The 101,800-nt window shown below is 40.9% G+C and overlaps 5 protein-coding genes across 6 annotated transcripts in view; 2 read left to right on the top strand and 3 right to left on the bottom strand.

Moving 5' to 3' along the window:
* hpgd (15-hydroxyprostaglandin dehydrogenase) overlaps window positions 1-9,070 on the top strand; it is a gene marked incomplete at both ends in the record, with an annotated part of 18,618 nt that extends 9,548 nt beyond the window's left edge. Inside the window, 4 exons of the mRNA XM_079220270.1 lie at window positions 593-689; window positions 7,034-7,110; window positions 7,221-7,384; window positions 8,947-9,070. Coding sequence (XP_079076396.1) covers window positions 593-689; window positions 7,034-7,110; window positions 7,221-7,384; window positions 8,947-9,070 — 462 coding nt within the window. The remainder of the gene's footprint in view (window positions 1-592; window positions 690-7,033; window positions 7,111-7,220; window positions 7,385-8,946) is intronic.
* Window positions 9,071-32,924: 23,854 nt separating this feature from the next.
* Window positions 32,925-64,669, bottom strand: wdr17 (WD repeat domain 17; the record flags this gene model as incomplete). 2 transcript variants are annotated; one of them, XM_079219649.1, is made up of 31 exons in its annotated part: window positions 32,925-33,044; window positions 33,143-33,231; window positions 33,830-33,897; window positions 34,160-34,258; window positions 37,723-37,824; window positions 37,963-38,065; window positions 38,581-38,722; window positions 38,844-38,955; window positions 39,531-39,670; window positions 41,244-41,343; window positions 42,114-42,202; window positions 42,387-42,519; window positions 44,193-44,257; window positions 44,912-45,067; window positions 48,071-48,196; window positions 49,595-49,725; window positions 49,811-49,960; window positions 52,749-52,835; window positions 55,751-55,866; window positions 56,486-56,650; window positions 57,049-57,135; window positions 57,236-57,318; window positions 57,560-57,651; window positions 58,485-58,653; window positions 58,751-58,938; window positions 59,278-59,400; window positions 60,307-60,447; window positions 60,616-60,726; window positions 61,176-61,406; window positions 63,030-63,213; window positions 64,547-64,669. In XM_079219649.1, the coding sequence occupies 31 exons, from the start codon at window positions 64,667-64,669 to the stop codon at window positions 32,925-32,927; spliced, it is 3,825 nt and encodes a 1,274-aa protein (XP_079075775.1). The 2 variants fall into 2 exon arrangements, with proteins under 2 accessions (XP_079075775.1, XP_079075774.1); XM_079219648.1 differs by having other exon boundaries at window positions 33,143-33,240.
* A 5,381-nt stretch (window positions 64,670-70,050) lies between these two features.
* hmgb2a (high mobility group box 2a) lies at window positions 70,051-72,808 on the bottom strand. The gene is made up of 5 exons (XM_079219431.1): window positions 72,754-72,808; window positions 71,746-71,905; window positions 71,205-71,365; window positions 70,864-71,038; window positions 70,051-70,738 (listed from the first exon to the last, which is right to left on the bottom strand). Exons 2-5 carry the CDS (start codon window positions 71,890-71,892, stop codon window positions 70,559-70,561), a joined length of 663 nt encoding a protein of 220 aa, XP_079075557.1. The 5' UTR covers window positions 71,893-71,905; window positions 72,754-72,808; the 3' UTR covers window positions 70,051-70,558.
* A 5,326-nt stretch (window positions 72,809-78,134) lies between these two features.
* pmm2 (phosphomannomutase 2) lies at window positions 78,135-87,239 on the top strand. Its single transcript, XM_079219124.1, has 8 exons — window positions 78,135-78,282; window positions 82,485-82,596; window positions 82,711-82,787; window positions 82,925-83,016; window positions 83,191-83,290; window positions 84,498-84,573; window positions 84,774-84,889; window positions 86,061-87,239. Exons 1-8 carry the CDS (start codon window positions 78,208-78,210, stop codon window positions 86,163-86,165), a joined length of 753 nt encoding a protein of 250 aa, XP_079075250.1. The 5' UTR covers window positions 78,135-78,207; the 3' UTR covers window positions 86,166-87,239.
* A 1,872-nt stretch (window positions 87,240-89,111) lies between these two features.
* On the bottom strand, window positions 89,112-99,918 carry mtmr7b (myotubularin related protein 7b; the record flags this gene model as incomplete). Its single annotated transcript, XM_079219833.1, has 14 exons — window positions 89,112-89,671; window positions 91,044-91,170; window positions 91,355-91,489; window positions 92,157-92,357; window positions 93,015-93,064; window positions 93,172-93,297; window positions 94,041-94,150; window positions 94,324-94,456; window positions 94,609-94,743; window positions 95,113-95,241; window positions 97,189-97,346; window positions 97,504-97,666; window positions 98,883-99,008; window positions 99,895-99,918. The coding sequence occupies 14 exons, from the start codon at window positions 99,916-99,918 to the stop codon at window positions 89,309-89,311; spliced, it is 1,980 nt and encodes a 659-aa protein (XP_079075959.1). The 3' UTR covers window positions 89,112-89,308.
* Between the last annotated feature and the right edge of the window lie 1,882 nt (window positions 99,919-101,800).

Below are 101,800 nucleotides of genomic sequence, written 5' to 3' on the forward strand. Positions count from 1 at the left end.
TCCCAATTATGAGAAACTTGAATATGGTAGCTGGAATAATTTCTAAAGAAACTCGGGTACTACTACTACCTCAATGTATACCTCATTACAGTTATTGAATGATTCTCACCATGTCAAAGTGGAGGACAGTTATTAGAGTACAGATCAGTGTGTAGCAAAAGCGGTAATACATGTTACACTATAGCATACCTCAGGACTTATGCTTGGACTGACCTTTGTGTTTAATATTTTGCTTTCTTGTCAGTATTGTCATTATTATTGGAAATAAACATGCAAAACTGCATTCCATTATGACACATCAAGTAGTTAATGGAGCTGTATTAAAAGCATCGTTATGTCAATATACAGTATTTCTCAGTTGGGTTTTCACATAATTAGGCTTATAGAGAACTGATGAAGTTGATAAACACCACAAGTATAAATATCTTTGCTCACATGTTACAGTTGGTTATACTGGACCCAAGAGCTAACACAGACGGCAGAGTAGGTTAAGCAATGTCTTTTAATAGGTAGTGTATGTGCTGTGTAATGAATGTGCTGCATTTGCTTGTGAAGATAACCACTGTGCCCATGTTGTCCTTTATCTTTATAGACCTCTGTGATTAAAGGGACCTACTTGGCACTTGAACACATGAGTAAAGAGTACAGCAAGGAAGGAGGCACCATTATCAATGTTTCCTCAATGGCAGGTGACACAAGCGCATACACGCACACACACACACGCACACGTGCATGGACAGGTTTATTCAACTGCTAAAGACAATATTTACTAGTGACTTTGACTTGACTTTCAGTTCCCTTTACAAAATATTTGGAAGGTATTATTGATAAATGTGTGAACATTTTGTGCAAACCTTTTGACATTTCATGTATATTCATTGATTTGGCACCAGTGCATGATGGGATCATTGTGTCAGTTTAGCTAGCGGTGTTAATTTTAAGGTGTTAGATTGAAGGAGTCAAGGGGAATGTATTTTCATTATCCACATGGTTGCACAATGAATGCAGATGTAGCCCATTCTGTAAAGATGTGGACACAACAGTTCCATCTGTTGCTGGGCCAGCCTGAAGTCTTATTTCATCCATCATATTTTCCCTCGGAGCTAGACCTGAAGTCTGATTTCATTCATCATATTTCCCCTGCAACAGGTCCTAGGAATTAAACATCCTCCTATTGAACATCCCTGAAGATGGCCCCCACAGTTATATTTCTAGACCAGGGGTCACCAACCTTTTTGAAACTGAGAGCTACTTCAAGGGTACAAAATAGTACGAAGGGCTACTTGTTTGATACAAACTTCCTGAACACCAAAGTTGCACAGATCACCTTTTAATAATAATAATAAGTGACTGATCACATGTCAATGTTAATTATTCCTCACAATAACTATTAATTATTTCCACTACAATGATGGTAGGAAACACAGATATATTTAAACATGCAACATTTATTTCTGTTTATCTGTTTCAACATTTGAAAGTCAGAGGTATCGCATCTGATATTTTACAGTTTTGTATGACGCACATATGTAGCATCTTGTTTAAAATCACACCTGTTATATTTTTGTACAAATTATTACTTGTCATATCTAACCACTACCATTGAAACAACAAATCATATTCTCTGTATTCAATTCAGTTTATTTTATATAGCCCAACATCACAAATACAAATTGGCCTCAGAGGGCTTTACAATCTGTACACATAACATCCCTGTCCCGGGACCTCACATCGGATCAGGAAAAACTCCCCCAATAAAGATAGTAAAAACCCTTTCACAGGGGAAAAAAGGGAAGAAACCTGAGGAAGAGCAACAGAGGAGGATCCCTCTCCCCAGATGGACAGAAGCAATAGATGTCATGTGGCCAGAATGAATAACGTAACGGAGTTACAGCACATTACATGAATATGCACAATACAGAAATACAGAAATTATTCATGAGTAATAGGCATTGTCCGCGATCCATAAAGCAGAAGGAGGTAGAGAGGAGGGGCATCGGCAGGGCCATGGCAGGAGGCAGGACTTTTTTTTTATGAATCATATTACATCATCATATTAGTACTCACCAAATCTGTAGCATTGTTACAAATCATACAATTCTTTTTCACATTTGTGTTTAATGTTGTCATAGTGTTTTAAATGAAAACCTATTATCTTTTTCTTTGTCTGTAAATGTCTGTTAGTGGGAAGCCTGGCATTGCATACTGTTGACCAATGTACTGTAATCTGGAGTATAATTTGACACTGCAACTCTGAGTGAGTCTTGTAGGTGTGCATCAGTAAGGCGTGTTCTGTGTTTGTTCTTGATGAAGTTCATGTAAGAAAAGGCTGATCAACATAGATAGGTTGAACCAAAAAGGCAGGCAACTTTTATAGCTGCTGTGCATACACCTTTGTCTGTGTCCACAAGGCACCAAAGGTTTGGTGCAGGCTGATGGGTTTTGAGGTGGAGGTCATTTTGCAACGATACGATTTCCATTTCCACCTGTCCAGCATCCAAGTGGAACACAGCACTTAGTTGCTCCGCAATGCATGTCATGTCCACTTGCAAGAAAGGATTTAAAACGAGTAACACACATGGCTCAAGTTGATCAATCACCAAACCTGTTCTCAAACTCTTGCCCTAGTCTGTTTGACTTGAGATTATGTTTCTACAGCTTTGTCTAAAGCCCCAGATGCAGAAGTGTTGTCATTCAACATTGACTGGAGGGAAAGTGCAGCATTTCTTTTCTCTGTAAATGCACAGAGTTCATCTTAGCTCTAAATATGTTGACTGTAATGCCCTGTTCACACCAAAACAGTTGCGAAATATTCGCGCGTCCAGATTACATGTTAAGTCAATGCACAGCTGCGTTAAAGCGAATTTTTCGCCAAGCGTCGCGATAGAAGCGAAACGGCGTCGCAACGCCGCTTTTTCGCTGTTTCGCTGGCGTTCAAATATTTCAACTCCAGCGAATAATTCGCATGACGCGGAGTTGCGAAAGCCAATCAGCGTTGAGAAGCTCCGCTCGTCACCGCCGTCCGGTCGTCTATGTTGCATCAGCAAAATGGAGGACCAACTTATAGTTGCCGTCTGCGGTCACCCGGTGCTTTACAACACAAACTTTTTACTCCTTCCATGGTCGAGTAACGGAAATGAAGAAGGAGATTTTCGCGGCGAAAAGGGACTGAAGCCCCGCCCCCTTTCCCCAGCGATGGTTGCGAAAAACTAAAAAACACCAGCGGCGCGATAGAAGCGAAAAAGCGTTGCAAATTTTCGCAACTGTTTTGGTGTGAACACGGCATAAGGGTTCGGTTTTGGCTGGAACCAAGCACAAACACGGGGACGGCAAGGTTGGGTGAAAGTAATGGGTTTTATTAACAGAACACTGATGATATGATAGTGCAGGAGGGGAGTGCAGGTGAAGCGGTGAGGTGGCGTGAAGCGGTGAGGTGGCGTGAAGCAGTGAGGTGGCGTGAGCGGCGGCGGCGGCTGACCTGTAGTGCAGGTACGGGAATCCTGGGCACAGGGGTTAGTAGGAAGTCAAAACACAATGCAAAAGTACATCTAGTAATCTAATTCCTAGAGTCGACATACCACTGGAGATGGTGAAATAATCTGGCAACTGGAGAGGGACGCCAGGGTGTTTTAACAGAGAGGATTTCATGAGATGATTGAAGACAGGTGCTGTAGATGAAGTGCAGGGGTGGAGATGAGGTGCAGGTGTGGAGATGAGGCCAGTTGCCCGAAGCCACGCCCACAGCACACACACACGTAACAGGGAGCCAACAATGGACACAAGAGACACAGGGAAAAGACAAAAAAAAGACATGAGTCACGGCCGAGCTGTCATTGACAGCGCTTCATGATGTCAGCGACAGTTTTACCTTTGCCTTGCAGCTCAAATGGTTCAGTTTCCTGGTGATGTCTGTTAAAAATGCCAAGTATCCACTCAGTGTCCTCGAGCAGCGAGGTGTCTTCCCCTTTACTTTGCGTGAACTCTTTGACTTCCCCCTAAAGTCACAAAGAAAATTGCAAAAATCGCCCTCTGCTAAGCCGTCGGATTTCAGTGTCTAGTAACAGGCAACCATATTGAGCTGACAGCTCCTCCAATAGCACCTTGAATATCCTGTGTTGTTTGGCTTTGGATCGGATGCCATTTATGATCTTCAAGACAGGAGTCATCACATGCTCAAAGCCGGTTACTTTTGCACATAGCGCCTGCTGGTGAATGATGCAATGGTAATGTAGAAACTTTTGGAAGTTTGGGTCACCTTTGCATTGCGCTACAAAGTCTGCATGCCGGCGCCTCATGGCGGGAGGCCCCGTCTGTTGTCACTGACACCAGTTTTTCAAATGGTACCTTTTTCTCCACGAAGAACCTATTCACCGCGTTGTAGATGTAAATTCCCCTCATTGTTGTCTTCAGGGGCATGTGGGGTCCCCGGCATTCTCTGAGGAGAGTTAAGAGGTCCGTCAACAAAATCGAGCCGAATCGATGGTTCCAGTTATAATACAAATAATTGATATAAAAAGTATAGCAAACACAATTACAGATTGAATAATGCTTTGAAGTATGACAAAGAATATTCTGCGGAACAGGGCCTTAATTACCTTCTGAACCCCAGAGCCAAAATGGGGGCTGAGCCCTTCGCCGAGCCCTTCGTCGAACTCCCAAGCCCAACCAGTCCAAATAAAGCCTCTGGTGTGATACAGCAACATCACAAAACGGCACATCCTGGCCCTACAAGTCAATTTTTCATGTTTATGACACTATTCCACAATAAATATGAACATAAACCATTAATATGATTCGAAGGGACTTGAGAGTGACTTGGGAGAGTACCCCGAGTTTTGAAAATATGCCATGTCGTGTTAGGGTTCATAACAGCATCCGTAGCCGCACACAGCTCGGTGAATTTCACCGACTCCGCCAGGAACTGCGTCTGGCTTATCTCCGTAAAACAGTTACCGTTTCTGCCATCCACCATGGAAATAACCACTAGTTCTGCTTTATACTTGTTGTGTAAATTCCACATATGTCGGAACATCAAACTCCATGGTGTCTGGGTTCATAATATTATCCGTAGTCCCACAACAGTGTCTGAATGATGGTCGCTACCAGCACTACTTCAGCAACAGTTTGACTCAGCAACGGCAGGACGGTGGTGATGACGAGCGGAGCTTCTCAATGCTGATTCTCAACGATGATTGGCTGACGCAACTTTACGTCACACGATTTTTTCGCCGGAGTGAAATATTTCAACTCGCGTGAATTCGCTCTGTTCACGCCACCCGGCGGAAAAAACACTTTTTCGCAACCTATCGCGTCTGTGCATTGACTTTGCATGTAATCTGGTCGCGCATCAAATTCGTGCCGCGTTTGGTGTGAACACAGCATTAGATTGCTCTCAGTCTGGAGCACACGGCCAGAGTGAAGCGAAGACCGTTCAGGAGGTAAAGTATTAAAAATACTTAACTTCATTCAATCAAACCCAAACTTTGCATATTACTCCAAACATATAGACCTATGTTATATATTACATTCAAAGTTACGATATAAATGAACAACTTGTATTTTTTTTTTCTTTTTTTACATTATTTTTCTTTTCTGTGTACTAACAGAAACTAACCACTAACACATATATTAACTTAGGATCTATGTTCACAAGTGTTCTCTGTATATTATAGCCTTTTTAATTATTCAAATAGACCTTGGGGTTTAGGAGATATTCAGTATTTAGTTGAATGCAAACCATTCTCAAATTTCGCCATTAAATTGGCTGGGGTTAAAAAGGTTTTAATGCATCCAATCGTCCAAACTACCGTTGTCTATAGTCTGTTCGATAGTCCGCTAAAAAAGACGTCGATCCTCGGAATGTCTCAAGAGAGAGTCCTGCTCCTCTTCAGACAGTCCTTACGTGCCCAGTTTCATTCTGCCTCCCTCTGTTTATTTCACCTCACATTCCTGAGAAAGTCCTCTACTTTCTACCTGACACAATTATATCTGCTAAACTCTCTTAGGTAACACTGGGTGTATAATCCACCCGCCACACCACAACCACAGATCAGCATTAAATGTTGTTTGGTTTAACACGCTCTTATGTGTCATCATTTTAGTCATATTGCCGACTGAGTGTCCTCTACCTGAGTTTGAAACTATGCAGTCAAACTATGCAGCTTCTAAAGAGTGGTGGAGTGACTTGCAATACTGTTGGATAAGCCAATTTTCATTAATTCTCTCTCTCTCTCTCTCTCTCTCTCTCTCTCTCTCTCTCTCTCTCTCTCTCTCTCTCTCTCTCTCTCTCTCTCTCTCTCTCTCTCTCTCTCTCTCTCTCTCTCTCTCTCTCTCTCTCGCTCTCTCTGATCATGGGCATTCACTTTTAATTTAACCTTACTTCAAAATCAGAATATCAATAAATACAGATGCAAATAATTAATACATAAATACATTCTTCCAGCAGAAATGGTTCCTATGTCTCAAAGCAGGACACCGTCCACAGTATAAATACAAAATGTAGGTTGCTGTTCATGTGCAGGTGTTTGTTAAACAGCTAACAGGCTACAGAGAGAAAACACTGCTTCTCTAGCAGTGATGATAACTTTACGTTTATTACTATTAGCGCAGTTCAAAATGGTGCAGACACAAACTCCATCAAAAGTCTACATCTCTTTAAAGCTGACTGACAGCTGATCCAGCTCTAATCGTAAACATACATCACTTCAAGTGAGACTTCATAAGAAAGGACGTCTCATTGCATGGTTTCCTTCCGTCTCTCCATTCATCCCGTGCCGAGGGAACAAGATGCAATGAAAAGACGTAAGTGAGGGAAAACGCGACTGTAGTTTAAGAGACTTGGGATGCATTAGGATATGAAAACGTATTATTTACATAGCCAGCATGTTTAAAGGTAAAAAGTAAATATAGTAAATAGAACGATACTTGTAGTGAAAACACTGTATGAGTGACACCAAGTTGAATTCTCTGCTCATTTTCTCCGCTCAGCGTAACATGTTTGTTCTCTTGTCTCCTCTTTAACTATATAATTCAGCATTCCTGCATTCACCTCATCAGCCTGTCTACACTGCTACTAAACATGGAGTCATTGGCTTCACTAGAGCGATGGCAGTAAGCAACACACAACAAACACAGTAACTAAGACAGTATAAAAGGTTATCTTCATCTTTTGTAGAACAGGAAGATCAAAGCTCAGCAGCTTATTCCACATGTTCTTGCAGGATGCGTCCACTCAGGGCGACTACGGCGTTCGCATCAATGTCCTGTGTCCGGCCTTTGTTGACACTCCTCTGCTGCACTCAGTGGAACATGAGGACAACATGGGAAAATTTGTCAAATTCAAGGATGATTTTAAACGCAGCATGATCAAGTTTGGAGTTTTACAGTAAGTTTACTCACACATGCCCCAGGTGGTGTACTTGATTAAAATTCTCCTTTTTCAGGTACTTTCAACTGAGATCAGTTTAACACTGAATTTATTGATGAGATATGTAAAAGAAAGCTAGTTTCCTGCCTCTTTTTTACAGTTTTTATTCAAATTTTGCACTGAGGCAGAAAAGGTTTAAATTGTGTTAGAGTATTAAGTAACCAACAGTCTTGCCAAACATTGTATTAATTGAACATGATCAAGTCTGGCACTGCTAACATGCACTGAAAGCATGAGGTGTGTGTGTGTGTGTGTGTGTGTGTGTGTGTGTGTGTGTGTGTGTGTTTGTGTGTCTTTGTATATGTCTCACTAGCACTGGTGAAAGTAGGTGATCAACAAAGCCAAAGGTGCATCAGGATGCTCAACAAATGCACTGACAAATTGCTCTTTCTACTAAGGAAGTCAGATCTGATGATATTATGTTTGTGAACTGTTTGCCATTTGGCTCTTTCCAAACAGTAAAAATGTGTGGTCTTGAAAACATTCTTCTTTCTGACCTTTTTCAGTCTGTTCTGATAATAACATTCTTACTTCAAAAAAGTGGCAACCTGTGTTAAACCCAAGTGTCTATTTGGAGCCATACCAAGTGAGACTAAACCAAAGCACAGACATGATAAGAATACATTGAAATATGTGCCATGGTTATCCATCACTTCATTACAGTTCAAATGAGCATTGATCAGAACTATTATTGTTATATATTGGTGTGACCAAACTGTTAATACTTATAGCTCTGGAAAAGCCTTCTTTCACAGTTTAAAAGTGTTCTTTAACAGTTCAAATTGTCAAGTTCAGACAAAAATGGCTTGTGGGTTCCCATCTTACTTTTTAGACCCTAGGAACCACAAGTAGCCCTGCATTCAGTGAGCGCAGCTCTCTAGTGGGGTAATATGCTACTATGAGCTCTCTAGTGGGGTAATATGGTACTATGAGCTCTCTAGTGGGGTAATATGGTACTATGAGCTCTCTAGTCGGGTAATATGGTACTATGAGCTCTCTAGTGGGGTAATATGGTACTATGAGCTCCTTAAGATATGATGATGCATCACAAATTAAGGCTTTGTAGGTGAGGAGAAGGATTTTAAATGTGATTCTAGATTTTACAGGGAGCCAGTGCAGAGCAGCTAATACAGGCGTAATGTGATCTCTTTTCTTAGATTATGTTAGTACACGAGCTGTAGCATTCTGGATCAACTGGAAACATTTAAGAGATTTATGAAAGCAGCCTGATAATAAGGAGTGACAGTAATCTAGTCTAGAAGTAAAAAACGCGTGAACCAATTTTTCTGCATCGCCAACACACACACACACACACAGTTGTGTTTTCATAACTTTTGGGGACATTACATTTATTTCATGAAGACGTACTCTAACCAAAATAGTGATCTAAACCAAGCTGTAGACACTTTGGTTGGTCCTCACTTTTGGACTGACCTTTAGTTAGTTAGTGTGTGTGTGTGTGTGCGTGTTACTTTTCTATCTGTAAGCTAATGCCTCATTTCCTCTTTATTTATCTCCAGGCCATCATTGATAGCGGAGGGCATGATGAGGTTGATTATGGACACCACTCTGAATGGAGCGGTAATGAAGATCACCAACTCAAAAGGAATCCACTTCCACACCTATGAACCCATGTCTGCTTGAGCCTTGATGTACCGGATTTCACACTGCTTAGGAAAAAGATAAGAAAATGCAACCCAACAGAAAATGGTTCAGGACATCTGGCTGCTGCTGGACTTAACATCAGAACTGCGTCAGAGCATCATTTAGATTCTACAAGATAACTTATACTGATCATGTAGGCATAGGTATCCAAATTATAAACACAAATTATATCAAAATAATAGCAGTGTGCCGTTAGTCTGATTTCAGTAATTTTGTGAATTAATAATAATGTTAATAATATGATAATGATGATCATAGCCCTATTTTAAATGAGAAAGGCAAGTGTTTTCAGTGCTAGTCAAGATAAATCCTTTGGAACACTCAAGTTAGCTTCCTATGTGTTACAGAAAAAAAAAATCACAGTCTGTATCATCAAACTTACACAAGAAAATTATGCAGCTGATTTGATTAACAGCTTTAACTGTATTTAACAGCTGGTTCGTATGATTTGTGTAAAAATATAAATAATCAAGCGGCATAGTTCAATCAGGACAGACCAGTCCGATAAAGAAAAGTTTTTTATTAACAGATGATATGTGATTATAAAGTCTTGACGAGTCTTTGGTACTTGGACTCTATAGGGAGATTTGTAACTGAGGGCCGACTACCCTGACCAAGAAGCAAGATAACCCCCCCCCCGGAGTCCAGATCTGGTGGTGGCTGATTAGGCTGATGAATGATGAGTTGATAAGGCTGATGGATCTGCTAAAACTGGGTGGAGATGGGGAGGTGGAGGTAACAGATGGATGTAACTACATGAATGAACTAAAGGTCGAGAGACGGTCATATTTAAGAGACAGCAGCAAGATGATAGGCTAATCAAACGTCTGGACTTCCTGTCACTCGTAGCGGCGCTGCTGCACGGCGCACAGGACAAAGTCCGCAACACGCCGCTGGTCAAAGACGTTCACTCAAGCATGAATCAAACTGGATGCTGGTACTCTCGTAACGCTGACTTCCGGCCAAAAGTCGCCAGTTAACACGGCCGCCTCTTAATCCGTAACACCGTCATCCCAACGCAGTTCCTGGAGAAGTAATATTATGAACCCAGACACGGCGGCGTTCGATGCTCCGACCTCTTTGGGATTTCCACAACAAGTATAACGCAGAAATAGTAGTTATTTTCATGGTGGATGGCTGAAATGGAAACTCTTTGCACGGAGATAAACCACAGAGATAAGCCCCGCCCCCTCAATGGCGCGTCCAGCTCGAATGACGCAACTATGCAGACTGTAACACAAGCAGTTCAGTTTGTCAGGTGCAACATTTATGAAAGTGTTGGTCAGTTTGTCTGCTTGACAATCACATTTTGCTGCAATAAAAATGATTGAAGTGAGAAGAACAGACTGAAAACGTTATCTTCTTAGATACAATATGTTGACAAAGTTTTCCTTTGGGGACAATTTGCGGTGAAAAGGGAGGAATAAAATCGCAATATTCAATATATCGCAGAATCGTGATAGTATCGCAGTATCGAATCGGGACCCAAGTATCGTGATAAAATCGAATCGTGGGACCTCTGGTGATTCCCACCCCTACAGACTACGTGGACATTAAACTGTTAATCCAGAGGTTGGCATGGAAATCTGCTAGGCTGCTAGGTTAGGGGTAAGGGGTAAGGGGGGAGATTTTTCCACAACCTCAAGCATCTCATTGTTGGTGGATGCTAAGGTCCATTCTGGTGATGGCTCTGCAGTTCCAACGTCTATGGTTCCTTCCATCACCGCTGTATCTCCTCCAACTGTGACATTTTGGGTAAATACCCAGAACTACTGCTTTCACTCCAGACCTCTATCAAAGGAATAGTGCTGCTGCATGTGTGGGAAGTCTGTTTTTATTTCTGGCCCCATTCTCAATCTTGGAGCTTAATATTTCACCTCAACCTCACACTCGCTCCAGTCCAATATGCGGATCTAAGAGATTGGATGTTATCAATAATTTTAACTTGTTCTATAGAATTGTGCTTTTTTTCAAAATAGATGGGATACAGCCCAACAAGCAGGATCACCAAATGCTGTCAGCAAATATTCAGAATAAAATGTAATCCAGTCAAATGCCATCTCAGACTCTCCTGTCACATCATAGCCACCTTTCTCTTGCACTGGCCCCTCTACTGTCCTTTCAGCATCACCACTGTCACCAGTCCATTTCCCCATTCAAATAGTCATTATAAACTTCTGTATACGGGTCTTATAAATTGTTATATTCTACAGATCATATTGTGCCAACACAGACAACCTTTTCAATTTATTATCGACAAGAAATCTGCTTGTGTCTTCACCCACTTTCTTTGCACATGGGAGAAGTTTGCCTTCAGAGCATTTCGCCACAGAGGGTTTATTTCAACCCAAACTATGACCTTTTCCGAAACATAACAGAGTAAGTTTGTTGTCTAAACCTTAAGAGTTTTCTGGCAGAAAGCCCTGAAGGCAAACTTCTCCCATGTGCTAGCTCGAGACCCTTCTGTTTCTTGTCTGTGCCCAGCAGTCTCTGATGAATTTGACCCTGTGTCCTTCTCCTTATTGCACATCTGCGGCATATAAATTACCCTCCAGATAGTATTCCTTCTGGGCTACTGAAATAAGTATTTAATACTGTGGAGTATTCTTGTGTTGATAAACTCCTCTATTTGGGTGATCTAGCTGCTTTCAAACATGTTCTCTCTAATTTCAGGGCCATTTCTAAGCTATCCTTTCTTATTCAGTTAAAGACATTATTAGATAACCATGACATGTAATGAAAGTTTCAGTCTGGCTTTGAACCCCTAAATAACATTTAATAATAATATAAATATAAATTTAATTATCATCTTCTCTTAAATGTTGACTAAGTGAACTCTGTTGTGGGGCTTTTGGACCTGAGCTGCTTTTGACACTGATCAGATGGTCCTTTCATCATTTTAACAAAACATATATATATATATATATATATATATATATATATATATATATATATATATATATAAATATATATATATATATATATATATATATATATATATATAAATATAAAAAACACTACACTGTTGTTTTATGGTTGTGTTTGAGATATATAATTTAAGATAATTGCGTTCTCTAGGTATTTAGTATATTTAACATTTGATTTTACAATTAAATAGAGAAACATAATAATACAAATATAGAAATTAATACATTCAATACAATAGTTCTTCACATCATATTCAGCAACCATTTCTTGACTTTAACCTATTATTTATTGCTTTAAATTCCAATTTTATCTGGTTGCATCACCTGACCTTTATCTGTTGTGCCACCTGACTTATCTCCCTGTGTCGGGCTGATTTCCCTGGACCAGTGGCATCTTAAATAGTAAAAGAATATTATCATGAAAATGGTTTGAATGTGTATAATATATACTTAACTTAACACTGTTAAACAATTGAAAAATGTAATAAATAATCTTAAGCGTCAGATAACGATTCATATCGTGAAATGACTTGCAGTTGCGACATTTGACATCTGGTTACGTCACCTGAGTTTTGCAAATAATTTCAAATTAAACGGGCATATAGTAGGACGCTAGTATTAGCTTTTGTTCTTGCTAGCAACTTCATTGATATACTTTGGAAATACGATAAAGAGTTTTATGATAAAATACAATATTTCTAGTTTTAGATCGGTTGTATGTCTTGACATGAAAAGTATACCATCCTACCTGTAAGTTAAAAGTAGATGTTAATCAATATTTCAGAGAGATCTACAAATCTTTTCACTCATCCACAGATCGCAGTTGGTGTCTCTTGATGATTCAATAGTCTGTTAACGCCTCTGCACTCCTACAATAAAAGTCCCATCTTTACGGTTTCGGGACAAACTTTTTTTTAATTATTTCAACAGCTTAAAACTATTTGTGTTTGTAAACATTTAGTTTATTTTAATTGTTTCAATAATAAAAACATGCCATAGTAGTTTATTTTAAATGTATTATGATGAAAATACATTATTTTATAGTTTTTATAGTCTGATCATGTGCTGGGACAGCTGTGCCCCCTGACATTTTCAGGGTTTGAGGTGCCAAAACATAAAATAATATATATTATTTGAATGAACTGAAAATATATTTAAACTGAGTAGGTTTTATATAATTAACTGATATATGTCATATATTGATAAAACATTATTTAAAAGGAAATAATGGATTCGGACACAAAAATATGCATGTCATTGACCTATATATATATATATATATATATATATATATATATATATATATATATATATATATATATATACACACATACACACACACACTGAATTGTATTAATAATGTGTCCTTATTCCAAAGTGTTGGAATAAATGTTAACTATTTAACTGCAAAGTAGTAATACGTGTTTGCTGAAATTGATTAGATGGCCCTACCAAAGAAAAATGCCACCAGCCGCCATTGCTGCGGCCCCATTTACTTATTGGACTTCTCTAGGTTCCTATCTTGGTACACACAAAGTCGCGATCACCTTGCTTTACATTTATTTCCTGGAGAATTACTTTATTCCTATTTGTAACCCTCAATTGACCGAAACCTAATCTTAGACACTTTGGCTGGTCCTCAATTTTGGACTGACCTTCAAACCCTGTGATGGTTGAGACTTGGTTTTACAGTTCAGGTTAGAATTAGATTTAGGTAAGAGTCGCATAGTGGTTGGGATCAGGCATTAGTAACATTTTATTACAGCCTTTGCTGAATTGTTTAAACTTTCTCAATTTAAACATTGTAGAGGCTCTAACCACAACCAATTTAAGACTTAGAGCCACTAGTTGGGCGAACAGGAGAACATGTTCGTCCGAACATGTTCTTGCCACAAACAAATCCAATGTCCAGTGCGCTCTGTCTCTTTGATCCATTTATTAATAATCAGCAATGTCTAACATACTAGAATTGAATACGTTTTACTGTTGCAGCACAAGATACCACAAAACAGGGTACAGCACTACCACGTTGACACGACCATGGTCGAAAACTATTTTGCTTCCCATCCACACACCTGTTCCCATCACCTGGCACTCACCTATATATGCTCTTTTAACTGAATGTGCCACCCTTTGTCCAAGTGAAGGAACTCCATGTCCCCACTACCACCCGTTGATTCCCTCAAACAATAAACCCCATTTTGGCTCCACCAATTATTATTATTAATAAATTGGATTCAATCAGAGGATCGTAATTTGATCTCTGGCTCGATAAGACACTTGGACAAGACACTTAACCCCACATTGAATGGGTATAATTAGTTAGAGTCTGATGGGCAGGTAGCACCTTTCATAGTAATCTGTAGAGATTCACAAATACTTTTCCATTTTAAAAATGCTATGTTGATGTTCACAAGTAAATATAAGGATTATGCATGTTATTAAGCCATGCAAATGGTGATGTTTTAGTAAATATGACAATGTTTTGTAAACTACTGTATTTGTACGACTATTTGTTTATTTGTTGAAATGCTGATTAAGCATCCCAACATTGTTCTTCTAATCTTCATTTTAATATTTTGTATTCAGTGTTGCAACACGGCTCTAAAGTATTGTGCACACTGACTATAATCCTACAGGCTTAATCAACTTATTCTCCATCTTCCGTACAAAAACTTGCCACGCATCTCCTCCCGCAGCGTTGAGCACATGCGGCCTGATCGTGTGCTCTGACTTTTCTGAGAGATTCGCGAAAAACAGTGCGAAATTTCCGCATTCACTTGCATGGGAATTCGGCATGAAGAGAGCAAACAATACTTTACCTATTGTCACACCATATATTGTTTTCATCCCACTTGTCTGTTGACTAACTCTCCTGTCTTTTCAGATCTCCCACAACATCAGCTCTCATTCCCCTCATTTGGCCCTCCTCCCCACCTCACCTGAAGCACATCACCTCGTCAGTCCCCTCACTACTTAAGCCCTCCACTCACACCTGTCCCATACCAGATTGTCTTGTGTGTTCCTGCCAAGCTCTCCGAGTTACCCTAGTTTATATACATATCTGATCTGCCTGTTCTGACCCTGCCTGACCACCTGACCTTGGATTCTCTGCCTGCCCTATTTTTGGACTTGTTTGCCTCATTGATTGACCTCCTGGTTTTGACCCTGCCTGTACCCAGTAGTGATGGGCGGATGAAGCCTTGTGAAGCATTTAGGCTTTCTTTCTAGTTGTACCGAAAAGGAAATCGAAGCTTCTAGGTTTCACTTTGAAGAACAACAGCGATTTGCATACTGAAATTAAAGCAGCCGTTTAACAGTGTGACCGAAGCACTCGCACAACACCTCAATCTCAAATTTCTGCAGTAAAAGTAAATTAAAGCTGCGTGTTCATTCCCGGATTTCATGTTGTATACAACTGTTATTGATGTTGCTTCTGTCGTTTTTCACATTGCAATAAAACCAAATGCTGGTTAATAATATGAAACGACGTGTTCATGATGGGATTCGATCCTCTCCACACAGGTAGGTGCGTGCGTGCGTGCGTGCGTGCGTGCGCGCGTGCGTGCGTGCGCGCGTGTCTCTCTCTCTCTCCAAACTAGACTATACACAAACATTTACAGTATATTGTTGTATATGAGTATAGCCCTAAAGTTCTATGTCAACAGATTCATATATAGTATTTGTCCTATAGCTTTTAGAAGATTTCATAGAAGTCTCATTGGAAAGTGCTTATGAACATGGGCATGGTGAAAGTGGCAGTGTTTAGTGCAACATTGTAGTTTTAACCCACATTGTTGATTTACACTGAGGATCATATGTAGCAGAGTTAGGCACCAACACGTTCAAGCTGTCAAAAGTGTCAAACCAATGAAACGCTTCGTGAAGCACTAGTGACGTTCGAAGCTTCGGACACCTCTAGATCAGTGGTTCTTAACATCACCCCTGAATGACCAGGGTTTGAACCTGATAATAGTACATCACAGTATGCACGAAAAAAAACAAGTTAGAAATATTCCCTTTTATAGTCGATTAGAAACCAAAAGGTCCACCTAAAGCAGTGATTCTTAACCATAGGGCGGCGAGCGCCACCTGGAAGGCCGCCAAAAACGTTCCGTTTTTCACCTGTGGGCCGCTGGGGCAGCAGAGATATTACTGTTATCCATGAGACGCTCTGTTACAATACAGCTTCCCACCACTTGGTGGCGGTAATGCGTCATTCAGTTATTTAACAAGCGCCAATAAGCAGAAGAAGACACTCAGTCAGCAGCTAGCTAGCCTGTAGCGAAAGTTATAGAGAAGTATTTAAAACGAAAGAATGAAGACTAAAGTGCTGCCGAACAACCCCCCCAAACGTCTAAATGTTTGTGCAATTATAATCCTGACTTCACGAAGTAGGGCTTTGTGAACGGAGGCTCAGAGGCGGAGCCCTGAGCCTGTGTGTGGAGTGTGGGCGAACGCTAACAACGCTAGCCTCGCTAACGCTAGCCTCGCTAGCTAACGCAGCACTGAAGGCTTCACAGCTAAAGCGATATCTAAAGACCAAACATCCAACGCTCGTGGGAAAGCCGGTGGGATTTTTCAAGAGAAAGGACTATGGGCTCCAGATGCAGAAAAGGTCTGCCTGTCACTGACTGGCAACTCCAAATGTGCTCTGAAAGCCAGTTGTCACAGATATGAAGAGCAACTTCTGGTTCTAAAAATGACTGCTGAAGCATATCATTCACATCATAGGGCTATATATTTAATTTGCACTTTATTAAAACGTTATTTAATTTGAAAATTAGTATTTGGAATTGTGTGCACACTTGTCTACACACTAATAGTTGCCCAATAATTGTGAACACAGATATTCTCCTAAGAAAAGTAAAAACGTCACTTTTACTGTCTTAAGTGTTCAGGTTTGAGGTTTATTAACATTGTGGATTAACCGAGAGCACTGTAGTAGTTCAATAATACAATTAATCCTAAAATAACTACTTTCCTAATAATTGTGCAGTGTATTTCTTTTATTACCACATGCATTTATAAAAATAAAACAAATCTCAGTTGTTTTCTTAAGAGTCTCCCTTGTTTTTGTAGAAAAATCGAATAATTAGTTATTTTTGTGTTAATACGCCTGACCTTTAAATTAGTTATTGTATTAGCTTGATTTGTTCCATGTCTTGTCTGTGCAGGTTTACATACATATGATCAATAAATGTCTTTGTGATGATCACGTTGTATCAGGTCATTTATTTGACAAGGATTTTGCTTGTTAAACTGTAGGTACATTTGATTTAGTTATCAAACACAAATCAAACCAAGAGTGTGATGAATTAGTTAATAAACAATACAGTGTTTATATTTGAATGGGCCCCGGGGCACTTTGTACTTGAAAAATTGGGCCCCGAGGTCAAAATGGTTAAGAACCCCTGGTCTTAAGCCTAGTTTATGGTTCTCCGTCACGTCGACGGCGTAGACGTTAAGCATTCGAAGTTCTGCGTCGAGGGAACGCGTTGCCTGCAATTAACCGCCATGCCGCCAGAGGGGTGTGGCTGTGTGGTTTCAGGGGTTATAGCCGAATTCCGGTCACAGTAAACAATGGCGACCAAGTTGGAGCGGCTGCATTGAAGTTGGAGCTCATCAATATTGAAGAGCAAATGCTTATATTGCAAATGTTGAAGCGCAGGCGACAGAGAAGACGTTTGCGGAGGTGGTCTGTACGACCACTAAACCGGTCGAGGCTGGGAAAAAGCAACTGCCGGAAATTACGTTCTGAGCGGACCAATCACAGCGCTTGCAGTCCGCGTCAACGCGACGCGTAGTTAGGATTTTTTGGAGGTGCGCGTCAGGCTACGGCGTAGGGGTCTGCGTCGACGGCGTAGCTCCGGCGTAGGTACGCCGTCGACCTGACGGAGAACCATAAACTAGGCTTAAAGGACAGAAGGTAATACAACATACATAACAATTCAGTAACTTCAGCCTTTTTCTAAACAGACTCAACAGCTTTTATAAACATGAAATAAAAAAGTACAGAGAAATAGTTTCAAAAAGACTAAAATTATGTAAATTTAGCTGAGAATACTCACTCACTGAATCTATGACAAACGCTTCACTATGGAAACAATTCAGTGTCTTGAGGACCAGCTTTTATCCACAAACTCAAAATAAATTAAACAAAGATTCAAGTATACAAAATTAACTTTTCTTCTAATTACCTTAACAGTAGGTACTGAAACATGAAGTAGCACTCCTGAGGTGCAACACTGACTAGACCCGAGTCTGGAGGAATTCATACTGAGAGAACTGGTGATGCTTTTTGCTCCTGACAAGAGTCTCAAAGTCTGGAGTTATGCTGCGTTCACACCAAAAGCGTTGTGAGTAGCTTACATGCAAAGTCAATGCACAGACTTTGGATGCGAGTAACGCGTGTGAATGGGTTGTGTGCACACTTGTCTACACGCGACGTGAAAACGTGTGCCTCATTCACAGATGATATTATGAACCCAGACACGAGGGCGTTTGCTGTTCCGACGTTTGTGGGACTTCGACAACATGTACAAAGCAGAAATAGTGGTTAGGCGGAAATTAACTGTTTCCATGGCGATAATCCCCTACTCCTCTCCGGCGCGTCTAGCGCAAATGAAGCAAAGTATCTCAAATAGACCACCAATTAAACTCACGTAAGTAAAGCGTGGTGTGAGTGGACGGCACTCCCCTTCAAAATAAAAAAGTTCCCTTCAAAATAAAAGCACATGATTTATTTCTTACAAATGTTTTTCGTCCGGGCAGTGCCTGGGAAGCCACTGAAAATGGGTCCAGTTGAGAATCACTGCTCTAGATGTCCAGCAGTGTTCCGTCTAAGCTGCGTGCGTGCGCGGCCGCGCAGGCCAGTCGAAGTGGCCGCGCAATAGATTTTTCAGACCACGCACATTTTTCAGACCGCACAAACAATTTTTTTTCAGGGGTTAAAAATCTTTTTTGCGCTAGTGTTTCTGAGATAGGAGTAAGCCATCTCCACAATAATAAGATCTTTGATGTGACATGTCGAGTCTTCTTGGCCAATCAGTGTCCCGTTTCTCGACATGTGCTCTCTGTACCTCTGCTAGCGCTCTGCCTCCGTTAGCACCCCCCCCCACTCCCGCTGTCCTCCTCCGGGCGCCAGGAGTGAAGCTCGCCCAGAGCGCCACATGAGCTAGGGCCGGCGCTGCTTAGGCTCCAATGGCGAAAAGAAAGGCAGAGCAGGTGCCCTAGAAAAAGGTCTGCCTAACGTTCAAACATGAGTGGCTAGATGAAATAGTCCAAACTGAAACAGGTAGGATGACACTTTCAGACATATTTAAATATGAAGAATATGAAGTTATTAAATTGTTTATATAGGCTACCTATAGGAAAAATGACACCATGTCAATGTAATAGGCCAATAATTATTGTTAAGCACTTTCTATGAAGTTCCACTTAAATGTTGTACCTGCTGAGAAATGACTAAACACCTTTGATACTTTTATATATATCAATATATCTCATTATCAGTCATAACCAGTGAACCCGTCATAACCTCCCCTTATTGAAGTTCAACAAAGATCCTTTAAGTTCAATTAAACTGACTGGTAAAACACCATCATTAGAATGTTCCCAAAGTCCAGCCATTATAAAGGATATTGAATAAATATAAACCTTGTATACATATTGATGCATTTGCTGTCATCTCTTTGAATCCCCTATGGCTAACGCAGGCTTGTGGTCATTTTCGGCAGATCGCGTGGTTGCGAATTGCTCACAGTGCTGAAATGTGCGCTCAGAAAAAGAAAAAAATTGCTCAGTGCTGAAAGAAATTACAGGGAACATTGATGTCCAGAGGCAAATTGCAATATAAACGTAATGGAGGAAATAAGACAATAATAGGCATACTGATAGTTTTGATATTCTAAGACCTAATGCCACAGAATTAAGATGTTCTAAAGAGTCAAAGTAATACATAAAAGAAGGCAAAGTGGTGGCGTCGATAGAGCTGAGACGTCGTGAATGAAGCCTGGTTTGAAACATGCCCCGTTAGCGCAAATCTACCAAACTAGCTTAGGCTACAGTGGCGGCTGGTGGATATTTTTTTGGGTAGGGCCAGCCAATCAATTTCAGCAAACATCCCCGTATGATTCAATGCAAAAAACGTACCACGTGACTGATTCAGAAAATGCTTTGTGGGTTTGCCGTGCGATTTGAAATATAAGAGGCAGCGAAACTCAATGGATCCCCCCCCACCTTCCTCTCTGTACCCAGCTTCATCTGTGCCTGTGAAAGGGTATTTTATAAAGCAGGCAAAATAGTCTCAAAAAGCCCAGCAATGTGGAAAAGTTCTTATTTTTATAAAAATGAATAAAATGGAGAAATCAACATGGACTAGCAGAGCTGAGGCTCGAACCACAAAGCCTCGAACTGAAGGACGGGTATTCTAACCACTGACCCACAGTCACATCACATCACATCCCTCTCCTCAATTTGTTTCCAATTTCACCTTTAACCCCGCCATTATATCATAAAGACAGACACAATATTAATAAGTTAATAATTGATGTATTGGCGTCACAAACATCATTCTTTCAATTCAAAGCTTCACACACCAAAGCCATGGTGTCGTTATGATCACTTTGTCTGTTTTATATATATATATATACATACACATACATACATATACACACACACATATACACTCACCTAAAGGATTATTAGGAACACCTGTTCAATTTCTCATTAATTCAATTATCTAATCAACCAATCACATGGCAGTTGCTTCAATGCATTTAGGGGTGTGGTCCTGGTCAAAACAATCTCCTGAACTCCAAACTGAATGTCAGAATGGGAAAGAAAGGTGATTTAAGCAATTTTGAGCGTGGCATGGTTGTTGGTGCCAGACGGGCCGGTCTGAGTATTTCACAATCTGCTCAGTTACTGGGATTTTCACGCACAACCATTTCTAGGGCTTACAAAGAATGGTGTGAAAAGGTGTGTGTTGATGCTAGAGGTCAGAGGAGAATGGGCCGACTGATTCAAGCTGATAGAAGAGCAACTTTGACTGAAATAACCACTCGTTACAACCGAGGTATGCAGCAAAGCATTTGTGAAGCCACAACACGCACAACCTTGAGGCGGATGGGCTACAACAGCAGAAGACCCCAACGGGTACCACTCATCCATCCATCCATTATCAGCCGCTTATCCGGGGTCGGGTCGCGGTGGCAGCAGGTTCAGCAGGCCGACCCAGGCTTCCCTCTCACCCGCAACACTTTCCAGCTCATTCTGGGGGATCCCGAGGCGTTCCAAGGCCAGCCGGGAGATATAATCCCTCCAGCGTGTCCTCGGTCTTCCCCGGGGTCTCCTACCAGTTGGACGTGCCTGGAAAACCTCTAATGGGAGGCGTCCAGGAGGCATCCTGACTAGATGCCCGAACCACCTCAGCTGACTCCTTTCGACACGAAGGAGCAGCGACTCGACTCCAAGCTCCCTCCTGATGTCCGAGCTCCTTACCCTATCTCTAAGGGTGAGCCCAGCCACCCTGTGGAGGAAGCTCATTTCGGCCGCTTGTATTCGAGATCTCGTTCTTTCGGTCACGACCCAGAGTTCGTGACCATAGGTGAGGGTTGGAACATAGACCGACCAGTAAATGGAGAGCTTCGCCTTCCGGCTCAGCTCCCTTCACCAGGACGGACCGGTACAGCGCCTGTTTTATTGCTGAAGCCGCACCGATCCGTCTGTCGATCTCCCGCTCCACCTTACCCTCACTCGTAAACAAGACCCCGAGATACTTGAACTCCTTCGCTTGGGGCAGGCAGTTTGTCCCCACCTGGAGGGAGCAAGCCACCGGTTTCCGGCAGAGCACCAAGGCCTCAGATTTGGAGGCGCTAACTCTCATCCCTGCCGCTTCACACTCGGCTGCAAAACGCCCCAGTGAATGCTGGAGGTCACAGTCCGAGGAGGCAAACAGGACCACATCATCCGCGAACAGCAGAGAGGCGATCCCGAGACTCCCGAACCGGATCCTCTCCGCCCCCTGGCTGCGCCTAGATATCCTGTCCATGAAGGTCACGAACAGGACCGGTGATAAAGGGCAGCCCTGGCGGAGGCCAACACCCACCGGGAACGTGTCTGACTTATTACCGAGGATACGAACACAGCTCCTACTGCAGGCGTACAAAGACTCGGCTGCAAAACGCCCCAGTGAATGCTGGAGGTCACAGTCCGAGGTGTGATGCCACGATAGTTCGAGCACACTCTCCGGTCCCCCTTCTTGAAGATGGGAACCACCACTCCGGTCTGCCAGTCCATGGGCACTGTTCCCGACCCCCATGCGACACTGAAAAGGCGTGTCAACCAAGACAGCCCAACAATGTCCAGCGCTTTCAGCATCTCAGGGCGGATCTCATCCACGCCTGGCGCCTTGCCACCAAGGAGCTTTTTGACTACCTTAGCGACCTCTGCCAGGGATATGGGAGAAACCACCCCAAAGACTTCCGGCGCTGCCCCCTCTCCGGGGGACATGTTAGCCGGGTTTAGGAGTTCCTCAAAGTGCTCTTTCCACCGCCCGACGATGTCCCCAGTCCGGGTCAGCAGTTCCCCCCCCCCTGCTGAGAACAGCCTGGGGTAGGCCCTGCTTTCCCTTCCTGAGCCGTCGGATGGTTTGCCAGAACTTCCTTGAGGCCAACCGAAAGTCCTTCTCCATGGCCTCCCCGAACTCCTCCCATGCCCGAGTTTTAGCATCCGCGACCATCGCAGCTGCAGCCCTTCTGGCCTGCCGGTACCCGTCAGCTGCTTCAGGAGACCCCTGGGCCAGCCAGGCCCGAAAGGCCTCCTTCTTCAGTTTGACGGCTTCCCTCACCCCCGGTGTCCACCACCGGGTTCTCGGGTTGCCGCCACGACAAGCACCGATGACCTTCCGGCCACAGCTCCGAGCAGCCGCGTCCACAATAGAGGCTTTGAACATGGTCCACTCGGGTTCCATGTCCCCAGCCTCCCTCGGGATTTGTGAGAAGTTCTTCCGGAGGTGGGAGTTGAAAACCTCCCGAACAGGATCCTCCGCCAGACGTTCCCAGTTCACCCTCACTACATGTTTGGGCTTGCCAGGTTTTTCTAGCCGACTCCCCCGCCATCTGATCCAACTCACCACCAGGTGGTGATCAGTTGACAGCTCTGCTCCTCTCTTCACCCGAGTGTCCAAGACATACGGCCGCAGATCAGATGATACGACTACAAAGTCCGATCATTGATCTCCGGCCTAAGGTGTTCTGGTACCAGGTACACTTATGAGCCACCTTATGCTCGAACATGGTGTTTGTTATGGACAAACTGTGGCTAGCACAGAAGTCCAACAACAAAACACCATTCGGGTTCAGATCGGGCAAGCCGTTCCTCCCAATCACGCCCCGCCAGGTTTCTCTGTCATTGCCCACGTGAGCGTTGAAGTCTCCCAGGAGAACTATGGAGTCTGCAGGCGGCGCCCTTTCCAGGACCCCTCCCACCGACTCCAAGAAGGCCGGATACTCCGAACTGCTGTTCGGTGCATAAGCACAAACAACAGTCAGAGCTTTACTCCCTGCAACCCGTAGGCGCAGGGAGGCGACCCTCTCGTTCTCCGGGGAAAACTCCAACATTGCGGCGCTCAGCCGGGGGCTCGTGAGTATCCCCACTCCCGCCCGGCGCCTCTCACCCTGGTCAACTCCAGAAAAGGACAAAGTCCAACCCTTCTCCAGGAGCTTGGTTCCAGAGCCCACGCTGTGCGTGGAGGTGAGCCCAACTATATCTAGCTGGTACCGCTCCACCTCCTCCACCAGCTCCGGCTCTTTCCCCGCTAGCGAGGTGACGTTCCACGTCCCTAGAGCTAGTCTATGCTGCCGGCGATCGGCTCGCCCAGGCCTCCTGCCTGGCCCGCCGCCCGGTCTGCATAGCACCCGACCCCGATAATTCTCCCCGCGGGTGGTGGGTCCACAGGGTGACTGCTGCTCCATGTTGTTTCTTCGTGCTGAGCCCGACCGGGCCCCATGGGCGAAAGCCCGGCCACCAGACGCTCGCCGACGAGCTCCCCTCTTGGGTCTGGCTCCGGGAGGGTGCCCCGGTTTCCCTTGTCCGGGCGTGGTAGCTATAGACCGTGGGCTGCTATTCATCAGGGTTTTTTGAACCACTCTTAGTCTGGGCTCTCCCCCGAGACCTGTTTGCCTTGGGAGACCCTACCAGGGGCTGACGCCCCGGACAATATAGCTCCCAGGATCACTGAGCCACTCAAACTCCTCCACCACGTTAAGGTGGCGATTCATAGGAGGAGTACCACTCATCTGGACTACAAATAGGAAAGAGAGGCTACAATTTGCAAGAGCTCACCAAAATTGGACAGTTGAAGACTGGAGTCTCAATTTCTGTTGAGACATTCAGATGGTAGAGTCAGAATTTGGCGTAAATAGAATGAGAACATGAATCCATCATGCCTTGTTATATATATATATGCTTTTATTTTGAAGGTCTGTATATATATATATATATATATATATATATATATATATATATATATATATACAGACCTTCAAAATAAAAGCATCTCATCTCTATTTTACATAATTTCTTAAATTCACCTTTTTAAAGGCACTTGCATATGATAGATACCCATGTGTTTTACATCTAAAATTGCAGAACTATCTCAGCTCTCCATATAATGAGGCACCATTGACATAAGACACAAGTGTAAAGTGATAATATAGTGATAATACACCCCAACTGGTTTTCGAACCTACTGGTTCCCCTACGTGTGCGTGCGTTGTCTTCACTTCACAGCTGCAGTGGTTTACTGTCTGGTCACCAGATTCGTCACATATTCACAAACATATTGCTGGAGATCTTCAAGCCACATTTCATATCCATTGCAGTGATCGTGATTGTATAAGTGAGCACTGCATCACAACCACGTATGAAGAAACACATTAAAGAAAATATATTTATAAAAAGATCGCAACGACCTGGATTCGATCCCTGTCGAGCAAAATTAAAACATACTGAAAGACAGTGGCTCAACCTATAGAGTTTTATTAAAAAAACTTAAGTCATTTAAGGTATTACTCATTATGTCACATCTATTCTGTGTCAAGGGAACCTCTTGGTGTAGGTGAGCTGAAACAACTGGTGGTGATTTGTTTGGCAGATGAGACAGACTGGGAGTCTGCATGTTGTCCACTGGACCCTGGCTGCTGTTGACTTTTGTGATAAAACTACCAAAAATACCAGCAGCAGTGGATATAGTAGAATAATAATGATAATAGAACCAGTAAGTGTATTTCCAATGCTAATAGTAATAACTAACAACAAATAATAATAATGTTAACAGCAGTAGGTGTTGGGCCGGCCCAGGATCCAGATATAACCACGATCCATGTAAACCATGGTTGCAGTTGTATATGACAACTATTGGCACTTCTCTGAGCACTGTCACACTCAGCTATAACAGTATGAAATGACATGGTAAAATATATTTACAAATATATGTATTTTATTATGTATATACGTGTAATATATTATGAAGTGAAATGTTGTAGTAGCAAAACAATATTCAATATAGTACATCAGTATTATACAGCAATATGTTATCTTAAGTCTACAAAAAAACATTATCTATTTATCTATTTGTACACCTGTTGTAACAACAATGGGTGTTCCCATGAAATGTGGCTCCACCCACTCGCGTCAGCTTCTCGACGAGTACCGACGCTTGAGTGGCGACTGCCACTGACTCGCCGCGAACACGTCGCTGGGTCGCCGCTCTCCTGGCTTCTGGCTGACGCCTGCCACACGTTCGCCACTGCCAGTTATCGCACCCGTTCAGTCTTAGACACGTAAAACAACATCCGGCAGAGTTACGTGTTAACGTTGCTAAGCTAAGCTAACGTCAACAAACGTTAGTTACGGTATTACAAACACATAATGGAAATCCAACACTACTAGTTGTACTATGTTCACTGAAAGAAAGTTAACGATGATAAGGACAAAAGTTGAGTATGCATCGTTCAGTCTTAAACACGCAAGACAACATCCAACACTGCAGGAGCTACCTCCCGTTAGCTTCCCGTTAGCAGCAGCGATAGCTTGCTACAGGTCACGTTACTAACATAAATATGCTATTGCAAAGTTCAGTAAAGACACTTACCCATCCCAAATGGATCCCTTTGCTTGGCGTTGTCCATGTTGGACACGTAGTGAGCGGCCATGGTAAGCTTGGGTGATCGGTTTGTCCGTGGGAGAACGATGCTCAGCCTCTCCATAAGCGCTGTAGCGACTAATCTGGGACCAGTTGTTTCACCAGGAGTTTCTCCGCTATAGTTCTTCTCTCAAATGGGTCTTGGAGGAGAGATTTGATCTCGTTAGGGTTGAGTCTTCTTGAAGAGTAGTGCTAAATGGCGCTGCTAGACAAGAGAAGCCTGCGAGAGCACAAGAGACCGGTGTTACGGTTTAACAGGCGACCATGTTAACTGGCGACTTTCGGCCGAAATCGTCTCCTGTTGTCGTCGTTACAGCAGATGTTGAGAATAGCAAGAGAACACGTAGCTGTCCTCGTGAATGCCGCATTGTTTAATTCTGCAGTTCAATGTCTAACCTTCTCGTCTAAAGTCTCTGGTCAAAACATACCGGACTAGACGTTGTTGAGTATTTTCAGGGAAATAATCCACGCGAGTGGAAGCGTCGCTTGTTGTTTATGTGTTGAAACAGGAAGTCAGCAAATTGCCTTTCCTTTGAAATAAAGTTGTTACAAATAACACATAATTACTGTGGAGTCTGTTTTGTGCAAATATCTGTCACGTAAATTAGCTCTATAGTACACGAAAAAAGAAGAGAAAAAGGATATACGTTTAATTAACGGGATTCGAACTCATATCATTGGGTGGAAAAAGATCACAGGTCAGTGGCATTACCACTACACCAGGATATACAGTGGATTTTCTTCTGGATTTACAATCAAATCATCTACAACACAGTCAGCAGTCACATTTAAACGGCAGAGAGCCACCAGATCAACTTGCGACCAACTGCGACTCCATGGAGCATGTTGACGTGACCTGCGGAGCACTTTACAATATCGCTGCTTTCTCAAACTAATAGACAGCTGTTTAATATCAAACCATTCAAAACGTTATCAAACGGATAAATTATTTGTCCATCATTTTATATCTTTAATCGGTAATTGGCTAAACTGCGTATTAGACCCGTCTTTCTTGGACCAAATCACTTCGGCCCCGGCATGTGCACGCGCAGTAGAGACCAGCAGAGACGTCCACTCAGTAAGGCCGAGCACCTCCTTGTGGCACCGGCACCCAGTGGCAAGCGTGCGGACTGCGACGTGTCTGCGGCGTGTCTGCGCAGGCGTGACGAGTTTGCGACGTGTCTGCGGCGTGTCGCCGTTCAACAGAGGCAAGCGAACGGCGAGTCGCCATTCAACAGCGGCAAGCGAGCGTCACTCGCCGGGAAGCTGACAAGCTGAGTGGGTGGAGCCACATTTTCAACAGGTCAGCTGCCGTAAATCAGTTTTATGATCATAGAATGGCGGAGCTGCTGGTTTTTTGGTATAAATAGATAGATAGATAGATAGATAGATAATGTGAGTTTTTGTATGTGTGTTAAATAAATAATAATCACTTCATAATATATTACACTTATATACCATAATATGTATAATGTGCCCGCCTTTTTTTAATAAAAAAAAAATATATATATATTTTACCATGTCATGTCATACTGTTATACAACCATTATGAGACTACTTTGAGGAGACGGCACTGTTGGTCTAAGCTAAACACTGGAATAATCTTTCCACCAGGTAAACCTGAACATGCACACCTCTCCTGGAGTGACAGCGCTCAGAGAAGTGCCAGTAGTTGTCAGACAACTGCAGCCATGGTTCACATGGACCGTGGTTATATTTGGATCCTAGTCCGGGCCAACACCTACTGCTATTAACATTATTATTATTACTTGTTATGTATTACTATTAGCATTGGAAATACACATACTGTTTCTATTATCATTATTATTCTACTATATCCACTGCTGCTGGTATTTTTGGTAGTTGTAACTTTTTCATCATGCCTACTAGTCATTATATTAATAATTTCTGTCATATTCATTGAATGAACAGAATTGTTCATTCTGTACACATGACACCTATTGTACCCTACATAAATAGTCTGTTATGCAAGTCATCACTGAAGATTGTGTGATTATGACATAGTTAGTAGAACAACATATAAAAAAAGTGTGTGGACGGGAAGCAAACAGGTATTAACCGTGGTCGTGTCGATGGGTAGTGTCAAGGCTTCGTCTTGTCTTATCCTGTCATGTGGTATCCTGTGTTGTTCTGTCACTAAGCATGTAAGATGAATTGGATACAAGTATATTCAACATTGCTGATTTTGATGCTATGGTGTCATGTTGCAATGGAATATGTATCAACAGATCGAAAGAGACACCAGAGAACGGGACAGGGATTTGTTGAACACGTGTCCGAACAAGTTTTCCCGTTCGCCCCCAGTGGCTGTAAGATAACATTGGATATTTGTTAAAGTCACTACATGTATTGATTGTTTTATAGACTACGTTGTATATGTTGCTACACAAATACTACTACACGAATAGACAGCAGGCTACAATGTTTTGTGTGTTTTTATTATAATCACACTATTACTATACAGCGATTGTAAGCTATTATATTGTGTACGGAATTCTATTCTTCTCTCCTCTTCACTCCAACCTCCTCCACACTTCTTACGTTTTTCCCTTCACAATAAAAGCCCGTACACAGTATGTTAACACGCTAAATGCGTGTTATCATATGTAGTGACCCGTTGCCTATCAAAAAAAGGCCACTACATTGCTGTTTGCTCAGTTTGAGATGCGTACAATTAACGATGTGGAGACGTTCTCTGTCATAATCCATTTTACTAAACCGTAGACTAAAATAAATCATAATGTTTATTATCACAGGTTATCACACATTCAAAAACTGTTTGCTCTTGCCATTACAGCAATACCTGTCCTACTGATCCTCCTGATTATATTTACCTTTTGCCTAATTGACAACAGCCCTATGCGCCAAGTGGTGTAAGGTTAAACAAAATGAAATAATAACAAAATGGCTCTTACACCATAGAATTGTGCGGTTATAATTGCTGTCACTCCAAGAGAGGTGTTCATGTTCAGGTTTACATGGTAGAAAAATCATTCCAGTGTTTAGCTTAGACCAACAGTGCCGTCTCCTCAAAGTATAGAGTCTTATAATGATGGTATAAAAGTATGATAAAGCATGGTAAAATATATACATATTTTTTAATTTTATTAAAAAAATATATTTTGAAATGAAATGTAGTAGCAAAACAATATTCAATATCAGTATTATATTATATATATTATACAGAAATATCTTAACTTATTGCATATTGTAAGTATTAAGTCTACAAAAAACACACACTATCTATCTATCTATCTATGATCATAAAACTGATTTACGGCAGATGACCTGTTGGAAATTTGGCTCCACCCACTCAGCTTGTCAGCTTTTGACGAGTGCCCGCACTTGAGCGGCGCCTGCCACTAACTTGCCGCTAACACGTCGCTGGCTCGCCAATAACACGCCGCTGAGTCGCCGCTGTCCTGACACCTGCCACACGCTCGCCACGGACTCGCCGCTGCCAGTGATCGCACTCGCTGTCTCTCTGTCCACTAGCAACAGAGCCGAGGTGCATGAGCAGGAACATATTTTGCGCAGATCTCCTATTTTACAAATATTACTGGGTACATTCCATAGCTCAAAAACACAAATATTGACAATTTGTATAATTTACTAATATTGTTTTATATTTAATACAATTATATATATAAAAAAAAAAAAAGTATTGTTTTGGTGGTTCACGGTGGGTGGGGCCAGGCCCAGCGGCCCTCTATTGGCCGCTGGGCCTGGAGAGAAGAATTTCCCCAAGGGGATTAATAAAGAATACTTTCTACTTTCTTCTAGCTAATCAGCAAGCCACACAACACTGTGATATCTTTTCCTAACCAAGTTTTTAAATGTCATTTAAAAAGCTGTCAATGTAATGCCTTGATGGGGAACTTTATTACGAGTGCCGAAGGAAGCAAGATGAGCAGCAGCATCATCTTGCAAAAGTATAGCTGACTCCAGAATCGACAACAATATATTTGTGGAGTTCCACCACAGTGTTTTAATATCCGCCCGAGGTAACAAGTTGTTTCAGATCACTAAACCAAGAGGTTCCCTGGACACAAAGGAGATGTGACATAAATGAGTAATACCTGAAATGACTTGAGTTTTTTTAATAATAGGTGGCTGTGTAGGTTGAGCCACCATCTTTCAGTAGATTTTCATTTTGCTCGACAGGGATCGAATCCAGGTCGTTGCGATCTTTTTATAAATATATTTTCTTTAATGTATTTCTTCATACGTGGTTGTGATGCAACGCTCACTTATACAATCACGATCGCTGCAATGGATATGAAATGTGGCTTGAAGATCTCCAGCAATATGTTTGTGAATGTGTAACGAATCTGGTAAGCAGACAGAAAACCGCTGCAGCTGTGAAGCGAAGACAACGCACGCACGCGTAGGGAAACCAGTAGGTTTGAAAACCAGTTGGGGTGCAACACCGGCCGCCACTGTTAGGCTAACAAGCTACGCTAACAGGATATGCTACTATCCTACTTTCCACTTGCCAGAGTCCTCTGTTCTGTCAGATCGGTATATAGAAAAAGAGTCCCTGTTGAATGAGCTGCCCGGTATCTCAGAATTTTGCCAAGTTTCACAGACGGTACAGTTCCTGATCAAAAATATATATAAAACTGATGCAACACAGAGGTCATAATTGGGCAGTAGGATGTCCGGCGTACTATTAAACGCACAGCAAGCCATATTATTTGTCCGATTTTTGCATGAAAAAGATGGCCGTGAGATTAAGTTCAAGTGACGCAAATGATGGCGGTGATGGAACCCACCTATCACTCAATAAGGTCATGCCTTTATAACGTCAAATTACTTGCTTAAATTTCATTTGCTTATACAATAGAAATGGTCAAATATCACTTCCATGAGGCTGTTCTAAGCAGACAGATCACAAGCAATTTCATATTCAAGCTGCATGCCAACTTTATTAATCAATCAGTTTATTTCTCACAAGAAATCATAATGTACAACTCCAGTGAAAGAGATAGATTTGCAGATTGTTATATCCGTGGTCACTGCTGTTACGAGTAGGTTGAGGCTAACAAACTATAAAAATGCACACAGACCATGGATGTATTATTGACAAGCCCTTGAGGCAGCTCTAATTATTTGTTCTCTGGATTGAGGGTAGACTGGCTCTAGTAATTCATTGCTTCTTGAGGAAAAAGTGGTATAACAAGAAAGTATGGTCTGGACCTGCTGGTTGGCTGCAGACATCAATCTCCAATTCTGATCCTTGAACTTGCCATCTTTCTAATAGCCAGCAGCTTGCAAAATGATGTCCAATTGTATATATGTATTACCTTAATAAACATTATAAACATAAATGTATGCTGTTAATCACTTTTTCATGTCTTCTTCAATACTGCAGGATGCCCATTAAGTAAAATATGCTTAGAGTACAATAGACAATAAAGCAGGGCATGCTTTAGGGCGTAGCTACCTTGTACCACCGCCTGTTCTGGGAGTTGTCCGTGTTCGTCATTAATCGTAACATCTGTGGTGCCTAAAAATGTCTTTTTAGAGTTCGCTTGTACTCGGCTAAAATGACAAACTCAAGTCTTCAAAACCATAGTCTACAAACCAATGAGTGATGTCATGGTGACTACATCCACTTCTTAAATGAAGTCTAAGTTGGCAGTTGATATCTCCAGGCACAATACATGTATATTTGGCATGGTCAAAACTGTTACTTTTTCATGTTTTAAACTAAAAGTCTTGGCAGGTCTTATATGTTGCACCTTTAATAACTGCAGGTTGTTAGTGGTGCTTTGCAGCACTTCTCTACACCTTATGGGAACCACCGTACAGTAGGCTGTACAAAATAAAAGTCCCAAAAGGTAACAGGCATTTAATTATCCTTATCCATATGTTTTTCAGTCAACCACTACTTCTGCATACTTTTCAGCTACAGAAACACGTAGATCTTTAAGCACATTAACGCTTGTATTTAACTTTTTTCTACCTTTTTAAGCTTTTTTTAAAAACACAAAGCATTTCTTCATCTAGACTTTTTAGTCAATCAGTTTCAAATTCCACCTTTGATAGTATTACAGTTTCGCTTTCAGCTTTTATACCGTTGTATTTCAAAATTTTTTGGTAATGCATCAGCTTTGAACTTTGCTCATATCAGCAGAGCTTTTAAATGGATTTCAGCTGTTCAAATGCTGAAAACCAAATGCTCTTTATGGACATGTATGCTTGTATTCAACTTTTTCCTATGGATTACACTTAAAGCACACATAATTATCCAATTAATTTGAATTCCCACCCTTGACACTTTTGCATCCTAATGTTTCACACTCGGCTTTTCTAGTAATGCATTTATTTTCTTTGCTTCTTTCTGGTTCATCTTTCAATTCTGATTTAGTTTCAGCAGTGCACTGCAGTGCATTTTGGATTCTTCAGGTTTGCCCTGGTCTAGCCCCTAGATATGCTGCTATAGGCCTAGACTGAGTTTTTTGGGGCTATTCAAATAAATTGAATTGAAAAATGTAATTAAATTGTTAGTGAAGCACACAAACAATATTTTTATCTCCGTTTGAATTTTTCTTCTTCTACCAATCTATTAACCTCTCACTTGGAATGTCCACTGTGTGTGTGTGTGTGTGTGTGTGTGTGCGTGTGTGTGTGTGTGTGTGTGTGTGTGTGTGTGTGTGTGTGTGTGTGTGTGTTAGAAGGGGTTGATGCGGAGTCCTGTTCCCAGAGGAGAGAAAGGATTGACTTCTGCCCACATTAATGCATCATTAAGAGAGATCGCTGATTTATCATCCTCCAGCAAAAACACTGGACCCTGCACATTAAAAAAAAGGAAAACAATGAGAAAACTCACAAGTCAACAAGACACGTTAGTGTAAATACAAACAAACCAATAAATATAGAAGCACACACCTGTATTCTGTGTCCAGTGAAACACGACAGTTGAACATCTGAGTGGCTTGGCAGATTGGAGCCTGTCACATAATCAGCACCACACAGGACTAAACCATCTAAGAGAGACAAAGGAACATGTTTTGCTGGTTAACCATTACACATAATCAAGTTTGACAGATTAGAAAGTCCATAATTATTAAGGAGTTGAGCAAGAGTTCTACCTCCTCTTCATTAATGTAACCAGTTTTCATCAAATTTAAAGAGCTTCTTACGCACGGTAGCCAATCACTAACACGCACACTCTTTATCAGCCTAACCTGCTGTTCCTGCCTCCAGCATATGCAGCCTATACCTACATCTGGGGCTCATTTTGCTGATCCCAAAATGTACCTTTTATGATCAGTACTTTATTTAATGTAATCTAACTGTTTTAATTGTATTTAAAAAAGGTACCATGTTTACAGTTTAAAAACATACATTTCACCATGTGATGCACCATAACAGATTATAGCTTGAATCTAATGTGCATCGGCAGTCCCTTTGGCAGGTCAAAACAAAGAGAACACAATAACAAACAGTACAGAGTAAACACATCAAACAAAGTCATACAAGAAAGAACACACATACACACAATATAAAGCTACACACAATAATAAAAGGTCCATAAACTCCCCTGATGAAGTTTGGTTAAACATTTATTTATACCAGGGTGTGTTGGTTGGATTCTCCTGTTGAGGCAGCTGAATTCCTCTCTTTGACACTCTGATGAAGGACTGTTGAAAACAGACGGACAGAGATACAATTATGAAGCTATATACCAGACATGCAATGTAGAGGTATTACAGTGATTACAACAGTCACTATTAATGGACCTCTGCTGGCAAATTTAAACATAGTCGTATGAACATAGATGTATATCTATCATCAGTGTGAGAGTGTGAGTGTTTTGTTTATTGTACTTCACAGTGTTATTGATAACATAATGGTTAGTAATACCATTTTCTTTGTATTTGTGTGCGTCTCTGTGTAACCTACTTGCTGTTACTTTGTGTGCAGGCCCGCCAGGCATCCAGCTCCACAGACAGCTGCTCAATCTTCAGAGGAACACACACTTCTCTCCGTTTCAACAGCTGACTGAGAAAAGAAAAACATGGTTAGACTGACTTCAATTTTGAAGGTTTAAATTCATCAAATTTATACCTGATTATGGCAATTATCAAAATAAAGAAATAAGGAATGAGCTGTACATCAGGACAAATTATCACTGCTAAACAGAGAGCACATTGCTGTATACCCCAGTGTAGGAGCCATTAGTTATGTCTGTATTATATGTCTGAATGTGGAGCCATCTCAGGTTGATTACGGGTGGCCGTGTGTAGTTGTGTGGCAGGTAGTTTATATATGGGGCACAGGTGCAACTGACAGAGGTAATGATGCATGGGTCACGGGGAGATTGCATGTTTTTTACCGCAAACAAGACACTCCAGAGGGAGACCAGGAAACTAATAGATAGCAAGTTGTATTGTCAGTTGTGAACTGTAATTAAACAGGAACCTCACCGAAAGACACTGGGTACATCCTAAGTCTCTAAATTGCATCCCCGTTTCCCTCACTTGGGTCCTTTCCTTGCGTCTTAGTCCCTCCCACCAAGGATGCATGGAGTGGCGCAAGGAAACCAAGCGAGGAGAAAAGACGCGAGGAAATATGTTTTAAGAGACATCCTTTCCTCTGAAGCGTCACGTGAAGCGACGTCGGTTTATGATGACTGCGGCCGACTGACAGCTGATCACAGCTGATCAGCTGTCAGTCGCTTTAAAAGCTGACGGAGTTTTGTCCAGAGAGTTTTTAAGCGAACATTCCAATAAAAATGCAACAACAGATCAAATCTTTGAAGACAGTTGTTTGTGGTCCTTTTGTTGTTCAGACCTACAATGAACATATTTTAACCAGATGGTGAATAAGAAAACAGATATAATATATAGCTTGAGTTTAATCTGTGATTGTCTTCACTCTGGTATGAAACTCCAGCCATCAGTCCGCTCAGCTGCAGCGTCCAAACAGATGAACAGTGAGGGGGCGTGTCCAGCGTTAAAACACATCCTGGAAGCTTGCGCTCGAGGCTCCTCGATCATGGCTCCTTCGATTTCCCTCCTCGCTCCTCGATCCTCGCTCCTCAGAGCAGAATAAGAGCTTTGGGGCGGCCATCAAGCCAGAAGAATTCGGGGCGGTCTTTCTTACGATGCACACACTAACACTGTCAGGCTGCGGTCGAATAGTCCATTTTGGTTAGGAACCTTCCTAGCTGAGTGAAATGACCCGGAAGTACCTAAGTGGCCGCCATGATAAGTGCCGGTCGAATTGTCCAAACGTAAAGGAAAGGAGCTTCAATGCTTCCTAACTTAGCTCCTTTAGCATAGGAACCACTGGACCTGCCTTTGCGAAAAGAAAGGAGATAATGCTGACCCACAATTCCTTGCGGCGGCAACATTTAAAGTGACGTATCATTCGGCCGTTCACGAGGATAGACGATCATGAAGACAAATGCAGATCATGTAAAGAACCGTTGCTATAATTTGGAAATACTTTCAATAATCTGTTAAACCGACTGGCAAACTATATGAGACACACATCGTTAGTGTGATAACGTATTTAATTCAGCATGTTTGAAACTGAATAGCTTTGTACTCACTGTGATTTCACTTTCATATTCCTTCGTTCATTGTTGTTAATAAAGTAATACTATGAACCGGGTTGTTTATGTCATCTGCATGACACTGTAAGAAGACGGACGAAGTATTTAAGATGCGCTTTATTGTGGTCCGAGATGGACTAGCATTGTAGTTTCACCGCTGCAGATAGACCGACATCACTAACATGTGCCTGCCGTCGCGTCATAACTACGTCGCTTAGTGAAAGTGGAGTCGGATTTGCCAAGTTTCTCCTAACTCCTCATGAATTCTCCTTCCCATCTTTCCTTAACCCCGTGATGTTTTCCACAGAGGTTAAGGAAAAGTGCTTAAGGTTAGACATTAGGAGGTAATTATTTGACTTTTCGACCGCAGGTTTGTCGTGAGAGGTTGAGGGCAGTAGGTAAGTTTGGGGTACCCTGTACATGTGTGCAAACATGTAGGTACTTTGTGTCTAGAAACATTAGGTAATTGGTAGGTGCTCCCTCTGTATTTGTTTTGATCGATCATTTTTTAGAGAAGCTTGTGAAGCCATTTTGTTTGTTTCCTTTCCAGAGGTAGTTAGCCAGGCCTAGTCTTGGTTTCTTAATTTCTATTTGTTTGGCATGACCACAAACTGTCCCAATCTCTCCCCCTTAATGGAGAACCTTTTTGTTTTGTTAACCTCCAGCAGTGAATACATATTGTTTAATAACATTACTCCTATTTTTGACTTTCTTTCACTTTTTCTTTGTCTGGAATCTCTTTGAAATCTGTCTGGAATCTCTTTGTAAAAGCCAGTAAGGAACAGGATCTTCTCCCGCAGCCAGCCGAGTGGCTAGTCACAGAAATCAGTCACTACCCAGTTATTTTTTGAAAAACCCTCCTGTAGCAAATCTTAACATACTCATTACCTATTTTACCTTGCTACATTATGATCAATGTATAGTTAAAGAATGGTGATTTCAGTTCAAGAGTTAAATAAGAAGCCCAGGACTCATAGTTAGAACGTTACCAAACAGAACAACCACCCACCGTGTTGTAATGAATGGTAAAATAACTAAATAAAAGCTATATATTCAGTGTTTTTGAAGCAGAGAGTTAGAAGCATTTAAGTTGAAGGGGACAACTACACGGTTAGAGTTGTTCCTAATCACTTAAAGTATTAAGTGATTAGGAACAACTACAAAATGACCATTTGTATTGTATATACATACCCTGTGTTACCTTAAATTCTTGAAAAAACAAACAAAAAAAAACTGGAGGATTTGAAAATGACCGTGAATTCAGTAAATTAATTGCAGGAAAGGAAGGCCACCTTTAACTAGAGTAAAACCATTAAAAAATATTCATTCATAAACTCTCTCACAACTCGTGCAGTATAATTTAAGACTTGTTTATTCAGTTGTATCCTCAGTGCTTCTCATACACCTGCATCTTCACCAGAATCTTACCATTTAAAACCCTTCCGCCTATCTCATGTTTGGCCAGGCACACTAAGACTGTAGTAGCAGAAGTGTTTAATAGTTTTGGCAACGTTTTTATTATTATTCTTTCACTGTGGAGGTATGCAAGAAAAATTATGTTTTCTTCGAGAATTAAAAGTAACGTGGGGTGTATTATTGATATAGAGGTGTGGGTGAAGAATGCCTTTGATGATATTTAAGTTGTCATGATGACTACTGGCTGGGCACATATCAGATAAACAGTATAATCGTAGTCATCTGATTAGTTCTCCGCCCCTTAGAATACATAACTATAAATTAGCACCAGCCTTGCTAAACCATAAATCAGACAGGAAAGAATTGTTTTTTTACACCACACTTTTTTGGTACATGCAAAACCCCACAGAAACAACAGTATTTCAAAAGTCAAAGCCATGTTAAACAAATAATTATTAACACATATGCACACACATAGTTGTGTGTTTACCTGGTGTATTCGTAGAGTGCAGGTACGATGCTAGAGTACTGTCTCCTGATGGCCAGCAGACCTCCAATGTAACCACACAGGATCAACAGCTCACTACGGGCTCTACACACACACACACACACACACACACACACACACACACACACACACACACACAGATCAAGTCTGACAATGTATAGGCAACAGCATTGGTGAATGTAATTGAAATAAATATTATTAATACTAAGTTATAGCTCTTACCCAGTCAACTTGGCCATGATGAGGCAGTCAGTTCTGATGTAACTCATCAGGTCCAGGATTGGTTGAACAATATCCACTGTCCAATCAGGTTGATTCAGCTGTTCTGGTGAGGAGGAAATTCAAACAGTTTTTGATTGATCATTGCTTTATTAAGACAGAAATTTAGATTCCTTTTTTCAGTTTCACAATGCCTTCAATGCACAGTTAAGTATTAATAAGTTATTGTTATGATTGGATATGCTTGATTCTTTTGAAGATCTGATGAATGTTTTGATTGTAATTCATTGTATTTTATATCAAATTAATTAGCGAGTGCAGATTTTTAGGGTTTTCATAGAGATTGGTTTGGAAACTGGTCATTCACTTGTTACTGCACCAGTATGTACAACTACAATGGAATGGCTCATTGTATCTACGTATTCAGTATAATATTGATTGCGAACAGTATTGGCAGAAAAATGACACACCAACTGATGGCATGTCAGAATCTAACTTTTACAACAATCAACATGTAAATAGTGCCAACTGTTTCATATTAAAAGGTAATGTGTGCCATAATATTGTTATTATAGGTGGGTATCCACAAACAGATACACACTGTAACTCAGTAGCCAATACCTTTAACATGATCTAGCCCTATCCAAAGGGCGTTCTCGGGTTCAGAGCTCAGCAGGTGGAATTTTACTGCTGAAAACAAATCTCCTTCACACATGGCTGCTTCTGCCAGGGCCTTACATTCCTCTAATGAAGGGAGACCGCACTTGAATGACAAACAACACATAATTGTAGTCACTATAATCATCACAATGTTTATATCCTCAACATCAAACATGGAGCATCCATTCCATTTCATCTTTTCATCTTAATGATTGCCTACTCACACTTTCATGAAATTGGTTAATTTCAGTGACATTTCCTGGGTAAAATGCACACAGCTTAGCCAATAGAATGTGGTTGTCAGGAATCATTCGCAGTAGGTCAGCTGAGAGCTCCCTAAATGTAAAAACGGTAGAGATAACAGTTCTGCTTTGCATGGGCTACACCTAATCCACGTAGGTGTGTTGTTGTTCACTGCAGTCCAAGTACTATCAGCACAAGTGGTGCCCTCTAACTCTAGATGCCTGCTAATCTACAGTCACAGATAACACAGTTATAAATGTGAAGGTGAATTTTGGCTGATTTATTTAGGTTCAAGCTGAAAATAGGTTTGCCGTCACTGGGCTCCACCTGTGCTCAAAGAAATAGGGTTGCATAGCCTTTAAGACCAGGGACAAGTGTCATGATGCAAAGTCTAAAATATCCTGTAAATTTATATTTTCAGTTGGCTTAACACCAAACCAAATATGGTTCAATTAGCTAACTGGTTATGAGCAACATGGGGTTTGCAACATGAAAACTTCAATCAATTCTATTTAAAAAAGGGAAAAAGCTCAAATAAATACATTCTAAAAAGGAGCAATTAGCACTAAGTAGCTAAACCCGGACCAGTGTAATTTTGGATTACTTTCAAAGTATACAGAAGAATAATATATGTTACACTAACTGAACATGCATGGATTGAGACGTACCATGTAGTTGTCGTCATGTATTTCCTGGCCAAGAGTTCAAGACAGTAGGCAGTGCTCTGATTAGCTGCCTCTCCTAGGACAATACCCACACATGCTGCCAACTCCAGCTCATTACCTCGGATAAGACTCGACATGGCTAACTAAAAGCATAAAACACACACATATACTACATCCACATTTCAGCCACATTTTTCAAATCAGTATATATTGTATAATCAATAAATATATTATATGAGATATATATATATATATATATATATATATATATATATATATATATATATATATATATATATATATATATATATATATACACACACACACTCACCAAAAGGATTATTAGGAACACCATACTAATACTGTGTTTGACCCCCTTTCGCCTTCATAACTGCCTTAATTCTACGTGGCATTGATTCAACAAGGTGCTGAAAGCATTCTTTAGAAATGTTGGCCCATATTGATCAGAGAGAGAAAATATCCATTCGTCTAGCAGCATCTGTGCCCTTTAGTTTGTCCGGAGCTGGTAATCTCTTGCAGTTGATGGAGATTTGTGGGATGCACATCCAGGGCACGAAGGTCCCGTTCCACCACATCCCAAAGATGCTCTATTGGGTTGAGATCTGGTGACTGTGGGAGCCATTTTAGTACAGTGAACTCATTGTCATGTTCAAGAAACCAATTAGAAATGATTTGAGCTTTGTGACATGGTGCATTATCCTGCTGGAAGTACCCATCAGAGGATGGGTACATGGTGGCCATAAAGGGATGGACATGGTCAGAAACAATGCTCAGGTAGGCCATGGCATTTAAACGATGCCCAATTGGCACTAATGGGCCTAAAGTGTGGCAAGAAAACATCCCCCACACCATTACAACCACCACCACCAGCCTGCACAGTGGTAAAAAGGCATTATGGATCCATGTTCTCTTTCTGTTTACGCCAAATTCTGCCTCAACCATCTGAATGTCTCAACAGAAATCGAGACTCATCAGACCAGGCAACATTTTTCCGGTCTTCAACTGTCCAATTTTGGTGAGCTCTTGCAAATTGTAGCCTCTTTTTTCTATTTGTAGTGGAGATGAGTGGTACCCGGTGGGGTCTTCTGCTGTTGTAGCCCATCCGCCTCAAGGTTGTGCGTGTTGTGGCTTCACAAATGCTTTGCTGCATACCTCGGTTGTAACGATTGGTTATATCAGTCAAAGTTGCTCTTCCATCAGCTTGAATCAGTCGGCCCATTCTCCTCTGACCTCTAGCATCAACAAGGCATTTTCGCCCACAGGACTGCCGCCTACTGGATGTTTTTCCCTTTTCACACCATTCTTTGTAAACCCTAGAAATGGTTGTGCGTGAACATCCCAGTAACTGAGCAGATTGTGAAATACTCAGACCGGCCCGTCTGGCACCAACAACCATGCCACGCTCAAAATTGCTTAAATCACCTTTCTTTCCCATTCTGACATTCAGTTTGGAGTTCAGGAGATTGTATTGACTAGGACCACACCCCTAAATGCATTGAAGCAACTGCCATGTGATTGGTTGATTAGATAATTGCATTAATGAGAAATTGAACAGGTGTTCCTAATAATCCTTTAGGTGATAGTATATGTATGTATATGAATATGCAGGCAAGACATATGCAACTGCATGGTATTCTTGCACAATGTGTATACAAAGTAATGCAAATACACTGTGATATGCACAGACGTTGGTACCTTGATGTTGTCAACAGATAGGTGGCAGCATGCTGCCCGGACAGAGCCTCCGTCCTCGAAGTACCACTCAGCTAGTTCCTTACATACCTTATGGAGGAGACTGGACAGAAAAAGAGCAAATCTCTTTGGTCACAATCCCTGGATTGTGATCAAAAATGCCTCATCTCAGATATATTCTAGGTATAATTTCAGGGAACAGTTAAATCAACCGACAATACTAGCAAGTAAGCCACGGTTATTTTGTAAAAAAATCTGAGTGAATAATAGTTTCTAGGTATGATGCTCTTTTTGGATACTTTAATCGGAGGATCCGTTTCTCCACTGACTTTTCATTCAGATTATTTACAATAAAACACACTTAATATTAACATAAAAATATTCATTTTGATCCACTTACGGTGGATGGGGATATAAACAGTGTATTTATCATGTGCGTACTGTGTGTGAATGTTGTATGAATGTTAGTTAGTTCTGGTGGGAACCTTAGCCACTGCCATCAGTGTGTGAATGGGTGTGAATGGGTGAATAATGACGTAGTGTTAAAATGCTTTGAGTGGTCTAGAAAAGATCTATACAAGTACGGTCCATTTACCATACAGGTACATACATGAAATAAGGCCTTTGTATTAAACTCATCCTAAGCATTTAGGAGCAGTTGTCTGCTGTAAAGCACCCAGGGAGCAACAAGGGGTTCAGTGTCTCGAGTAAAACCAGGCAGACAGTGGCAACCAGGGGATCTCTGTGTGTGTGTCTGTATCTGTGTGTGTGTGTGTGTGTGTGTGTGTGTGTGTGTGTGTGTGTGTGTGTGTGTGTGTGTGTGTGTGTGTGTGTGTGTGTGTGTGTGTGTGTGTGTGTGTGTGTGTGTTTTACCTCTGGTATTGTAGTCTGTTATCCACATCATTAGTTGTGTGGTTAACTGGGGAGCTTTGAGGTGCACGAATGTTCCCTTCACATGCTCCCTAAAAATATAGAACATTATTAATTATTATCTTTTATCATTTCTAAATGACTATTCAAGTATTTCCTCACCTCTTCTGTCTTTGTCTCCCATTACTTATTTACCAACTGTAAACCAAGATCTACCATTTATCATCCAGCCCTAAAGAAAACTACTATTTCCTGTCATCCTCTCCCTCTGTGTACCTGTGCTATTATTAAGGCCTTTAGCAGTTGTCCACGGCCGGTGAAGAAAGTTACAAGTTGTTTTATGTCTCCTGTGGCGATGCAGTATGGGATAGCATCATCATTATCCTCAGCCATCAGCTGGTCAGCTCTCCTGTGACAAAAAGCATATTAAAATGACATGTATAAATAACATAAGCAAAGTGCAACACTTGTATAACTTTGTTTGTATTTACATTCAAATGTGTCAAATTAAGATGGCAAAATGAATAACCCCAGTTAAATTTAAGGTGTAAGAATGTGACAAAATCAACAACGGCAACTTGCTGAAAGGAAGAGTTCAGGGGTTTGGAAATAGGGTTGTATGAGGTACTTATCCAGTTTGAGGAAGCAGAAAGGAGTACCAGCACGGGAGCAAAGCAAAGTACTGAAGGGGCCAGCAGCATAACATATTTTAAACGACCTAAAAGAAAGGCTCATCTATATTTAGCAATTTTTCAAATTACAGCCCTTTCTGACAGTAAATGTAAAGTGAAACTTATCTATGCCATCTTCAAAGCCACGAGACTCTATTTGTAGCAACAGTTTAGATGAGTTTCATTTCTAGTTATATTCTCTAGTCTAGCGTATACTTAAACGGATAGTGATTTTTTTAATTGATTTTTTTAGCAAGACCTTTCTTTTAGGTGGCTATAATACGTGTTTCTGCTGGCCCCATGAAGTACATTGCTTAGCTTCCACGCTGGTACCCCGGTCTGTTTCTCCAAGCTGACTATCTGTAAAGTAACCCCACTTCAAGACATCCGAACTATCCATTTAACAAACACTCCTGGGACAAATAATAGTTCATGTGGACAGCGACAGCATTGGTCTCTGAAACTGTTATACATCATTTGCAATACACATATTCTCTGTTACCTTTACTTTAACATGTATTTATATATTATCATTCATAATCTAAATTGTCTAAACATGCATGCATATTTTACCTTGCCACACAAGACCTCTGTTACTGTAAAAGTTATTTAGATAAATAGTGTCCTAAGGGAACGTTTTGTCCTAACAACAGATTTAGGTGGAATTTGGTTCTCACAGAATTATGACTTTTGGAAAATCGAGTAAAAACCAAAAACAACTGAATTAACAGGCCTACATGAAGCATGCAGGGGGTGGACACGGTGGACCTTTATCACAGAAGACATTTTGACATGTAAAAGCAGGAAAACACAGTAGTAATGAACAACATTAATCATAGCTGCATTAGGTGTGCCAGTTTCAAGGTCCTGGGATTGAACATGCTGGCTTACTGGTTTACTGGAACACCGAGTGAAACAGAGCCATCGTTAGTGTTATTATTAACACCTGTCAAAAGTTCTACTGTTTAAAGGTCTATTAAAGCAACAACTATAAATCTTAATTCAAGTAAAAACAACAGCTATGTAATACATACTGAGTTACTGAGCGACTGAGTTTTTTCCCACCTTCTGGCAACTCAGATTGCAGACCCAGAAATCCCTATAATGTTGAATCAACATGTCTCTGACATGCAGAGTTGATGGTCGTGCAGTATGTATGCAAAATGATTGATTGTATTGCATTGATACTGTAAAAGTGTTGCTCTTATATTGGCCACCTCTGTTCATCTGCATTAGTTTTGTGGCATTACGCCATGTTACATACACTGGAACAGTACCACAACTTATTGAGCAAACATTTTTAACAATCATTCTAACAGCTCACAGTGAAAAACTTGCATTGGGACATTATTGTGTTTATTTTGTGTTGTTTAGTGGAAACTCTGAAACAATACACTTCAACATGGATTACCTCTGCATGAGTTTCTTCCAATACTTCATGGAGACTCCTGGTGCCACAGATAATGCTTTCTCCCACTGGAAGAGAGATAACCTTCCATTAGCTCCAGTAATGTTGCAATATTATCATTTTCTGTATCGTTTTTTCACAATATAAATAGAATCATCACTGTGGCTGTGACTAAATATACTTCAAGTAAAGTCAAACTTACTGGTTTGTCAGAATATCTTGATGATGCCCAAATGTCACTCAAACTACTCTATCCCTAGCTTATTAAATCTCTGCAGCTGCTGCAGACCCGTTTGCCCCTGCATGAATTCTCCACGTTATCAGAAGTCCTCCATTCTTACGGTTACATGCCATCGCTTTTGAACTTCTTTCACCTACAGTTTCCACTTACAGGTTCTTCCAAAGCATTTGATAATGGCGTAGACAAAATGGAGGGACCGATATCAGTTACAACAGATGGAAAACTTTGCTTGGGTGAGGATTTTTCTTTTACTCCAACAAACTTGAATTTGCATTTGACATGGAATAAAACAATAATATGGAACTAATGTGGAACCAGCCAGTGATTAAAGAACATGTTGCTAAATATAAAAATGGTTGAAGTTACAAACAGGATCAGAGCAACACAATTAACTAATCAAGTCTCACTAGGTCTGGCTTTCTTGAGAGAGAAATGACTGCACAGATACTCACACCTGCATGTACACACGCTTACTGCATACCTGTCCCAGCTCCACCATTAATTCACAGTATCGTTGAATTTGTCCCAGTCTCAGATGGATGTCTGCTGCTTCTATCAGCCTCTCCTCTTTACTGGGAGCTCCAATACCTCCTCCAAATTTAGACATCTTGACTATAGTGAGCTCCTGGGCTTCAGACTGAGAAAAAATAGAAGAATTGAAGAGAAACAAAAGTGACATAGAATACATGTTTGGGATCCAAATATCTGCTTTTTAAAACATCTTAAATGGACTGCTGTTGACTAGAACAGAAGAAAATGAAAACTGTAAACCATCTTTTTGACGGGATCACGAACCAGCCGCAACGCCAAATCGAGCCAAATATGTAAAGTGAGGGCAGGGCGGCCCCCACTTCCTACCCCACTACTTTTGGCGCACAAACCCATCTGTTGATCTCCACACCTGTAAAGTTGCATCTTGCACATTTGTGATTATTGCTATCATGGTGGCAAAAATTTGTCCACAGACAAATCCAGGACCCAGTGGCGGGCCGTGCATTTTCTACCTAGGCCTTCTGTGTCTGATATCGTTACATCAGTGGTTCTCAAACTGTGCTAAAATATATATATAGCTTTTTAAATTTTTTTAAATTTTTAAAAAACAGCATCACCCCCCCACCCTCTAGTGGGGTTTTTAAATATATAAATATATATCGTCTTTAAAATATATAATCCTTTATTGATCCCACAGTAGGGAAATTAATATCTGCATTTTACCCATCCTTAGTAATTAAGGGGCAGTGTGCTGCTGTGTGCTGATGTGAAGCCACCGCTACCTTGTGGTTTCAGGACGACCATTCTCTCCATGAACATGATAACTTTACATAGTACAAAAGTACAAAGTACACAGACATAAAACGTCATTAATAAATAGATGGAGAAATGCCTGTACTTTCGTGGAAATGCTTAGTTGCGCCGTTAACAGGTTACGCTGCGCATGTGTGACTTGACAATTCTTGGCGTTTTGCTAAAAGCCTCCGTGAGATTTCCGTGAGATCGTCTTTTCTGCTGTTGCGTCTCTCAAAACAGAATACAGATCTAAACTCAACATTGAGAATGAATTGAGAGCGGCTGTATCAAATCTACAACCCCGTCTTTAAAATATTTGTAGAGGAAAGCAGCTCATTGCAGCCGCTAATACTGATACAACGTGATGGCTCACACATCTGCACTCATTTTGTTTTGCACAGGTTGAACGTCATTGTTATTATCTTGAAAATATATTCAGTGCAAAACAGGTTATTTGCAGCCACAATAAGTCTACGTTTTTGACAAATATTAGTTATTTCTTTGCACAGATAGAACTTTATTTGCAATGTTATACCAAAGTGATTGCAGATGTTATTAGTTTTTGTCTGATGGAGCAATCTGGTTTACTTGAAAGGGATTTCAATTTTCACAAAAAGTTGGACCATTTTGTTACAATTTTGTTGGGGCCCGAACATTTTTCTTCCTCCAAAGTGGGGCCTGACAGAAAAAGTTTGAGAACCACTGCGTTACATAAATACGCGCATGACGGGTCGCTGCGTAATTAACAGACCACATCAAGAATAACAAATTCACAAGAACCAATCACATTTAGTTATAAAAAAACATGACAAAACGAACCAACAAAACTAAAACATTGCACACTCAAGCCATCAGAGGGAACGATATTCATTATTTAATAAAAACAACACTTTTGGTGGCGGGGTTGGCTCAGCTGCAGAGAGAATTGAGCGTGCCGGGATGAGGTGTAATCAGCCTCAGCTGATGTGTGTGTGTCTCTCCCCGTTAAAACAGGAGTAGCGTCTTAGGAATGGGAAAATGCACTGTCAAGCGGAAATATTAGTATCATCACCGTCAAACATGCCCATAACCCTCCGTGAGAAAGGCGTCCTCAGTAAATCCGCCACCAAGTTTCTCCTCTTCAGCCATTGAGTGTTAAAAAAAACTAACAATGTCTTAACTTCTGACTACTACTGAATTCTGGTAGCTTTCTGTGGACACAAATCATGCCGGCCTACTGACCAATCACAGCGCATGTTAATGGTCACGCTGGCCCACTGACCAATCCAGTCCAGTGTCCGCATGCAGGCGCTGGTACGTCAAAGAATACGCCAAGCATGTCAAACCAAAGATCTGATTGGTTGAAATCCATGACAATCACGACAACGTCCCCATGTACTTTAATCTGCAAAGCCTACCTAGAAGGCCTCGGGCCGCTCTTCTTCCATAGAGACATAGGAGGTGAAATCTGATTGGATAAAAGCTCTCCTTAAAAAAGCTGCACTGGAAGCAGCGCTGCAGGCTGGAAGCAGAGCAACGGAGGAAGACAGGAGCTGTGCAATGAGAAAATAAGCTAATAGGGAATTCATTATAATACATGTAGTGTATTTGCGAAAAACAATTAACTTATAAAATAGCTACTTTCTTGATTCTGTTTAGGCCAGCAGAGAAGGCTTAGCAGGCCCTGACGACCCACCACTGAGTGACATCATACATGAGCATATGTGTTGATGATGTGGTGATCACAAAGACAATAAAATCCTCCCCAACCAGAATGCCTGGATGAATGGAGAAGTGATGGCCCTAGCTGCCTTTTAGTCAGGTGATAAGGAAGTATACAGCATCGCCAGAGCAAGACTGCCAGCTGGCATTATAGAGGCAAAGCAGAGACATCGAGACTGAAGATAACCCTCAACACCATAATTGGTATTCTACTCTGCTGTGTGCTCAGCCCCCTCCCGTTCTGTACACCCACGACTGCAACTCTTTTATGAAGTTTGCAGATGACACTACTGTCATCGGCCAGATTTCAAACAACAATGAGACTTCATCCAGAGAGGAAATCAACAATCTTCAAAGTGGTGCTCAGAGAACAAACTACTGCTCAGCGTCAATAAAAACAAGGAGCCGATTGTTGATTTTAGAAAAAAGGAGGCATAGAGACACCCCCCTTTCTACATGAGTGGAGCTGAGGGGGAGCAAGTGAACGGTTTGAGGTTCCCCAGAATCAGCACCACACAAACCTTCACATGGTCATCACACATCTCCATCCTGGTTAAGCTATGACATTTGGGCGGAAAAAAGACTGTGTTGTAGAATAACAATAAAGAAACCTTAATCTTGAACAGTGACTTGCACGATCAGAGCTACTCACCGTTTTAAACTTGAGCAGGTGTTTCATGTGCATCACTCCCTTGCTGTAGCTGGCTGGTAGCAGTGAGTCGTCCTGGCCATTAATGACTGACACCAAGTCCCACAGATTGCTACTGCCTCCTGGAGGCTGGCACAGGAGTATGCACAAATATGTTCAGAAACACCACAGATACACATGCAGTATCACACTCAAACAAAGGAAACTAGTAATATATATATATATGTATATATATATATATATATATATATATATATATATATATATATGTATATATATATATACATATATGTATATATATACATATACATATATGTATATATATATATATATATATATATATATATATATATATATATATATATATATATATATATATATATATACATATATGTATATGTGTATATATATATATATATATATATATACAAAAATAATAACAATAACCTATGTACTTTTTTTCTAGTAGTATTTATTGTGTGTAACTATGTAACAAAATATGTGTCTGCATCTTTACGGTTTAAATTGAAACAGAAAATTCTGCTTGTCTTTAACATAAATGACAGGTCAACTTTCTTCTTTAATGTTCTTTTAGTAAAGAGAAGCATTTTCATCAGTGTTTTTCAGTGATTCAGAGTAACTACTGGTTAAAGAGAGAAGGGCCTGCTTTTGTTGACTCACCTTCCAAATTGTATTTAAAAATGTGTCCAATCATATTTAAAGTCAAACTGTTCAAATGCACCTCATGCATGATCAACAAAGATACAACTAGGTTAAAACCTGAATGTGGGTAATTCAAATGAGTAATGTCAGTTAAAATGTCAGTCACCTCTGAATGTTTAATAAAGACAGTTTGTACAGCCTTACAGCTGCTCATCACTAGTACACCAAAAACATGTACTGTGACCGTGTACATGCCTTCGTTACAATAAGTACTCTTCTATTGCTTTGCAATTACATCACTTTATATGTGAAAGTGTTTTTTGAACAAATGCCTGAAATTGCACATTGAGGGCAAAAGAGGTAGACAAAACCATGGACTCAACTTTAGGCACGAATTATGTTTCCTCATTTCCTTCTCTGACTATTTGGTTGATTAATGGGCCGGAGGCTGCATAGTCATGCAGCCTCCGGCCCATTAATCAACCAAATAGTCAAGGTTATTTCTGTTGCTGGCACACTATATATGTTTAACAATTCAGACTTGCAGCTAGATGTTCAGATATAATTACACTGCCTGAATTTATAAACCGATTTTTGGGGGATTTCCAGTTCACGGTAATGTAAAATAGGTAATATCAGCTGGGCTTTTGTCATGAAACTAAGTCCCCTGTAGTGTATAAACATACAGCAGTAATCTGAGGCAAGATCAATTACTAGCTGTGTTGCAAGCTTTGAGATGAACTGCTGAAAATGCAGATATAGCAGAGCGTGGAGACAACTGTGATAAATGACTGTCTACAGACATTTTCAAGGTATCACACTGATGTCATCCCCATTGATAAAAAAGCATTCAGAATGTAATACCAAAAAGCATTCAGAGAACCATCGAAGCTTCTTGGCCATGATGTCAGAGCTCAGTTTATCCAGCTCCTGCTTGATGTCTCGAGACACTTTGCCACAGAGCAGTGGTGGAGAGCCGGGAACCATGGCTGTGTCTGCAGACACACACAACCAGCCTAATTAAATGAGGTATAAGATGGAAACACAATGAAAAAGAAGTGAGCAAGAGGGTGTTCTTACCCGTATTTCCTATGATCTTTTCCCAAGGCTGGTTGGTGAGGATGTTCAGCAGCAGTGGAGCGATGAGGGGTGTGAGGGACCAAAGCCTCACTGTACTGTCTCTGCTACAGCTGGCCATGGTAAACGGGCGACTCTGATGACATGTTAAACCTACAACCACAAACACAGGTTGGCAAATGTCAAAAAATAAATAGTAGGGTAGTATTGCAGTGGTCGAGAGTTAAGGTTCAAAACTCTATGTTAGCAATCATGTAATACCAAAATTCAGTAAAGTAACTGAAGTTCTACATATCCCAATCACCATCTTGGAGGGCTTCAAGAAAAATCAGCAAGTTCCTTAGCAGGTGGTCGGACCTGCCACGGAGCTTAAGCAGCATCACCCTTTATGGGCACCTATCTGCAGCTTCCTTTAGTAGTCTGAGAGAGGGGTTCACGGTCACCCAAACCAGAAAAGTCCTGCTCTATCAAGATTCTGCTGATACCAAAATCTCATCAACAGGCATCAAAGTCAAAACAGGAAGGAAGTGACCAGTGTAGGAGGCAGTTGAGTGGGTCAAGGCTGTGGCATAGCATCCTGATGGGAACTGTGTCAACTGATTGGGCCAGACTCAGGAGAAATGCACAAGCCAAAGCTAAATCGAAAAGGAGGTTCTCGCAGAGGTGGAGGAAGCTAACTACAGAAGAATGTCGGTAACTGCAAGCAGGGGCCCTGGACCCAGTGGTAGCGTACAACTGGCTGAGAGATGTGCTGGGAAGATCTCTGGAAGGCGAAAGCATACCAATACGTCTAAGACTCAAAGTTGCACTGCTGCTTCCCGTTGAACCTAGCGTTGGTTCAACAACCCAGTTGGAGAGAATTTGCTCATGCAAAGGTCCGGAACATCACAATAATGTCTAACTTGCACTATAATTTAGTACACACACACACACACACACATATATTGCTGTAGCCTAGCAGTTGTATCACCGTCTGTTTGTAGTCAAACTGACTGTCAAATCAAAGTTCAATTGAATAATATCTCAACAACATGTATTGCACGTTTTCCAATCGAGCTGGACGAATTATAAATAAGACATGAGACACTTGTTTCAGCTCTATTCCTTCTCTGTTATCGCCACTGTTGGGCAGTGAATTCATGGTTTAGGATTCTGATCATATTGGGCTCTTAGTTTGTATTTTTTAATGTGCCTTAATTTGAGTGGGTTTGATCAAAAGAGTTGTGCTTTGTCTCATAGTGGCGCTTCACATTGCCGCTTTGAAAAATCATGTGAACATATAAGACATACTTCGTTTTGAACTGTCAATGGGAAGAATGAACATATGGGAGTTGGTTGCAGATAGTATTGCAGCTATCACAATCAGGCCAGACATGGACCTGATGTTGGCAACCAAGTAAGAGTTTTTGCTAGAGCTAACTGTCCCCTGGGAAGATTGGATGGAGTATGGGCAAGAAAGATAGAGAGCCAAGTATGCAGATCTGGTTGCTGAATGTTGGTGGAATGGTAGAAGGCCTGCTGTGAGACAATTGAATTGGGCTACAGAGGCCAATCTCTCCATCAGCTCTACATGTAATTACGCCCCGGGCGAGACCCCCCTCCGAGCGCCCCCCCCCCGACCGGGTAAAAACAACAAAAAAAAGTCGGAAAAATATTTCATTTTGAAAAAAGACCGGATACATCCGTCTGTGCGTAGCCTCAAACGTAACATCTTGTTCCTTACGTTACCCCAAAAGTGAAACTTAAAAGTCCGTTACAACTCTGTGTTCTGGATTGAAATCCAGGCAGAGTTACTGAGATCGCCAAAAAAGCTCTGAAAACCTGCCTCCATTTCAACATCCTGTCTTTGTGAAGCAGGTTTTAATGAAGTGACAGATTGCATATAAAGGTTTAAGGTACGGAGTAGAGTCAGTAGACTGGACATAAACAACAGACGTAGGGGCTCGGTCTTTTTCTCCCGTCACCCCGAGACAGACCGGCTCGTAGCAGAGAAACAAGCTCAGGGCTCCACTAATGCAGCGTCATGGTGAGTTGTATCTTTATGCATTTTATAATTGTATTTATGCAGGTCGTATTACATCATATTTATTATGTCATATTTGTTATGTCATATTTATTATGTCATATTTTTCGTCTACACCGTGAAGGCCGGTCCGTGAAAATATTGTCTGACACAAAACCAGTCCGTGGCTCAAAAAAGGTTGGGTACCACTGCATTAGAGTACAGTCCCATAGCCCACAGTGGACCCCCGCTCACAGCGAACCCCCCCGCGCGCACGCCGCCGCACCCACACACAAGACCCGCAGCCGGCACCCCCCCAGCAAGCAGCCGCAGGGGGCGCCAACCCCTCACACAGTGACATGATAGATATTGGAAAACCGCTTCACGGCCCAGATGATTTTTATTTTTTTTTAAAGTGGTCGTGCCGCCCCCCACGTGTCATGAAAAAGTGCCGCCCCGGGCGACTGCCTGGGTCGCCCGTGCCCAAAACCGCCCCTGCCATCAGCCTTAGGACTATTGGGAATTTGTGGGCTGCAAAGAAGATGAGCAGAAGAAGATAAAAAGGCTTCCCATTAGCTGCTGTAGAAGAAGGGTGACATGTGGGATAATGTGTGACCAGCCTTGGCTGGGTTGTCCGGGTGAGGGTGTCTGATGTTAAGATCCAAAGCACCTGTAGAAATCGAGTCCATCACTGACGATGTGTTCAGGTTGCAGCATAAGGTGTATCAAATAACTAACTGCAATATAACATTTATTATAGTGTATGCAGTTTGATTATATAGCAGTTTGTTCGTAATTTGAAGGAACTTTCTTCTGAGTAACGGACAGCTTTTATTGCATTTTAAGTGAACGACCTTCACTTCATCACATACTTGACATCATGTATCTGCCCTATTAAAAGTCTAGCAGGTTGTTCTGTTTCAGGTTGATCTTTCTTACCATAGACATCAGCTCCGTGGTCAAAGACTGCATCTAGACATGTGCCATCTCTCGTGTCCCACACTCTGATTGTATAATCCCAAGAACCTACAAAATAATACAACATTTTACAATTTGAATTCAACAACCTCTGAAGCAAAATCCCATCCCATCAAATACAATCAATTTTATCACTGTATCACATGTATTATATGTATGATACATATGTGTATGTATCATACACATGTCAGTAAAACTACCACTGATCTAAATGCAACAACTATGTCATACATCAACAATAGGAAAGTGTTCAAAGTGTCATTTGTCATTTTAAACAGTAAGGTAACAAATAATAGTTGAGGACCATGTACATTGAGTAACTGTTTACTCAATGTTTTAGAAAGCAGCTAGGTGGACCTAGGACCTCAAGTCAGTGTCCCCGCTGTAGCAAGCTAGGAGCAGCGCTAGAGCTGCTGCTAGCTAGCTGGCTACCTGTACCTGTACCAATGAATTGGGCCAAAGCTGGCTCACATTCGGCCGCATCCAGCCGGAACACAGCCGACACCCGACATTGCAATACATTAGGACTCCCCTGTGGGTCCTTTTGCAAAACAAGTACCTCATGCAGTCGCTCTTTCTTTTCTTTTTCCGCTCTTGGTAAGTGCCTGCATTATTACATTGTTCAAAGATGGTAGGAGATGTCTATTTAACACATTCAGATATACATTACTTGTTTTTGAGAGAAGCTCAATTCCTCCACATGGCCCGTGTATATTCAATGCTACCCGCGCTTAAGCTAGCTAACCTTGTCAGGGGAGTTCAGCACGTTAGCTAGAAAACGTGTCCTGAGGACCCAATAATGCTGTTAGCTGACTAGTCTGTAATAAAAGAACACTTTTGTATTCAAGCCATGATGTTTGAGCACAGACATGTGTAAATGCACGGCATCATATAACTGTTTTAACGAGCCAGCTGGTTTACAAAGGCAAGCAGGGTTGATGTAACGTTAACGAACATTTGCTTGTATAAATTATTACGTAGTGAAACATCTGACTCCAACATATTCAAAAATATGGATAGTATGATGTGTCTGCTGACGACCTTTTTGTTATCCTCCAGCATGGTAGGAATGGTATATCATGGAGTCATAAAGATTCTAAGAGGATTGCTACCTGTAGTGGAGATGGATTCTGGTCAGTCCTCATTTTCCCTGATAACTCTATTCTGACAATAAAAAAGCACAATATTTGTCCTTCATAGACGTCCAACACATTTATTTTGTTTTGACTACAGTATCATCCGAACCATCGATGGTAAAATCCTCTATAAGTACAAACATCCTGCTGCTGTGTTTGGTTGTGACTGGAGCCAGAACAATAAGTAGGACCTTAATCCATCTGCTATCTTTCTCAGTGGGGTGGTCAATATGCATGGTAGAGTTAATAATCAAAATGTATAGTTACGCTCTAGCAGACATGGGCGGTGTCAGATATTATTACATTATATACAGACACGATTTTCAAGACATAAGGAGTGAGAACGGTTTGCAATACTATTGATAGATTTACCATTTATGTTTTGTAAATTGTGAGATCTCACAACAGTTTTTTTTGTCTCTGTTTCTACCAGGCTGCAACCTACGGATTTTTTATTTTTGGACGTGAAGCCATGATGCCAGAGTGACGGTAGTCTTTTTGTGTTCAGTTAGAGTTCTATTTTTTATTTAATTCAACCCTAAGTGCATTCAGTTAATAAAAACATATTTACTGTAACATTTTGGTCTACGGGTCTTATTGTAATGTATTGTTATATAATAATAATAATTCATTCAACCGGACCCGGGCCAACGTGTTTCTTCTGGTGTGCCGGCTTTGGGCCGATGCTGGCCCCGGTTAGTTTCGATTACGGCCCAGTGACTGCAGTGTCGGCCCGCGAAATCGGGCTAGTGTATTCCGCCCGATTCTGGGGCGCCATCCATGCCGCGTCGGAGCCGACTCGGCAACCGGACGCGGGCCGACAGTGTTTCTTCCGGCGTGCCGAACAAAGCCGGATCTGGGCAAGGTCGTTTTGGCTACCTAAACGACTTGTTTTGTATTGCTTGGTTTTGTGTTGCATAGCTTTAAGTTAGTTAGTTCATTTAGTTACCTTTTTTGTGCATCTGTACCTCACAAGTATTTTTTATATATATACTTGTTTTATTGGTTTTAACTTTTTTAGATGTGCTGGACGTCCTGTATTTTAATATTCTGTCAAAGTTATTTATTATAATAAATGTGATACTCTTGAGATAATCCTTGGTCTCATTAAGCCACCCACTGCCACATGGATCCTTTTAAACTGCAAGCTCTTTAGTTGTTTTGAGCAGTGTTAAAGGTGCAGTACAAGTGTAATTTGAACCTGATCAAGGCCTCGTTGCGGCCCGTGGTCACATTCTACATTCATACAAAACGAGCCAGAGCTCTGCCCAAGTCGGGTGTCGAACCGGGGCTGGTCCCACTACCTTCGGTGGCTGTCGGGGAGCTAGCGGAAGTTAGCGGGGAGCTAGCGGAAGTTAGCGGGGAACTAGCGAAGCGCTAGCTGGCTACAGCGGGGAGCTAAAGGGGACACTGACCGACGGTAGCAGCGGCTTGCAACTCGACTTTTACTTGTACGTAGTTAGTTTACCCTGAAATAAGGGAAACTCTGGGTTTTCAGTTATTAGAAAGAGGGGTAGCTTAAACTCTGGGTCATACCATAGTAACTGACTATCATCAGTTGATAGTGACACAACAAGATGTTTCTTTACAGAAGAGCTACTCGCTTCTAGCTTACCTGTGTACAGCTCTCTGATTCAATTCCACAGAACCAGTTGTTACTCCAAATATAAACCTCAAACTCACCACCAGCATGTCACTTTCTCCCAACTGTACTATTTTGTAAGGCAAAATGATGATGTTGTCATGTTACTAAAGAATATAAAAACAAAACAGTTGATATAAATAAGGTCACTGGGAAATCAACAAAAGTATTTCGAGTAACATTACCTGAGATGAGGAGGTAAGGAACCTCTGTGTTCCACATCAAGCCTCTGACCGGAGCTGCATGACCACTCAACACATTGATACAAGCATCCTGTGTGTAGTCCCATATACGAACAGTGCTGCGCGCGCACACACACACACGCACACACACACACACACACACACACACACACACACACACACACACACACACACACACACACACACACACACACACACACACACACACACACAGAGGGGTTTCTCTTTCCATTACAATTACATTCAAATGATTACTTAAAGGCCTGTCTTCCTCATATAAAATGCAGGTATATTTACATCAAGGACTGCAGAATTTGAGTTATCTGAGATAATAATGCAAACAATGTAAAACATTTTCTACATGTCAACTCTAAAAAACCTCTCAACACAAATGTTTCCTGTATTTGTGAACAATGGTACTGGATCCTCTGAACTTTAAGATTCCATTCCATTTAGAGCTTCAAAATGACACAAATGATACATTTGATATTTGCCTATCACTACATACATACTGTTAAGACACAATGTCCACATTTTGCAATCCACACATTTACTTGCATGCGTTATGTATGCGTAATATTCTTATTTGATTCCTTGTTCTTGTTGTTGTACCTTATCATTTACAGGGAAACAGATTCCCAATAACTGTCCATCTCATCCAAGAAAAGACCTATTGAATACTGTTTATTAGCACTAGCTATCTGTGTTTGCACTCACCCATCATCTGAGCCAGAGCACAGTATTCCCTCTCTAAGTGGAGACCAGCGAACATGGAATACTTTAGCTAAGTGCCCAGTGAAGACTTTCAGAGGTTGATCGGAGCTGGTGGCCAGGTAGTACACACGGACATTTTTATCCTCACAGCCCGTTGCTATCATATCCCTAAAAAGAGAGACAGGGAGATGTGTGGGAAACTACTAAATGTCACAACAGTATTAATGTGCAAAAACATCAGTTTAGAAAGGGTTGGAACTGTTCTGATTTTGCATTGAAAGTAATTGTGCACTCACACCAACTGTCCCACCTGCACTCGTCTCCATCGTTTCTCACAAAGACTTTTTTTTTCTTCACCAATTTCTATGTTTTCTTCTTCTTAGCTGTTATTAGCCTACTTTAAAAAAAAAAAAAAAGTAGTATCTTGTAATTGTGTGGTTGAAAAAAAGTTTGTCTCTCAGATCCAGTTATCTATAAATTGTTAAAATAAGTGACAGAAGTATCTGACTCTACCATGCATATTGACCACCCCACTGAGAAAGATAGCAGATGGATTAAGGTCCTACTTGTTGTTCTGGCTCCAGTCACAACCAAACACAGCAGCAGGATGTTTGTACTTATGGAGGATTTTACCATCGATGGTCCGGATGATACTGTAGTCAAAACAAAATAAATGTGTTAGACGTCTATGAAGGACAAATATTGTGCTTTTTTATTGTCAGAATAGAGTTAACAGGGAAAATGAGGACTGACCAGAATCCATCTCCACTACAGGTAGCAATCCTCTTAGAATCTTTATGACTCCATGATATACAGAATATACCATTCTTACCATGCTGGAGGATAACAAAGAGGTTGTCAGCAGACACATCATACTATCCATATTTTTGAATATGTTGGAGTCAGATGTTTCACTACGTAATAATTTATACAAGCAAATGTTCACTTTTAAATTGTAGTACGAGACGGCAGCCATATTCTAACTTATTAAGCCAAGTGATTAACTGGTGATTTTCATACATACATGATACACAGATTTGTTTTGCAAAGTCATTTTGAACTGAAATTCAAAGTAACCTCATTAAAGCGAGTGATGATCTTTCCTTTCCTGACGTCCCAGATGAATGCTCCATTACGAGATGTTGCGCCTGCAATGCAGTTCAGGTCTCCTTCAAAACAGACAAAGGTCACCAACTTTCACATAAGCAACAGATGATGCACTTTATTGTCTTTGGCCTGTTCGTGAATGTATTTGTATTTTGTGGACCGGGATGTTTAGGTTGTGTTTATGTATCACCTACAGTGAATTGTAAGTCCTTCTTTAGTTCTTCACGGTTGCAAAGGTTTCATGCATAAACCCCTTTTCAACTTTCCCTCAGAACTAGGAATCTTAAGAGGAACTCATTGCTTTTCAACTGCAGGGACCAGGGTTTATATTAAGCCATTGGGCCATTTTACCCCCTCAAGTGGGTCTTGTTTCAGAAAGCAGGTTTACCATGGGTTATATGTTTCAGAAAGGTAACTTAAACACTGGGTCTGTTACCATAGTAACTGACTCCTGAACCTAACCTGCTCGCTGGCAGGTTCTCTTTAACAAACCCTGAATGTCTCTCTGTCTCCTCCCTCTTACAGAGGTTGTTTAATTTCCTCATTCATTCACTCCATATCAAAGCACTTATAAAAGCGCATTAACGAAGATTTCTTTCTGACTCGTTTTTAAAAAGACTTGGATATCGCATGTGCAAGCAGAGGGAGTGATAAAAGGGACAGCAGTACTTTTGAATAAGAGAAAAAAGGTTATTTCCTGATTGTTTCAGAATATTTACTGTGGACACAGACAGTTCCATTTTCTTCCTCTGCATTTCATTCATTAATAGTATTAAATATTATCCAGCAGGGGACTAAAATTACCAGGAACTTCTAAGTGAAAACCTGGCTATAGATTTTTGTGTTGACTGTATGCATGCATGTGCTTGTGTGTGTCAAGGTGAAGCTAAAATACCTGGAGCCCAGGACAGAGAATAGACCACTCCTTCATTGCCGGGGGAAGTGTAAACAGCTGTTAGTGTGTCTGTATCCCAGATTTTGATGGTTCCATCAAAACTAGCTGTGGCCAGCAGGTTGTGATCATCTGGCTTAAATTTACAGTCAAAAATCGTCTCTACATGACCCTGCAAACAATATTAAAACAAGTCAAAATCACAGCAAAAGGCTTCTTGATTCAGTCATGTGTAGGCTGTTGGCTTTAAAAAGGATGTTATAGAATACCAAGTCCCGTAGAAAGTCCCACTTCTTGGCCCCCATGTCATAGAGTCCCACCCCTCCGTCCATAAAACAGCACACAGCATGGCCAGGAGGCAGAGAGAAGGACCGGTTCTGAGACAGGGATGGGGGAGGCACCGCCTCACTGGTGGAACTGGTGTGGTGACTTTTACTGGGAGAACAGGAACTCTGAGCTGTAGAGAAAATATCTGTTTTCTTCTAGAAATCTTAGATAATACATACATTTCTTACCAGTCAACCTTATTGTATAGGGACAGAGTTCTGTTGAGCTAATCAAATGAAGCCATTCAAGAGGAAAGTACAACTGCTAAGTGTTCAAATGGCTGCTTTATTCCCACACAGTGTTTATTTAATAAAAAAAAGACTCATCTGTTTTACTTTGGTAGTTTGTTGAGAGCACAAATCTGAACATGTGGATTTAGTGTAAAACTTGCATTTGTCAGAATGTAATTCATTTTTCAGTTCATACCACCTTTTTAGGTTCAAAAGGTTTTAGTCCCAAATGTACCTACCTTTCTTGGCAAGTGGGGAGTTTAGGACATGCAAAGCATGAAATCCGGTCTTTTTCAGTTTAAAGCTGTCCAAAGGAGTGGAGCGAGACACATTCCATACCCTCAACACTCCAACTTGGGAGTCTGACAGACAGACAGAGACAATTCTATTAATTTCAAAGGTTTCTCTCATAATGCAAATATGTTGAATAGTTGTACTGTTCTGTATACGTGCCCTCTCATATTAAATGGGTTGTATTCATATAAACTCTGTCTAATGTCTTTTTGCATAATATTTGCATAATACTAAGTACCACTGTGGTTTTAAGAAGCGAAATGTATTCATTACATTTTGCTGACATTTTTTTCCAAAGCGACTTACATTTTTGCTCTACACACGGTAGACACAGGAACAGGGAGCAATTCAGGGTTAAGTGCATGCTAATCCAGGGCTCTCAAGTTTTTAAGACTTTTAAGAGTGACATATCTCTCTCTCTCTCTCTCTCTCTCTCTCTCTCTCTCTCTCTCTCTCTCTCTCCCCCCCCCCCCCACGGAACGGAGGCGCGGCTGGGATTACATTTCACCCAGATACAACAGATACGTTTTTCTGATTGGCTATTCGTGTAGCTTTTTTTTGATTGGCTGATGAGTGGCACCTCGCGGCAGAGCTCCAGAGGATTCGGGGAGACGTGCTTGATTCCTCCATGGTGAGGGCAGCGCAACCAGGTCATGTTTGCGCGCTGCGGCACATTAAATAGCCTAGAGTTTTTTTTCAGCGTGAGAAATACGATGTGTGGCGGGAGGGCGTGACTGAAGACCGAAATTCGTGACAGTCACGCTCAATGCGTGACACTTGAGAGCCCTGCTAATCACTGAGCCACAGTCGACCCTGCTCATTAATATGCATCCATACATTGACAGAGGAACTCAACAACAGGTCCCACATACCAGCTGGCTGAAAGGCAAGTCGAAACTGTAGCAGTAAACACATGAAGGCTGAAGGGAACCCAGATCATAGACACACCCCACACAGACAGGCCTAGTCTTTACCTCCAGTGATGAACATGCCTGGTGCAGAGGGGACCCAGGCCAAACACTGAACTGATGCAGCAGCTGAGGGGAAGCAGAAGCATGTGATGCAAGCCAAAGCCTCGCTGTCCACCAGCCTGATTCCATTATGGAGGTTTGACACTGTAATTACATGAATAAACCTGGTTAAGTGTTTGTTATTTGATGATACTAAATTGGAATTGCTCAGAAAACACAGATAAACAACTATACAATAAATTTGAAAGTCCTGTTTCTTATTTAAAATCACTCCAGGTAATAAAATACTTGTGATACTGTTCATATTAATACCTAGTAAATAGTCAGTTGACAAAGGGTCCCATTCTAGAGCACTGACTGGGTCCTCTTCATCTGTCCCTTCTAATGACTCTGGACGCAACACATGCTTTTGGCTTTTTGTCCCTAAACAAGAGAGGACAGAAAGAATAACGAACTGTGTTTGTTTACAGAAACATCCCTCGCTTATGGAACCTGAAACCAAGAGTAGCGTTAGACATTGTAGAAGATAAAATGATTGCAGGCCCAATTTGATGATGGTAATGGTGAAATATATTTCACTGAGTAGCGGAAAGAGAGTTCACTCATGCAATCTCTTCTAACCAAATCTACATTAAGAGCAAGGGTGACTAAAGACTATAGTGATCTGTATGGAAATGGAAATAGCCATCTGTCTCAAAACTCCAAGTGACCTTCAGGTCAGAAAATTTCAAAAACCTTTATTCCTATATATAAGAAAGAATTTCTTGTGGTAAATAAAACTAAATAAATTATATTTCCACAACACATACAGTAAATGGCTCAAAGTGTATGCCTCCAAGCAATGAAAATTGTGTGTTTTAATCAAAACATACCTGGCTGAAAAACAGACAGACTTCCGTCAGTGTGTCCAAACACCAGTTTGCCCTTCTTGGTGGGGTGCCATCTGAAGAGACAGATATCAGACAGGAAGGAGTGGGCTTCTTTATGCACTGTGACCCCAGGGTCTGTACCTCCATATGCCCATATATACAGCGGGCCGCGTTGGGACACAAACGCCACTCCATCAACAAAGTTCCAGCACCAACTTACTGATGCAGGGACACCTGGTAAAGAAGAGGAGATGCAGTAATACTTTATGCAGGAGACGACATTGCCTTACTCTAACCTCAACCCTCATCTTACCAACTGGCGTCCCCGCAGATCCCAGAACTATACATTTTGACATATCTCAGATGTGCTATATTCTATTTGACTTTGCCAATCGATTTGTTCCTAATTAATTTATATCATTGTTTTCTGTTTCTGATTTAATTTGTGCTTTATATTTGTGGGGGTCCTTGACTCCAGTCAAAAGCACCCAATTGCAGCCATTGCAGTTTTATTAGATGGAATAGAATAAATAGGTAATTTAAAGTATGACACACAACCAGGGAGGAAGAGGCCCTCTGTCAGTCATTTTGACACAAACAGACATTGATGCAGCATACACATATTACCTCCTGTGCTCTGTTTATTTTCCTTTTACACAATAAGCAAATTAACTGGAACTTAACTAAATAATATATATATATATATATATATATATATATATATATATATATATACATATATACATATATACATATATATATGTATATATATATATATACATATATATGTATATATGTATATATACATATATATATACATATATACATATATATATATATATATATATATATATATATATATATATATATATTCTCCAGATGACATTAACTAATAACAATTTGAGAAGATCATGATGGTTGTTTCTTACATTAGTTTATTCTTAGGGTACCCGGAGAAGTGTTCCCTCTTAGCTGTGCGCGTGCGCGGCCGCGCAGGCCAGACGAAGTGGCCGCGCAATAGATTTTTCAGACCGCGCACATTTTTCAGACCGCACAAACGATTTTATTTCAGGGGTTAAAAATCGGCGGGGCCCTGCTCCAGCAGTTAGGCTACAATGGCGAAAAGAAAGGCAGAGCAGGTGCCCCAGAAAAAGTTCTGCCTAATGTTCAAACATGAGTGGCTAGATGAAATAGTCCAAACTGACACAGGTAGGATGACACTTTCAGACATATTTAAATATGAAGTATATGAAGTTATTAAATTGTTAATATAGGCTACCTTTAGGAAAAATGACACCATGTCAATTTAATAGGCCTATAATTATTGTTAAGCACTGCATTAGCATTTTTCTTTCTATGAAGTTCCACTTAAATGTTGTACCTGCTGAGAAATGACTAAACACCTTTGATACTTTTATTTTTTTATATATATCATTATCAGTCATAACTAGTGAACCAGTCATAACCTCCCCTTATTGAAGTTCAACAAAGATCCTTTAAGTTCAACTAAACTGACTGGTAAAACACCATCATTAAAATGTTCCCAAAGTCCAGCCATTATAAAGGATATTGAATAAATATCAACCTTGTATACATATTGATGCATTTGCTGTCATCTCTTTGAATCCCCTATGGCTAACGCAGGCGTGTGGTCATTTTCGGCAGGTCGCGTGGTTGCGAATTGCTCACAGTGATGAAATGTGCGCTGGAAAAAAAAAAAAATTGCTCAGTGCTGAAAAAAATTAGAGGGAACATTGCCGGCCCCAGTCGGTAGTGCCTTTATATCAAATAAGTTGGTAGGCTGAGGGTGAAACACTCTAGTGTGCTAATAAAACCTGGTGTGGATCATCTATCAACCTTTAGTATTGTCCAGTCTGGCTACAGTCTTCTGTTCTGCTACGTTCCATACAATGAGCAGATTATCAGCAGAGGCTGACGCAAACAGATCCGGATTGTCGGGACACCAGCTGATGGCTGTTATGGTCTTCTTGTGCTCTGACATGATGGACCTCAACTTAAATTCATTGTACTGCTGGTCCAACTACAACAAGAAGACAGAGAGAATGACAAGGAATTAAAGAGGAAGAAAGTAGTGCAGTAATGTTCTTAAGGAACTTCAAACAAAAGTTTTAAAAAACATCACATGGGTAAATGGGTTGCAATGTATTGTAAAAAACAATACATTGCAACCCATTTATTCCCGATCTGATGTGAGGTTCTGGGACAGGGATGTCATATGTGTACAGATTGTAAAGCCCTCCGAGGCAAATTTATAATGTGTGATTTTGGGCTATCCAAAATAGCTTTAAATAGTTTTGTTTAAGATTTGAATATATTGCACTGTGTATAATTGTGGTTTACGGGTGTCGCAGCACCCAGGATGCATGTATTGTGGTTTATTGCCTATGGATATGATGTGTATCTATACCAGGGGTGGGCAAACTTTTTGGCTCAGGGGCCACATTGAATAAAAAAAATTGACAGACGGGCTGGGCCAGTATCAGATGGATGGAGAGTGTTTGTGTGAACCTGTCACGGGAGGACAATGTTGCGGACCCAAATGCAGACCACATGAGAGTATGAGTATCTGGTAAAACAGATTATTGGAGCCAAAGGGAAGGTGGGGAGCCTGCGGTCCGCCACAGGGGGCGCTGGGCGGTGTGAGACCCGTGGCTCTCCACTGGACGACGGCGAGGCCGGCAGGGGGCGGTGTGAGAATATAACGTAAATGACTCAGCTTTTTTGTTCAACTCGCTGGTTAAATCTTCATCAATTTGTTCTACACGCCGAGTCACTGTTCTGCGTGATAAACTCAATTTTTCAAATTTGTTTTTGCTCTCTGGACATAAGAGACCTGCTGTTTCTACCATACATTCTTTCAAAAACTCTCCTTCAGAGAAAGGCTTGCTGGCTTTTGCTATTTTGAATGCTAGCAAAAAACTTGCCTTGGTGCTTGATTCTTGTATAGCAGTTTGGCGGAGAAATTTTTTTTGCTGACTCTTTAAATCAGAACATCAGTGTGTGTGTGCAGCAGAACACACACACGAAAAGCCTAAACGAGCACTGTGCAATAAATAAGCATGAAGAAACATCAACGCTGGTCTGTTGTGGTCATCGTGCTTCGGGAAACTGAACTTGGGAACGGAGAAGCGCTACAGCGGTCTTTACTATAACTTTTTTTTTTCGGATCCGGCCCGCGGGCCGTAGTTTGCCCACCTCTGATCTATACACTGTATTAGGGCAACCTTATAGTAAACTCACATTCCCTCTAACAAAAGATGAAAGTTCGGTTTAAGTGGTACGCTAGCATAATATCATCTTAGATTTGAATCATTCACCACTCTCATTAGCACAAATACACACAAGTACTTCACCTGGTAGATGTATATAGCCAAAGTAGCACAGTAGGCAAAGCGGTCTCCACTAGCAGCACACACATCTTTATTCCAGGGCTGACAGCCTGCTGCCAGCAAGCCCACCTGCTTCACCTTTGCCATTATCACCTAGAGTCACACAAACAGATGTAGATGCTAGTTATGTTATATTAAAGTATTTTTTACAAATCCAGATTCAACTTTTGCATATCTTTCACTTATATGTTCTGTGCATTTCTATATTCTGTTTAATGTTTTTGAGTGGCTACAAAGTTTTTGACAAACAAAACAAAACTTACCAATAACTGATCAGATTCTCAGTATCTCTGGACACATTACAGCTCAAATGTATGTTAAACAGGGTCTAAAGATCAGTTGTCAGCTTGAAGACTATCATCTGTGCTTATATGTATTATTAGGTTTTGTATTGCAACACCAACCACATTACTCAGATGTAAATCAACACCTCTCTAACTATTATTTGTTATGAATTATGGATGTAATTCCATTGTACTGTTCTATTAGTACCAGAGTAACACTTACAATATACAGTCAGGGCTATAAGTATTTGGACTGTGAAATACTTACTTGACTCACATACCTCTTTAACTTTACACAGATTTGAAATGACACTGTCAATATGTGGTTGAAGTGTAGACTTTCAGCTTTAATTCAATGGATACAACAAAACTATCGCATTAAACGTTTAGGAATTACAACCATTTTTACACAGTCCCCCACATTTCAAAAGTAATTGGACAATTCTTTTTAAAATGGTTTGATGTCCAGGTGTGGCCTGTTCCCTCGTTATTTCATGACAAATTAAGCAGATAAAAAGGTCTGAATGATGATTCAAAATGTTGAATTTGCTGGTCCAGGGTACTCTTAGCATCAGGACCAAAGAGATGTAAGTGAAGGAAGCCATTCAGAAGCTGGCAACCGGATTGGCCAAATGAACAGTTTGGTACATTTCTATAAATAAGGAATGCACTGGCAAGGTCACCAACACCAAAAGGCCCGGAAGACCACGGAAGACATGTAAAGTAGACTGAGCAGAATGATTTCCTTGGGGAAGAAAAATCCTTCATAACATAATTTTTGAGGTCAAGAACACTTTGGAGGAGGTAGACGTGTCTTTGTCAAAGTCTACAATCAAGAGAGGCCTTCATGAATCTGAATACAGAAGTTTTACAACAAGGTGCAAACCACTGGAAACATGGAAGAACAGGAAGGCCAGATTAGACCCCGCCAGAAAACATCTGAATGAGCCTGATCAGTTTTAGATGGATGTTCTTTGGATAGATGAAACCAAGATTAACCTGTATAACTTGAATAATGGGAAGAGAAAAGGGTAAAGAAGGAAAGGAATGGCTTCTGATCCGAAGCAAACCACATCACGTGGTTAACATGATGGAGGCTGTGCTATTGCTGCTAATGGAACTAGTCACTGGTGTTCATTGATGATGTCACAGCTGATAAAAGTAGCATGAAGAGTTGTGAAGTGTTTAGGGCTATCTGCTCAGATTCAGCCAAGCAGCGCTTCTCAGTGTAGATGGATAATGACCCAAAACATACTGTGAAAATAGCCCAAGAGCCTTTCAAGGCAAATACATGAAATATTCTTCAATGGCCAAGTTAGTCACCTGATCTTAACCCAAGTGAGCATTCTGTGCATGTACTTAAGATAAAACTAAAGGCAGAAACGCGTTTGGTGATGACTATGGGTGGAAGACTTCTAAACCTTCTGAAAATGTGGGGGACTGTGTAAAATGGATGTAATTCCTAAACAGTTAATGCCATAGTTTTGTTAAATCCATTGAAATAAAGCTGAAAATATACACTTCAACCACACATTCACTGTGTCATTTCAAATTTGTGTAAAGTCGTGTAAAGAGGAAAATAAGAAAAACTGTATCCAAGTCCAAATACTTCTGGCCCTGACTGTACTGTGTAGATCCACAGGTTGAAGAGGATAAGATGATTAAAGAGAAAGAAAGGATTTAATTAATCTCTGTTGTGATTGGCTAGGACGGCTGCTTATTGTTGCTGTGAGGACCTGACTACTGACTCAGCAACACACACTATGTCTACATGGTGGGACTGTACTCATTAGCAACTACACAGCTTCAAACCGAGTCGGAAAAAGAGTCCTGTAAAAATTTCGTTTTTTTATTAGTAATGTTGTATGAGTCACTGTTGTTGTTTTTAAACTAACCAAACAGATAAACCTTTAGATAGAACGGTGGCCTACCTGTCATGCTTGGTGTATTGGTTATACCTAGGCTGTTCCCCCAAGCAAGGGAGTGGGGATTTAATCTTCAAATAGATGTTGACAAGTTACCTGTAACCTCTTCCTGTCAGTTGCAGATTGGCTAATTTACATACACACTTCTCTTTTATATCATCTAAACAATAATGGTGCCGTTGTCACAGTAATTTGGACCTTTGATTACATTCCCATGATTACATTTGACTTATATTTGTCAACAACTTTGAAATGATCCACCGCCTGTGTTGTGTTAATCTTGAAAAGTTTGGAGTTAGTTCTTAGTTCTCTGCTAAATAATTGATGGCATCTAAGAGACATCTTACACAAGAGTTTTAAATTGATGACACATGCACGTTGTTTATGTCGTTCCTGTTTAGGACGTGTTTAAGAACTATCACCATTTGATTTGACAATGTTCTCATGTTCTCATTATGCACACCTCAGTGTCTACACTTTACAATGAATTGTGTAATGCTTTTAAGCATAGACAAACATTTTTAATATTTGACAATGTTTTGTGTACAAAAAGTTAAATCCGACATGTTTCTTTAAATTCAATTCATCAACATGTTCAGCACCATGGACAGCAGTATTTTAAACTTGCCTATCATGTTCAGGTGTATATTTGCATTTTAGTTTCTACAAGCCCCCTCATGGGGAGCACCTTTCTAAAGGTAGTTATAAAACCGTGGGATATTCTAATAAGCCTGTATTTGAGATAGCAAGGGGATTCAAATATGATTTATTTTTTTTATGATCCAGGCAGCTAGTTAATTTAGCGTTATTTTTAGCTCAAATGACTGTAATACTGAATGTATTTGAAACATGCAAATCGCCTACTTGGCGTAGGCTAACAGAGAGGCATTCACATAGCACGTATTATCACAATCACCTCAAATAAATGCTGAATCTGAACCGCCGTTAAATCAATATGCTAACCCCTTTTTAGGCTACTACCTAGCTATTTTCATTAAAAAAAAACGCTGCCCCAAGTCGCCATACAGACGCAGTTGTTTTCCTGTTTACTTCTATATATGTAGAAGGATCAACAGGTTTTAGCACCACAAACTAATCCGTGTGGAAACTGTCTGTTATTGAGGCACTTGAGTGTCGCAGAGATGGTCGGTCTGAATACCACTGAGGGGCAGGTTGTTGATAACCAACGTGCATTCAACAATATTTCATATCTGTTTACTGTGTCATCGCTATTGATTTGTAATACAGTGCTAGCAGACAGCGAATGTGTTAGCTGCCTGTTTTTATTCTTACCGTCAGTTGTCAGCTGGCTCGTGCACAATGGACAGCTCCCAGGTTCTGAAATGCTCGCTGTCCTCCGCGTGACGGAGGACATAACGACGGCAATGATTGGTTCGTGGGAATAATCCATTTGAACAGCTATTGGCTGTCTGGAGTGTCAGTAAGACTTTCTTCTGTGCAAATCCAGAAGTACAGTCTCCTCTCATTACTCCGTCCAACATGATGTATGATTATATTAGTGTGATTATTTTCCTTGCGTGTCTGGATCTGAATTTTCCAGATTTCTCATCGCTTTCTGCATTTGCAGTTCAAATTCAGTGAAGGTCAGTTCCAAGCAAGGGTGGAAGAAGTGGCCATTCTGATCCTTTCCAGTAGTAGGCTAATGTTTTACTGTAATACAACGATATAAAAATGGCCCTGCATTCAAATAATCAAGCTACTAAGTAAAAGCAGACTGTTATCAGCACAATATTCATTGCAAGCGATCAAAAGTTAAATTCAGTTTTAACGCACGTGCCATGGCTACATTTCCTCCTCACTAGACATTTGCAAAGCAACATTTTTATTCATCTAAGTATTTTAAATCCGGCATTTTTCGTGTTTTGAACAACTTTATAAAGTGTTCAGCAGTTTCTCAGAAATTTCCGGCATTTATTATTTTGTTTGTCATTTATTTTTTGCAGCCAGAACCAGGTTTTAATCAACATGAAATAAACATATAGAAGAGTGTCTGAGTCCTGACTCGAGGAAGAAATTGGCAAGATACTGCACATTAGAATTGTACAAAAGAAGGTCAAATGTATTCTTTACAAAGTAAATTTGCATACGCTTGCAAATCTTTCAGGACTCCATTCCAGAATTAGTTTGATTAGTTGATACGAGGAAGATTTATTTTCACTGAACATTGAATATTTTAGCAGCTCATCCTGTTTTTTCTTAAATAGTTTTGCCTCTGAAAGAGAGTTCTGTAGAAATGTAGCAGGAAATTAACAAACTCAAGTCAAGTACCTCAAAGTTGTATTTATCTATACTTGAGTAAATGTACTCCGTTTCCAAGACAAATGGGAACAAATACTGGTTTTGTATGTTTTAAGGCCAAAAAATGGGCTGTGTTCTTTAAGAATATACTTTGACTAATAGTAAACAAACTTATGAAATCAATAAAGTAGAGGAGGCACAAACAGAAATATAGTGTGGAGTTGGTGGTCGGCATTGTCCCATGAGTAGATCTATACTGAAAATGATTCCGATATGAGGTATGTAAATGCTGGGTAGCCATTTCTCAAAACGTGTTGAAAACAAGGAAAACTATGATTATATTTGGGTGAATAGATATAAACAGCGTACAATACTTGTGAATGGAATATAATTGTTTGCTGAATTAAAAAAAAAAAATTTAAAAAAAAAAGCAGGCACGACTGGATGAACAGAAACCAGACCACACTGTCAGCTTGCCTTTCATTCTTTTTTTAAATCACTCGTCTCTTTTCCATTTGAAAACCTAAAACTGACCGTTATTTCTGATGAAATAAACTACACCAGCACATCATTTTACTATCATTTGTTATACACACACAACTATAAGTAAAATTAAAAAATTCAAGCCATACAGTACCAAGAATGAAAAGAATGGCTCTAAAGAGAGCCAGCATTAGTCTACTGCAGACTATGAATGGAGTTGTCAAATGCCCTACACGAGGGGCCCCGTTAAAAAAACACAAAAAAAACCCCACATATGATTGAGGAATGATTCAGGTTTAGCTGAAGTCCAGTTGTAATCTAAACCTCATTAACATTTCTGGTGCATCAGAACAATGGTTGGAACCATGTCTGGCTTTGTTCAACTATCCAAGTTCCATCAAATAAGAGAAGCAGAACTTAAGCAGTAACAAAAAACATTTATGAAAGACCTCCCCACTTTATGTTCTAAGACATTAAAATACAAATGTAGAAATGTAATGTCCATACAGTTATAATATACAAAATTTTATTACAAAAAAAAAATTGTTCTACATGAAAGTTTTCAAAGTTCCACTTTAAAAATGGCTTCAAACATTTTAACTCAAACTACAGATAACTCTTGGTAGTAAAATGACAGTGAAGAAACCGCACCACTAAACAGAAAACATAAGCAGTGCTTCCAGAAACAATACACTTTTTTTAAACTTTACCGATCTGCTGCTGTCCACCACTTGTTCACAAGTTTTAGTCCATTGTATTTTCACAGGAAATTCCTATCTAGCTGCCCGTTAGGATAGCAATGAGGGCCTTAGAACAAACGAGTTCAGCAGAAAAACCGTAAAAACAAATGTAGGGGACTAGGTTACAAAATAAAAACTAAATCCCTGAATGTGAAATGGAATACATGTCTGGTATCCTACAGAGGCAGACCACCAGGGACAGCAGGCTATACTGTTTGAATCATCCACACAACATTTGATCTGAACAATGCATTGCAAAAATTCACATCAGTTAACATAAACCGTTTAGTCCTCATCATCGTCTTCCTCATCGTCATCTTCCTCATCGTCGTCATCATCATCGTCGTCGTCGTCATCGTCGTCGTCAACTGGTTCTGCCTTCTTGGCAGCGGGCCTGCCTGGACCACTCTTCTTGCCAGCATCACTCTTACCCAAGCCACTTTTGGCTTTGTATGCAGAAACATCCTAAAAGAAAAAGAGGGACATTTGGTGACTAGTTTCCTTTACAAAATATGTATTGTCAGATTTCCTTTAGCGTGAAGTTGCTTGACCGTTAGTCCAAGCAAAAATAATGGGCAATGCGTTGATACCTTCAGATATTTTTCCTTCAGTTTGGCAGCCCTGGCCTCATAAGGAATCTTGTCTTTTGGTGTCTGTGTAGACCAAAACTCTCCAAGCTTCTTGGCAATGTCACCAATGCCAATACCAGGATTCTCCTCCTTGATTCTGCCACGGTGGTCAGAGCAGAACACAAAGAAAGCAGAACTGGGGAGAAAGGGGAATAAATTCATATCAGAATGCACCAGACTACATTCCTGCACATGAAGGTAATTAGAAGCTACATATAATTGGATATTATACTACAACTCCTCTGTAGTCTATGTTTTTAAACCAGACATATGGGGCAGTGAGGCGACGGTTTAAGACTTACGGTGGCCTTTTGGGTGCGTTGGGGTCCTTCTTCGTCTTGGTCTTCCTGCCTTTGACTTCAGTACCTTTAGGAGGGGTATATGTTTTCATCTCTCGCTCATACCGGACCTTGTCGTTCTTAGCCAAATCCTCGAACTTCACCTTCTCCTTGGCTGACATAGTCTACAAAACAGAAACCAAATTCAGCAATACCCCAAATTCTGACTTAATGCATCTCCAGAAGTCTTTCTACACAAAACGGTCTCCATAGACATTATATATTGAGAATATGCTGAACTTAACCTTATTGTGGTGTTTACCATACTATTCATGTTCAAAGGCTATGCAGGGACAAGCAAAGGGACTCACAGAATCCCACCTTGTCAAATTAAATCTATGGTTATGTGATTTCAATATACAAACAACATTGTTGATAGTTTCACATTTTGGCATTCAATAAAAGGACATTCTATACATTTATATAAAAGTGAAGTCACACCTATTGCAGGCAAAATAAATAGTTTGAAAAATCGTATATAAAAAAAAAAAGTATGCCCGCTTACCTTCCATCTCTCAGAGCATTTCTTGGAAAACTCTGAGAAGCCTACACTGGTCCCTGGGTGTTTCTTTTTGTGCTCTTCACGGCAGGTCGCAACAAAGAAAGCATATGAGGAGGTCTTTCCTCTTGGCTTATTTGGGTCCTTTGTCATGGCTGCGATAGATCTAAAGCACATGCAAAAAAAATAAAACCGTCACGACTGGCACATGCGTGAGGTCAGGCTGCATAATGTCCTGTAAAGTTACAGTTATAACATGAGACCTAGCGCTACTCTAGTTTGTAACTTATATGCACACAAAAACAAACTTATACACGTGTAAAAGTATACTCTAAAAAAAAAAAAGCATGCGCATATATATATATATATATATATATATAAAAAATAACAACTTCTCGGAAATAACGCTCAGTTAGCACACGCAGACGCCCACGGGTGTTTTAAGGCTTTAATCGGATTTATGCTTCTCTGGGACAAAAAGACGCGCCTCCATTTTGTATCTTCCCGCCTAAATGTAACTGCGCTAAAAGCGTACGAAACTACCATACGAAGTGAACAGCTACGGTTTTTAAACAACACGACTGCTCTTCCGCCTTAAACCCAACCGAGTGGGGTTAGACTAAATGACTAGCGTCGAGTGAAACGTTAACTCAAACGTGGGGCTACCGTCGTGTAGCAGCCTAAGCTACCAAACCAAATGGCGTTTGAACTGCATGTTGCGCACACAGCAGTAGACCACCATTTAAGTTACACTGCCCGTCACAGCACCGATAGAGAACGACAACGTAATCATTTGTATATATAGATCAAGCAAAAACAACTACTACTAGTTTGGAGACATTTGAGGAAGCAGGATTTAATGTTAACTAACGCGACGATAACATACAAACAACTTATTTCGCCAATAGGCTTTAGTTGGTAATAATGCACGGAGACATACTACCATGGAAACCACCGGAGACTTTCAATAGCAATACTATTTAGACAAAATTGGAATAACGTTGACTGCCTTACCTGTTCTCAGCTAGAGAAGTTGTAAACGACTGAACGAGGACAAAAGCCCGACTGTTTTGTCACTGTCTGCGAGGGCGAACTAACTTAACTCAAAGTACTTCCACAACTCCTCCCCGCCACCAGCGGATTGGCCCGATTTGAAATTTACATTTGAATGTCGGCCTTGAGGAATAAACAGCCCTGTGATTGGTTGCCTTGAGTGCGATCATGTTTGTCTGCGATGTTTGTGCGCTGATTGGGTAAACTGGGCTTTTAAACACACGGCGCGAAAAGTCCTTTGTCTGCTTCGAGTCCAAATATGTTCATGTGTTGTCGGGAGTTTGTGTTTGTTTGACCGTTGTTTTTTCAGACGAGACCGACAGACGGAAGCAACGATGGAGCCGTTTATATTTCGTTTCATTGAACAAGCGACTACAAGAGACTGGTCAAACCCTTGTTAGAACAAGTACAAAAACAGCTAATTTGTTTGTTTTTTTTACCAGCAAAAATCAATGACACAATTTATTGATTACATACTAGAAACCAACAAATCAACATCTGTTAAGTGGAGGACTGGCAAGATTTCAATGACAAGTAACACACCAGCAACACATTACATATGAAGGCAGAAGGCTCGTTTGAGAAAGTGGACGAGAGCAGATGGCTTAGAAAAAAACCTGCGGTCATGTTCAGCTGCCCGACGAATAAACAGGAAGTTATGGATCGGTTACATCCTGTTAGATTAGATCTGTAGGATGCTTATAGTTTTCAGACCTCTTTCGGATTTATTTATGCGTTTGTAAATATATATTTATGTGGAATTGTGCGTGTATCTGGTATTATATTCTATCTTTGTTTAATTTAATTTTTTTACCCGTAACCCATCATAATGCTCGTTTTGCTAAGTGATAGAAGCAACGACACACTATGTGTTTAGACCTTGATTGCACAACATGAGACTTATAGCCACCAATCTAACATAACATATCCTATATTGCAAGCAATATGAAGGAATTCACAATATGGACGTGTGCGCGCACTGGGTGGATGTTCAGAAACACTGGACCTTCAGCCTAGTTTATGATTCTCCGTTAAGCCTAGTTTATGGTTCTCCGTCAGGTCGACCCCTACGCCGTAGCCTGACGCGCACCTCCAAAAAATCCTAACTACGCGTCGCGTTGACGCGGACCGTGAGCGCTGTGATTGGTCCGCTCAGAACGTAATTTCCGGCTGTTGCTTTTTCCCAGCCTCGACCGGTTTAGTGGTCGTACAGACCACCTCCGCAAACGTCTTCTCTGTCGCCTGCGCTTCATCATTTGCAATATAAGCATTTGCTCTTCAATATTGATGAGCTCCAACTTTAATGCAGCCGCTCCAATTTGGTCGCCATTATTTACTGTGACCGGAATTCGGCTATAACCCCTGAAACCACACAGCCACAAAGGCACACCCCCTGGCGGCATGGCGGTTAATTGCAGAGCAACGCGGTCCCTCGACGCAGAACTTCGAATGCTCAACGACGGCGTCACGTCGACGGCGTAGGTACGCCGTAGGTACGCCGTAAGTACGCCGTCGACGCAGACCCCTACGCCGTAGCCTGACGCGCACCTCCAAAAAATCCTAACTACGCGTCGCGTTGACGCGGACCGCAAGCGCTGTGATTGGTCCGCTCAGAACGTAATTTCCGGCTGTTGCTTTTTCCCAGCCTCGACCGGTTTAGTGGTCGTACAGACCACCGCCGCAAACGCCTTCTCTGCGCTTTAACATTTGCAATATAAGCATTTGCTCTTCAATATTGATGAGCTCCAACTTTAATGCAGCCGCTCCAACTTGGTCGCCATTGTTTACTGTGACCGGAATTCGGCTATAACCCCTGAAACCACACAGCCACCATAAACCATTATGAACCATAAATTAGGCTTAACCGCTGCCATAACTTGGACATTTTTAGATGTTATGAACTATTAACCTGCTGGCAAACTACCAACAACTTTTTGCTGAAAAGTGCTGTAAACTGATCAAACTGACGGATTTTATAGTCTCTCTTTGGTGTTGTACTGTATTACTTGAATAGAAGCTGTGATATAAGGGTGGATGAGCTCTTCAGTGGGATGTCTGAGTCATGCTCATGCAACCATCAACTATTTTGTCACGTTACAATGTTAAAACACTATCAAGTCAACACTTCTAGGTCTTACTGAGTTGTATGGTGTTTCATTAACTATTGTATACATATTCGTATAATCAGATTACAATCTTCATATAAACCATAACAACAAAAAGGGATATGAGACATTGTTAGTGGGATAACGTATATAATTCAGCATGTTTGAAATTGAACAATGAGACAGTTTAGTATTGTACTCTCTGTCATAATCCCTTGGTTTCAGTTTAATAATCCTTCTTTCGTTTCTTCTCCAACCTCAACAAAGTAATACTTTGAACCTGGTTGTCTGTGTTTATGTCGTCTGCATGAGGCAACACTGTAGGAACAAAGTATCTAAAATGTGTTTTTTTTGTAGTCCATCTTTGGAACAATTTAGTTTCACCGCTGCAGATCTACGTCATCCCCCTGTCGTCGCACCATAATTACGTAGTTAGAGAAGGTGTAGTTCTCAGAACACCGCGTTGTCTTTTCCTAACTCCTCAGGAATTCTGGTTTAGGGTTTCTGTAAACTATATAGGAAGCCGCTGGTTGAAAAATGTTTAAACATATTTTTAAATAAACTAAGTAGCCTATTTCAATCTATTTTGGAAGAAATTATGGGATCGGTCAAAAGGATAGTATGCATCTTTAGACAGGAGCCTGGGCATGTTTTAATGAACGTAAAAAAGAACAATGTGTGGAGAGAAAAGTGCACATAATGCTGCAAATTAACACAATTAATATGAGTACTAATTCGTATTGAAACAAAAATATGGTGTCATACTTAACTAACAAAAACGTATATAATTAATATATAATGTTTGGTGGAGACTGAGGATAAACTATACGGTATGTATAGTTTACTAAGACTAATATATTTTTGTCAAATAAACCACAAATAAATTCCTACCCAGCAGTGGGGGTTTTACACATTTTTTGTGGGTGCAGTTACAAACCATCTTCACTCATAGTTTGGCAGAGTATTTACAGGTCTGATGCTACTATTTCATTGCTTAAGGACACCCAACCTTTTTATGGTAGACTGGTGTCTCATGGTTGACAATGGCTGGGATGTTGGTCTCATTCAGTGTGATTACATGCACTCATGTAACTTGGTAACTACTGTCAGTTTTCTGCAGTAATCGCTTCTTTCGTGGCGTAAATGAGAAACCCAGTTGAAGTGGGTGGAGGGTAACCTACTGGAGACCATTGTCTTTAGGTCACCATGCATATGCATATTGGCTGGGTTATCTTTCCAGAGTGGCTGGGGATGGGTAGCAACATTACAAAGAAAAACATCAACAAAATGGTTCTTCTTTTGTTTGGGGCAAATAGTTTGATGCAAATATTTCCCATAATACATTAAGCACTCCAAGACAATGCAACAACTGTAACAATATAACAGACAGCTATACGTACAAACTACAGCACAGAAGAGTTTAAAAAATGAAGCTTCTGACTGTTGTGAAGTTAACCTTCATGTTCGGTTTCTAAGTGTCTTAAAGTATGCTAACATCATGCCTTTATAAGTAAGCTGCATGGTGGTTTGCATTAGCATCATCCTCTGTAAGGAATTCTTAGCTGGCTATGTTGATGGGATGAGGAAGTGTAGGCCACTCGTTTTTTCATTGAAGAGCCCCGAGCAAACTGATGGATAAAAAAGGTGAGATGTTTAGGTGGCCTCATTCTGGTTGGATCCTGTTTAATTTTTTCTTCTTCTAGCAGGTCATTTATTTGATTCCATCTCAGAATCACAATCACAATCAGAATCATTTATTGGCCAAGTACGTTGCACATACAAGGAATTTTACTCGATGAAAGGTACTTTACAATAAACAGACATAGAATAAAACAATACAATAATACAAATACAAATATTATAAAAACAATAAATATAGATAACAGTATAGAACAAGTATATATTATAAGATACAAGTGGCAAGTCTAGCAGTGTTTCAGCATCTTAACACACTCCTTTACTGTTTCTCCATCAGCAAACAGGTTAAAATGTCACCCCAATCTCATTGTATCCTTATCTAACACTGGTTTGCATGCTGTTAAGCTAGGTGAAGAAGAGGCCTTAGTTCATTGTTGACACGGTGCAGTAGATGCACGTATGCAGGATGCGACCGGTTAGTAAATACTAAAGAAAAAGAAGCTGCTATCTTAGTTGTAACAATAGAATAGAAGCGTCCTTTGGGCAAGACATTTCACCCCAAATTGCTCCCAAAGTCTGTGCCATCGGTGTGTGAATGCGCATGAAGGAATGTGTTTAGGGCCCTGATGGGCTGGGGGCACCTTGCATGGTTGCCTCTGCCATCAATTAGTGGATGAATGTGTGTAAATCGATGAATACTGACATGTAGTATGGACCGCATCCAGAGTTGAGACCAGGGAGCAGAGTTGCAGTCTTCTCTGTGCTTCCTTCAGAGCAGTTACCCACCCAAAACCCCAGAGAGACTGTGTCTGTCCACGGCCACTTAAATGAATTAAATCAAAAGTAACCAGAAGAGGAGTTATACAAATAACCTAATTAAAGTTAACACCAACAGTGCAACAAAATATGATAATTAAATGTGGACTCAGGAAATATCAGATTGCTGTCACCTAAGGCTGTATTAGTAAACTATTTAATATCACAAAACCATATTGATTGACTTTGTCTTACAGAAACCTGGCTGTGTCATGAAGAATATGTCAGCCTAAATAAATCAACTCCTCCAAGTCATATTATCAAGTCATTGACTCAAGCCTATTAATACATCCTACACCTAAATTAAACTACAACTAATATGAAAGCCTTGTTCTTAGTCTTTCACATTAAACCTGGAAAACTATACAGACAATTATATTTGTTCCAGTGCAGCATGCCCCACGTCTGTATTCTGAATTCCTATCGGAATGTTCTAGTTTAGTCCTTAAAACAGATAAAGTAACACATTTGTGCTGTAGCGAGATCGTCTTAAAACATATAAGAATATAGAAAAATAAGAAAACCCCCAAATATCTCTTCAGCACTGCGGCCAGGCTGACGGAGAGTCACAGCTCTGTGGAGCCACAATGTTGGTGAGAAGATACACAACAATAAGGGGACGTTGTGTTCTATAAAATACTCCTGTACAGTAGGTGGCAGTATGCACTTCAAACTGTTTGCAATCAGCCATTTAACCGGGACGAAAAAAGGAAGAATAACAAGACGGAAGAAGTCCTCAGTAACTCGTGGCAGCTGTCGAGCGAACTACAGACGGTACAAGGAGCAACGCGTGGAGGCGCGTGGACACTCAGAGGGATCACGGCAGGCTGCACCGGAAACATCGAGGGACGAAAAGATGAGTGAAGTCGCGGTGGACTCGGGGACGCTCTGCCTATTCGACGTTGACGGAACGCTCACGTCAGCGAGACAGGTAGTGTGTGTGTGTGTGTGTGTGTGTGTGTGTGTGTGTGTGTGTGTGTGTGTGTGTGTGTGTGTGTGTGTGTGTGTGTGTGTGTGTGTGTGTGTGTGTGTGTGTGTGTGTGTGTGTGTGTGTGCGCGCGCAACACTTTCCGCAAATTAGCCTTATGCCGTGTTCACACCGGACGCGACGCGAATTTGCGGCGCCGCGTCCACCGCGGAAGTTTACTCGCGCGAGTAGAAAGAGGGTGTTCACACCAAACGCGAATTTGCGGCGCGACCAAAGGGGCGTGGCTTAGCTCTGTTGCTTGCCTCTGTGAGAGACAAGCGACGAAGCTTTCATTTCCGCTATCGACCATGGAATAAATAACCACTAGTTCTGCTTTATACTTGTTGTGGAAGTCCCAAACATGTCGGAACATGAAACGCCCTCGTATTTGGTCCATAACATCATCCGTAGCCGCACACAGCTCGGTGAATTTCACCGACTCCTCCAGGAACAGCATCTCGCGTATCTCCGTAAAACGATACCGATTATGCCATCCACCATGGAAATAACCACCAGTTCTGCTTTATACTTTTTGTGTAAACTCCACATATGTCGGAACATCAAACCCTAATGGTGTCTGGGTTCATACTATTATCCGTAGTCCCACAACAGCGTCTCAATGAAGCCGCTGTCAGCGCTGGTTCAGGCGGAGCAGCAGCAGTTTCATTCAGAAACGGGGAGACGGCGGTGGTGACGGGCGGAGCTTCTCAACGCTGATTGGCTGCCGCAACTTTGCGTCACGCGATTTCTCCGCCAGAGTTGGGATAATTCAACTCACGCGAATTCGCGCCGCGTCCTTCGCTTTGTTCGCCCCAGGTCAAACGTTCTGTTCGCGCCGCCTCCAACGCGTCTAACTCGCCGCACATTCGCAAATTCGCGCCGCAGCGCGTCTGTGGATTGACTTTACATGTAAACTGGTCGCGCCGCAAATTCGCGTCGCGTCCGGTGTGAACATGGCATTAGATTACTTTGCCGAAGGGAATTACCCACAATTCATAGCAATCTGACATTAAACAAGGTGGAAGGTAATTGTGTCATGCATTTCGGTCTTCAGTCACGCCCTCCCGGCACACATCGTATTTCTCACGCTGAAAAAAAACTCTAGGCTATTTAATGTGCCGCAGCGCACAAACATGACCTGGTCGCGCTGCCCTCACCATGGAGGAATCAAGCACGTCTCCCCCGAATCCCCTGGAGTTCTGCCGCGAGGTGGCACTCATCAGCCAATCAAAAAAAAAGACATGGGCTACACCAGAGGTGGGCAAACTACGGCCCGCGGGGCATTTTAATCCAGCCTGCCGAGTATTATAATTATTATAACATAAAAAAAAAAAAGTTATAGTAAAGACCGCTGTAGCGCTTCTCCGTTCCCAAGTTCAGTTTCCCGAAGCACGATGACCACAACAGACCAGCGTTGATGTTTCTTCATGACTATTTATTGCGCAGCGCTCTTTTAGGCTTTTCGTGTGTGTGTTCTTCTGCAGCAGAAAAACCGCTGCAATGCCTTCTGCTGCGCACACTGCAGCGGTTTTTCTGCTGCAGAAGAACACACACACGAAAAGCCTAAAAGATTGCTGCGCAATAAATGGTCATGAAGAAACATCAACGCTGGTCTGTTGTGGTCATCGTGCTTTGGGAAAATCAAGTCGGGAACAGAGAGGCGTTACAGCAGTTTGTACGCGCCGTGCGGACCGCTGCCTGCCGTGTTCTGCTGGACTAGAGCGACACACAACACTTGCTGTGCTGCGCTGGTCAATTCCACCCCTCCTCCACTGATCCCACAGACAAGGGCGACACTTTTTTATTATTATTACTGTAATATACCGCAAAACACTGAAAAGCGGCACTTTTTAGCGGTCAGAATCCTTTTTAATTATGTCGTAAAGCGTTAACTTTAGAATAATTACGGTAATATGAATCACTTTCTGTCGCCGGAGACAGGGTTTGTACTACAACAGTTTTAGAGTTGTAAAATGAACTGACAGCTGCATGCAGAGTATTTTTCCTCAGTATAACTAACATAACTAACCACATTCCACCCTGCGCGCTCATGTCATGTGACATATAGGGTTCTGTCTGCCAGCCTCCTGCCAGCCTCCTGCAGTGATCCCTTCTGTCACAATTGACTGAAGGGACTGAGTATTTTTTCACCGAAGTACGATCAGAGGCAGTATGTCTTATTTGCCAAGAAACCATTGCAGTATTCAAAGAATACAATATTAGCTGCCACTTTTCCGCCAAGCATGCTAACTATGCTAGCCTACAGTCAACGACAGAACGGGCGGCTACTGCTAAGAGGTTGGCAGCCAATTTAAAGAGTCAGCAAAAAAAAATTCTCCGCCAATCTGCTATACAAGAATCAAGCACTAAGGCAAGTTTTTTGCTAGCATTCAAAATAGCAAAAGCCAGCAAGCCTTTCTCTGAAGGAGAGTTTTTGAAAGAATGTATGGTAAAAACAGCAGGTCTCTTATGTCCAGAGAGCAAAAACAAATTTGAAAAATTGAGTTTATCACGCAGTACAGTGACTCGGCGTGTAGAACAAATTGATGAAGATTTAACCAGCGAGTTGAACAAAAAAGCCGAGTCATTAACGTTATATTCTCACACCGCCCCCTGCCGGCCTCGCCGTCGTCCAGTGGAGAGCCACGGGTCTCACACCGCCCAGCACCCTCTGTGGCGGAACACAGGCTCCCCACCTTCCCTTTGGCTCCAATAATCTGTTTTACCAGATACTCATACTCTCATGTGGTCTGCATTTGGGTCCGCAACATTGTCCTCCCGTGACAGGTTCACACAAACACTCTCCATCCATCTGATACTGGCCCAATTTGTCAATTTTATTTATTCAATGTGGCCCCTGAGCCAAAAAGTTTGCCCACCCCTGGGCTACACGAATAGCCAATAAGAAAAACGTATCTGTTGTATCTGGGTGAAATGTAATTCAGCAACCAATGAAAATAAAGCTAATAATAATATGGGGGGGAGAGGGGCTGGTCTGTGGGCATACGGCATGGGCGGGGGGGGAAATATGTCACTCTTACCGGTCTTAAAAACTTGAGAACCCTGATGTAACCTGGTAAGAGTGCAGAAGTGGGGCTGTTTACTGTGGATTTAGAGAACAAATACTTTAGAAAAATTGTAATCTCTATAAACAGCAACACTATAAGTAATAAGTCACATAAGGCAGTGCTGTGAAAAATAAATATGTTTGAAAACAATTGAGCTCACATGTTATTCACTGTGATCCTTTTACCATTAATTTGTGCAAAGGGTCCTCTGAAAACCTGTTTTCTTCCTTGCCTATTCAACTAGCGGCCACAATTTGTTCCTGGCATCCATGGTCTCTTGTGTCAGATCTTCAACAATTGTAATCTTCCTTTCCTTCAGCATAGTTGATCCCTCCAGATTCTGGTAACGGCTGAGCCGAGCACAAATCCTCTTGTTCTGGTACCGTTAAAACTTCCACCTCAGACATCGCTTTTAGAGATGTCCTAGTATAGGAAGGATTTTTTCCACAAGTATCTTCATCTGTATCTCTTTTAATAGAAAACATGAATTAAAAAAAAGTAACTAGAAAATACTTTGTTTCTTGTAACACAAAAGTAATTTCAGTTTGTCTTGTAGCCTTTGTGTTCTGAACAAAATGAAAAAAAAAAAGATATTGATCCATATGCTTCCCAAGAGTAGTGACCCATGTCAGACTACTCTTGGAAAGCGCTCTGGGCTTTCAAGCTGTTGGAAAAACTAGGTTTTTATCATCCACAACAAACCTTGGCTCCTCCGGAATGTGTCATTTTAAATCATTGGGCGGAGCTCGTGATGCTTCATCTTTGGTAGGATTTACGACACTTCCCTGAGGTGTTCCATTCTCTTAGTTCACATGCTAGTCCTGGCCCTATATCAACCTGAATAGTTCTCGATCTTAGAAAGTCCATAACCCAGTTGAAAACTTTCCCTTCAACAATAACATATATTTGATCATCGGCCTCTCCCTCTATAACATGTCAAATGCTTTCCACACCAAAAACAATCTCTTAAGTGTACATGTGTAAGAAACAAAACAGGTAACTCAATGTACAACAACTGCTTAACTAATTACCAGCAGAAAGAACAGTAGAAAGTTATAAACGGATGGTGATACTATATAAGTATTGTGTGTTTTTCAGCGTGTGACTCCAAACATGGCAGAGTTCCTCGAGAAGCTCAGGACTAAAGTTCGAGTCGGAGTGGTAGGAGGGTCGGACCTCTGTAAGATCCAAGAGCAGCTGGGAAATGACGGTGAGACGCACATCGGTTCCTCTGTTGTAGATATATGTGTGTATGTATATATATTTATTAATATGTTGTTAGTTTGACTATGTTGTTAGTTTTCCTGTATGTGTATGTGTGCAGTGATCCAGAAAGTGGACTATGTGTTTGCTGAGAACGGTCTTGTGGCCTATAAGAATGGACAGTTACTCTCTGTCCAGGTAAGAATAAAGCACATCTTCTTTTAGCTGAATGATTGTAAGCCTGCATTGTAGTCTTGGTTTTGTGAAACAAAACCCTAAATATGATGGCGTTACCTTGTGTAACAGGGCCCAGGTTTACTTTGTCTGCATGTCAGTCCATCCAGGCTCATATGGGAGAAGAGCTTCTCCAAGAGTTCATTAACTTCTGTCTCAACTACATGGCCAAGATCAAACTGCCTAAGAAGAGGTACACTCATACCACAGTCATGATCTCATTATCAATTAGTTTGTTTGGGTCCTGTAGTTTGGAAGCACTGGGAATGTAAGGGTGCTGGGAAACCATGAACATGTAAATAATAATGATTGTAAGGATTTGATTTAGCGTTATGTTGACTAAATGGTTATATTTAATGTTTCACAGGGGGACTTTCATTGAGTTCCGTAACGGCATGTTGAACATCTCCCCCATTGGACGCAGCTGTACACAGGAAGAGAGGAACGAGTTCTACGAGCTAGATCAGGTAGCTCCCTTTTCACACAGCCTGTTCAAGCCGATTAGTAATATGTAGCTTAGTGGGTAGAGTGAGTCGTCCATGGTGGTTTGATTCCCGGCTCCTACTGACTGCATGGTTGAAGTTACTCCCCGGGCACTTAACAGCAGCCAAGTGCTCAATCAAATGCTTAAAATGGTACTAGATATATGACGATTCTAAAAAAGTTTATGTACAGACTGAGTTGTTTCCCCACTGAGCCGGCACAGAGGTAGTCGCATATACGAGCCGACGTCTGTGTGAGACAGGCGAACGGGTGTGACGTGTTGAGGATGTGTTACTCCCCCAGCCATCCGAGTAAAATAAAAAGCAGCAGTTAGAGGTCCATAAATCAAGCTTTGTTTGTTGCACTTCTCAGAAACACCAGATGCGTACCGTACAAACACAATGTGCTGAGAAGAGGCAAGACATCAACTGTTGCCGACAAAACGGCATAAACCAACCTCCACAATGCAGAGGTGGAATCGTAATTCCCTGTAAACTCATATTCATGGAATACTTTATTGTCTTTATACAAGCCCTGCAAAGAAAAAAAGTAAAGTATTAAATGCATTATAAAGAAACAAAGGGTAAATATCCTGTAAACAATTTGATTTGTCTGGCGCATGTATACACAAATGTAGATTTTTTAAAACCTCCTGTTTCTAAAGCATTTTAAAAGTAATTATTCATCTTTTGTAAAATCCCTACACATGTAAATAGTACATACTCTTTGTGACAGTCAAATCTGAAAAGCTGTGTCGTGTTGCTTAAAAAATTTACAAAAATTGTGCAGCTTAAGAGACGGACCTTTTTCTCAGGAGTTGGTGCGGACCAAAAACAGAGTTAAGAGGACAGCGAATATTGGACTGACATTTGTCGGGTCGCCAGAAACTTGACGTTGCAATTAGGCAAATGTTTGTGTTTATTTTGACGACATCATTTAACATATCAGATATTGTGTTTTTTCAAGCTAACTTTATTAATTACACTGCCACCAGGTGCACGTCAAAACAAATGTAGATGTTTGTTTTTCTATTTGTGTACTTCATTAAAAGCTAAATGTAAACTTCCAAAATTGGCTGAAGTTCCTCTTTTAACTGAAGAAGCAATGCAGACATTGTTTCAGAGTTGAAAGGACAAAAAACACATAACTTTTGCAGTGCTGTGAGCTTTCTTCTTCTTTTGCTCCTTTCAGAAAGAGAAAATCAGAGAGGAATTTGTGTCCATATTAAAGGAAGAGTTCAAAGGAAAAGGATTGTCATTTTCAATCGGTGAGTCAACAATGCACAATGATACAGTGCTTGTATGTATAGTAAGCCTGTGTTCAATCTGTAAGGAACACCGCATAGCAGTTTTAGAATTGTGCCCCAGGTACCGACCTCGGGGCAGTCTGAGATATCAGTTCAGTTTCTGAGTCAGTGTGATGTAAATTGTCCACATCATCTCTCTGCTGGTCTTTGTTTCTCTTCAGGGGGGCAGATCAGCTTTGATGTGTTTCCTGATGGTTGGGATAAGAGATTCTGTCTGGGATTTGTTGAGAAGGACAACTACTCAACCATTCACTTCTTTGGAGACAAGACCAAACCTGTGAGTAGCTGAACCACACAAGAATGTAGGAGGCACATTGTTTTATCAATAGAACTGCCTGGTAAGACCAGACGCACACAAATGGAGTGTCCTGTGGGTCTGTATACAGTGTTCTTGCTTAGTTAATTATCTAGTTTCCTCTAACCCTGGTTGCCTGGTCTAATTAAAAAAAAAAACTCATCCGTTTCTCTCAGTTTAGGCCATTCACACGGGCTAAACTGGCATTTAGAAATTGCCTCTCTGGAGACTGGTTTTGTAGTTTGGGTTTTGGATATTGATCTAGTATAATCAGAGGATCAAGGCAGAGAGGAAAAGATGAGCTGTAGTTGTGTTTTTGTGTAGAGATTGAGCTGTTTTCACTTCTTTTTTTTTGTGCAGTTGCAAAAGGGCTTTAGTCAGAGTTGCAGCCTGTGTGACAAATTATTAGTAAATGATAGTTTTACTCCATTTAAAGGCATTCTGTCCAGTAGCATACTGCTGTAGAACAGTATCTGCTGTATGCTACTCTTTTTTTAAAGTACTATTTTCAACCTCACTGCACATTGTTGATGTTTAAAAACCTCTGAACCCCAAATCCTGCATGTGGGATTAAAAAGCATGTTTTCTTTAAATAATTGCCAAAACTACACATTTATCACATTTAACAGCAGATGTTCATCTTCCCGATGGTACCTGAACACATCATGTGTGAATAACGTTTCCATTACAAAAAGCAGCCAAATAAAGCTTAAAATTTTATAAAACATATTTTATACTACACGCTTCATTTAAAATCTCGCCCCTGCTCCGACCAGATACGGTTAAAAAAAAAAAGTACATTCACACAAGAAAAACAACAGTTTATAACTAACTTCATGTACAATTCCACTGAAAAGTGACACGATCCTCTGTCCTGGGAGGCTGAAAGTCTTCAAAATTTCCAAAAACGTTTGTTGAAGGCAATAGTTAATTTAACCGGAATAAAAAGTCAAGTCTGTATGGTCTGATTTACAAAAGAGCAGTTTGTGCTAAATTCTGAAACAATTGGCCCAGGGGTTTCTCTTTAGTTCCTTGTAGAGCTCAACCAGTTTACTATTCTGATAAAATACAGACGTGTGTGTGTGTGTGTGTGTGTGTGTGTGTGTGTGTGTGTGTGTGTGTGTGTGTGTGTGTGTGTGTGTGTGTGTGTTAGGGAGGAAACGACTATGAGATCTACAGCGACCCTCGGACCATCGGCCATGAAGTCTCCTGTCCAGAGGAAACGCACCAACTTTGTCAGCAGCTTTTCTTCTCATGAGAGCGAGAAGCAGCAACTGTGTAAAACAGACTTCTATTAGAGGTCTCATGTATTGTCAAGAACTTCAGGCTTGACTACAAAAATGCTCGCGTGAATGCAGAAAGAGACTTCTGGGTATTTTTGGTTGGGTATATGAGAACTGTCACGACTTCAAATGTGATGTCATTGGTTAAAATGTATTGTTTAATTTATTTTAATGATAGGACGGCTTGTGTTCTCAACATCACCTCATGGTAAACATTGAGCCAAAAACAATTACCAATCAAATGTTTTCATTTGAATGCAGTGTAATTTTCAATCCACACAGGATTTGATTGTGAACAAAAAACTACAAATCTGTTTGTGGTCTCATTGCTTGGATTTGTCTCATTTGTGTATTTCATGTCAATACCAGCTGCTTTTGAATCTGTTTCTGATTTAAAACCCCAACTCCCACTGACCAACTGGGCGTCTGACAAGCTGCACCAGTGACACAAACACAGAAGAGCCTTTGATTTTTGATTTTAAATTTTAAATGTGGTTTTATAGTGAAAGCTTTGAGGAAAGCCCAGCTGGTCATGTGCCACTGTTCATGTCACAGACAGACCTGAATGCTGCTTTTATTTTCAGAGCAAATTTGTCAAATGTTGTCAGCGCTATGACATCTTGTTCTTTAGATTTTATGTTCAGCCATTTTTAGTATCACTGCTCCATTCCATCCCAATAAACTGGAACCATAACACACATCACTTATAGAACAGCACATATAGAAATGTAGTGTTCCCAGTACATGGCACTTGAACTTGACTTCTGAAGATTCTGCTGTTAAAGTTATGAACTGTGGGAAATAAAAAGAAGAATCCAAGTATATATTCATGCTAACCAATGCATTCAACTACAAGCCAAACCTTGAGAATTATAGACCTTAGCCATACACACGTTTAGAGATGTGACATATGACATGTCATATTTGTTAAATCCGGTCATGTATGCAGATAATGGATCAACCTTTTCCCCACTGACTATTCGACAGTCGGTTCCTTGTCATTTTGTGATCCTGTGATGAACCAATAAAACGACAGTAATTTCAAGTGATTCCCTTGTTCTGATAATTCAAAAGCCAAATTGAATGTTTTAAACAAATTTCCCCCTGGGGATGAATAAAGTATATATCTATTTGAAACTTTTCTTAAGCTTTTCATGTAATTTTGAATAATGTCCCAGCCAGTATCTTATAGTTCTTTCCCTTTTAACAGTGCATTTATTGATAAATCCTTTCTATCAATTGATAGAAAACACACACACCAGAGAGAGAATTATTATCGCTCACTAGATTGAGTCAGTGTTGCCACATACACAGCAGCATGGTGACATTTATCATCACAGTTTTAACGTATTATATCTGCATGTTGGTACACCTGTCGGAGCCAATTCAAATTATTTTTTCCCCAATTGAGTGAAGCTTTAAAAAAGCAAACATATTCCAACAATGGAAAGATGGCAAAACCTTTTCTCTTATTTTTTGATTTGGCTGTATGAATATCATGTGTAAACTCAGTTTTCCTAAAACCTGTAGTCTGTCCAGTCATAGTCATAGTCGGGTTTCAGCCAACTTTACGATGAATAGCAATGTGCTCTAATAAGTCCAAACACTGTATATGGTGTAAAGTATCTATTTATATCTTCTTGATACTTTATCAAAATGGGAATGTAGAAAAGTTACAGATAACCTGAAAAGGACACAAACTATAAAGTTAAACGTCAGTTAGACAGTCTATATAATGACATTTGAAAAATCTTATCTGATTTCACTGGATTTTATGATTCTCATCTGAAGGATGATTCAGGCTGAGGATGTATATTATAACATCAGTGTGGATATAGAATGATGGTATTGCACCTAAACACAAGTCAATAAATGGATTCAAATAAACATTAATATTTTTGGTCACATTCTGCTCTTGTTGATTCCTATTCCTTGTTAATGACCAATACTTCAAACTGGTTCTATAAATATCCTTTCAGACTGTAAATCTTGGACATATTCTCTTCATCAACACCTCCATCATGGTTGGGAAAGTAACTTTTCACTTAAAAAAAACAAAGCTGCTTATATTTGAATGTGTATACATACTGGCCCCTAGTGGCAGATTCAGTTTATGAAGGGATATGGTTTTGGAGAAAGTAGAGTTACAAAGAGAAAGAATAATTTAATACTTGAGTGCAACCAAAGAAAAGGTTTGATCTAAGTTCATGTCAGGGACATACAACTGAGTGGTTGTAGTTGCCGATGGCCTCCCAGTGTTTACACTACATAAAGGAACATTTTACATTTCCCCAAGCAGCAACTCTCCAGCTTGATTTCTGTTCTTTCATTCAGCACTAAAGCTTCAACGGGATGATTTTGGGTCCACATCTGAAACCCTCAAACTCACTGAAAACATTCATCTGCTTTCCTCTACAAATAAGATCATTTTCCAGAGAAAATGTAATCGTATCATTACTGAGCTGTAGAACTTTACTAGGGCCCCTCAACTTGGTCTAGACTGTGGAATAGGTAAGTTATAGCTCAAGGAACTCAAGGAGAGATGACGTAACTGATATCAGTACATTTTTGTAAATCATTTTTAGATTTGCTTGAAGAGGGGACGTGTTTGTTGATGATTAGTAGAACAAACTCCCTGGATAAACCTTAATATATGTCCATATTTAAGTGTTTCATCGGACTGTCCTGTTTTAGTTCAGGCTGGTTTCATATAACATTTATAAGTCTAAAAGTAGTAATAGTGCATTCCTTAAACAAAGTGACAGTTTTTGAGCCACCTACAAAACAAATCCACATTAAAAAAAAAAGTATTTCTGGCTATCTACAACAAAACAATGCAATTGGAAAAAGTCAAATGAAAGGTCTTTTAGTGCCTTTTTCAAAAAGGTGAACTGAACAACAGCCAGTGAGGTTTCTTCCTACAGTAATGATCTGTGACTCCCTTTAAACCGAGAAGGATTGAGATCACAGCTCGATTATCAAGAGATAAAATCCATCCCTCTTTCAGCCCATAGCCATCTTTAACTTGTCACATTCTGCCCCTCTGGGTGTGGAGGGAAATCTTTTTCACAACTACTCTTTCACCTCCCAGCCAGGAAGCAGGGTTATCTTTTTCCAGTCAGGCAGTAGTAAAGACAGCCTCATCAGAGTCCGGGTCCCCACCGCTGGACGATCTGCTGCTGAGGTCGGCCACGCCCGACTCCAGGCCGCTGCAGGTGGAGAGGTCATCAGGGTTATTACTCTTACGCTGGCTGTGCAGCCCTATATGCAGGGCAAGATCGGGGTCCTTGGTCTGAGTTTTCTGGTTGGCTGGTTCAGAGGAGAGGGCTGGTCTGTGGTCCTGTGCGGGGCTGCTGATTGGGTCTGTGTAAGTGGTGGGCGGGTCAGGCCCTCGGTGCATCTGCCGCAGGTGGCTAATCCTCTTCCTCGAAACCTTGATTTCCTCCCATGTGATTGGCTTCCCTTTTAGGGCCGCTATCCTCTGCAGCGACAAGAAAACAACAAGCACTTTCTTTAATTAAAGAAGTGTTCCATTTATTTATCAGCAATGTTGACAAACTCCTCTTTCACTGATTTTATATACACATGATTTTATATACACATATTTATTGAGTGGGTTAGGAGGTGGGACATGTAGAATTTAAGGACAGAACTCATTCTCACTGGGATTATCTGTCATTTATTTGCTAATATCTAATTCTGCTTCAAACTTGCCTGAGGATGTCAGACTTTGGTCTAATGAGAAACCACAAATATGTACACTGTTTCAATTTGTCCTCAGTTTGGAAAAATACTGCCAGATAGCAGCATTGAAGTGTCTATAAGTGGAATATACACAAATCTCCTCTTTGACATGTTTTAGCACATACTCTGCTTTGAATAATAATTTATGTTTGATATATGCTTTCCACAAAAAGTTAAATTAAGTTAAATTAAAAAAACATTACATCAAAGCCGTCTCCCTCAATAAAATCCAGAATCAACAATGATAAAATATATTTCATTTCATCAGTCTAACTTCTGAACACAAGATATTTCCTACTTCTCAGTGTGTGCGCTCAACAGCTTTCAAGCCCATCACATTTGTGAGAGTTTCATATTGATTTCCAAACAAAATATTTCTCACATGTACACATTAAAACTCATACTTAATGTAAAAACAGTCTTCTAGTGTTCAAGTCTGCACATGCATCATTCTGCACAGAAAACATCCACTCAAACATCCACGAACACGCCACGCAGACACGTCACGAACAGAAGAGGCTGATAGACATGTCACGCACGGACGGACACGTATGTACGTGACTGTGTATGTAACGTTCACTGTTGGCTTCCTGAAAAGAAAATAGGTGCCTGTCTGGTTCTCTGTTTAGGGTGCTAATTTACTCAGTTTAGATGAGGGCACAAATGAGACATTATGATTTTAATAGCAGCTGTGACTCAGGAGGTAGAGGGGTCCTTCACTATTCAGGCGGTTGTTGGTTTGATCCCTGTAGTCTACGTCAAAGTGTCCTTGGGCAAAATACTGAGCCCCTAATTTTGTGATTGTGCATGTGGCACCTTATAGCCTCTGCCATCAGTGTGTGAATGGGTGAATTAATTAATGTAAAGCGCTTTTAGCATTTTTCTAGAAAAGCTATATCTATTTGGGCAAAAGGAGAATAACTACATGATTTTAGTTGGACTTTCTGCTTTGACAATTGTATTTTATCTCAATCTATTTTATTTTAACAGATTCTCAAATTCATTTTAGAGCTACGGATGTTGAATAGGGGTCATGGTGGTGTCTTTTTGTGTTGTATGCCTTGTCTGGAGCCCAGGGGGTGGTGGTGGGCGGTTCCTCCTGGCGGTACCTCCTGGTGATTGGTTAGCTCCTCCTCTAACTGCTGGGACTCCTCCCTCACAGCAGACAAAAAGTCGACAGGTGACTGGAGAGGAGGCGTTGATTTCTCCACGTGGTTATAAAGACCCTTCCACATTCTGGAGACAAGGATCAGAAGAATACATTTAAAACTGTTTAGGTTGTTTAATGTTTAACACACTATTTTGTATAACTTAACACAAATTTGAATTTGTACTACTACATATTTATCATACAATACTGAACCAAGAATACGTTTAGCTTTCTGTGGCAAATGTGGTGTCAGTGGCTGCAGTAGCTCACTTGAAGCAGTAGGGGGTGGTGTTGGGTCTCAGGAAGCCCTGACTCTGGCTCAACTCATCTTTGTACAGAGGGTTGGTGTACTCGGCTTTGTCCTTCCACAGCTGAGGCCACACGGAATGACTCCGCTCATATAGCCTGTAGCCAAACCACCCACACACACACACCAGTCAGCAGGATGCTGCACTGTTTATAATGGCTGTATGAAATCATCTAGCCTACTCGCTGGTAGACCTCTAGACTTGTGCATGGATGGATCATGAATGATTACAGTATGTGGTGTTACATGTTACATCATGCTGTATTAAATACAACTTGAAACTAGCAATAGAGACCATGAACTCATGTTTACTGAGGAAATAAATCAAGTAAAAGGTAGAGCAATTTTCTCATAAACCTCTATAGAATCAAGATATTATTTGCAACCAGAGTTGGCCCTGATGGCTAGTAGAGAGAATGCAAATTTAAAACACTTCCGCATTGGTTTCACTCGGCATAACCGGAGGTTGCTGCCTGGTTACACAGTACTGTTTGCTCAAAGCATCTTAATTTAACTGATGTGGAACTGTTCGGTTATAGCTGTAATGCCTTTTGACCTTTTATGTATTTTTTGTGACAGTCCTTGACAAACCAAAAAAGTGCAAAGGATGAGATAAACAAGAATACATCAGTGTCAAGTATAGAAGTGGGCGCGCACACACACACACACACACGCACACGCACGCGCACGCGCACACGCACGCACGCACACGCGCACACGCACACGCACACGCACACACACACACACACACACACACACACACACCTCATGTCCCTACGTTCCTTCTGGCAGTTGCCCAGGAAGGTCCCATACTGACAGGAGTAGATGTTTGTGTGTATCGCGATGAGGAAGCGCTCGTTGAACTCAAAAGCGCACGGGAACTGCTCAGACAGCTGCCACACACACTCCAGAAACTGATCGATGACAGGCGACACCTCTTTGGGATCTCCATCCAGGTGGGCGTACCTATAGGGATACAGCTCCATCTTAACTGTCATCACAATAGACACCCTTAAACAAAACTCAATTCTAAAGAGATGGATAAGACACACATTCAGTAGCTAAATAACAAAAAGAGAAATGGTGAAAATTAATGATGGAAGTTTATTTATTACCATACATTCTCAAATAGTGGTGTATATTATTTACGTCAATGAGAGAAAGAAAACGTTCCTTTATTTTGTACAGGCTGATTAAAAACAGGCTTATATTCCTTCTTGTAAAATTACAACTGTCTCCATATTTAGGTTTTGTCTTGATAAATTCTGTATTATTTATATTTTCTATAGTAAAACATATACTTTCTCTTCTCTAACAGAAATGCACATTTCTTTGTTTCTCTAATTTGGAAATGTGATTTATATCCATTATCTGTAATTATCCTTTCTAGGGTTCAAAGAGACATTCAAACTCATATGTACACCTATGGGCAAGTCAACAACTAACCTAAAGCCAAACTAACCAAAAGAGACATACACTTTCTGTTTATCATTGCCTGAAACTTGTCTTATTGTAGTTTTGATTTTGACTGGTTTGACCCATTTGGTTGGCCATCTTTAAAAATAAAGAATACTTATTGTAATGATGTTACAAACACTGTTTATGTCAGACGACCACAGTTACCTGTGGGAGAACTTGTGTCCGAAGGAGACCCAGTCTTTCTCTATCAGCACCTAGGGGTGAGGAACAGATATAAAGTAAAGGACAGAGAGCAAGAATCAGAGAAGAAAACTGAGATGGTCTTTGAATAAGAATTGTCAGCATTGCGTGTGTGTGTTACCATGAGTCCTTTGATGGTTCTGTAGTATGGGTCCAACAGGATACTGGCTACAGAGCAGGCCTGGGCCGTCCTGTCCCAGCCATCTGAACAGTGAACCAACACACTGACACCTTCATCGGCCACAGCCTAAAGAGAGAGAAGGTGGGGTGGGGGGAGCAGTTAAACGACAGCAGCAACCTGAACAGGCATTCAGACCCAAAACAGCCCTGTATTTACAGTAGCAAACAATTTCAGCTAGCTCTCGATTCCATAGAGAAACAGAGGTGAAATGTGATTGTGAGCAGACCCTTAACAAGCATGCGCTCTGTTGCAAACACAGGAGCTGTGCAATGAGAAAATAAGCTAATAGGGAAAGATTATTGTAATACATGTAGTGTATCTGTGAAAAACAATTCAATTATAAAATAGTTATAACTTTTAATTATAAAAAAAATAGAAATACAAAAAAATTAAAGTTAAACTTTGTGATTCTGTTTAGGCCAGCAGAGAAGGCTTAGCAGGCCCTGACGGCCCACCACTGACTGGTTTACACAACAGGGAATGTATTTCCAGTTGGCTCCTCTTGCCATTTAAATGGTCAGTGTGCAGGATTTGGTGGCATCTAGTGGTAACTAACTACCCCTCCAACTAATAAAAAAAACCTAACAGTAAACACCTAATCATGCTTTCTCCCAATTTAGTTTCCTGAAATGTGTGCTGCCTCAAGATAATTAGATTATGTTGTAACCATCTCCGTAACAGCATGACACATCATTTAGTTACCAGCTGTTCATCACCATTGGTTCTTTGTTGTATTTACACAGATTATAGAAATGTTTATGGTTGCTGTGAGAGTGTGTCTGCTTGTGTATGTCTGTCTGTGTACACACCCTAGCTATGAAGAGCCCCGCATCCACTATGGCTTTAATATGTTTGAGCCAACCAGAGTTCTCCAGACCATACAGGAAGTCAGTCATGGACGGAGATCTCATCTCGCCCACTGCATTGAAGAGAGAGAGAGACACACACACAGGGAAATGGGGAGAGATTATATCAGAGAAAGTCTGAAGTATTTACTGATAGCAGATCTGTGTGATAACTTGAAAACAACTGTTTCCCGTTTCAACCTCCCGCTGCATCTTTGCATAATTTGTTCTAGACACAAGCACACACCGTCAATGACTTTCTGCTGGCTGCTTCTCATAACGTGGATGTTTTCAATGCCGATGAACTGCAGCTTGATGTTGGTGTAGTGGTCCTCGTTCTCATAGCCTTTACCTGCTGCTCGATTTGCCATGGCATTCAGCTGGACACACACACACAGATAACTGTATGTGAATATTAGCTCATATATATATATTTTTAATATATGTATAAAAATAGCTCTATAGTATATTTTTATTATTAACTTATAATACTTGGATGTGTGAGTGAGGAAGAGTGTGGGGGAGAAGATACCTTTGGCCTGGTGTCCACCACATAGATGTGGTCACTGCCCGGGTTGGACTTCATCACAACCTGCAGCATCATCTCATCCTCCTGACAACGTCCACTGAAGCCGGACAGTGGCTGACTACACCGACACACTGCTGCCTGGATGACAATGAATTATCATATTCTTTATCACTTTACGAGTACAGATGTAGTCAATGATGTTTCCATTTGCATCAGTAGAAAGATCAAAAGTAGAAGAAAAAAAAACATCAATTTATTTAGATTGTGATGATCTGGATAATTCAACTCAACTCCTCCTCAAAGGATAAGTTAACAGTCCCGTGTGTGTGTGTGTGTGTGTGTGTGTGTGTGTGTGTGTGTGTGTGTGTGTGTGTGTGTGTGTGTGTGTGTGTGTGTGTGTGTGTGTGTGTGTGTGTGTGTGTGTGTGTGTGTGTGTGTGTGTGTGTGTGTGTGTGTGTGTGTGTGTGTGTGTGTGTGTGTGTGTGTGTGTGTGTGTATCACACTGACCAATGTGTCCTGGTGGAAGTAGGACAGAGCAGGGAATCGCCCGCGACTCCTGAATCTTGAGCTGCCCACGATGATGGCGGATGTGGCTAGCTTTGGAACAAATAGCTGTGAAGGGTACGTATCACAAACCTGGAAGAGGACAAACACTCACACTTTTGATACACATCAGAAACTGTTATTTCAGAACTATGTTTGTGTATGTTAAGAGATAATGTGGATGGCAGTCAAATCTAATGTAAGGATCAAGCTGAATAGAAACATGTCACGGAGTGCAAATCATTGTTTGTAAGATCAATTCATTGTTGATTTGGGTCTTTTCATGGCATTTGTTGACAGTAACAAAATAACAGAATACAACAGAATATTGCCGAACTTATTAATTAATGAAGTCCTTACTATACATTACATAAATGGTCACTCTGCTGCTTCATGTTTATTTTCACTATACAATTACTACAGTTACCAGCATTTGAAAGGCTTCTCACTAATGCACTATATATAGTACAGTGGTGTTCTTGGCTATTGAAGGCTTTTCAGAATTCGTTTGATGGGGATGAACATCCATGTGCATGTTTGAAGTCCTTCGGCTTTCATTCAGAGCAAACATTAATAGCATCACTTTCTCCTTTCCGTTTAAAATGATGTGTGTTAGTGAAGAGGAGACACATAATGTGTGGTTTCAATGACATCCCTTCAACTGCAATGGGAAACGGCGAGCTTAGTTCTGTCAAAGGCAACACAATATGTCTACCAGAACCTCTGCAGCTCACTAATTAACGTGTTGCATCTTGTTTGTGTAACTTTCTACAGGAGGTTATGTGTTAGACTATTTCTAGCGAGGTCCTACAGTACAGTCCTTGTGCTAAACTTGGGTCATAATGTGCATACCACATAATCACGAAACATTTGGAATTGACCATTTTTAAGAATGAAAAGTGTTTAATACTAATAATATTTATAGTCTAGCTAACCCAGATAACTAAACACCTTTAAAAGGCTCTTCACCTACCAGAGCTCCACAGTGAAGGTTGCCATTGGCAACCAATTTGGTTATTTTACCACCAAAAGCCAAGATACTAAATAGGGACATTCTAAATATGGACAACAAAGAGCAAAACATGTACGGCAAAATAAATAAATAAATAAATAAATAAATAAATATATATATATATATATATATATATATATATATATATATATATATATATATATTTGTAATATTTGTTGAAGTAGTGATATTTAAATATTGGATATTTTATATTTAGAGTCACATGCTCTGGTGCTGGCTTTCCCTGTCTCTTCAGCTGTATGTGAGAGGGGATCAAGATAGATTGGAGATCATCTCTGAAATGATGGACAACCATAATATCAGTTTCGGCAACTGAAAGCTTATGCCTGGTTGCCGGCTTGGCCACCACTTTGAAAAGTTAGTCTTGAGTATTGACTGACATGCTTCTCTTTACCTTGGACAATATTGACACCATTGTTAAATGTTGCAAGTGAAAACCCTGCTGCACCGGTTTAATTTGAAGAAGTCGATGGAGATGCGCTAACACTCCACCGACCAATGGTGTTACTTACTAAGTCAGGGACAGACTATGGCGTTTAGAGGGCTGGCCCCGCTATGCGGCGGTCCAGCTAAAAACCTGAGTTAATAAGTTACTCAGTGGTCTCACTCTGAGAGGGTTATTGTCTCTCATGTTAGAGAACGTAGATAGCTGCTGATAAGCAGTCAGTGCTGAAGGAAGGCTCGTACTATCTTATCTATGACCTTGTGAATGACCTGGATACAAGGCAAAATCACTCCAAATAACAAAAGAACCATAGAAAGAATATATTAGTATGAGTATGGCTGTAATAGAGGTACACATTCAATTCAACTCCATCCTGTTTTATGAAATATATTTCATCTCTAACACTATCATCTAGCATAAATGTACCCATCATCTCTTTTCAAAAATTCCAATTGCCCAACTGTTGGGTTGTTCTGTTCCTCTTCTTTAAAAAAATTTAAAAAAAATTAAATACCTGACTCTTATTTCTACACGTTACACACAAAGTAACAAATAGACTGACCCTGTATTCGTTGTTGGCCACTGTAGCGACCCATAAGTTATTAGGAACTCCCATCCTCTTGAAGTCGGCCATGATGTCTATGAAGTTCCAGGACTCTTCTCTCTCTACTTTGTTCACATTGGGATTAAAGGACAGGCAGTACAGCTCACTGTACTTCTCTGAGGGGAGGAGCCAAAAATCATGTTAAATCAGTATCCTAACATACTGTAAAAGCAGTACACTAACGCACACACACCCTGCCAGACAAGTCTTTCTGTGCATGAAATCACTCTAACACAAATGCAACCACTAACATACATAAATACATGCACACACCTGGCCGTGACAATCTGACCAATGAGGTGTGGATGTCCAAACAGTCCCTCTCCTGCGGAATGAGGATCTGGAAGACCAGGAAGTCCTTACAACGCAGGATCAACTGACTTCCTGCAGGGATGGTGGGTGGCCTCTCCACACTGCTCACCATACTGTGCAACACCTGAAACACACCTCTGTACAATTATCCAACAGAAAGAGCTGCACAAAAACACAACACACACAGTGTTTTATGTTCCCTATCAGGTCATTTTGTAAATAACTAATGGGGCTTTAATGTGAATAGAAGTTAGTGATGTCAGTCAGCACTAAAAACAACTAGCCTTAACACAAGCTGTTTTCTGAGCTATATTACTCAGATAGTATATGGGGTTTTCTCACAGGACGGGAATGCTGTTTGGTGGTGGTGGTGGTGGTGGTGGTGGTGGAGGAGGAGGATGAGAAGGAGAAGGAGAAGGAGAAGAAGCTTTTGTCATTTTTTTACACAAGTTAATTGGTCCAGGGGGACAGTATCCTCCACCGCCGCCTGCAGGAGATTTGAAATGGGGAAGGGGGGCATCGTTCGTTCCTGTTTCTAGAAACTCTGCACTTCAACACACAATCTGTCTACACAAACAGTGCTGGGTAGATTTTCTTTAATATGTAAGCTGAAGATTTTGGCCTGATTGTTTCAACCCGTACTGAAGCTCATCAACAGCTAGCTTCCTAGTGCCCTATCATCATGACAATTATATCTTAATAATACAGAAGAGCTGTAGAATGACATATTTTAGCTGCAAGACCAAAGGCCAGTGCGTGTCACTGTGATCATTTCAATTCTTCAACTCCTTTAACATGCATGTGCTTCTCTATACATACAGGATTTGCTCAATGTATTTAGATAATTTCCAAACTAAGTAATAAACAAAAAAATCCTTGATTTTAATTGAAACATCTTTGGCAGTAACTAATTTGCACGTTACTTTTTGGACACGGCTTGGTGTTGCCATTCTGCAGGTCTTCAATTCTTCAGCCGTTCACATAATTGGAACACATGTTTTTAACATCTTGCTTGGACAAACTATTTTGATATTTCTGTGACTAATACGGTACATGATCCAATTAATGAGGGTCTCCAGCAAATTTAACTGTCAAACAAAAGCTTCTCTGCAGATCATTTTTCTGTCACAAAATGTCTATAGCCTTTCACTTTCAGTTGGAAGATATTATGTTTATAATTAGTGGATACATGGATAAAGGAATATGTAAAAGCAGGTTACGAGTCAGCAAAGTAAAAAAGAAAGCAAGGATTGACTTTAGAGGAGGATATCTCAAATCCAATGCAGGCTGTTGTGTATCCACCTAAGTCTAAAAGGTGCAGCGCCCTGCTTCCAGCTTACCCATGTCTCCTTGCGTGTGTCAGGATTGTTTTCTACAAAGATGGTGTGCGTGGCAGAAAGGTAGAGAGTCCCGATGCTGGCCTTTCTCTGTCCAGACGACCGGTCTAGGAGACGCACATTTTCCACCTACCACAGGCACACGTTTTTTGAGATGGAAAAATACACGGATCAAACATGAAGAATAGTTAGGAAATATGTCTATTCACTCACTAAGACGTGCGCGCACACACACACACACACACACACACACACACACACACACACACACACACACACACACACACACACACAGTAGTAACTGCTCACTCTGGCATGACTCGACAGATGTCATCGAGCTCAAATGAATCACGGTCATTCAGTGAGTGTTTACACTAGTTGTGAGGATTTGTTACTGTAATCAGTGCAGATTCTGCATAGGCCGACGTTGCATGTCCTAATAACTAATTCATATTTATAGACACCTTCAGACCATATGTGGTAATGAGGACCAGCACAATGCTACATCAGGTTGGGCAGAATATAATTACATATTTATATTTCAAAAGAAAAAACGTTGGCAAGAGTAGCACAATGAGCATCATTATAGCCAAATGCTAGCTACGTTAGGGATGCAATGGGTGAGCCCATTATCGGACACATACTGTTATCTTCGCAGAGATTTGATGTTTCCTGTAAACAGTATGCTAGTATTCTCTAAGCGAAAAGCAAACAGGGTGACACCGTCTGGACACAAGGTGCTTTACAATGTAGCCTACTGCTAGCATGGTGTCCGGGATCAAGGACGCCTTTCTGCAGGCGGAGAAGCTTTAGCGATACAGATCATTGATCGAAGTGGTGCCGTGTAATAGAGGCAGAGGAGAAGGAAATATGGATGGAGATAGAGGGGGAGGACCTAGTGTGTTAGAAGAAAACGCTAACCGAAAGGTCACATTGGTAACGCTAAAGAAACAAAGACGAAGGACAGAGCGAGCTGTGGTTGAGTCACTGGTGTTGAAATGCAGAGTGTTGTTACCTTGGGCGTCCGGATGTGCTCCATCACCGACAACCAAAATGGTGGAGATGGAGATGAAGTAGCCCGACGTGTTTTTTTGTGTGTTTTTTTTGCCGTCAGCATTTAGCGTTGTATTCCCATATTTACGTCAACAAATGCGGTGTATACTCTGCGGCTGCTCTGGAGTATTCCCATGATTCCCCTGTATCCCGGCTTCTCTGTTGAACTGGAAGGAACGGGATTCTCTACGCGCTGTTGGTAACGGTACCCAGGAGAGATGTGGGACGCTGATAGCAGCTGCTACTGTGTGCTCTGTCAGGTTGATCATGGTGAATGCACGGCCTTTACGTATTCCTTTCAAAATAAAATGCAGCACATTCGTGTTCGGAGGAAGAAAGGTTCCTACGCTCCAGCAGCAGCGTGTTAAGAGCGTGTGTGATCCTCATTGTGCATGGCATGTATTATTTTGCGGAAAATATCTTCCAATGTTTTCAATACTTGATGTCCTGTATCAATACAAAATCTGTACTTTACTTTGAAAATAGTGAGTGAGCGTTAAATCCCTCATTGTTGCGAACTTGATACTGGCGCACAGCTCGTGCCATGAGCGTGTCCACATGCGCAAATTACCTTTTCCTGTCTTTGAGAGAGCGTGAAATCTTGGAAATCGTATAATTACATATTCGTTGCGTTTTTATTCTTCTATCTTGATCTTCTATGTTTCAGTATTACAACGTCCAGCAGCCTCTCCTGTAGTGATCCAGCCATGAATGAGGAGTTTAATCCGATTTTAACATTTCATTTTTTCAATTTAAATTACTTTTTTGCAATCCTATTTGGATTTTTGCGTCATGTTGGTACTCAGTTTCTGAGTCTTTTTGGATCTTGATCAATGGGCCTCTAAATCAAGTTGACTGTTATCGTGTCTATTGGACAGGTTCGGTATCAGGCTACAATAACATGTCAAGTGTGTTCAGTCAGACAGAGCAAATAAAGGTCATATTACAGAGGGGCTCTGTTAACAGGTGAATATAACACGTTGTGTCATGTCATATTACAACACATGGCTTAAGAAAACAGGATGAAGGAAGGGAGACTTTGTGAATGCAAGCTCACTGAATTTAAACAAGTGTGGTGCTATTGATCTGGAAAGCACTTTACATTGTTACATAGCTAATTGTATATGCTTTCCGTAGTACAACTTTTGGGCAATGATGCTTGAACTTGAAACTTTCTACAGCAAGATTGAATGAATATTTAATTCACATGAGAATCTTTGTTCAATAGAATCTTTGTTTTCATTCATACACTCGTTAATTTGACCCTACCGACTTTAAATTGTATAATATGTGTTTTAGTTGTCTGTTATTTTGGATATGGTTGACTTCCTGACTAAGATACAATTTTGCATAATGTAAAAGTGTTACATAATTAAGTAATTATATACTGTAACACTTTTACACTGTTAACTGATACTTTTTCACTATTTCGTCATGCAACTGTACAGAAAATATCTCAATTTCACACTGTTACTGTCAGACTCTTTCAATAGCACACATCAGTCACATTGAGTGCTTGGATGTTTGTTTTAAATGTAAATACTTTACTGTGATAGACTGTGATCGAGTAGAGTCGGAATTAAAGTTGTCATTGTTATTGCTCGTTGCATTGCAATTAGTATTGCCAATACCATTCTGCTTTTATTATCATTATTTTACTATATCTGCTGTTATTACTGATAGTCGTAACTTCTTCATCATCATTTATTTCATATGCATGTAATGTGCTGTAACTCTGTTACGTTGTTCATTCTACACATGCCATATATTGCTTCTGTCCATCCTGATAGAGGATCCTCTTCTGTTGCTTTTTTCTCCCCTTAAAGGTTTTTTTGGGGAGTTTTTCCTGATCCGATGTGACGTCCCGG

Source organism: Taurulus bubalis, assembly GCF_910589615.1.
Source record: "Taurulus bubalis genome assembly, chromosome: 6".
Lineage (NCBI taxonomy): Eukaryota > Metazoa > Chordata > Actinopteri > Perciformes > Cottidae > Taurulus > Taurulus bubalis.

Bases quoted from the DNA above. Each gene is read 5' to 3' on its own strand.
- hmgb2a (XM_079219431.1), bottom strand. From the start codon at position 71,892: ATGACAAAGGACCCAAATAAGCCAAGAGGAAAGACCTCCTCATATGCT. The intron at 71,366-71,745 runs GTAAGCGGGCAT...TCTGTTTTGTAG, and splicing joins AATGCTCTGAGAGATGGAAG to ACTATGTCAGCCAAGGAGAA. The intron at 71,039-71,204 runs GTAAGTCTTAAA...CTTTCTCCCCAG, and splicing joins AACGCACCCAAAAGGCCACC to TTCTGCTTTCTTTGTGTTCT.
- pmm2 (XM_079219124.1), top strand. From the start codon at position 78,208: ATGAGTGAAGTCGCGGTGGACTCGGGGACGCTCTGCCTATTCGACGTT. The intron at 83,291-84,497 runs GTAGCTCCCTTT...TGCTCCTTTCAG, and splicing joins AGTTCTACGAGCTAGATCAG to AAAGAGAAAATCAGAGAGGA. The intron at 84,890-86,060 runs GTGAGTAGCTGA...TGTGTGTGTTAG, and splicing joins TTGGAGACAAGACCAAACCT to GGAGGAAACGACTATGAGAT.